The sequence below is a fragment of the Schistocerca americana genome, chromosome 4 (genome assembly GCF_021461395.2).
Source record: "Schistocerca americana isolate TAMUIC-IGC-003095 chromosome 4, iqSchAmer2.1, whole genome shotgun sequence".
Classification (NCBI taxonomy): Eukaryota; Metazoa; Arthropoda; class Insecta; order Orthoptera; family Acrididae; genus Schistocerca; species Schistocerca americana.
This window is the reverse complement of record NC_060122.1, coordinates 499,603,845-499,748,023: the sequence shown is the minus strand read 5'-3', so window position 1 is coordinate 499,748,023 and position 144,179 is coordinate 499,603,845. Positions and strand designations below refer to the sequence as shown.

Sequence of the window (144,179 nt, the reverse complement as noted above, 5' to 3'; positions counted from 1 at the left end):
TGACTTAAAACTATTTTTGAGGAACATCCTCGTTTCCGATATTCTGTCAGCTTGTTAGTGCTAGAATATTTCTTAGGAGACGAACCCTCTCTGTTAACTTATGTTCTTAAATGAGCTTAACTTGAAAAAAAAAAGTTTCACTTTCTTAGAGGAGCACTCATATCTTCAAGTTTTTAGTAAATAACGACATCCAAGAAGTCACGTTTCCTAGATTAAATGTAAATATAATAATAATAAATAATATTAAAGGCTTATTCACTGAGGATTGGGAAGCACCATCTCGTTACTAGAGCACAGATAAACTCACTCAGAGTGACTGAAGAAGTATTGAGGTAATCGGTAGGGGAACACTAACGGTAAAATAATATTATTTAGCATGGCCAATAGATTTAAGCGCCAAGAAAGACAGAAGGAGAGGCTACTGAAACACTTTTTATGGTTATAAAACTAACCCCTATCAGGATTGCTTTTATTCGCGATAGATTAAAAGTCATGGAAGGGAGTATCTGAAAGATAGACAGAGAAAGAGACAGAGAGAGAGAGAGAAAGAGACAGAGGGAGAGAGAAAGATGGGAGTTTAGAGACGTTTGTTACAACAGTGCTATGTTAAATTACTTGGACGTTGTCAGACCTTACACTGGTCATCAGCGTGACTGTCAAACGTAGCCCATTCAAGACACGTGATATCAAACGATTTCATCGAGTCCATATCGCGGGTGCCCGGTACATGGTACATTACATCTCCGAAGTATGCAGGCTCTGTGTTTTCCAGGCAACTTTGTGTCGGGGTTTACCGTGAGAACTTCAGTTCGGGTGAAACCAGCGCCAGACCCCGTCACCTGCAAAACGATGTGATACAAACGCAGTGGACGGCAATTGCTGACTACAAACAGAGGATGGCAGAGCCACATTATAGAGACTGTTTCGTCGGAAACGTCAACTGTTTGGAATTATACATTTCAAGAAGAGGAAATAGCTCATTACTTCCTCGCGTATACATGACGCAGAGTTAGTATGGCAAAAAAAAAAAAAGGTCCAGGTAATTTCGAGCTAATAGGGAGGCGTACAGATTGACATTTCTCTTGCATAGCTTTCGCGATCGGAGCAGGAAAGGTAGGAAATGGTACTGGTAAGCGAAGCACACTCCACCAACATCATGGTAAGATAGGTTGTGGAGTATAGATACAGATGTAGACAGAGAATTTAATTGTGGGTAGCAACAACGAGTCAAAGTCGTACTAACCTTAACGACCTTTGGTCAGTGATGTACATAAAACCCCACATGTGTACCTCTGCAAACTACACGTTAAGTCTGAGAATTTAACACGGCCATAGGTACAGCGACAAGGAACGCTTGAAATATGGAGCATGATCCTGGTTCACGCAGGTTGCCGGATACGAGTACATCGAGAAACCTACTGAGAGTCTCCAGCGCTAAAATATTTAGTTCTAAATCATAGGTGCAGATTTTAAACCGTACGTTTGATTTCCATTTAATTAGACACCTGCACCTAGGTACTTTTGTCCCGCCAATCCTTTCCTCGCCCCCCACCCCTTACCAAACCGCCCTATCTATTCCCTTAACGCCGATCTTGTTTCAGAAAACCAGTTCATGATCTTTCCACATAGCGCCCTAAAAGTGAAAAGTGTTGTATATTCTGAACTGTAGTGATAGTACTGTGAAAAAATAAATAAATAAAACACCTGAAAACGATAAAAACTGAAGAATGAAGTGATTTAGTAGCGAACCTGGCAAGTCTTGTAATTGCTAAATACATATGGTAACTGGATAAAGGAGCTAATCAAATTCTCCTACCCTCTCCCTGTCCATCACCTTTTCCTCTTTCTGTCTGCGCATCTCCTCCTTCTTCATCCCTCTCTATCCATCACATCATCCCCCTCTCTCATTCCATCGCTCTGTCTCTCTTTCGCCCTCTCTATGTCAATTTCCTCCCTACCTCCTCTCTATACACCAGCTCTTCCCCGCTCTTCTGACATTGACTTTTGTTTGTTGCGACTGCAAACGAAAGCTTGATTGAGAACTGAGTGGGTAAATCGGTTGCGATCTTGGAGACAAGGTAGAGAAAGACACCCCTCCGGCTGCTGGGGTGTGTGGATACTGGCTTCAACGACAATACTGAGCACTGTTTTAATCTGTGAACGATCAACAGATGGCCCTTCAATAGGTACGCGCTTATTCGAGTGCAATGTGGTGTCAAACAACGATTTTACCTGCCATCTGAGAGGTGTTTGCAAATGCAAGATTTTACCTACAACGAGATGGCGCTCCCTCTCGCTACCATAGAGATGTCAGAGCCCACTTGGATGAAAATCTACCTGGGCGATGAATAGGCCGAAGAGGAGCTGCTGAGTACCCACCACGATCCCCAGACGTTCGACGTCCTGAGTTCTACCAATGGGGGACAAAGAAAATTGAAGTTTATCATGGCCGTGCGGTTCTAGGCGCTGCAGTCTGGAACCGCAAGACCGCTACGGTCGCAGGTTCGAATCCTGCCTCGGGCATGGATGTGTGTGACGTCTTTAGGTTAGTTAGGTTTAACAAGTTCTAAGTTCTAGGGGACTAATAACCTCAGAAGTTGAGTCCCATAGTGCTCAGAGACATTTGAACCATTTTGAAGTTTATCAACAGTAGCCACCCACACTGAACGGTCTACGAGAAACCATCGAGGCGTCCTGTACGGTTGTCACACTGACAACACGTAGACAGTCGTAGGTCGGTCAAGAGTTCAGCGGTGTCGAAATTTTTGGCTGCTAATGGGGGTCACTTTGAACACATAAAATAAACGTCCCGTCCTGCAAAGATTGTAATGGTATGCCATTTTGTTCCATTGATAATATCAATGAGTGTCTATGTTTTTCTGAACCCCTCTGTATGCGCAAAATAGAGTGCACAGGGTACACTACATAGTGTTCCACCTCCCTCTTCTTTCCTTCAAACAGAGCCTAGTGTTGAAATGAAATAGGCAATTACAATAGCCCCATCTATGCTATGCTCACAAATATGAATTACTTATCAAACAATCCATTACACACCTTCCTCTCCTCTCCACTAATCATAGCGTAGTGTTTAAGTCATCATTAAAATGAAAGAGCCAATTACAATGTACCTCATCTCAACTGTTTTCAAAAGTCTCTGATCGACTTGAATCATATATTAAACAAATGCGTCACTTAACTTCCCTCTTCTCAAGTCAAAGCCTGGGATTAAAATTTAAGAGCTTTATCTGGGCTGTCCTGAAAATTATCCGAAATATTTATCAAAAAATCAGACGAAATGTCTGAATTGCGTAAAGTACCGAAAAATGTTGCAAACTATGTTTCTATTACTGCCTTCAGAAACATTTGCTTGTAGCGTGTTATCGATGTGTTAGTAATAGTAGTTGTCAAACATGAGTTTTCCTTGAAATACTGTTCTACAAACCCTGAAAAATGCCTAATAAAATCAAGTGCTGTTTAACGTCTCAGTTTCCTGCTCTGATAAATAAGTCAAAAGTTCGATCCTTGTATCATTAGCTAGTTATTGTCAGCAGCAGATATCTGGGCTGGTAAAAGCGTTAAGCGTTGGCTGTTTCTGCCACACTTGGTGTAAGCCTTAAAGTAATTGTTTTCCATCTATGTGATTTTTTAAAAAGGTGTAGAATATTCTTTCCAGATCTAATATGCTCGAGAAATATGTATGCAACACGAAAAAATTTAATGTTTATGTCAAGTACTGTATTGTTAATTTTTACATACATACACAGGGTCGTGAAATTAGTGCCTAAAATAAGACTGTCAACACTACAGTGAGTGCTCCTATGCTGTTTCCATGCCTTAATAGTTATAGATGACAGTTGGTTTTAGATGCTTGGCATAAGTGTGTTCGATAGGGCAACACTAACCCAATCCGGCTTATAACAGAAGAAAATACGTGTTAGTTAATATACTACACTGAGCAGGCAAGCGCACAAGGGAACAAACAGTCTTTATTCTAACATATAATCATAAATTATGTAGATAAAACAATATGACATCCGCCAACTGGTCACCTGACAAGAGGACAACAAATTAAAACAGCAACAAGGAAAATGGTTCACTAGAAGGATCAACCGTCTACTAACACCGACAATTTCCCGCGTCCAGGACAATAGACAGAATAACACTGTTTACACAGGTAAGCAATCTGCTGTAGCATCTCCCACCAAAACATGTAAACAAGCAAAGGGTTTAGTGACTTATCACAAATACCTTCTCCGTGTTTTCAGTTCAAAACAATAATGGTACACTTGTGTAACAGCATGGCCACAGCACGGAAATACACTTAAATGCACTTCTGGCACAATCAAATCACCCGCAGCTTGAAACACCCCCGTTTAATTTCTTTATTGGATTTTGTGTAATTTATCGTAGCCGCCAAACAATTATTACGATTATATGACCCTGTGCTTTATGGATGAAAGGCTATCGGTTTTTCTGCTGTGGTTTCGGGGGTTTTTCAACCGAGTGCGTCTGTTTTGAGACTGAATAGTGGAATGATTGAAAGTTTGTCTATTATTAAGGACCACAAAGGTAGCGATGTAGAAACTAATATATATATATATATATATATATATATATATATATATATATATATATATATATATATATATATACTCCTGGAAATTGAAATAAGAACACCGTGAATTCATTGTCCCAGGAAGGGGAAACTTTATTGACACATTCCTGGGGTCAGATACATCACATGATCACACTGACAGAACCACAGGCACATAGACACAGGCAACAGAGCATGCACAATGTCGGCACTAGTACAGTGTATATCTACCTTTCGCAGCAATGCAGGCTGCTATTCTCCCATGGAGACGATCGTAGAGATGCTGGATGTAGTCCTGTGGAACGGCTTGCCATGCCATTTCCACCTGGCGCCTCAGTTGGACCAGCGTTCGTGCTGGACGTGCAGACCGCGTGAGACGACGCTTCATCCAGTCCCAAACATGCTCAATGGGGGACAGATCCGGAGATCTTGCTGGCCAGGGTAGTTGACTTACACCTTCTAGAGCACGTTGGGTGGCACGGGATACATGCGAACGTGCATTGTCCTGTTGGAACAGCAAGTTCGCTTGCCGGTCTAGAAATGGTAGAACGATGGGTTCGATGACGATTTGGATGTACCGTGCACTATTCAGTGTCCCCTCGACGACCATCAGTGGTGTACGGCCAGTGTAGGAGATCGCTCCCCACACCATGATGCCGGGTGTTGGCCCTGTGTGCCTCGGTCGTATGCAGTCCTGATTGTGGCGCTCACCTGCACGGCGCCAAACACGCATACGACCATCATTGGCACCAAGGCAGAAGCGACTCTCATCGCTGAAGACGACACGTCTCCATTCGTCCCTCCATTCACGCCTGTCGCGACACCACTGGAGGCGGGCTGCACGATGTTGGGGCGTGAGCGGAAGACGGCCTAACGGTGTGCGGGACCGTAGCCCAGCTTCATGGAGACGGTTGCGAATGGTCCTCGCCGATACCCCAGGAGCAACAGTGTCCCTAATTTGCTGGGAAGTGGCGGTGCGGTCCCCTACGGCACTGCGTAGGATCCTACGGTCTTGGCGTGCATCCGTGCATCGCTGCGGTCCGGTCCCAGGTCAACGGGCACGTGCACCTTCCGCCGACCACTGGTGACAACACCGATGTACTGTGGAGACCTCACGCCCCACGTGTTGAGCAATTCGGCGGTACGTCCACCCGGCCTCCCGCATGCCCACTATACGCCCTCGCTCAAAGTCCGTCAACTGCACATACGGTTCACGTCCACGCTGTCGCGCCATGCTACCAGTGTTAAAGACTGCGATGGAGCTCCGTATGCCACGGCAAACTGGCTGACACTGACGGCGGCGGTGCACAAATGCTGCGCAGCTAGCGCCATTCGACGGCCAACACCGCTGTTCCTGGTGTGTCCGCTGTGCCGTACGTGTGATCATTGCTTGTACAGCCCTCTCGCAGTGTCCGGAGCAAGTATGGTGGGTCTGACACACCGGTGTCAATGTGTTCTTTTTTCCATTTCCAGGAGTGTATATTTTCTACTAACACACAAATTCTGAGGCAGTTGCTACCCTCGCCTTACACGTCTAATTATGATTATATCTTTTTATTGATGGCTGATTTTCAGTGTTGAGCCACACGCAATGCTAATGGTTAACATTCACAACAATCCTCACTGCAATCCACAGTTGTTGCTGGCCGACGCTTTTGACGCGAAACACATAATTCGGCGCTTGTCACTTTCTGTTTCACATCACTCGCAAATCGGTATTAGTGAGGGTCAACCGCACGACGATCAGGGGGGACGTGCACACTCGTCATACTCCGGTAAATTTTACCGTTTACAACTCACTCGACCACCATTCTTGCCCGTCTCTCCAACAGTGCTTCTCACTCGACACTCCCCAGTGCTACTCTGCCCTCGACAATAGTCTCACTGCTTCCTGCAGCGCTCGACAATCGATTCCTGTCTGCTATCGACCTGGGCGTCGGATACTAGCATCGATGTTCGTGGGATCACAGATCCCTTACAAGCTCCAACTTGTTTCTTCACAGCAACAAACAATTCAAAAACCAACAAAAAAACAACTTCGCTGATCCTGGTACACAGCACCACCAGCTCTGACGACTGTCAATGCCCACCATTTGTATTTATTTCCCCCACAGGGGCTCAGCATTCATTTGCTGAGTACGGGCTTGGCGACCCAGGGGTCCTGAGCTGGGGACTGGTCAGCGCCGCCAGTCTCCTGTCACCGTAAACCCCGGACATGCTTCAGCGACCACCGCATGGCGCAGCGGTGGAATGTTGTGTGCTGCGGGGAATGGTAATCTTGGCTTGACCGCCTGGATTGCGAGGAAGGTAAACCTCTATAAAAACCCCTCAATCTTACGGTGTGCTGCGCGCCTATAAGATGCATGGCTGTTGGGGTGGAACAGTCGCAAGCGGGCAACCTCTGGGGCACCTGCCGCACCCCAATTGTATAAGGCTTACTCAGGCACGCGGGGCTCTGTCTGAGCGGACCTTTAGTTCCCTAGCTGCTCGTGGGACCACAATGGACCCTTCGACCTCTACATTTCCCCCAACTAGTGGATTGGGTGGCCCACTGGTAGGAAATCACACCCCATCGAAAAAGCGACTTCGTGCTGCGAGTCCTCCAGCGCCTTGTGTTACTAGAGATTTATCAGACTGTCGTAACAGAGCACATGCTGATATCCAGAATGTGTTTTTGGTTGTCAAACGGAAGGAAGGTAGCTTTGAGAAAGTTTCTCCCTTTTACATCCACAAGGGTCTTGAGGGAATTGCAGGAACAGTGAAATCTGTGAAGCGTCTGCGCAATGGGACTCTGTTAGTTGAAACTTCTAGTTCCCGTCAAGTCACTTCTCTTAGGAAAGCAACTTGTCTCGGAGAGTACGCTATCGAGACCGAGCTCCACTCCACTTTGAACTATAGTAAGGGTGTTGTGACATGTAGGGACTTGGTGGACATCCCCAAGGACGAGTTGAAATCTGAGTGGGCTGACGAAGGTATTGTCGACGTACAGCATATTATGGAACGAGTCGATGGGGACCTAGTCAAATCCGACTCGTTTATTCTCACGTTCAATTGCCCGAGACTCCCAGAGCATGTTAAAGCGGGTTTCTTACGTTTGCCAGTACGGCCGTATTTCCCCAACCCAATGCGCTGTTTTAAATGTCAGCGCTTTGGGCATACTACGTTGGGGTGCAATGGGATAGCCACTTGTGGTAAATGTGGTCAGCCTGCCCATGAAGGAGCCTATTGTTCATCGCCTGTGAAGTGCATGAATTGCTCTGGGAGTCACCCTGTCTGGAGCCGGGTCTGCCCCATCTATCTCGAGGAACTTGCGCTGCTGCGGTTGTTTTGCAACCTGCAGCTCTTCCCACAACGTCGGACAAGGCCGTGGTTGCTGACATTGGGGTACTTCCAGCCCCTCCCCATATGGCACCTTCTGCCCAGGCGAGTAAAGCTCCAACTGCTGACAAAGTTCTGCATTCCAAGCCCCCCAAGACGAAGACGCCGAAGGTGAAGGTTTTGCCACCTGAGGAGACTAGTCAGGGTCAGTCCGATGACGATGCCATCGTACTATCTGACATCTCCCTTGGGTCGCCATCGGAGCTGATGGACATTGATGTCGACCGGGGGCGATCTTCTCGCCCCAGGAATAAATCTCCGGCCAGTACGGGCTCTCCTCCAAAGCACAGGGGCAGGGTGAAAATTCAGCCACCCTGATCACTGGCTCCCATATTACAGTGGAACCTGAATGGGTTCAGGACGCATGTGGCCGAATTACAACTCCTTGTACGAGAGCGCCCCTTGTGCTTATGTCTCCAAGAGACACATTTCCGGGCCACTGATGCTCCTTCTTTACGGGGCTATACCGTGTATCGAAAAGATGATCTGATGGGGGAAATGGCAAAGGGTGGTGTTGTGGTTTTTGTCCATGACATGCACCACTCATATGAGCTCCCTCTCGTTACGGATTTGCAAGCAGTTGCAGTTGACCTTCTTGTGGGGCGGAGGCTCACAATCTGTTCCGTTTACTTACCGCCTCAGCATGCAATAGACTCTGCGGCTCTCACAGACCTTATTACCCAACTCCCCCGCCCATTTCTCCTTCTGGGGGACTTCAATGCTCATAATGTCTTATGGGGCTCTACGACTACTTGCCCCAGGGGTCACATTCTGGAAAGCCTCATGGCATCCGAAGAACTGTGCATCCTCAACTCTGGTGCTCCCACTCATTTCTGTACTGCTTCTGGGTCGTCGTCAGCTATTGACCTTTCCTTTTGCTCTCCAGCACTCGCGGATTCTGCTCTGTGGGAGGTTGCCGCTGAGCTCCATTCTAGTGACCACTTCCCCCTTTGGATTCGCCTCCTGGATGAGACTGTGGCATTACCAGTGCCACCCAGGTGGCACCTCTGCAGATCTGAATGGACACTTTTCAGCGATTTATCTGTTTCGGAACACCGTGCCAGTGTGCACGAATGGGTCGACCATGTTACAGCCGTGATCTCCCATGCTGCTGAATTGTCGATCCCACGGTCCTCAAGTCATTCCAAGAGGCGCCCTGTCCCTTGGTGGACCACTGAGTGCCGCTCAGCCATCCGAGCCCGCCGTGCAGCTCTGCGCCGCTTCAAGTGCCGTCCCTCAGCTGACAATCTTGCGGCCTTTCGGGTGGCAAGGGCCAAGGCGTGGCGAGTGATTAAAGAGAGCAAACGATGGTCATGGCAATCGTTCCTGAACTCCATCTCCCGCTCCACTAGTTCTACAAAAGTATGGGAAGCCATCAGGAGGATTTCCGGGAAACGCAGCCAACAACCTGTCACGGCATTGCTGCATCAGGGTTGTCTACTCACGGTGCCGAGAGACATTGCCCAGATACTGGCCATGTATTTTGCCGAATCTACTGCCACTATTAACTGTGATCCAGATTTCTGCCGCTACCGCAATACCATCGAGAGGGATCACTTAGACTTCCGGTCTCCAAATTCTGAACCCTACAACTGCCCCTTCACAATGTGGGAACTGGATTCGGCGCTGTCTGTGGCTCATGATACTGCGCCAGGTGATGATCAAATCCTGTGCAGCATGCTGCAACACTTGTTGCTGCCATCTAAGGAAGTTCTCCTGAATTGTTTTAATATGATATGGTCATCCGGCACGTTCCCTGACTCGTGGAGGGAGGCGATTTTGGTTCCCCTCCTCAAACCGGGAAAAGACCGAATGCATCCCAGTAGTTATCGGAGTATTGCTTTGACGAGCTGTGTCGGGAAGACATTGGAACGCATGGTCAACCGTCGCCTGGTTTGGCTGCTCGAGACCAGGCAGCTCCTTAGCCACTCTCAGTGTGGCTTTCGGAGATGTCGTTCAACTATAGACAACTTGACCCTGCTTGAGGCGGCCATCCAGCAGGCTTTCCTACGTAACCAGCATTGTCTAGGTGTATTATTTGACATTACTTGGCGCCGCCTTATCCTCAGTCAACTTTCGTGGCCATCTCCCCATCTTCATTCGGTCCTTTCTTTCCCGCCGCCTCTTTCGATATCGGGTTGGTAATGTGCTATCTGATTTGTACGTGCAGGAGAATGGTGTTCCTCAGGGAAGCGTTTTAAGTGTCACCCTCTTTGCCATCGCCATTAACAGCATCACGTCCACTATCCGGAGTCCTGCCCAGTGCTCCTTGTTTGTGGACGATTTTGCTGTTTTCTGTTCTTCCTCCAGTCTTGTCACTGCTAGTCGGCAGCTGCAGCTTACGATAAAGCGATTAGAGGCATGGACTGCCAAGACGGGTTTTACCTTTTCTGCAGACAAATGTGTGTGTGTGCATTTTAATCGTTCTCGACGTGCTTTTACCTCCCCTGAATTGCGTCTGAGGGACACCATTCTTCCTTTTAGAGACACTGTGAGGTTCCTGGGCCTCACTTTTGATTCCAAGTTGTCGTGGTTGCCGCACCTTAAAGACCTCAAGGTGCAGGCCCTGAAGGCGCTGAATATTTTGAAGTGTCTGAGCCATCGGTCCTGGGGAGCAGATCGGGCGCGTCTGCTGCAGTTTTATAGGGCTTTCGTCCGGTCGCGTCTTGACTATGGATGTACTGTGTATGGGTCAGCGAGGCCTTCGTATTTGAAGATTCTTGACGCAGTATACCATGAGGGTATCAGGCTGGCTACTGGTGCCTTCCGTACCAGTCCCATCCCCGGCCTGTGTGCTGAGGCAGGGGAACCGCCGCTCGCCATCCGGCGGAAACTCCTCATGGTGCGACGGGTGTGTCAATTCCTTGCCTGTCCTACCTACCCTGCATACCCTATTGTTACCCGACCGCCTATGGAACGTCTCTTTTCCAGTCGTCCAAGGGCAACGAGACCATTTGGGATTCGTGCCAAGCATTTGCTCGAGTCCCTTGGCGTGGAGCGTGTGGCACCCCAACTCCAGGGTTTTACCCACCTACCTCCCTGGTTGCTCCAGAGGCCCAGCGTCCTTTTAGACTTGTCAGAGTACCGGAGGAGCTGCACTCCTGCGTTTGTTTTTACCTCCTTATTTTACGATATTTTAAACCAGCATGCCGAGCATGTACCAGTATTTACGGATGGCTCTAAACAGGGGGACTCTGTTGGTTGTGCTGTTGTTTTCCCTGATCGAGTCGTCAAGTTACGGCTTCATGCAGCGTTTACCATCTTTGATGCCGAATTGTTTGCGATCTTGCGGGCATTGGAGCAGATGAGATGTGTTCCCAGTCCTAAGTTTCTCATCTGTTCTGACTCCCTGAGTGCCCTTCAGACCATGCAACACTTGTACCCAGCGGATACGGTCGTCCAGAACATCCATGATGCCCTACTCCACCTGCAACGGCAGGGGAAGGAGGTTTCTTTCTGCTGGGTGCCGGGGCACGTGGGTATTAGGGGAAACGAACTGGCGGATGTGACTGCCAAAGATGCATGTTCCCTCCCTCACGTTGTTGAAAGTGCCGTCCCTCTCCATGCTGTTACCTCCCTTTTGCGTTTTCGTGTTTTGCGTCAATGGGAAGAGGAGTGGCTGGCAGTCGGTGAAAATAAGCTGCGTCTGGTCAAGACCACCACACGGGCATGGCGTACGTCCTACCAGTCATGCAGGCGGGATGAGGTTCTCCTCACTCGCCTCCGCATCGGGCACAGTCCCTTAACGCACGGTTTTTTACTCCGGCGGGAGGACCCCCCAATCTGCAGTGCTTGTGGCGTCCAGATTACTGTCCGCCACATTTTACTTGACTGTCCTTTATTCTCTGACCAGAGGGCGGTGGTTTCCGGATTTGCCCTCTATTTTGCAAGACGACGCAACGACTGTGGTTAAGGTCTTACGGTTTTGTGTGCTGTCCAATTTGTTGCCTCGGATTTTAGGGAGAGGATTTTAATGTGCTGCTTGGTGACTGGCTCACCCAGGCTTTAGGTAGGAGGTCCGCCAATCACGATTACCTACTTGTTTCGCTTCGATTTCTGTTTTTTTTTCCTTGTGTTTCCTTTCCTTTTTTAGGGCGTTTCTTCTCCTCTTGTTTTGCCTCTGTATGTGAGGATTTGTAACTGCGTCAGGTCTGTGTCTTTTAGCTGTTCTCCTAGTTCGCTGTCCGTCTTCGTCCCTTCACTGTAAGTGTTCCTGTTTCTATGCGTTTGGGCGCTGATGACCACGCTGTTTAGCGCCCGAAAACCTCAAACCACACACACACACACACACACTGTATTTATTTCATCGGAAGAACCGTCTGTTACCGCAGCTCCACGATGTCTATGTTACAACTGGCCATGTAACGCACTGGCTATTTCAGTCCAATTCTGCTGCTCCCATGCTGTTCTTGGCTCCAGACAGTCGGCTTCCTCAGGGTCCAAGAGGCCTTAAGGTGACCGTTGCAGTTCGTTCTTGCTCCACAGGCTCTGCTTCCCCGATGTCTGTTCTCTTTGGTGTCTGTGAACGAATTCTAGAGGGCTACTGCACTGGACACCATCCTGTGGCAGCTCCTTGGGCCAGCCACACCAAAGCAAAACAAGCCTGCCAAGTGCACCATATAAGCTGCCATCCGATGACTTGTGAGTTGCTTCCCGCAACAGGCTCTGCCATCGGCTCAGACGAATGTGTCCGTATCAGCTCTGTAGATCCGACTCACTCAGACCTGGTGTATCCTGGGCCATCCCGCTAGATTGAAACGACCTTAGACAGTGCACCAACTCGACGCCCCTAGCGACACACCATAGACTTGTCAGCCACTGCCACACTTTGGGCCCAGCGCTGCCTTTCAGGCTATCCGCCGAGTGGCTCCGTGATTGCAACCGGTAACTGCAGTGCTGCAAGCCCAGTCAGGTCTCGGTGTAGACGTGTCTCTGCGCCCTCGCCGCTAAATGCAACATCTGGCTATATGAGGTCCACTTACGTATGCGTCCTCAGCTCATGGTTTAGTGGTTAGCGTTGCTGGCTCCGGATCACGGACCCTGGGTTCGGTTCCCAGCTAGGTTGGGGACTTTCTCTGCCCATGGACTTGGTGTTTGTGTTGTCCTCATCATTTCATCACCATTCTTGACAGTGGCTAGATTGGGCTGTGAAAAAATTTAACTGTGTCAAAATTGCGACTTTTTACGGGCGCTGATGACCGCGCAGTTGAGAGGCCCACAAACCAATCATCATCATCAACATCCCCTTACGCATGCAGTCGCTACAAGCTCACTGAGTGGGAGAAGAACGTGGTGCACAGTTATAGTTTCATAGCATGTCATGTTTCAAAAGTAAGTGTTTTCATTGACTCATAGCACTCGCACTTGACATGATATGTAGACCTTCCAAAACATTTGACATCATCAGGAGATCTATCCATACCGTGTAACACCTCGTATAACCTTTGTAATGGCCACAGTTCTGTGCGAAAGAGATTCCATATGTTTCATCACATACGTTAAGTCCTGATAAAGCCACACATGGATAGTTATAACTCGCAGAGCTATTAAATTTCAGTAATTTTGATCGCTTTGATTCACACGCTGTTCCAAATGGCCTCAGACATTTGCTAGGGGAATAGCATAAGGTGATATAGTTGCCCCTTGTGGCTAGGTGCAGGAAAATATGAGTGTAGACATGTGAACACTGACTGATGTGGTCATCTCAGGCGCTCATTATATACTCACTATGAAGATGTAGAAGAAAAGGAAGCACTTAGTCAACGAGAATGTTGAACTAAAAACCCAGATTCAAGTTAGCTGTAACCAGAATAAGTGGGCCTACATCATAATACAAGAAATGCCCGCAAAACCTTGGAGAGCTAGCCTTGGCCTGAACATCATCCCCCTCACACTCTTGGTTAATCGTCACAATTGGTCATCAGTGCACTCGAAATATTACTTCATTTGGAACGATAAGAAACCGGGACTCGTCTGACCACATCTCACTCCTCAAGAAAACTACCGTTCAGCAGCTGTGTCCCGAAGTCCATTGAAGAGCTTCACGTGTCACTGTTAGTAACGATCTTTTTCGAAGTAACCGACTCTGAACGTCAATACCACTACAGATCGCAATGTTAGTTCAGAAACTGTTCGAGATTGTCTGGCATTCATTAATATCATCAATTCATGTTCTATTTAAAAACTGATTTCCATTGACAAAGCGTGACTCGTGTCTCCGTGTCCTCTCTGTTAAGATCCTTTTACAACCATTATTCATAGTCCTGTTGTGGAGAGTCGATGGTCGAACCCAGGACTCCAGATGGCCGAGCTGAAGCCGGGACCCACCGCACCGTATTTCGTCAAGAGGCCGATCAAGTTCAATAGCGTCAAGGGGCAGTGCAGAGTGATATAGCTGTATTCGGAAGTATTCCTTTGATCACATAATTTACAGTATTACGACGGGAGCAGCATAGTGTCGGCTTGCCGCCCTCAGCGTTGTCCCGTGAGTCCAGCCGGCTGAGCAACTCTTGATTTGCCGACACCGCTGCTCTGTCTTCAAGGCCGCTCAGCTGGAAGGCGGCCGCCTTCTGCCCGGTCGCCGCTCGCCGAGGCGTCGCATCTTGCATCGCATAGCTGCCTGCAATTCCGGAGACTGTTACAGCACCTGGTCCCCGCCGCTCCCTGCCCAGATTGGCCTGCTCTGTCCGACCATGGGACGAAGGTGGTTGTAATGGTCACCCGTGGCCCTCAGGTCACAGCTGCTTCCAAGACAGGACCGGACTCGAACCCGCGCCGTCCTGGACGCTGTGCCGCAACTTGCTGCTAAGATGCTTGCTGGATGGCAACACCCGCCACCGTCTCTGGTGCCGCTGCAGTGCTGCCACGCCCCTTGCAGCGTACACCTCGTCTTTACCCCGGTATACCACGTGGGAGAGGAATGTGGCTCGTCCTGGATCCGCTGCAGACCGCTGTCACTGCCCTCCTTGAGGCAGACCATGCGCTCTCCTAGTATATGGCTTCCATTCTGTCCCGCCCTGGTGTTGTGTCCCTGGAGGTGGAATACAGCCCAAACAAGTATATAGAGTCAATGTACAGGTTACACAGAATATTTACAACATCGCTGCCAGACTGGCCCCCATAAGGGTAGACCAGCACAGGTCCGACCCGACTCTCGACTGACGTGGCACACTCTTAGAGCTTTTTTTCCTGTATTATTTCCATTCCCCTTCAGGGGCAGGCTGGCAGCAGCATAAGTGCTGCTCTTCAGCCAAGAGGCATAAATAGACAGGAAGACACTTAAAAATAATATAAAGGAGATAACATGGTTGAATATAGAAGCAAAAGAAGCGGAACAGAAGCAAAGAAGAAATACAAAGCGGTGACTGGACATCGGAGATAAAAATCTAAAAAAGTATGTTACACAAAAATAACCACCAACTACGTTAAAAGGCACCAGGCAAAGTATGGCCGGAGCATGAAAGTCCGTAGAACAAGTAAAACAGCCACATGATGGGCGGCGTATCAAGGAACTGTCATGTACAATAAACAGGTCAAGCACACAATTAAAACCCACATCACTAGATGAAGCTGTTGAACGGCACCGAAACACAACACTAATGTAGCACACTGATACCGAATAAAAACCTGGGAGGATCTGCATGGGAGGGGGGGGGGCAATGGAAATTGGAAGAAGAGGAAGGAGGCGAGGAGGAGGGGTGAGAAAGGGGGATGAGGTGAGGGGGGCGCGGGAGGAGGGCTGGGAAGGGAAGGGATGAGAGAGGAAAACAGCCGAGGAGGGGGTGCAGGATTCTAGGAGGGAAGGAGGAAAATCCACTCTGGGAGAAGGAGGGGTGAGGAAAAAGGGGGCCCTTGGAAGGGAGGGGAACAAGGCCAGGTTATAGTTGGAAGGAAGGGTATATGTCACTGGGAGATGGAGGTGCTGGAAATTGCCCTGATGAAAGAGGGTGTGGAGGTGGAGAGAGGGAGGGATACAGCGATAGAGGCGCGGAAACGGGCTGGGGGTGGAGAGGATGGTGGAAAGCAGGGGTTGGGGGGCGATCCAGCCTGAGGAGATTATAGAGGATGTGGAGATGTTGGAGGAAAAGGAGGAGTTGGGGGAAGGGGATGAGTTCATAAAGGAGACGTGTGGGAGAAGGAAGGCGGATACGGAAGGCAAGGCGGAGCACATGGCGTTCGACGATTTAAAGGGTTTTGTAAAAGCGGGTGGGTGCGGAGATCCAGGCAACGCTGGCATAACAGAGGATAGGACAGATGCGAGATTTGTAGGTGTGGAGGATGGTGGAAGAATGCATTTCCCATGTCCTGTCAGAGAGGAGTTTCAGGAGGCAGAGGCGGGAATGAGCTTCCTGCTAGATGGTCAGGAGGTGAGGGGTCCAGATGAGGTGACGGTCGAGGATGAGGCCAAGGTCACTCACACTAAAAGTGCCTGGCTATTTATACGGCTTTCCCCTCACTTCTGACGTAGTGTCACAGAGAGACAGAAACTATGGCAGGTGTAAATTCTAATACGTCAGTCATTTACACATGCCCTCCTGGCTCTGGCCTACTGCCTCGCCTCATACATCGCAATAACTTGAAGCAATGCTGCAGTTCCCTGTCTTGCTATTTCACCACTCCAAACAAATCGTACGTGCAAGACGCCGCTGCAGCTCCGCGCCATGTTTACTCTGCCTGGCCTACTAGTTGCCGACTATTACCACACACTGCCATTGGCAATAATCTTCATCGCCAAACCGCGCTTTTACTGAATTTTAACAAAATTCCCCTTTCCTACGACTAAGAGTAATACTAGCACAGCTCACATCTTTCCTTTCAACAAGTTTTGTCCTGCATCGAAATATAACAGCCGTGGCTTGTGGTTGCGTGAACATACCTTGTTCACAAAACTTATATGCCACAGACTAAAACTAAAGAACTATACACTGTTTACACTGGTTACCCATGCCGTGAACAACTGATGTCTGGAAATCTCCTCTACTGGTGCAGGTTTCCACAATCTCGACAACGCTATACTCAAGAAAAATAGAAAAACGGCACACCCTACGGCTGAAATGCTCACTGTCATTATTCTGTAAGTACGATGCTGTTGTAACGTTCAAATGTGTTCCAGTACTTCATTAACCGTGATAGATCCTTCCTGTCCATTAATAAAGGAATGCAAGTTACCAAGAACTCTGGATTTAACGTGGAGTATAAATACGTCAGATTCTGTCCGGTACCCCTTCGCACTACAAGTCACTACAGCATCGTACGACATCCTCAAAAATTCCTTATAGTTAACTATGCACAAAAAAAAATTGTCTCCCGCACACAATGACGAAACTAAAACAACAAACAAGAGAAACGCTACCATTATCTGACCTACCAAAACACAAAAATAAAAATTATCCATTGATACAAAAACCCCAAATGTAAACACGTCATGCAATATCACAAATATAATAATTTACGCCCTCCGTGACCGTAGCGCGTACGGAACGCTATGCGTCCGCTGTTGTCCCTCCGCCGCGACCTCCTTCTTCCGTTTGCTTTGCCTAGCCTCTGCAATAAGGGTCACTTCCTTGTAATTGAAGTAATCCGTCCACCATTTCCCTAAAAGGCTTCACTGTACTCACGTGGATAATGGATGTTTTTCTTGGCAGTTGCACTTTAACATTTACAGGCGAAGTCATCTCAACGAACTGGTATGGTCCGTGGTACTTCGCCAAGAATTTTTTCGTCTCTCCCTTTGGTGTATATGAATTCGTGATCAGTACCCATTGATTTACCCTGTACTGTGGTAAAGGTCCCAACCGCTTATTCTGTTCTTCCTGCCTTTCCAACGCTTTCATATTGACCTTCTGTGCCCTCTTCCAGACTTCCCGTATTGTCCATGCAAATTTCCTCACTGTGTCCCCTTTACCTCCCGATTTTGGACATAGAACGTCAAAAGGCGATGGCACCTTTCTTCGATAGACCACCTCAAACGGTGACATTCCGATCCCCGAATGTATTTTGGTCTTATATCTCAATACCGCGTACGGATGATAAACGTCCCAGTTATCATGGTTTCCATTCACATAATAACATAGCATTTTTGAAATTGTCTTATGTACTCGCTCCGTTCTCCCATTCGCCTGAGGATGAAATGGACTGGTCCATAATTTTCTAATTCTCAATAACCGACAAAACTGTGTAATTGGGACATGAAGTTCGTTCCCTGATCCGTAATTATGGTATCAGGCATCAGAAAATTCAATAACCAGTTATTGACTAAAGCTTGTGTTACCGTATTTGCTTGTTGGTCTGGTATTGCGACCATGGCTAGAAACCGCGAAAAGTGATCAATTATAGTTAAAACGTAACGGTTCCCTCCCGTTGTTTTGTTGTATGGCCCGCAGATATCTAGCCCGATAAATTCGAAAGATTTCGAGGCCTCTGGTAACCTTTGCAGTGGAATTTTTGCGCGTGTCACATCCGCTCGCTGCGCACACGGTACACAATTTGCTACGTATTGTTCCACATCCCTTCTCCGAGTGCGCCACCAAAATCGTTCTGCTACTCGTCTTGCTTGACGACCCCCATGCCCTGAAAGCACATGATGATCGGCCTGCTTTAAGACTTTCTCTTTCAAACTCTTTGGCATCACTACCAGTGGTCCACTCCTGGTAACTCTACACAACAAATTTCCCTTCATATTGAAATGTGGTTGAGTTCCAAAAAATGGTTCAAATGGCTCTGAGCACTATGGGACTTAACATCTGAGGTCATCAGTCCCCTAGAACTTAGAATTACTTAAACCTAACCAACCTAAGGCCATCAAACACATCCATGCCCGAGGCAGGATTCGAACCTGCGACCGTAGCAGTCGCGTGGTTACGGACTGAAGTACCTAGAACCGCTAGGCCGACGGGCCGGCTAGTTCTAAAACCTGGAACTCTTCATCCTCTGCTTGTGCCCTTTGCCACTCCGTGACACTCTTACCCTTTACTTCTAAAGCGTCTAACTTGCGACTTACTGCATCTGCATTCCCGTGTTTCTTCCCTGGCTTATAAATTACTTCAAAGTCAAACTCACTTAATTTTAGCACCCACCGTGTTAATCGACTAGAAGGATCCTTGGGTCCCAGCAACCATCTCAACGCTGCATGATCTGTCACGACCTTAAACTTCCTACCATAATGGTAACAATGAAAATACGTTACTCACTATATTACAGCCAACATCTCCTTTTCTGTTGTGGAATAATTTCACTCTGTCCTATTTAACTGTCTGGAAGCAAACGCCACAGGATGCTCCTGCCCCTTTATCATTTGCCTCAGAACACATCCTACTGCGCCATTTGAAGCGTCACATGATAAGATGAAGTCTTCATCAAAATTCGGAAACACCAACACCGGACCAGAAACCAATCTCATTTTTAACTCATCGAAGTCTTGCTGGCATTCCTCCGTCCATTGAAATTGAACCCCTTTCTTTAAAAGCATTGTTAACGACTCAAACCTATACTTCCTTGTACCATCCACCACTTCTTAGGTACTACAACTACAATTCTTGAAGACGGACTATCACTATGCTCTATGATTCCGTCCCGTAGTTGTTGTTCTATAAATTCCTCTACTAGTGGTTGCAAATGACGTGCTACCCTATACGGTTTCCTAAACACTGGTGTATTATCCTGTTAGTATATGATGCTTCGTAACCGGTGTTGTCGGTAACCTACCCTCCGTTCCGAATAAATTGATAAATGTCAATAACAATTCCTCCAACGCGACCCTGTCGTCTCCCTGCAAGTTCTGTAATTTTCCCCTCAATTGCACTGCATCGACGTTTTGCATATGGCTCGCCTCTAAATCCTCGCTATGGAGGTCACCTTCATCAAAAATCCCAAATGTGGCCAATAACAACCTTTTCGACAAGCTAAAATCCGCTCTGAAGTTATCTATACTTACAAGAGCCCTATAATCTCCATCCACATAACTTGTGTGAACTAAACTCGTCTGCACAAAACAGTGCGCATTATCCAACTCCTCATTAATCAAGAGTGGCTCCACCACGTACAACGTCTCCTTTGGAAAATTCGTATTTATAGAACCAAGACTACCTTCCCTGTACCTGCCGGTATGTTTAATGACTCCGTTGGCAGTTTAGGTGGCGTCACCTTTGCGTTAAGTGCGCCTTGCGACATTCGTCAATTTGCAACCGTTTCCCCAGGCAAAACATTGTTCCACTGAGTTCCACTGTTTTTTGCCAAAGATCTATCTTCGCACGATGTCATTCAACTGAGTCCAGTCCGAGAATCACCGTATACCCCTCAATCACACATGGTAACACCTCTACCTGCTCACTAAACATAGTTCCTGCAATCACAAATTGAAGTACGGTCCCACCCAATGACTCCACTTTATTATCCCCAGCCCCACGTAAACAATGACCTGGTGGCTCAAGCCTTCTCGTGGTAACTAGGTCGACACTAATAACAGACACGTGTGCCCCTATGTCAACTGGAAACTTATGTTCCCTTCCGTTCACCAAGCCTAATAAGCAGCATTCGGTCTGTGCACCTACAAGTGCATTACCTAATATCACTGGGATCGCCCTCCGACGGTTGAAGCAGTCCCATTCTCGTTTAATGACTGCTGTTACTAAGGTTCCCCCCTACTTTTACTCCTGCAGTTCACTATCCAGTGACCCATTTTCCCACATGAGTAACACCGCAACTGACGCTGACACTGCCTCCTAATATGCCCTACCTGGCCACAACCAAAACCATCTCCGCTACCAGAACTTTATGCTCCACCCCTTGCTTCGTCGCATAATCTACTTCCTCTAAGTATGTGGCAATCATTAGAGCCACAGTAAGATCACTGGGATTCTCCATTCTCACCTGATGCGACAACTCCGTAAAAACACATCTAACGCCTTGATCTCGGCTTCCCGTATCAGAGCTCTATTCGTCTCCCCATTCGGTGACAGTTCGAACGTTTGTGCATTCAGATTTCAAATCTTGTCTGAGAAAACCTCCACAGTCTCATTTCTACTCATAACTAACGCACTTAATTTTTTCTGAAAAAACCTGGTACTATCCTTTTTTTTTTTTTTTTGGTACCTCTAGCGTAACCCAGCCTCAAGCTCTGCAAACGTCCCCACATTGTTCTACGTTTCATGGTACAGTACGTACGACTTCGCATCCCCTATCAAGTGTAACTTCACCACTCTCAACATTACACCATCCGACCACCCTTTGGTGCCAGCTATTGTTATATTGTCATTAAGGAATACCTACACATCCTCCGTTGTTTTACCCGAAAAGGGGTTAATCAATGCTGCGATTGCCAGGTCAAATGGTCTATGACACACCCTGATCTGCAGTTTACTTTCACCCTACGTAGCTTCCGCTATTTGCAATGCTTCAAATCTCCCCGCTAATTGTTCATATTTTTCTTTGTCCCTTATCCTTGCCTCCGACAATGCCCGAATTTGCTCAATTGGAGCGGCTACAGCTTCCACTGTAGTCACTGCCTCAGCCTCCGATGCTTGCCGTGTTTCCGCAATTCTTGCTTATAGCTCTACTGTTAGTTTTAATTCCACTCTGCTACTCCTAAAACTTAGTTCTTGTTTCGAATCATCGCCCATCCACATTCTGAACAACGGGGCGCCAAATGTCCAAATCTGTTACAAATAAAACAACTCTTTCGCACTCACTTTGTACGTAGTAATCCGTGACCTGAGAGGTTACAAAAATTACATCTCTTAGGAGCTACGTCGTCATGTCCCCGATTTCCCCTGAATTCAGATAAATCTACGGGCTCCTCCGTCTTTGCAAAAGACACCTTCGAAAAGTCCACCCTAATTGACACTTAACTCCTTAAAACACAAAACAATAATACATAAACAATAAAACAAATGTCATTCACCCATCCCCACCGTGCTCGTGTGCAGGTGACAGCCCTGCTTTCCTCCCTATACTAGTACGGACGAACACTCCTCGAACGACAAGACGTAACATGAAGTGGACGACCACCCGTCACGAACGCAACCAAACACCTCAACTACCCCTCTACACAGGCACACCTCAACGCTACTCGTTCGACATAAGATAGAGAAAAGTGCACGTAAACTTGAGATCAAGAATATAGCGGTCTTCAGCAACGCCTAAGGGAAATGTAAATTCTTCGTAAGAACTAGCACTTCCTGGCCAATTTCGAACTTCAGGATTTGTGGAAATAGGCAGTAGACCCGGAAAAGCTCAAGAGACGTGAAAAACTCCTGAGATGTAGTTTGGTGAACTGTGCTTAAGAATTAGCCGATAGAGGTCCACCAGGCGACCTCAGTGGCTCTGGGCGACACGCACAGGTACAGCAGGAAGTTTTAATTGGCTGCTTGCGAAGTAGGCCATGGACGATGAGCGTGGTGACGTCACAGGCTATATGCGCCGGCGCGAAGGCTCCGGCGAATAATTCAGGATGACTGTATAGCCTTTTGTGTATTAGTAAAGCACTGACGCACATCTTCAGCTAGCAAGTAAACTCAGCAATTGTGATGTTCATACTGGAAATAGGATAGAATATCAGATAATGTTACGCTTGCAAAAGCTTTTAAGAACAGTATTTTTTGCGTCCCTTTTGTAGAGTGGACTTTTCTAATATTTGGTGCTGTACCATCCGTCTTCCTGCTTACAAAGTGCCCTGCTTCAAGTTGTTAAATGAGATACTTTTTTACGTATCTTTAATGATTTTTTCATTTCTGTCTGTTCCTTGAACTTATTTTCTCACTTTACGAGCTTTTACATTCTTTCTCTGTGATTTATTGTGTTTTCATATGTGCTGTATCAATTTATTTCTCATGTTACTCTTATTTTCCATGACATGGAACACCTTTACATTAGTTGAAATTTCGAAATGAAACATTGTATTGTAATGCCTTTTTACATTTATTTCCGCCATATCTTTCTTTTGATCCAAGTACCACTGTTTTTGTTTATTACTCTTGTAAGTACGAATTAAAATTCGTTTTCTTGAGTCTACTATTGTTCGTTTCCACATACCACCCCCTGCAACAATGGCAAGAACAGATATCTCATTATATCAAATATTTTCATTTCATTTATTCTCGTGAATGTATTACTTTTTTCTGTACTTCAGCTCGCCTTTCACTGACCCACGGATACTTGTCGTAAAATGATTTGTTATCTTCTGTACTTTTGTAGTTCATTCAGTCTGCAGAATACAGATTTTCCCGTTTACATACTGTGGAAAGTAAATGTAATTGTTACCCACGGAACTTCATAATTTTTCAAGCACTTAATTCGCGTAGCTATAATGCCTAATTGGTCCTTTCATTGAATATCTTGTCGCCTATCACTCAGCTAAGAAATTTTACAGGCGGTGTGGCTTAAGTTATTACATTACTCTTATTATTAATCTATCCAAGGCTATGTCGCCACGTAAGAAGTAGGTGCTCATAATAATAACCGTTAATTTGGCTTGACTCTCGATGTAAAATACATCTGCCTTGCAAATCCGTTGTTGAAAAAATAGTTCTCTTTCCTTAACTTTCTTTAATTGACCATCTGATTTATAGACACACCTACGATTTGAGTCTGAGATAGCTTTACCCCATTCATTCAACAAAAAATTTCGATTACCACATTTAATTTTACTCATCAGGAATTTAATCCTATAATTTCATGAATACATGAAGGATGGGACGAGATTCTAATGGATAAGCCGTGATTTGATTTTAAACATTCAATCCGAACGATTAATTGATAAAGCAAGTTAGATATGGATCAAATGTGAAAATAGACATGTTCCGCTCTTTAGAAAAAAATGTTATATTAACTATATTACCGTACCAATACTGAGTAGTGATAGGGGATGACAAGGATATGTTCACAAAATACACGAGAAAAGGAAAGTAAATCTCCACTGCTAATAAACATCAACAATTACACGGTGATGACTTTAATCATCGAGTGCAATTCTGTCAATAGGCATTAACAGAGAATGCGTTGCAGTTCTACCTGTTTTCCGATGAAGCGGGTTTCACAAACCACGGGGCAGTGAATCTACGGAACATGCATTATTGGTCCGTGGACAATCCTCGCTGGCTCAGACAGGTAGAGCGACAGCGACCGTGGACTGTAAATGTATGGTGCGGAATCATTGGCGACCACATCATTGGTCCTCACTTCATTGCAGGGGCCCAAACAGCTGCAACATACATCGCGTTTCTACAGAATGATCTGCCAACGTTGCTCGAAAATGTCCCACTGGAAACGCGTCGGCGTATGTGGTATCAGCATGATGGTGCACCTGCACATTCCGCAATTAACACTAGGCTGACCCTTGACAGGATGTTCGACGGGCGTTTCATAGGACGTGGAGGACGCGTAAATTGGCCATCCCGTTCTCCTGATCTTACACCTCTGTACTTCCTTCTGTGGGTTACGTTAAAGGATAATGTGTACCGTGATGTGCCTACAACCCCAGAGGATATGAAACAACGTATTGTGGCAGCCTGCGGCGACATTACACCAGATGTACCTCGGCGTGCACGACATTCATTAAGCCAGAGATTGCAATTGTGTGCAGCAAATGATGGCCACCACATTGAACATCTATTGGCCTGACATGTCGGGACACACTCTATTCCACTCCGTAATTGAAAACGGAAACCACGTGTGTACGTGTACCTCACCCCTCATGGTAATTTACATGTGCGTCAGTGAAAAAGACCAATAAAAAGGTGTTAGCATGTGGACGTAATGCGCTGCTCCAGTCTCTTCTGTACCTAAGGTCCATCACCGTTCCCTTTGGATCCCTACGTAATTCGGTGCTCTCCGATACACACGATCGAACAGCGGAGGAGTGGTACTCAAGCGTCTACTTTAGGTTACAATATCTCCGGATGTAATTAACATTTTACAACGCAAGAAACGGCACTGATTACGTATTTGTTTATATGTTCAGATGTGCTTACAAAACTAACGGGGTTCCATTTAAAAAAACGTAGGTTTCTGTTAAAAAACATACTTCCGTGCATTTTTGATGGCTTGTATTAACCAATTACACTAGCCCCTCTCCTCACGTTCGGTCTGTGGAATAGGTTCGTCAGTATTTGATGTGGTTTACGAAATATATCCAGCGGTAACGTTACGTGACTCACACTGTATATTGTCTTCGACTATTACCGACACTGAGACATAGTCCACACCAACCGACGGCCCGAAGTGGGCTACCAGCCAGGTCTACGTCTAGCCCCTAACTTCCGTAGCAGCTGGTCTATGGGCCACTGCTAGACCTGATATTGTCAGAGCGAGAACCAGCACCGTCCTGCCGGAATCACCTCCCAGATTACTCCAGCCGGGCTCTGGGTGCCTCCAGAGTGGTTCGAGATTAGCGCCCGGGGGTGCCACTCGCCTCACCATCCACCGAAGCAGTCAACTGTTCTACAGCAAAGCCTGCGGTTGTCAGACTTGACGTCAGTCTAGCCTCAGAAAGTCTTCTTGCCAGGTCTTCTTCTTTGATTCAGTGCACAGACATCATGTGGTCATCGCCTACTGCGAGCCAGGCAGGCTGTCTTGTGCTTTACTGATGTACTCAAGACTGCCTGGGGGTCTAAGTACGCCTTCGAGTCGGCACCGGCATCCATTGTCTGAGAATCTCAATGAGAAAAGATGGCAGCTGTTAATGGAGCATTTCTGGTTTCACAGGCACCGACAAACTACACAGCATCCTGAAACGACCATCCTTGGATATGATAGCTTCCACGACTCCGATTTTTGCAATTTGGAGCTATCAGCGTTTAACAGATCAACAATGAAATATGCCAAGTGGATGCTCTCACGTGTTCTGTTCAACATTATCCTAGAGAAAGCAATAAGCGAATGTAGGCAGTAAGAGCGGGCAGGAGTACAGATGGATGATAATTTCAGTCATCTCACATACGCAGATGATATAGTACTGTTAAGCGAATCGAACCACGAGTTGAATGATTGAGCCATAAAATGGACAACTGCACACGGAAAATGGGACTAAAGCAGAATCAAGACAAAAAGGAGTTCATGCAATTAGGAAGGAGGCAAGAGCGGCGATTGTTTCTATAAATAGATGGCATGAGGTTCAAGAAAGTTCACTACTTCAAATACTTGGGATCTTAGTTACCAGTGACCACAGTATAGGATTGGGCATCAAATAAATGGTTAAAATGGCTCTGAGAACTAAGGAACTCAACATCTGAGGTCATCAGTCCCCTAGAACTTAGAACTACTTAAACCTAACTAACCTAAGTACGTCACACACATCCATGCCATAGGCAGGATTCGAACCTTCAACGGTGGCAGTCGCGCGGTGCCACTTTGAAGCGCCTAGAACCGTTCGGCCACAACGGGCGGCGTATGGACATCGAGAAAAGAATATCGGTGGGAATGAAATTAATGTAATCCCTTTGAGACACAACACAAAATCAATATCAGCGAACGCTAAGACGAGAACCTGTAGCATAGTGGTACACACAGAAAACGTGTGGCACAGAGACCTGGGTAAAGGCTAAACGAGAAAAGGAAAAACTATTAATATTTGAAAGAACAATAATGAGGAAGATATGGGGCCGATCTTAGACAAAGTAGAATGAAGGAGGACGAGGAAGAACGAGGAAATCTCTCTCTTGATGCAACAGCCAACAATACTGCAGAAGCTGAGAAGCAGAAGAATGTATCGGTCGCGTCATGTAGCCAGTATGCCAGAAGTAAGACGTGTGAGGAAGGCACCTGAGGGGAAACCAGACACCGGACGCCCCATGGGACACCCAAGGCGGCGCTAGATGGACGACCTGGCCAAGGACCAGGTAGCTCTGGGAACTGAAGACTTCTGAAAGAACCGAGCACAGAACAGAAAGGAATGGAGGCAGTTTGTGGAAGCCGTGGTCTGCAGGGCTGGTGATAGCTAGATACGTATTTATGTATGTGTTCTGATGTCATTCTGTTGTTTATTTGCTAATGAACTGTAGACAGATGATAGTTTGTGACTGTAGTTAATTTTTAAAAAAATCTTAAATTACAATCGAGAAATGAGAATGACACCCTTTCTACACTTATGCTGTCAAATAATCTGACATTCTTTTAATGAAGAACGCCACTGTCAGTAGTGGCTGAAATGTTGGTACACTACATAATTGGATTGTCTATAGCTTTGAAGAATTTTATTGAATTTCGCAGCTGGAAGAGTCTGCCACACATGAAGTTGAACAAGAAATTGAGAGATGATGAAATACTGTTTCTGAATGTCACATTTAGCACACATACCCTTTACGGAATTTTGTACCACGCCGTTGTATCTGATGTACTTAGAGCTCGCTGTAGTAAAGTTGCTACTCCATTTGTTGAAGAGAGCGTCCAATGTTGGGCATCTTTTTCGTTGTGAGCAGAGTAAGCAAAGTATAAATTTTTGTTCGTTGGATCACTTGTGCAAAACAGTTCACAAAAGACAATATACGTAGCGAAGTTCTACATTCTTCACTCTGTGTACGAATTTTGACACATACGACGTACTATGGTAAGCTATCCCCAGTAATGTTGCATCAATTATGAACCTTCTTGGTAATAATTATGAGTACTGTTGTTGCAGAAAGGGTCCAAACTCGACGAAATCTTCTTTATGGCGTATGATACAGATCATCAATGACAGTACTAACACTAAATCTCGGTTTTCAAGCCGCGACAATTCGAGTAAAATTTTTGAACTTTCGATGGCTGTCTCGGCCATCGTCGTCAGGCGTAAAACCACTGACAACCGGGAATGGAAGCGGTATTTGTGAAGGCATTGATAATTACGCATATAAAATTTTTTTTGTGATATTTTTAGATATCTATTCTTTTTCTTTTGTTCATATGGGCATTTCTAATTGCTACTATGTAACATTCTACTGTGGTTTTTAAATTTAAAGATGTAATTGTGATTATTTCGTGTGCCGATGGATAAATATGTTTCTTGCTTTGTACCTGTGGTAAAGTTGGTAACGTTCTCTTTTGGAATATTATTAATTGTGAAAAATGCAGTCAATAACATTTATAAAGATTTATGTAATTTACGATAACGATATAACATCTATAGACAGGGGACGGCGATTGTGATATCGATAGTCGAAAGGTTGTTGTGTAGTAGAGGGGATGGTGGATGGTGTGTCTGTGAAGCGTGCGCGGAAAAATAGTACGGTGTTTTGTGAAAAGCATACGTAATTGTATGGACAGTGATACCGAAATATCAGATTGTTCATTCTCTTTACCACGGCGGTATGTAATGCCATTCGCCATCGAACTTTAAGAGCAAATAAACCGGAATGTGAAAGTGCCGCTAACAATACTTTGTTGTGGCCGACACGAATAGTGCTTTTATGCGAATGAACTTTGCTGGTATAGGTTTTGGGTGGTGGAACTGTTGTCTATCAAATTCTATCAAACCGTGAAAGTGAAGACTTTAATTAACTGTGAAATATAAATGACTTTCAGTGACGTTGTCGAAGTCTGAAATGCGAGAACAGAGTGGACTTTGTTTACTGTGTGCTTCACACACAAGAACAATTCTTTGAACTGTGTATTTGTGGATAAGGCTATATGACTGTGACGAACTGTGTAATTATGGACGATAGCGTCACGGACAGTACATAAAGTGTAAAAACGAGCGATGTCTACGTAATGTACTTTGAAAGAGAGGACATGTCAACAACGGTCGTATATGGCGTCTTGTGGTTTGTTAATCACCACGGGGTTAATGATGAAGCTGTGCCGGAACTTTATTTGCGTTTCGCCGGAGAAGATTAACCAGCGGAACTGCCTGTATCCTGCTCTCATCATCGTAGCCCGCCAACACCGTGCTGCCCAACGCAACGCTTTGCATGCAACAAAAAGTTTAGAGATTTCGCCGAACGCTATCACCTGACATAGAAACTTTCTTTCTCTATTAAAAGTATAATATATATATAATTTTGTCGGTTCAGGTTAATTTCAGAGCAGTTTCTCGTGAATATTAGAGTTTTCAGTTCATAAAAAAGTGGGATCGTGACCAATTGAGAAGTATAACAAAGAGTATATATGACTTCACAGTTCAGATTTTGATAATTATTTTTCCTGTAGGTTGAGGTCATCACATATTCCGATTATATAGGCACGATTGCAGCCTCCATTCGAGCGCTATCACACTGTATCAGAGCTACTGTGTTTCTTTCTTATCACTAAAATTCTCATGCTGAGCCAGATGTGTCCTAGTCATCTTACTCTTCTGGCTCTCCTTCTTCCATTCAAAATGAAGAACAATGAGTGATAACGCGATGCATCATGTAAGGAAACCAACCTGTATCTTGCCTTATCGTCGACTTTAAGTGAAGTAGCGATACGGCTACACTTAAAAGGTTGTGAAAGGTATGCCATTATACTGTGCGACGTTCAGAATGCTGCGGTGTCGCGTTCCCCTGCAGTTACCAGCTGCCCTAGCAGGTAAGGAAGCTCTCACATGTAATCATATGCAGGGCGTTCGAACTGATGACCATTTCTATCACAATTCTATATAATACAGTCACTTTTCCACTTAATTTGTGTGCTTGCTCATGTGGTTCGATCCGTGGATGAATACGCTATTAAGCATATTAGTCTACTTTTATTCTCCTCGCCAGTGTCTTCAGCCTCAGTTGTTGCGACTCTATTTCGATTTCCATTCTGGTAAATACCAGAACAGGATTGTAACACGACTGCTTCCAAACAGTGCGTAATACTGGTTTACAAGGCTGCCTATTAGTTGCCGTTTTCTACTCTTCATCAATTTTTGGGATGAATTTCTGACTCTGCAATAGAGGGTGCACTTTTTCGGAACTTCATAACTGATTAAAACTCTCTGCCAGACCGGGGTACGAATTCATAGCTAATGGTGTCAAAACAATGATTCAGCGTGCCTGGATAGATCCGTAGGTAATAGGGTAACCCTTGATAGGCTAGATTTTGGGTTGCAATCCTGGCCTGGCCCGCAATTGTAATTTGGCAAGAAAATTTTTCAAAAAATGGTGAAATGTGTGTGAATTCCTAAGGGACCAAACTGCTGAGGTCATAGGTCCCGTGACTTACACACTTCTTTAACTTATTCAGACTTATGCTAAGAACAACACACACACCCATGCCCGAGGGAGGACTCGAACGTCTGGCGGGAAGGGCCGCGCAATCCATGACATGGCGCTTCAAACCGCACGGCCACTCCGCGCGCGGCAAGAAGAGCTTTTTTTTTTTTTTTTTTTTTTTTTTTTTTTTTTTTTTTTTTTTTTTTTCCACATCGGTTACACCGAGTGATGTGGTCCAATCAGTAAGATATTGACGTTGTATTCTGACATATCTCCACTTGATTATGCAAACGTAGGTTTCCTCTAACTGAAATGATGTGAAAGGCGACTGGGTTGCTTGAATGACCCTGGAAATCAGTCATCCCTCACTTCTATGTCTAGAATAACTTTATCGTCCTCAGAATGAGAAACTCTAATACAGTACTTCATCCATCCTTATTCACCTTCTCGCTAACGTTTTCAATGATGTAATATGGGATGAAATTCAGGAGCAAATTTTGTTTTCCATGCATTCCCGCCGATAAGTTGCAGTACTGCTAGAACGGACTTAAGTTGCATTACGACTTATTTACTCTGATTATTTAAGTAGTTCTCTTACACTGCAATGAGGAAGGACTGGCTATTACACTGTGTGACAACCCTCTCGGATGAGGTACTAATACGTCACGCATGAATTTCTAGTGAACGTCACTAATATTACTTTGGTTTTTTTTAATATTCCAAGAGAAAATGCTATACGAGTATTTACCTTGTCATCACCATCAAGAGGATGGCGTCCAATCAAAATCTTGATTAAAATACATTTCATTCGGATTTTTGGTTATATATGGTTAAACAATAGGTTGGCTTTTAACTTTAACATTTTTTATTTTGATGTTTTATCATAACAAGATTACTAAGAAGCAGCGCGGACTACACAGCAAAACACAGTTTTAGCAAGGAAGAGAAAGATTTACATGCTCAATTTGTCATAGTGACAGAATACAGTCTATGCGCACAGCATGTAAGGGGCCCGAACGACACAAACTGATATATTAGCTGACAAATCTGGCATTGCCTGGGAACTCTTCCTAATTCCACATAAGACTAGTGCCACTATACGGGTACAAATCAGGTTTCATGTAACGGTCATGAGAATTACTTATCTTCAGGAAAGGACATGGTGAGTAGGTGTTAATCAAGAAAAGCTACTCACTGAGTTTCAACGAGGTCTGGCATTACCAAGAGAGGAGACCATAGGGTCTGGCATATGGCAGTGGCGCATCATACTGCATCTGCAGCAGTAATCTGAGCAGCAGGTGGCACCACAGTGACACTACGACCTGTTACATATCTGTTACTTCAAGGAGAGCTTGTAGCCACACGGCATGTAGTGTGCATTTCACTGACACCAAACCCCCACCATTTGCCTTTTACAACTACAGCCTGCCCAGTGGACAAACTGAGGGCAGGAGGGAACTCAAGGAGCTCGATAACGCTTTATTGTGTTTTGCAGAGAGTATTTTAATACAAACACCTTACAGTTTTGGAAGAAACACAGTTTGCCAAAAACAATGGGCTAGCAATATGAGCAGTTTTCTCATTTCAGCGAACCTCTGATGCGAGGCTACTTGCTGTACACGAAACTGCGCCATTACTAATTTTGTCAGTGATCTCACAGAGATGGAACTGAAATGGCAGAGATTCCAAGACGTAGAAGGACATTGTGCAGTGTGATTGGCATTTTATATCGACGCACTGTGTTGGTGGGATTTTGTACGATTGAAGGAACACCGCAGTTGGGTAGCCACGTATGCATTTTCTGCTATTGCTGGCATGTACTGTTTGGTGCGAAGAAATACCCAGTCATAAGATTGTGTAAAAATATTTAAAACAATTTATTGCTGGACGTGAAAGACGGTGCATAGGAGTCCATGGCCGGACACGCTATTGAGAGTATGTTTAGATTTGGCCAGTGATGTGGAGCTGTTTGCCTCTTGAGCATATCAGCCACAAATGTTGGAAATGGACAAAAGCATTCATCTTAGCAGACGAGTGTGGTCCAGTGTTGTTGTAGCGATGGTGCACCCCTTGGCCTCTACAGCCGCCATTCACACGGTGGTCGCATTCTTCAAGGTTGTCGGTGAATGATTATGGAGAACGTAATTAACAGCCCCAGTGCGTTAGGGCATTATATTCCTCCGTCCTTCGGGAATCAGTAAGATCAACCTTTTTCAGTTTCCGCATTTCTGTGGTGAATGAATGAGTTTTTCAGTTGCTATATGGTCAACAGTCACTGTTTTCCCTTCGGAACTAACAACATCTGACACTAAAACTTAAACGTATCCTTTACTTATGGTTTGCATACAAAATGTGTAAAGCATTTCACATCCTGTTCATGATCTCTGTAAATAGCTATGTTTTTACCCAACACCTATCATTCATATTAAAATAATTTATCCGTCCAAACTTGCACATTAGGGACTGTGTCTAGGACCTTTAATAATCTGCATCATCCATTAAGCGACGCGCACAGTTTGTAACTTAGATCTTAAAAGCGCGACTGGCTCTTAGTTTTCTGCGTCGTGGTGACATTACACATGCAGGAAGTTTCACAATTTTTCCTTATAAATGGGATATGCTCGCTCTTGTCCGCCATCTCAGAAAGTTTCTACTATTCTCGTGGTAATGCTGTATACGGAAATTCTGTACATATATACAGCTTTTCCATGAGAATGCTAGAAATTTTTGGGGATGGCGGAGAGGTGCCATCCTTTCACAGTATCACAGTGATATACATAACTCATGTACGTGATCAATTCTGCTGAAAGAGGTTTCATGAATGAAATTGTATACTAAGAAAAATATGGATCTTTCATACAGTGTTACATCACTCATCATACTGGACTCGAAATCATCAAGATTTAAAACGTGAATTTTCTCTGACTGGTATCTCTGAATTTTTCTTATATCTTATCAATATGCACATCCATTTCTCGTGAAGCAACTCGAGCGCTCATTAAAGACTTCTTGTCCGCCGGATGGTCGTCTGTATACTTTGTTGACGTCAGTCGCTGTGCTCTGGTAGATCTTGTGTTTTTTGGTCAAGTATTTTAGAACAGTACAAACAAGACTTACTAGAAGCTACAGAATTAACTTTTGCCCGAATTTTTCTAGCTAGACGAAGAGTGGGAAATGTCAAATAGCGTTTCAAATTACCCAATATGAGGTGCAGTTTTATTTAAAATGTTTAACTGAAGTCAAGCGCTGTCGGGCTGGGCTAGCACTTTGATCTTTTACCATCTGCTCTGGCGACCGCTGTTGGCAATCGCGGTGGACTCAGCCCTTGTGAAGCAAACTGAGCAGCTACTTGATTGAGAAATAGCGGCTCCGGTCACGGAAACTGACTTACTGCGCTGACAACATGCCCCTCCATATCCGCATCTAGTGACGATGCCTATGAACTAAGGATGACACGGCGGCCAGTCAATACCTTTGGTTCATGAACTGTTGGGGTGGAGTTTAGTTAAATTCAGAAAAGCTTCACTAGTGATTTGAGGAAAAACTGAAATATTTTAAGATTACCTGCTAATTGTTACATAAATGAAGTGTCAAAAGTTCATCTCTTCACGGCCTAGGTGTTTTGCACATAAAAAGTTACACTTGACTGATATTTAATGGTGAATAAAAACCCTGAGATGCCGACAGGTGTGGCCAACTGGTTGTAGGTACTTCAGTCCGTAACCGCGCTGCTGCTACGGTCGCTGGTTCGAATCCTGCCTCGGGCATGGATACGTGTGATGTACTCAGGTTAGTTATGTTTAAGTAGTTCTAAGTCTAGGGGACTGATGACCTCAGCCGCGTGGTATTAGCCGAGTGGTCTAGGGCGCTGCAGTCATCGACTGTGCGGCTGGTCCCAGCGGAGGTTCTAGTCCTCCCTCGGTCATGGGTGTGTGTGTTTGTCTTTAGGATAATTTAGGTTAAGTAGTGTGTAGGCTTAGGGACTGATGACCTTAGCAGTTAAGTCCCATAAGATTTCACACACATTTGAAGATCTGAGGACCTCCGATGTTAAGTCCCATAGTGCTTAGAGACATTTTTGAATAAATGAGAAAGGCGGTCAAATTTCTCGTAAAATGATTTCTATTAAAGTAAGGACTGAAATAGGTTTGAGAAACATTTGACGCACCTTTCAATTGTGCTCGGAATCACGTGCAGCGAAAGAGGCGCCGATTGACAATTTAAGGCTCAGTGTGTAACTTATAATCTAAAAATTTTAAAGGATGTTAGAGGATATTCATTTCCTCGATTACGAGGGCCGTGTAGTCCCATTTGCCACGTATCATCTGAAGCAGCATTCAATGGCGCGTCAGATGTTTTCCTAAACTATAGTGTTCCAATTTTTAGACGTACCATTTCACAAAACATTTGACCAGTCCTTTTCAAATTTTCTTTTTAGCTTAACTGTTGAAAACTTCTTTCGAGCACGTTGTGTGTCTGTTTTCTACATGAGCATTTGCCTTTATACACTCTGTCGGCTTCCCTACAGTTCACGTTTTTTTTATCATGCAAGAAAAGTGTTGGGTTGGCAGAAGAGCCAACACCGTGTTGCGAATGGAGGCCGAAATGCACGCGTTTTAGCAGACGCATGCTGGCGTGAGGAGGGAAGAACTATACTGACGTGAGGTCTGGAACATGACAAGGAATTAGAATTCAGAAAGCGGACGGAATTAGTTTGATACTTAACTTTAATCCATTAATGATGAACGTCGCTCTTGACGGTACATGATTCACAATATTGTCTGTTCAGAATTCATTCTAATTACTGTGTATGGCGCCTTGCTAGGTCGTAGCAAATGACGTAGCTGAAGGCTATGCTAAACTGTCGTCTCTGCAAATGAGAGCGTTTGTAGACAGTGAACCATCGCTAGCAAAATCGGCTCTACAACTGGGCGAGTGCTAGTGTGTCTTTCTAGACTAGACCTGCTGTGTGACGGTGCTCGGTCTGCAATCACTGATAGTGACGACACGCGGGTCCGACGTATACTAACGGACCGCGGTCGATTTAAAGGCTACCACATAGCAAGTATAGTGTCTGGCGCTGACACCACATTCCTCCCCCGCAAATCGGCGGACAGTTGTGGTATAAGGCCTCCGCCCGCCGTGGGGAGGACCGCATGTTGACGTATGCTACGAGTTGGGAAGCATAACAACAGGCGAGGCTGTGCCACCTGCACCCTGCCATTCGGACCGCGGGGAGCTAGGGAACGCCTGAAAACCTACTCCAGGTTCCACGCCAACATGAGGTGTATGCGCCCGTAGAGAGACAGGAGGGGCCGAAGGGTCGACCTCCATCGGGCCGGAGCATCCGACGGGCGAAGACGACAAATGGTCCGGAGCGGGCAAGAGTTCCATGTCGGAGGACAACTGGTCACGGGAAGCTATCGGCGGCGCGTGACCCATGGAGGCACCCGACGGCTGCTGCGACGCGAGCACTGTGGATGAACAGGCGGCGGCGGCGGCGCGTCACCATGGGGCAAAATGGAAGGCAGCGTCGGTAACACCTGGGGCTGAGGCGAGCCCGTAGATGGGTCCTCAGGTCGCTGATCGGACGGCACCGTCGCTGAAAGCAGACGGGCAGCGGCAGATCCCGGGCGACGACAGAGGCGCAGCTGATTGAGATGCCGGCGCACCTCACCAGAGGCCCCCAAAACCAGATACATAGCGCGTCGGAGGCAGCGAAGAACGCGCCCTTCGAGCCAACGCCGTGAACCTCGATTGTGGCGGTAGTAGACAACATCGCCTGGGGCAAAAGCAGGTGTCTGCCGCTGCACAGGAACCTGATGCGGCGGATGTAGCAAAGACATCAAGGATCGATGATGGTGACCGTGGAGCAACTCAGCCGGCGAGCGACCATCTCGGGGCTGAGAGCGATAGGAGGACAAAAAGAGCAATAACGCGTCCTCCCGAGAATGCGACTCTTTCAACTTCAACATCTGTGTTTTGAAAGTCCTGACCAATCCTTCAGCCGCACCGTTTGACTGTGGCGAAAACGGCGCGGACGTCAGTTGTTGAATACCATTTGCCTTGCAGAATGACTGAAATTCTGAGGACATGAGTTGTGGGCCATTGTCGGAAACAATAGTCTGTGGAAGACCTTCAATGCAAAAGATAGCAGATAACGCTTGGATGGTGGCAGATGATGTCATGGAAGACATTAGGACAACAAAAGGAAAATTACTGAATGAATCTATATCAACCAGCCATCGAGCATTCCAGAATGGACCACCAAATCGATGTGTAAGCGTTGCCAAGGGAAAGTGGCTTTTGCCCATGCAAAGAATTTCCGCGGTGGTGCTGATTGTTGTTCGGCACACACCATGCAAGAAGAGCACATATTCGTAATCGTGGCATCGATTCCGAACCAAGTACAGTGCTGACGAGCAAGTTGTTTCGTTCTCACTATACCCCAATGTCCTTGGTGGAGAAGCTTTAAGACAGAGGACTGTAATGAACGTGGTACCACAACCCTGGACTGATAATTATCAGAACGCAACAGCAAAACTTCACGTCGAACAAAAAATCTCTCCTAATGAGCAAAAAATCGGCGAACCAACGGGTCCCCGATCCGTGACTTTGACAAGCGCCATTGCATAGCAACAAAACGCAGAACGGTAGCAAGGACAGGGTCGGCAGTTGTGGCTGTAGCTACACGACGAGAATCAATCGGAAACGATTCGACCACGTCATCGGTTTCCGAATCAATGAACGTGCAAGCAAGTTCGGAGGAATCGAATGCCCTATCCTCAGCAACAGGCAAACGGGGCAACGCATCGGCGTTTCCGTGCTTAGCAGTGGACCGATACAAGATATCGTAGCGGTACTGCGAGAGGAAAATAGACCAGTGTATGAATTTCTGCGCTGTACGTGGAGGTACAGGCTTGTTCGGATGAAAAAGCGATGTCAAAGGTTTGTGGTCTGTGATTATGGTAAAGTGACGACCATACAAGATGTCATGAAACTTTGAACACCAAATACGAGAGCCAATGCTTCTTTCTCGATCTGCGAATAGTGTCTTTGCGCAGACGAGAGCAATTTGGATGCAAAGGAAATAGGGCGATCGTGCGAGCCATCTTTGTGCGCAAGCACAGCACCGATCCTGAAATCCAATGCATCCACCATCAACAAAAGAGGCTTCTGGGGATCGAATGGCGTAAGGCAAGTATTGGAAAGCAACGCCGATTTCAACCGGCGAAGGGCGCGTTCGCATTCCGTCGTCCAGACGAACGGAACACCTTTACGGCGTAAGCGATGAAGCGGAGCTGAAATGGAAGAGGCATGCGGCACATATCTGTGATAATAAATGATTTTTCCCAGCACACTCTGTAACTGCTTCAAATTCTGCGGTGAAGGCAAGGCTTGTATGGCACGGAGGTGTGTGGGACTGGGATGTATGCCTTGGGCATTGAGTACATGTACCAGGTATGGCTAGTCACGAGCAAAAAACACACATTTGTCCTTCCGTGAGCGAAGACCATTTTGTCGCAAGACCTGAAATAATGTTCTGAGATTGGCTAAACGTTCTTCTTCCGTCTTTCTGGAGATCACAATATCGTCCAGATGGTTTGCTGCAGTAGGGATCGACGCACAAACAGTTTGTAGATATTGCTGAAACAATGCAGGGGTGGATGCACACCCGAATGGCAGTCGTTTGAATCGATACAAACCAAGATGAGTGTTAACCACCAAACGCGCTGGGATTCTTTGTCCACCGGTATTTGCAAGTACGCAACTGCTAGGTCCAACTTCGAAAAATATTTGCTCGGGCACAGTTTGTGAAAAAGATCTTCCGGGCGGGGTAAAGGAAAAGTTGCAATCACTAGTTGTGGATTCACTGTTGCCTTGAAGTCCACACAATGTCTCAATTTTCCCAACGGTTTTTGCAAAATTACTACGGGTGATGCCCAAAGAGAAGCCTGCACACGTTCAATTGCACCTTGTGATTCCAAATCGTGTCATGTTTTTGCGATCTCATCACGCAATGCGTGGAGAACATTGCGCGCTCTGAAAAATTTCGGTTGCGCGTTTACTTTCAGTTCCAAATGTGCTTTATAGTTCTTAGCGCAACCGAGGCCCAGTACAAAAATGTCTGCAAATTCTGCACATAGACGAGAAAAACTGACTGAAGGTACAGTCTGGTTCACTGATAGGACCTGATTTACGATAGGCAAGTTAAACAACTGAAATAAATCGAAACCAAACAAGTTCACAGCAGAAGAAGAACAAAGGACATAAAATGATACAAGTTTTCTTTGTCCTTTGTAGGTTGCAAGAAGGCTGCACTGTCCTAACACAGGGAGCTCTTGACCTGAATAGATAGATAACATTTGCGGCAAGTTTACAAAAAGTTTATTGTCCTGCTAACGACAAGAGTGACTGTCTCATGCAATGTGAACTGACACTGGTACAACATCACTTGTGACTTGACGGGAGTTCCAGCAATGTCGACCACACTATTTGTGGGACGAACACAGTCACTGTTAGAGAGAGTGGCACTGGGCAGAGTGGAATGAACGACATGAATTTCTATGGGCGAAGTTTCGCGAGCCTGAGTATCCTTGGTTCGATTCCGATTCTGGCGTGAAGCAAAGGGCCTAGAATGGTTAGGAGTTTCCGATCTGAGCTTTTTCTGGCAAACACTCTGAACATGTCCCTTATTACTACAGTAAAAGCAAATGGATTGGCGTGACGGGCAATTCTCACGTGAATGTTTAGTAACTGACCGCGGGCATGATTTGAGCACTGCATTTCCTTGCCGGCGCGGCACACATGGCTGAGAGCCTGGCGGTAGCGGCGCGGCCGGGCGCAAGGGCTGTTTACTGCTCCGTGCAGCTCGCCCGGCGGGCCGGTTAAGCTGACACACGGCTGCCGAGGTTTCAAATTATTCCTGAGCAAAGTCAAGTGTGTCCTGCCGATCCAATATGTCCATCACTTGAAGGGAAGGATTGACTAGTTTCAAAATCTGTTCCCTTATACGAACATCAGAAACGTTCTGTGCAATTGCATCACGTACCATAGTATCTGAATAAGGGAGTCCACAATGAAACTCGCAAGCACAATCCCTTGTAAGGCCTTGAAATGTTGCAACCCACTCCCGATTAGTCTGACCTGCCATACGTATTGTACGAAAGGAGGTATACCGTTTCGCAACTACATTGACTGATTGTTTGAAATATGCATCTATTGCAGACAAAATTTCTTCGTAGGAAAGAGTTGCTACGTCACGTCCTTAAAATAATTTGACTATCACACGGTAGGTCTGCACATCGACGGACAACAAAAGAAAAGGTTGCCACTCGTTACCTTGAATTCTGTAGGCGGCGAGATGGAATCCAAATTGGCGTGACCACTCCGTCCAGCTTTCCAGTGCAGCATCAAAAGGTCAGAAGGTCGGTGCAACTGCTTGTTGTGGCTGCGTTAGCGGTGGAGCAGCGGCTGCCGCATCGTTTTGCATTGCACATTGACCCTGGACGAGTAACGCCTGCATCTGCTGAATCTGTAAGCGACAACATTTGGACAGTATATCTGAGGTGAAGCCATTATAAAATTAGATCAGGGCAGTATAGTAAACAGCACCATGTTTACTCATCGCCAATGTTGGGTTGGCAGAAGAGCCGACTCCATGTTGTGAATGGAGGCCGAAATGCACGCGTTTCAGCTCACGCAGGCTGGCGTGAGGTCTGGAACATTACAAGGAATTAGAATTCAGAAAGCAAACGGAATTAGTTTGATACTTAACTTTAATCCATTAATGATGAACGTCGCTGTTGACAGTTCATGATTCATAATATTATCTGTTCAGGATACATAGTAACTGAATATGGCGCCTTGCTAGGTCGTAGCAAATGACGTAGGTGAAGGCTATGCTAAACTGTCGTCTCTGCAAATGAGAGCGTTTGTAGGCAGTGAACCATCGTAGCAAAGTCGGCTGTACAATTGGGCGAGTGCAAGTGAGTCTTTCGAGACTAGACCTGCCGTGTGGCGGCGCTCCGTCTGCAATCACTGATAGTGGCGACACGCGGGTCCGACGTATACTAACGGACCACGGCCGATTTAAAGGCTACCACCTAGCAAGTGTGGTGTCTGGCGGTGACACCACAATAAGTTCCCTTCATCACTACTTATTCTTAGGGTACTGTAATCGTTAACAGTCGACCATCTCGAGACGGGAAAATTTATGAGCATAGGAAGTGGTTTCTGTGAAGTACGGTCATGTGTGTGTGTGTGTGTGTGTGTGTGCAGCGTCGCTGGTGTACCTGGTGGCCGGCGTGTCCATCGGCTGGAGCTCGCCTCTGGTGCCGCGGCTGCAGCAGAACACGTCGCACATCGTCATCTCGGCGGACGAGGGCTCGTGGCTGGCGTCGACCGGCGGGCTGGTGGCGGCGCCACCGTCGCTGCTGGCTGGCGTGCTGGTGGACGTGGTGGGCCGCCGCAGGATGCTGCTCGCCTGCGCCCTGCCCTTCTTCGTCACCGCCGTCTGGCAGCGCTTCGCCTCCTCCTTCTGGGAGCTGCTCGTCAGCAACATCCTCTCCGGCGTAGCGGTCGGCTTCATCATCCCCGTGAGTAAAAAACACACACTCATCCTACCGATGTCATCCGTTTGATTTCATTAGTGACGTCGTCATAATGGTGGACATAAACCCCTCGTCGAAATCCAACATCGTTAATGTGGTGCGAGTACTGTAAGACCTTCGGTACACACACCATAAGATTATTTGACTTTTCGCTCTAACGAAGTAGGCGAGTGTTAGCAATATACGAGGGCTGTCCAGAAAGTAAGTTACGATTGATCGCGAAATGAAAATCACAGTGAAAATCAGAAATGTTTCATTTGTAACAGTTAACTACACTTTTCAGCTACTTCTCTACGTAGTCGCCGTTCTGACTCAGACATTCGTCGTAGCTTTGTATCAACTTCCCAATACCCTCATCATAGAAGGCAGCCGCGAGTGCTTTCCGCCAATTCTCTACGCTGGCCTAAAGCTCGTTGTCTGTGCCAAAATGTTGTCTTCATAGCCAGCGGTTCGTTTGAGCAGAGATGAAACTCAGTGGGAGACAATTACGGGCTGTATTGCGGGTAACCAAACATTTCCAATTGAAACGATGCAGGAACATCTTCATTGCCCCTGCAGAATGAGGCTGAGAATTGTCTTGAAGAAGAAACCGCACGACAGTTATGTAATGTTGGTTGCATAGCTTCAGGGGCAAATTCTCACCAGGCCCTCGTACTTGGCGGGAGACACTATTTTCTATAACATCTTTACGCGGTCACTAAGAGCTCAGGAATGAAAAGAGTGACATAATTCTACCTAGAGTCATACTAGAGACACTGCCCAACACATCTTTGCAAAGCTTTATCGGATTTTCATAGTCGTTTCCATTTTGCGACCGATCGTAACTTACTTTCTGGACAGCCCTCGTATCTCGTGATCTTATCGTGGCGTGTTTATCTTCTGCCGTTAGGTCAGACGTTAGAAATGCCACTTCCACGCTTAGAGTAGCAGATTGACGGTGACCAGCTTTAAACAGAACTTGATTAATTTTCACACACATTTATTAAAATAATAACCAGTATAAACATTACTTAACTTAGTTCTGGATGCTGTTTACAATTGACAATCTGAAGTTCCTTTGGTCTTGGTATGTTAATCTTATTCTCACATATCTCTGATACTTGACAAAGTGTCTATACATTTGTCTTCATGGCTATGTGCAGGAATATGGTAGTCTTATTAGGCGCAGACTGAAACTTGACTGCAGACTAATGCAGACTGACTAATCGGAGGACAGTACACTCATTATAATACCTCGCGCATTCAGGTGTCACTGCACGAGTGTGATCCGCGAGGAGAAAAGGTTCTACGTTAGCAACAATCTCATTGGCTGCGTTACATATTAATAAGCGGATAAGCGGGTGCAGAATATGGTCCGTCTCTAAGACAGCACCATCTTGTAGTGCGGAGACGGATGAGGGCTGCGCCTGCGCTGTTGTGTTTAGCGGGATGCGCTCTAGTGGGAAAGTTGTGTACGCACTGACTATGTGGAACTATGTACACAACAGTTAACAAATATGTTTGAGAATGTCTTGCACAAGTTCACTGTTTAGTGGGGGAGGACTTAGTGTTTTGACGCGTCCGACCATCCTGATTTAGGTTTTCCGTGATTTCCCTAAATCGTTCCAGGCAAATGCCGCGATGGTTTCTTTGAAAGAGCATGGCCGACTTCCTTCCCCGTCCTTCCCTAATCCGATGAGACCGCTGACCTCGCTGTTTGGTCTCTTCCCCAAAACAACCCAACCCAACTTTGTGCTTGATTCCTCTTTGAGCTAGGAACATGGGGAAGAAAGTTTGCTGTTTAGACTCGACCAACGACTGTTTGTACACCCATTCGAACATCTCCCTTATTGTGGGGGTGTTACAATATACGGGCTGTATTGTGGGTAACCAAACATTTCCAATTGAAACGATGCAGGAACATCTTCATAGCCCCTGCAGAATGAGGCTGAGAATTGTCTTGAAGATGAAACCGCACAACAGTTATGTAATGTTGGTTGCATAGCTTCAGGGGAAAATTGTCACCAGGCCCTGAAGAGGAACAGGAGCCAGCACCAAGGCAGATTATGAGAATCGATTAATTCCTTTTGCAGAAGATCTTAATTGTTCTGAAATCAATGCTCAACTAATGGCATCATTTGTACGTAGACCGTTCGGATTTTACGTGCAAATACACGGAAAAAAAAAGTTTTTCTATGAGCTTTTCAAAGCACACCACTTCTGCACATCTAACTTGTAAGAATCGGTTCAAACTTTGCACTGAGACAAAAGAAACTTGTAACAAAATTTTTGTATCCAATTACCTTTACTCATTGCCGAGATACGATGGTTTAAAGGTGAGATAAATCTATCACGTCAAAATAATTCTTATAGAATTGAGTGAATTATTATGAAAAAGAAAACTGTTTCATTCGGATTTTGCACACAGAAAACATATCTTTCTGTGAGTTTCTTTAGTGCGCCACTTCTAAATTTCATACTTGTGTGTAGCGGTTCAAATTTTTTAAGAATGAAGGTAAATACGTGTAGTTATTGATCTTCCTGTTGTTTTGTGATCCTCTTATCCGTTGCCACGATATAAGCGACATGGTTCGAAAGACAATAAATAACCTGTATCGGATCAGTCGTCCCCCAAGTCAATAGAAATCTACGTTGTTTACCGAGCTATGGCTGTCTCATGTCAAAGTTATGGTACAGTGAAAGGTGGGAAGCAGAATGAAAAATGCTCGTGTCATAGCACAAAAAACGCGAATAGGTGCTTGGCCGAGCTATGGATGAAAAAGAAAGGAACTAACATTTCGGGTTAACTGGCAGCTTCAAGGATATTTGTACAGCGTATACATAAAGTCCGTGAACACATTCAATTATTTATTGCACAAGAGCCTAACATTGTACACATATCATAAATGTCATTTTGAAGAGAAACCCATAAAGCTGTTTTCATGTATACCGGCACTGGTGCACGTACCTCCTGTAGCCCGGTGATGTAGCAGAGCTCCGGGAGAGAATACGGGAAGCGACTGTCACAGTCGACGATGCCATTAAAAAAATGGCTCCAAGCACTATGGGACTTAACATCTAAAGCTATCAGTCCCCTAGCACTTATAACTACTTAAACCTTCCCCTTCAAATGCAGAAAAAGGAACACAGCACGATTCTCAGCTTCACCAATGTGCTGCGCTGTTTTGTCTTGGTTGCTCTGGTGGTGTGACATCTACTGTAAACCAGGTTTTCTGTGTGAAAAACATGTATCTCAAAAAAGGTACATTACATGAATTTATTTTTTATAGATTATAGCTAAAACCTTATGCTTACTTATCGTAGGAACACTAGCAATGTCGCTGCTCTGGAAGAAAGCTTTAATTTTGCGCGGACGGTGAAATACGGCGTAAATGCACTTATTTGTAGATTTCCAGAAGTCTCTCGACATCGTTCATCACAAGCGCTTCTAACCAGACTGCGTGCCTATGGAGTAACACCTCAGTTGTGCGACTGGATTCGTGATTTCCTGTCAGAAAGGTCACAGTTCGTAGTAATAGGCGGAAAGCCATCGAGTAAAATAGAAGTAATATCCGGTGTTCCCCAAGACAGTGATATAGGCCCTCTGTTGTTCCCTATATGCATTAACAACATAGCAGACAATCTGAGTAGCCGTCTTAGATTGTTTGTAGATGATGCTGTCATTTACCGACTTGTAAAGTCCTCAGATGACCAAAAGGAATTGCAAAATGATTTAGATAAGATATCCGTATGGTGCGAAAAGTGGCAATTGACGCTGAATAAGCAAAAGTGTGAAGTTATTCACATGAGTATTAAAGGAAATTCGCTAAATTTTGATTACGCGTTAAGTCACACAAATCTGGAGGCTGTAAATTCAACTTAATACTTGGGGATTACAGTTGGAACGATCACATAGATAATGTTGTGGGTAGAGCAAACCAAAGACTGCGATTCACTGGCAGAACACTTAGAAGGTGCAACAGGTCTACTAAAGAGACTGCTTACATCACGCTTGTCCACCCTATTCTGGAGTATTGCTGTGCGGTGTGGGATCCGAATCAGGTGGGCTGACGGATGACATCGAAAAAGTTCGACGAAGGGCAGCTTGTTTTGTATTATCGCGAAATAGGGAAGATAGTGCCACAGACATGATACGGGGAGTGGCAATCATTAACGTAAAGCCGTGTTTCGTTGCGACGGGATCTTCTCATGAGATTTCAATCACCAGTTTTCTCCTCCAATTGCGAAAAAATTCTGTTGGCACCTACCTACATAGGGAGAAATGATCATCACGATAAAATAAAAGAAATCTGGGCACGCACAGGAAAATTTAAGTGGTCTTTTTTTCCCACGCCGTTCGAGAATGGAACGGTAAAGAGACAGCTTGAAGGTGGTTCATTGAACCCTCTGCTAGGAACTTCATTATGAATAGCAGAGTAATCACGTAGATGTAGATGTAGATTACTACAGTTTTGTGTCCGGTTGTCAGCACAGTCACTAATGTTTCGTGAAAGTGTGTCACTGTTAGCACATGGACTCTAAAGACTCTGTTATTACAGTGAGAGAGTAAATGTTTAACGTAAGCTGACAACGGAGGAAGATGCCACAAAGGGAATACCCGTATTGTTTACAGTAAGCTGAGATGCACGTTGAGAGAGGTGACCGTAAAATTGATTTTTTTTCGAAAAAAAACAAAAATGTAACGCAATGACGAGGAGAAAATAATTAAACGAAGTTGGCACATGTTTGTATTATTTTACCAATACACTCTAACATAAACTGTAGATAATACAACTGGAGTGGCATTCATGTTTGCACTGTACAAACTGCGAGGTTTTTTAACTTAATTCCTTCTCTCATGATTAATGAAACTCTCCAACAGCCGTGCAACTAAGAAGTTATTTTATTTTGACGACAACCAGTATCGGCAACCACAATGCCATCTTCAGGGCCCATACGCATCTCAAGAAATAAACAATAATGCCATACAGTGCCATATATCCCTGGGTTTCGTGAATTCAGTCCGTTTAACAAGTTCTTCACTCGAAGACTTTGAGTTGCTATCAAGTCTTCGAGTGAAGCACTCGTGAAACGGTTTGAACCCACAGATATGCGACACTTAATTTCATTAATATTGTCAATTACTTAACCAGCTGATGTTCCCGGTTCATGACGGATTAACAGAGATTTAATTCTTTCTAGTTGCTTTCTAGTGGATGTTAGATTTTACATGTCGTACAAAAAAATGGATATTTCAAATAATACATAGCAGACTACGGTTTTGTTTATTTGTCCTTTACATACATTGTTTAATACTCCACTGTAAACCAAATTAAGGTTAATTCTAGACGGAAAGTACTAATAATGTGTCATGTTTTCCTTAGAGATGCAAGACCTGGTATGAATGAGCGAGAACATTGTGACTGGGCAAGATAGGTCCTCTTATGTTTGAATGAAACATCATGTCATTTGCATGCATTAAGGTTGTGCAATTGGTACAACCTAACTGGTGATGGTTAGACGCAAAATTACTGCAGATGATTTAAGAATCTAGTTAACATTTTCACAGACGTCTTATTCCATGCGAAAGTGAAAGACACAATCGAAGATAGCCCAGAGCTTGCTATAGATTCAGTCAACTGCTTACTTCACTTAGCCCATCGAGAAAGGCCAGACATCTTATATAAAGGACGTTGGTCAAACCAGTGGCATTTCACGCATACAAAAGCCATTAGTACCTGTGAAAGAGAACTGTAATATTGTTTGTGAATGGATATTCTTGAAGCGATAGAAGGTCCAGCACAATGCACGGGCACTGGAAAGTGATGTATATGGTACAACTGCGGCATGGATGATACACGCAGCAGCTCAATCACTGGAGTTATGGGAAACATCTCGAGTGAACACGTCACGCTGTTCGAACTGTATCCTAATAGTAGTTGTAAACCTGCTAGAGTCTATACACAGCGGACACAGGAGTGGCTCACAAGAAAAATGAGGGCAGCTCTACCAGGTTCTGTTACAAACATGCAAACATGACGATTTGCTGCAGGGAGTGGAAGACAATCCTGTGAAGATGTAGATGGGCGAAGTTTTTTAGAGCGTATTGCAGTATTATGTATGTATTTATTTATTGCTTGCTGTTCTGGCCTGATTAAAGGCTTAAGGTCGTTTCTTAAATCGACCAACAACAACATATACAAGAAATATTGCCTTATAATCAAGTTAATAACAATGACAACATAATAGATGAATTAAGAATTATATTAATTAGTTATTAAATAACGAACTCAATACTAATAATTTACATTATTGGTAAACAGAAATAAATTGCGATAGTAATCATAAATGTAACAATAATAAAGTAATAAAATAATGAAGGTATTAAGAATGACATTGGTTAGTTTAGCACGTTTGATGCCTTCTTTGGTATTAGAACAATGGAAGGGATAATGAAAGAGGAAAGGACTGAAGTGGAAGTAACAATGCCTGACATGACAGGTGAGAATTTCAGTAGGGAACTCTGTAGACAAGTAGGGAGCAAAGTGGTGAGGGATGGATGTTTAACGAGAGTGGGTGCAAGAAGAAATAGCTATTGTGATATTAGGTGGTCCATTAGCTCTGTTTTGAAATTTGAAAGAATTTTAATTTCTCTAATATTTTGAAGAAGGTTGTTCCAAATTCGGGTTCCTGACACATAAAATAAATTAGTGAACATGGCAGTGTTGTGTAATAGTTCCTAGTGGATTTTGCTTTGTTGAGAGGGAGTATTATTATGGTGTGAAGATCAAACAGGAGAAAATTGCTGTTATGTTCCTTACATTATATACATGTTCATCAGCTAGCTATGAACCTTCAACAGCTCGTCGTCAGAGTTCTTATTTGTTTATGCAGCCTGGCAATATTAGGTTTACCAGCCGTCTCTTGCACCAGACCAGAAATTCTGCACATTTTACATCAGGTTCATTAGATAAACACCAACTGCATTTAGTATACAACATTATAAAACATTTTTTAATTGCTACAGAACAGAGAGAGACACAAAATGAGGAGAGTTTACATGGTTTGCGAGCACAGCAATAGAGAAAATTTACAGAGATTTAGTTTAAACTATGACGGCTAGCAGCAGTTAGCATGAGAGAAAAAAAGCACTTCTTCTTCAGGCCACAAGTGGCCCATCGGGACCATCCGACCGCCGTGTCATCCTCAGATGAGGATGCGGATAGGAGGGGCGTACGGTCAGCACACCACTCTCCAGCTGGTTACGATAGTTTTCTGTGACCAGAGCCGCTACTATTCGGTCGAGTAGCTCCTCAGTTGGAATCACGAGGCTGAGTGCACCCCGAAAAACGGCAACAGCTCATGGCGGCCCGGATGGTCACCCATCCAATGATCGGCCACACGCGACAGCGCTTGACTTCGATGATCTGACGGGAACAGGTGTATCCACTGCAGCAAGGCCGTTGCGAGCATGAGAGAAAGGCCGGATAAAAAAGAGAGGGAGACTGAGGAACTTTATAAAACACATTACGACTATAGGAGAAAAGAAAGTGACATGGCTGATAGCGACATAAAAATCGCAAGCAACGTAATTGTGAGACTACGGGAGCTTTTAGTTTACTGTTTGACAGAGGGAAAACTGACTACACGCGTTAATTTTTGGGGGAAACATTACAGCTGGAACTGTTTCGTCTTAGTAAGAGAGACAGAGAGTTCAAGTGTGCTCGGGGTACAGAGTAGCTGGCCCCAAAGATGGACTGCAGCACTAGAGAAAGAGTTTGCGAATGCCTTTATTTTATGCGTGGGCACCCGCATGTGGCGATAGTATTTTCTACCCAGTTGAGGCGCTCATCGAAACTTATATCCAAGTTTTTTACTGCTCTTTGCACAGTATTCTAATACAGTCGAGAAGACGGCAACTGTTTGTGGAACTCACAACTTATTGATTTACGATGGGATACTAACATTACTCGGAACTCTTCAGTATTCAGTTAAGGTCAAAGATTCTGTGGCCATCTTACTACTGAAGAAAGGTTATCGTTCACGTTGGAACGTCCCCATAGAAAAATTATGAATGATAGTACTGGAAAACTTCTACGTCATTTGATGTTCAAAAAGCTCAGAAACTGAACATACTGAGACATTTCTCTCGTTACTTATTCTGATCATCACCAAACTGACACACAATATTTTTAGCGTAACCCAATATTTTAGTTTCGTCAGTACGTACCGTACTTCCTCGATTCACCGCCATGATTTCATACGGGATACTCTACCTGTGCTGCTAGAACATGTGCCTTTACAAGTACGACACAACATGTGGTTCATGCACGATGGAGCTCCTGCACATTTCAGCCGAAGTGTTCGTACGCTTCTCAACAACAGATTCGGTGACCGATGGATTGGTAGAGGCGGACCAATTCCATGGGCTCCACGCTCTCCTGACCTCAACCCTCTTGACTTTCATTTATGGGGGCATTTGAAAGCTCTTGTCTACGCAATCCCGGTACCAAATGTAGAGACTCTTCGGGCTCGTATTGTGGACGGCTGTGATACAATAAGCCATTCTCCAGGGCTGCATCAGCGCATCAGGGATTCCATGCGATGGAGGGTGGATGCATGTATCCTCGCTAACGGAGAACATTTTGAACATTTCCTGTAGCAAAGTATTTGAAATCACGCTGGTACGTTCTGTTGCTGTGTGTTTCCATTCCATGATTAATGTGATTTGAAGAGAAGTAATAAAATGAGCTCTAACATGGAAAGTAAGCGTTTCCGGACACATGTCCACATAACATATTTTCTTTCTTTGTGTGTGAGGAATGCTTCCTGAAAGTTTGGCCGTACCTTTTTGTAACACTCATTACATCCATTGACATCCATCTTTACAAATTTCCTTTTTCTGGCGGATACACGTCCAGATCGTCCGTTTATAGTAACTTTTCAAAACTCTGCCATCTCTCTCTTCACATACACTACTGCTGGCAGCTCACGTCCAACTGCACAACACTAAACGCTGTTCACATCCAACTGACCAACACTACGCAAGCGAATATTCGAACAATGAGTCTAACCAGCTACAGACTGCACACAGTGCAGTCAGCGATTTTCATACAGAGCACTACGTGGCGTTACCAACATAAAAACCTGAACAGCCTACTTACACAGCACCCATGCTCCCAACAAAAAATTTTACAAATTGTTTTGATCAGTGGACAATACTAATTTGCAGATTTTTTTGTATTAACGCTAATAAATACATCAAATGCACATAATTATTGATGCACTGTTGATCAAAAGCAAAAATTTCCTCACATTCCATAAAGACAGTTCTGATCATTCATCACAGTAGTACAAAGTATGCGCAGTAAAAGAAAATGCCACGGGAGTAGTAGATTTCCATGCAGTCTTAAAGAAGTAGTGTTGTCCTTCCAGTGGAAAGAGAGTGCTGACTTTTGATATGCAGACACGTAAGGGGCCACAACAGAGCAAACCCACTGTAGAGTCAGTGGAAGTTTTGAAGAATGTTGGTGTGTAGGTCATCACAAAGCAGACCCACAGTATATCTGGTAGAGATAATGATACTGATGTACCACCAAAGGTGCAGATCCACTGTAGTCTTTGTAGAGATGGCTAGCAGCCATCCGTTGCGTCTGTGCGGGTGCACAATCATCATCAAAGAGCCTTGCGGATAATATAGCAAGTCCTTGGACCACCATTTGTGCACTCATTAATTTTTTAGAATGTCCTTAGAACCAGCAGTGCTGTTAATCACTCCTTGTTGAATTGTAAAAACATGTGTGAGCACTAACAGTCGATTTTATTATTTTTTATTTTATTATTTTTAATTTTTCACACATTGTGCATGTACTGTGACCAACAGAAACATGTGCAGTGTAATGAAACTTAATTTGAAGAAATGGTGTCTATACAACTACAAATTTACCACATGAGAATACAGTTACAAAGGTACAAAATAAATCATTAATGAACATAATAATACATATAACATTTGTAGTAATACAGGCTTTACAAAGGAATAGAAATAAGCATATACAACAGTGTTACAGGAATTATGACATAAGTAAATAAATAAATAAATGAGAATAGCCTTTGAAATATTAACTTCACACATGAGCAATAAAACAGAAGAGAATAAATAATGTCTAAACATCTTTTCAAAGTAAATAACTTATTATTAATGCAAATTATATCTGAGGATAACAGTATTCCTCATCATAGTGAATGTATTAGAAAATTCTACAACATAACTCTTATCAGATAAACGCATAAAGACAGGAAGAACACAAATACACAATGGTACACAAACACATAGCAGAATAACACAAAGGGAAAGGACACTGTTTACTTTCAGTGTAACATTTGGTACTGCTGTCCAACCCAAAACTTCATTCCACAGATCTTTCATCTTATTTCAACATTTGTTCCCACAAAAAACAAAAACAAAAAAAAAAAAACAAAAAAAATCCTGTCCAAGCATGCTTTCTGCATTTATATGGTCATGTATTTCTTACCTCATTATTTATTTTCCATTATCTTACCTCATCATTTGTTTCCAAGAAAATACTATCTAATCCTGTGGTCCCTAAACCCTACTTTTTTGTTCATATCCTCTTTCAGAATAATTATTGTTCATTGTACAGTACTTTTTCAGCCAACCTATTTTCTTATAACTTCTCAATGCATGCTTTCCCTGTTCTACATTGTTAGTTTCTTATATAGTATCCTCCCTCTTAAGATAACTTAACTCTACTGAGCTCAGATACATATACTAGAGAATGAGGTAATGCAGCAGCACAAAACAATTAACACAAACAGCAATGACAAAAAATGAAAACTGGCAAAGGAAGCAGCAATATATCTAATTTAGCATATCAAATGCAACATTACAACTAATATAAGCAATGTGTAGCAACAAGAAAAATAAATCAATAGTGAAACAGGCTTAATACAACATAAAATTCAGTAGCACAATGCCTGACAAACAGCAGCAGCAAAAGCAATAACTTATACCTGAACATGACAAAGCTCAAGCAGAAATAATGTTACAGTAAAGACATGAAATGTCTAATACCTATGTCACATCTTAACACTAGAGTGATGCATCCACAATAACTTACTCTACCAAACAAGTTACCATGTTGAAAAATTTATGTATGCAATTCCTGTTAAGGGGAAATGTCTATTTGCGCTCCCTTTTTTAAGAAAGTAGATCATAAAATTATTATTTAATGCATCTGTAGACAGAAAACATTTATATTAGAACATCTATTAAATTTTATTTTAACCAATGCTACAGTGAAGCTAGAAACTAGATATTAAACAAAATGAGCAAATATATACGTACAGGAAGGCATGAAATGTCATTCACTAGCCACATGGCATTTCATAAGGCAGAAAAAAATCTCTCAACCAGGAAGACAGCAGTCACAATCAGGTGTGTAGACATAAGATATTTCTGATCATTTCATTAGGCATTTCAGTAAATATCAGAAATTATGAGCTCCAAACCGTAATCATATGTCTTCAAGTATGAGCATGTCACATCTGCGATGCTTTCTACAAAGAAATGTCAATAGCGTGGTTAATGGCCTCTTTTTTCTGCACCTATGCCTCTGAAAGGCCCACACCAATGGCTTTTTTTTTTTCAGGTGACTGTCGTGCAGCTGGGCGCCCACAAAGCATTACATCAAGGTCACCTATCTTCCTTACCGAAATATTTATGACTGCATTTACTGCTACAGTGACAGTCTCATATAAAAAATTCCACAGGTTGAAAATTTACATTAGAAGTGTGTAGAAACGAAATCTCATGAATAGCAGTGTCTAAAATTTCTGTCAGCGTAATGGTACTCACATTCATGCATGCACACACGATTCGTAAATCTTGAAGTACGATTCTTGGTTTCCAACATTCTTTTTCACAAACCAGAGTCCCTAACCACTACTCATTATTCCTTACCTTATTACACATATACATATTTATCTACACTTCTTTAATATTTCTTCATAATAAAAAATAATCGAATTCCTCATATAACATAATCTTATTGATCATAAACATATCTCAACAGCATAAAACAAATGTCATCATAATAATATCATAACACCTCAGTCAAATATAAAAAAGGTCATAGTTTTTTGAATAATCTCAAAACCTTTTTAAAAAAATGATCTCTGCTCGTTTCAATAAAGTCATCTACCTCAAACATACTTCAAAAATCATGATCTCTTACCAAATACATAATTCGAAGATCTCATAGTATTACAAAGGTTCCAGAACAATGTGAACAGTTCACAAAGTACAGACACAAATCAATTTCATTATTGTGAAGTTATCTATCTGTGTAATTGCGTAAACATGTGTCACTGAAGTATTAAAAAAATGTTTGTTTCTCTGTTAAATGATCAGATAGCTGTGTAATTCTGTCTAAGAGAAATATGGTACCGATGGGTAGAGATGTATAGGAAATACCATATTAGCTAGGGCTCCTAGCGCTTGCCACACGCTTAGTACACGAAGCAAATGTGTACCCCCTCAGTATTAATGTAATTATACCCTCAGTTGTTACATATTACAGCAATGGAATGTAATGTATCACCAAAAACCTTCTTTCTATCTTTGTAATTCAAAAATCTTTGAAAAAAAAAATGTTTTAAGTACAAAATTTAATCACTCAAATGGGTGTCCTGTAGCGCTAAACTGTGCATCTTGCTGTAAGATAATTTCTGTCATTACTTAACGGTAAAAATCTGCCAAGTGTCGTAGTCGTCGTCGTCCATAAACAGAGTTCTGCAAAAGTCAATGCACTTACCTAGCCACAAACAAAAGTGAAAAGCTATGTGTATAGATATCGTAGTTATTACATACATTACCATGACCAAGAATGTACTGTACTGTTACGAATTCTTGTGTTATGAAAAAGGCTTTCTCATTGTAGCTATACCAAAAAAGTTACTACTGAAACATGTTTTACTTTCCAGAATAATACAGAAAAACTGTGCAGATATAAAACAGATATAGAACAAAAGCAATAATGTAAATTGTGTCACTCATTAATAGTGTCAAACAAACCAAATACTAAGTCATCTGTAATCTCACAGAAAGTACTTTAAACAAGGAATGTCTTTTCAACTAAACAAAAATGTTGCATTAAAGTTTCGTTAGCAGTATATGTTCTAAGTATGTAAGCCTTGTAGTCGTTACGTAATCGAGCGACTAAGAAGCAAGAATGTGCACACAATAACACTGTGTCATCTGTTCACTATAACAATGCATTTTCAATTACTGTCTAAATAAGTTCTCTAGGTTCTTGACTGGATAGTTAACTTCAAAACATTGTTGCATGTTAGCAGTTTCTAAGTGTGACAAATTTTGTGGCAAAGACTAAGTTAAAAAGCAGATTATCTCTCAATAGACGGTGTTACATGTGGAATGTGGTGTAAACCATAACTCTTCCTAGTACGCCGGCTTTCAACTTCAATGCAATTATCATGTGATATACGTCAGTAAAGAACACTGCAATTTTTCTCGAGGTTAGCTTCTATGTTATTTTTCTCATGGATGGCGGCACGTGTGGCTGCCGGCGGTGCCTATTGTCTCTTTGTTGTCATGAGTCGTTACTGGGGTCTGGATATCTAACTACTATAAATTCACATTGCCGACAGGGCCCTGCCTTGTTTGAATCCCGCCACTTCTGATGAAATTCAGGTCTGTCATTATGATTATATCATGTGTCATCATGTCAGTAGTTCCTGTAGTTTCTTTCTTGTTGGTTAATTGGTGGAGAATTCCTCCCTGAATCGTAACTGCGCGGTGGACTGTTGCATCTAAAGGTATTCTGTCTCCCTTGATAATAATAGTTCTGGTTCCTATATTGTCTGTTTCTATGATTGTCTCTGTCATAGTCATTAGTATGGAGATGTAATATTTCCCTGTAATTATTATTACTTTGCCAACAGTTGTCATACGCATGGTGTCTGTTTTGGTCAGGATTTGTGTTGTAAGAATAGACTTGTCATGCCCAGTTATTATTTCTGTCAACACGGAATTGTGATGGATATGACCTGAAACTTTGTTTTCCTGTTTTCGCGTCCCACGATTGTCAGTGTCAATTTCCAATTCTTGTAACAGTCCCTGAAAAGCCTCAATTTCATCTTTGCAACGTCCTGCCAAAATAATATGTCTTAAATGTTCAGGCAATTTGATTAAGCAAATGCAGATGAGTTCTGAGGCGCTATATGGGTTTGACAGGCACTAATTCTTGTACAACATGTCTTCAAAATATTTGACAAGACTGGAACATTCAGATTGTCCGAAATGTTTCATCATTATGATGCTATGTTTTACGCGACCTTGAGTAGCTTGAGACCAATATGCTGAGAGGAAGGAAATTCTCTTTCACTGTGACAATTGTGAATATTCGATCACATTCTTACAACTGGTTCATTCTCTAAGTAGCCACACATAAATTCTAATCTGTGCTCTAATGACCACTTGGGTGGAAAACAATGAGAGAACTGATGAAGCCATTCTTGTAGATGAATGTTATTGCCCTAATTCTTAAATGTTTTGAAGTTACGTGTAGTAATGAACAGCTTATAGTCTAAGTCATCATGAAGGCGAGTCGCATATTGGTCATTGTTATGTCGTGTCGGCGGTTCCATCCAAGAATTCGGTGCACCTTGCCAATTTCTTTCATAATTTTCGAAATACCCTGTATTATTATTCTGTGGCTTTTCCGTATTTCTAAGTCCCTCTTCCCATACCGGAGCATGAGTGTCCTCTGAAATATGTAATTCTTATATTACTTGAGCAACCTGATCTTGTACTTCCTGGATTTCTCTTTTGTGTTGCATATTAATTTGATTCTGATTTGTTCTTACTCTTCTGTGTCAGTAAAAACTACTGGTCGTGTGTCATTCAGATTATCATCTACCTTTGTAGATAGGTTATTTAGCTGATCCGAAAGTTCGACTACTTTCTCTGAAAATGAACTGATTTCCTCCATGTTTCTTTCTGAACCAAGTTTCAGAGTATCTACTGTGTCCTTTAAGTTTTCCTGAGTTTTTGCAAGTTGCATAACCAAATCGGTAGATGCGACTGAGTCAGTTTTAGCCCACAAGATGCGATTTTCATGAACAATGGTTTGCAGTTCTTTTATGGCTGCGTCGTCATTCTGTAGTGCATTTCCATGCCGCAAAAAAATACGTTGAAAATACTCACAAATTTGTGTTTTTATGTCATTACAGACTTTCTGACATTTCGTTCAAATGTTATGTAACTCAGTAGTTAAATCTTCACGTGTTTGTTGAAGTGTTTCTTTAATTTGTTTCTGATTTTATTCCATTTGTTGCATTATTTGCAATAACAATGTATTAGTGCCTGGAACATTTTGCTTTGTGCCTATCGGCAGTGCATTTGCACCGGCAACATTCGCATTCACAAAAGCAGAGAGTGCGTCTTGACTTAATTGAGAAAGGGGTAAGGACACAAAACCTGAATCTATGGTATTTGCAAGATTTTGTTCTGTTGTAGCGCATTCCAGAAGCGAGCTGTTGCTGACTGATCGATCGATAATACTTCCCTGATCACTAATTGTTTCACTGTCTACACAATTATTTGCCGCCAGGCGCATTTCCCTATGCATAATTACCAAATTACTACTTTGAATGTCTGTTGATTCATTACATGGTGATGCTGATAAGCTACACTTGTCATCACAATTATTTCTCACTTTACTTTGGAGCCTCGTGTCACTTTTTCAAATGCCATATTTTTCAAAATAATTCACACGATAACACAGAAAAGCACAATTTGAAGAGCAAAAATAAGAAAGCACTTTAACATAGCACTGAAAATAATATCTAATTAATTGCAGGTACGGTTGCAAACTATTTGGTCCAGGTCTATGTTGCATGCCACAACTGTTTAACTGTACAACAATGACAAACTACAACTACAAAGGAGATTCTCTCTACGATTATGCACTAGCAATAAAGAATAACTACACTAATTACACAAACTACACGAAAAAATCAGAAGTTCCAGAGATGCATCCTGGCAGGCTCGCCATATGAAACATCCCCTTAGAAAAATTATGAATGACAGTGCTGAAAAGCTTCTACGTTATGTGATTTTCAAACAGCTGAGCAAAACTGAACATACTCAGACATTTCTCTATCTACTTATTCTGATCATCACTAAACTGACACACAATATTTTTAGCACAACGCAATTTGACTTTCAATAATCCCTACAAAATAATGTTCCTGACTAACAATAACCTATACCTTTCATGAATCACTTACCTCACAATAATCTTTGTTACTCGAACTACTGCAATACAGCAAGCGCCAATACTGCCAACTAAATAAAAGATTCTAATTACTGAAGGCACTAACTACTGATAGGCATAGTTAGCAAATGAAAGATTTTTATAGAGAACAAACAATGTATTTACTCGTATCTTAATAATGTTCCAAATTCTTCACATATACACGATGTTACAAAAGGGTACGACCAAACTTTCAGGAAACATTCCTCACACACAAATAAAGAGAAGTTGTTATGTGGAAATGTGTCCGGAAACGCTTAATTTCCATGTTAGAGCTCATTTTAGTTTCGTCAGTATGTACTGTAGTTCCTCGATTCACCGCCTGTTGGCCCTATTGATGGAAGGTAATGTTTACATCGGTGCTTGTGTTGACATGCGACTCATTGCTCTACAGTACTAGCATCACGCACATCAGTACGTATCATCAACAGGTTAGTAGCGGTTTTGCAGTCAGTGCAATGTTTACAAATGTGGAGTTGGCAGATGCCCATTTGATGTATGGATTTTCACGGGGCAATAGCCGTGGCGCGGTACGTTTGTATCGAGACAGATTTCGAGAACGAAGGTGTCCCCGCAGGAAGACGTTCGAAGCAATTGATCGGCGTCTTCGGGAGCAGGGAACATTCCAGTCTATTACTCGCGACTGGGGAAGACCTAGAACGACGAGGACACCTGCAATGGACGAGGCAATTCTTCGTGCAGTTGACGATAAACCTAATGTCAGCGTCAGAGAAGTTGCTGCTGTACAAGGTAACGTTGACCGCGTCACTGTATGGAGAGTGCTACGGGAGAACCAGTTGTTACCGTACCATGTACAGCGTGTGCAGGCACTATCAGCAGCTGATTGGCCTCCACGGGTACACTTCTGCGAATGGTTCATCCAACAATGTGTCAATCCCCATTTCAGTGCAAATGTTCTCTTTACGGATGAGGCTTCATTCCAACGTGATCAAATTGTAAATTTTCACGTGTGGGCTGACGAGAATCCGCACGCAATTGTGCAATGACGTCATCAACACAGATTTTCTGCGAACGTTTGGGCAAGCATTGTTGGTGATGTCTTGATTGGGCCCCATTTTCTTCTACCTACGTTCAATGGAGCACGTTATCATGATTTCATACGCGATACTCTACCTGTTCTGCTAGAACATATGCCTTTACAAGTACGACACAACATGTGGTTCATGCACGATGGAGCTCCTGCACATTTCAAACGAAGTGTTCGTATGCTTCTCAACAACAGATTCGGTGACCGATGGATTGGTAGACTCGAACCAATTCCATCGGCCTCCACGCTCTCCTGACCTCAACACTCTTGACTTTCATTTATGGGGGCATTAGGAAGCTCTTGTCTACGCAACCCCGGTACCAAATGTAGAGACTCTTCGTGCTCGTATTGTGGACGGCTGTGATACAATACGCCATTCTCCAGGGCTGCATCAGCGCATCAGGGATTCCATGCGACGGAGGGTGGATGCATGTATCCTCGCTAACGGAGGACATTTTGAACATTTCCAGTAACAAAGTGTTTGAAGTCACGTGGGTACTTTCTGTTGCTGTGTGTTTTCATTCCATGATTAATGTGATTTGAAGAGAAGTAATAAAATGAGCTCTAACATGGAAAGTAAGCGTTTCCGGACACAAGTCCAAATAATAAATTTTCTTTCTTTTTGTGTGAGGAATGTTTCCTGGAGCAGTGGCCGTATCTTTTTGTAACGCCCTGTGTATCTGTCAATTCATGACATCCATCTTTACGAATTTCCTTTTTCTGGCGGACACGCGTCTAGATTGTCCACTTATAGTAAAATCCCAAAACTCTGGAATCTCTCTCTCCACGTGCACCACTGCTGGTTGCTCACCTCCAACTGCACAAAGCTACGCGCTGTTCACATCCCACTGCCCAACACTACATAAGCGAATATTCCAAAAAAGAGTCCAACCAGCCACAGACTGCACACAGCGCACTCAGAAATTTTCATACAGAGCACTACGTGGCATTATCAACATAAAAACCTAAACAGCCTGCTTAAAACATGGATCACTGCAGTACTTATGTCTTAGGATCTAGCACTTAGGTAAAGACGCTTACATAGGAGGTTACAGCGCAAACAATGTGCGAATAGCTCAAAAATTTTCAGTGCCAGTATAAAAAGCACATTCGGAGAAAATCTGTTTCTAAAATATACAGAAAATAGCTATGTTTCCTTAATGCTACTTAGATACCCAACCGTTCCTGAGAAAACGACAGTCACAGGGTGCGACGTAATTTAGATGCTTTCGAGCGGGCGGTAATGTCAAACGAAGGTATAGTACAGTGGCCAGCGTCGCTCCCTCTAAGTTTTCCGCCACGTCTTCGAAACCCGATTATTGTTTTTATTTCATGTTTTAAATTCATCTACCCATGGCCGTAGAAGGTTACTACACGAATGTTTCTTACTAAATCAGGGGACACAGTGGATTAACCGTATAATAGCCGTGAGGGATTAGCCGAGCGGTCTTAGGCGCTGCAGTCATGGAATGTGCGGCTGGTCCCGGCGGGGGTTCGAGTCCTCCCTCGGGCATGGGTGTGTGTGTTTGTCCTTAGGACAATTTAGGTTAAGTAGTGTGTAAGCTTAGAGACTGAAGACCTTAGCAGTTAAGTCCCATAAGATTTCACGCACATTTGAGCTTTTAACTGGGATTCACAATAAATATCATGCATTTATATATGTAGTATATGTACGTATGGTATTATCAGGGGTTACAAACTTTTTAAATTCTCATGTCCTTATATTTCATTCTTGTTATGTCCGCGAACCTAACCGAATCACGCGCGCCCTGCCGTAGCTCAGCCCGGCCGCACATGCGCAGTGGTCGGCCTTCGCTTCACGTCGCAGCCTCCGGAGGTTCATGGAGTTATCTCCGGCTGAAGACGTCGCGCCATTCAATAGTTCTAGCTTGCAGTTCCCTCTATGGCCACAAGATATAACGGGACCACAGACCTGACACCACGGCCACTCGCTCTTGCTCGCTAGCTGTGTGAATATCGAAGTCTTATTGTATAGATCTTATATGAAAACCTTGGGCTTAGAACTTAGTTATGATTTGGATTGCACTGTGGATTTGTGAATCGTACTGTGAACTTAATTATATAGCTACTTGCTATGAGAGCAATAGACGGTACCTGCTTCACTGTCGAGAATAAACATAAGTTATCTTTCTCATCACTGGCGTCTTACTTTGAGACTAATCTTTTCTCGGCCATCAGATCTTGCGTCACACCCCGATCACTTCCTACTACCAATTCCAACTTATGTTTGCCACTCCAGGCAGACATAAAAATTCTTACATCTGTTCTTATATTTTTTTTCTCATGTTTATTCAGGAAGATTTGGTGCATTCCCGTGGATGATACTGATGGTAGAAACATTCAAAACACACAAACTCCGGACACCACAAGTATCGTGTGAAGGCAGTTTTGCCAAGGTGACATTTCTTTGTATGAATCTCACTCGAGGAAAAAACGCCATTAACACTGCTGAAGATTTCACTCGTAGCCAGTAATTTCACGGCTAACCACGCTTAATAGATCTCTTCATCGAAAACTGGCGCTTTCTATTTATTTTGGATCAAGATAAGTTATAGGAATTTCACTGAAAATTAATTCAAATTTTTTTCTGATTTTTTAAAATTCATTCATCAGGCATAGCCAGTAGACGAATAAGTGTCCAAGGAACAGAAAGGCAACTTACATCACCCAAAAGAGGAAAGTCCACTGGACCTGACGGGATACCAGTTCGATTCTACACAGAGTACGCGAAAGAACTTGTGCCCCCTTCTAACAGTCGTGTACCGCAAGTCTCTAGAGGAACGGAAGGTTCCAAATGATTGGAAAAGAGCACAGGTAGTCCCAGTTTTCAAGAAGGGTCGTCGAGCAGATGCGCAAAACTCTAGGCCTATATCTCTGACATCGATTTGTTGTAGAATTTTAGAACATGTATTTTGCTCGCGTATCGTGCCATTTCTGGAAACTCAGAATCTACTCGGTAGGAATCAACATGTATTCCGGAAACAGCGATCGTGTGAGACCCAACTCGCTTTATTTGTTCATGAGACCCAGAAAATATTAGATACAGGCTCCCAGGTAAATGCCATTTTTCTTGACTTCCGGAAGGCGTTCTATAAAGTTCCGCACTGTCCCCTGATAAACAAAGTAAGAGCCTACGGAATATCAGACCAGCTGTGTGGCTGGATTGAAGAGCTTTTGGTAAACAGAACACAGCATGCTGTCCTCAATGGAGAGACCTCTACAGACGTTAAAATAACCTCTGGCATGCCACAGGGGAGTGTTGTGGGACCATTGCATTTCACAATATATATAAATGACATAGCAGATAGTGTCGGAAGTTCCATGCGGCTTTTCGCGGATGATGCTGTAGTATACAGAGAAGTTGCAGCATTAGAAAATTGCAGCGAAATGCAGGAAGATCTGCAGCGGATAGGCACTTGGTGCAGGGAGCGGCAACTGACTCTTAACATAGACAAATGTAATGTATTGCTAGTCCATAGAAAGAAGGAACATTTATGTATGATTATATGATAACGGAACAAACACTGCTAACTGTTACTTCTGTAAAATATCTGGGAGTATCCGCACGGAACGATTTGAAGTGGAATGATCATATAAAATTAATTGTTGATAAGGTGGGTGCCAGGTTGGGATTCATTGGGAGAGTCCTTAGAAAATGTAGTCCATCAACAAAGGAGGTGGCTTACAAAACACTCGTTCGACCCATACTTGAGTATTGCTCATCAGTGTGGGATCCGTACCAGGTCGGGTTGACAGAGGAGATAGCGAAGATCCAAAGGAAAGCTGCGCATTTTCGTCACAGGGTTATTTGGTAAGCGTGATAGCGTTATGGGGATGTTTAGCGAACTCAAGTGGCAGACTCTGAAACAGAGGCGCTCTGCATCGCAGTGTAGCATGCTGTCCACGTTCCGAGAGGGTGCGTTTCTGGATGAGGTATCGAAAATATTGCTTCCCCCTACTTATATCTCCCGAGAAGATCACGAATGCAAAATTAGAAAGACTCCAGCGCGCACGGAGGCTTTCCGGCAGTCGTTCTTCCCACGAACCATTCGCGACTGGAACAGGAAAGGGAGGCAATGACTGTGGCACGTAAAGTGCCCTCCACCACACACCGTTGGGAGGCTTGCGGAGTATAAATGTAGTTGTAGATGTAGAAGCACAGGGTTATTTCAGAATACATTAGAAAACATTTGTGCATTATTCTTCTACGAACATGGTTAGATAAATGAAGACAAAAAAATAAAAATATTATTCAGCCTTGGAACACAGGTTGCAAAAGTAAGGAGCCGCGACGCTAACCATGTGGCACCAGATCCTGTCAGAATATCACCCGGTAAAAGGCACATAAAGTAGTGTGAAGTGGCAACGCCAGCCACCGTGCCAGGCCTTCGGGTCAACCAGCTGCTTGCTAAAAGGCATATAAAATACTTCGAATACTCTGACCGTCGTTTTCTCAGAAACAGTTGAGTATCTACGGATAAGCGGTAACACGTGTTTGAATGTTTTGCGTCTTCCATTGAAAGAAGTTTCTGGTAATTCGGGTTACGGCATTTCTCGTGCTCCCCTCCTTAGTAGGAAGCGGATAAATGGAAGTGGGAGAAGATATAGTCGGTATTCAGGTAAACACGGTTATGGCTGTTCGCTGCAGAGTAGGCTCATTATGCGCAGACCGCTGCAAGAGGTGTAGCCCACGTGACGAGACAACGGCGGTACTTTCGACGATGTCTAGGGTCTCACAAAGGCTGTGCCTTCGGTAGTGTGCAAATAACCGTGAGCCTCTAATCGCTAGCTGCATGGATAACAAATACCTCCCACCTTTGTTGTTGTTGTCTTCAGTTTTGATGCAGCTCTCCACGCTACTCTATGCTATGCAAGCTTCTTCATCTCCCAGTACTTACTGCAACCTACAACCTTCTGAATCTCCTTAGTGTATACATCTCTTGGTTTCCCTCTACGATTTTTACCCTCCACGCTGCCCTGCAATGCTAAATTTGTGATCCCCTGATGCCTCAGATCATGTCCTACCAACCGATCCCTTCTTCTAGTTAAGTTGTGCCACAAACTCCTCTTCTCCCCAATTCTATTCAATACCTCCTCATTAGTTATGTGATCTACCCATCCAATCTTCAGCATTCTTCTGTACCACCACATTTCGAAAGCTTCTATTCTTTTCTTGTCCAAACTATTTATCGTCCATGTTTTACTTCCATACATCGCTACACTCCATACAAATACTTTCAGAAACGACTTCCTGACACTTCAATCTATACTCGATGTTAAAAAATTTCTCTAATTCAGCAACGCTTTCCTTGCCATTGCCAGTCTACATTTTATATCCTCTCTACTTCGACCATCAACAGTTATTTTGCTCCCCAAATAGCAAAACTCCTTTACTACTTCAAGAGTCTCATTTCTTAATCTAATTCCCTCAGCATCACGCGACGTAATTCGACTACATTCCATTACCCTTGTTTTGCTTTTGTTGATGTTCATCTTATACCCTCCTCTCAAGACACTGTCCATTCCATTCAACTGCTCTTCCAAGTCCTTTGTTGTCTCTGAGAGAATTACAATGTCATCGGCGAACCTCAACGTTTTTATTTCTTCTCCATGGACTTTAATACCTACTCCGAATTTTTCTTTTGTTTCCATTATTGCTTGCTCAATATACAGATCGAATAACATCGGAGAGAGGCTACAACCATGTCTCATTCCTTTCCCAACCGCTGCTTCCCTGTCATGCCCCTCGACTCTTATAACTGACATCTGGATTCTGTACAAATTGTAAATAGCCTTTCGCTCCCCGTATTTTACCCCTGCCACCTTTAGAATTGGAAAGAGAGTATTCCAGTCAAAATTGTCAAAAGCTTTCTCTAAGTGTACAAATGCTAGAAATGTAGGTTTGCCTTTCCTTAATCTATTTTCTAAGATAAGTCGTAGGGTCAGTATTGCCTCACGTGTTCCAATATTTCTACGGAATCCAAACTGATCTTCGCCGAGGTCGGCTTCTACCAGTTTTTCCATTCGTCTGTAGAGAATTGGCGTTAGTATTTTGCAGCTGTGACTTATTAAACTGATAGTTCTGTAATTTTCACATCTGTCAACAACTGCTTTCTTTGGGATTGGAATTATTATATTTTTCTTGAAGTCTGAGGGTATTTCGCCTGTTTCACACATCTTGCTCACCAGATGGTAGAGTTTTGTCAGGACTGGCTCTCCCAAGGCCGTCAGTAGTCCTAATGGAATGTTGTCTACTCCCGGGGCCATGTTTCGACTCAGGTCTTTCAGTGCTCTGTCAAACTCTTCACGCAGTGTCATGTCTCCCATGTCATCTTCATCTACATCCTCTTCCATTTCCATAATACTGTTCCCAAGTACATCGCCCTTGTATAGACCCTCTATATACTCCTTCCACCCTTCTGCTTTCCCTTCTCTTGATATTCATACAAGTGAGTCTCTTTTCTCCAAAGGTCTCTTTAGTTTTCCTGTTGGCAGTATCTATCTTACCCCTAGTGAGATAAGCCTCTACATCCTTACATTTGTCCTCTAGCCATCCCTGCTTAGCCATTTTGCACTTCCTGTCGATCTCATTTTTGAGACCTTTGTACTCCTTTTTGCCTGCTTCATTTACTGCGTTTTTATATTTTCTCCTTTCATCAATTAAATTCAGTATTTCTTCTGTTACCCGAGGATTTCTACTAGCCCTCGTCTTTTTACCTACTTGATCCTCTGCTGCCTTCACTACTTCATCCATCAGAGCTACCCATTCCTCACCTACTGTATTTATTTCCCCCATTCCTGTCAATTGTTGCCTTATGCTCTCCCTGAAACTCTGTACAACCTCTGGTTTAGTCAGTTTATTCAGGTCCCCATCTCCTTAAATTCCCACCTTTTTGCAGTTTCTTCAGTTTTAATCTACAGTTCATAACCAATAGATTGTGGTCAGAGTCCACATCTGCCCCTGGAAATGTCTTACAATTTAAAACCAGGTTCCTAAATCTCTGCCTTACCATTATATAGTCTATCTGATACCTTCTAATATCTCCAGGATTCTTCCATGTATGCAACCTTCTATTATGATTCTTGAACCAAGTGTTAGCCATGATTAAGTTATGCTCTGTGCAAAATTCCACCAGACGGCTTCCTCTTTCATTTCCCTCCCCCAATCCATGTTCACCCACTATGTTTCCTTCTCTCCCTTTTCAGACTCTCAATTGCAGTCAAGCACGACCATTAAATTTTCCTCTCCCTTCACTACCTGAATAATTTCTTTTATCTCATCATACATTTCATCAATTTCTTCATTATCTGCAGAGCTAGTTGGCATGTAAACCTGTACTATTGTAGTAGGCATGAGCTTCGTGTCTATCTTGGCCACAATAATGCGTTCACTACGCTGTTGGTATAAGCTTACCCGCATTCCTATTTTTTTTATTCATTATTAAACCTACTCCTGCATTACCCCTATTTGATTTTGTATTTATAACCCTGTATGCACCTGACCAAAAGTCTTGTTCCTCCTGCCACCGAACTTCACTAATTCCCACTATATCTAACTTCAACCTATCCATTTCCCTTTTTAAATTTTCTAACCTACCTGCCCGATTAAGGGATCTGACGTTCCACGCTCCGATCCGTAGAACGCCAGTTTTCTTTCTCCTGATAACGACGTCCTCTTGAGTAGTCCCCGCCCTGAGATCGGAATGGTGGACTATTTTACCTACGGAATATTTTACCAAAGAGGACGCCATCATCATTTAACCATACAGTAACGCTGCATGCCCTCGGGATAAATTACGGCTGTAGCTTCCCCTTGCTTTCAGCCGTTCGCAGTACCAGCACAGCAAGGCCGTTTTGGTTAGTGTTGCAAGGCCACATCAGTCAATCATCCAGACTGTTTCCCGTGCAACTATTGAAAAGGCTGCTTCCCCTCTTCGGGCCGCCTTTAGCCACCTTTAGCAGATCTTTTGATCGCTGTGATCGAATCTAGACCACCGGCGAGGAGAAAAAGCTCCCGAAGTCCAGGTCAGAAGCTTATTCCGAAAACCCTTCACCTAACGCCTCTAACTTCCACGCGAAATATTAATGATTGTCTGCATACGCATAAGAAGAGGAATTTTTTTAAATGCATGAAAACATGAGAAAATGATATGTAATGTGTTTAGCCTGCTCTCAAACGCCTTACAAAACTACGTATAATTATTTCTGAAAATTTCTGTAGTGCCCAGTAAGCTATAGACATGCTATAATGTTGGCCATTAAAAATGTAAGAATAAGAACGATAGCAGTTGACGAAATTTTACTTATTGTCTATACGCAGCACAGAAGAAACAAGACATGATTTAGTTCTAGGTTATATGGAGTTATGCACTGTGCCAAATTTAGTACACAGAAATGCCAGCCCTGACAGTAAAAGCGGTTTTAATGCGGATGGACGTCAAGTCCTTGGATTAAACATACAGGCATGTCATTCTATGGTGGTTGGACTCATTGTCATGTCTGATGGCAAGTAATGGGTTGCCACCCCTCGCTAACCCATGACGGGATGTTTTCAGTGGCTGATAGATTGTGAGAACATGTTCGCCAAAGTGTCAGTCGAACACGCTCTGTTCGAGGTAAGTCAAGACGAACTTCTGTTGTTCTCCAGAATGTTAGACTCAACACAGGGTTCACTCTCCAGCCACGTCAGAAACGAAACGCCTAGTATACAAATTACGATGTGCCGAAATCACGTCATGGTGTGAAATAAGTAAATGTGCCTTAATATAGCCAAGTCAGAAAACGAAATCCACTCTTAACACATTCGTGGCTGCGGCAATCGATATGACAAAGAAAAAGAAAAAAATTACTTTACCGTTGAGCTCGTGTTGTCTAGCCAACGGCACCCCATACTATAGCTCTAGGTGCTGCACCAGTATGACAATGATGAGTGGAATATGGGAATGTTCAGTCTCCATGGAGCCCGCAAACATCGATATTTCTGTCGCGATGCCATACGCATTACTGAGACTCATCCGGGAACATGTCGTGATACCACTGCTATATCTCGTGTTGTAAAACGCACCATGGTCTGCTGCTGTGTTGAGGGAAGCCGCAACATTGGTCGCCATAATGACAAGGGTGTCGTCAGTCTGTGCGTGTGGATGCTTCTTGCTGCAAACAAACCCAGTTCCTGGTTCAAGGTGCGTGACGTGGCTCTACGAACCCGCACGGTCGAGCGAACACTGTATCTGTCCTATCATGCACGAGTCGCGCGGGGCTAATAAAATCCTGCTTGACATTGAGTATCGCCCAACTGAACTCATCGATGCATTATTAGCATGACAGCTGCGAATTCCAGATCAACACCAGCAACGCAATCGCCGTACGATAAACGGCAGTCTCGACAGACCAGGAACCTGTCGTCACTTTCTGACACTTGCAGAAAGGCATTTCGCAAAACGCGATTTTTTCACAAATAGACGACATTGCAATGCGATCTAAGGGTTGGGTTGGGTTGTTTGGGGGAAGAGACCAAACAGCAAGGTCGTCGGTCTCATCGGATTAGGGAAGAACGGCGAAGGAAATCAACCGTGCCCTTTCAATGGAACAATCCCGGCATTTGCCAGGAGCGATCTAGGGAAATCACGGAAAACCTAAATTAGGTTGGCCGGACGTGGAATTGAACCGTCGTCCTGCCGCACGCGAGTCCAGTGTGCTAACCAGTGCGCCACCTCGCTTGTGCGAACTAAGAATCGGATACCTATTGTGTAATATTTCCTTACAAAGTAGAATAGCATTAGTCACAGTTTGTAGTGTTGTGCTTAAATACTAATCATTCGTGTATCCAAACATATAGTATACATGTTTTATATTAGTTTCACGCAACGTTCATTGTGTTACAATTTTCATCATCAGCAGTATACTTGATTAAAACTGAATTCTGATACTGACGCTTAGAAGTATCATCACACTTCAAAATGATGTATTTAGCATAGCCGGGTAAAAGGTAGGATGCCTTCCCTGGTAATGCAATAATGGAAGAGTGATGAGCAACGACCTGTCCCGAGGCATTGAACCATTTGCTTACAGTGCAGCAAAACGACCTCAAATGGACATAGATCTGTGATTGTGATGACCACACACTATGAAGTAAGAAGACTTATTCAGACTCCAATAACACTCATTCAAGAAGCAGACAAAGTGGAAGGAGCTAACCAGTGCCTCTGAAAAGTGCAGTTTGGCAACTTTAGAGCTACGTTTATTCAGGAATTGACCAAAATAGCAGCAGAAACAAGTGATGTCATCAACAGTTAGTCGTTGTCTGCCGCGACGACTCGCTGCCTTTTTCGTTATTGGGATGCTGCTGTTGGAGGGATACTGACCAGCTCACTCTCATAAATACTTTCCCAAACCAGAAACTCATTCTCAGATGTTCTCAAACGAACTCACTTGTCAAAGCGGAGCTAGGAGGAGGAGACTGTGACAGCCTACTGACATCCAGCAGTCGGCAAGCTTCTTGTGCTGAGTCTGATGCGGCGTACTTACGAGAATAACACCTCTGTGCCGCAACCTGATTGCCCAGAAATTTTGATCAGTGAAAGTGTAGTCGAAATAAGCGAACACATCTTGGTTTATCTGTAGGTACTCGATCATTCATAAGAAAGCGACGGTCAATGTTTTCAAGGGACTTTATGTGCCTTTTGCCGAATGGTACACTACTGGCCATTAAAATTGCTATACCAAGAAGAAATGCAGATGATAAACGGGTATTCATTGGACAAATATATTATACTAGAACTGACATGTGATTACATTTTCACGCAGTTTGGGTGCATAGATCCTGATAAATCAGTACCCAGTACAACCACCTTTGGCCGTAATAACGGCCTTGATACGCATGAGCATTGAGTCAAACAGAGCTTGGATTGGGTGTACAGGTACAGCTACCCATGCAGCTACAACACGACACCACAGTTCATCAAGAGTAGTGACTGGCGTATTGTGACGAGCCAGTTGCTCAAATGGTTCTGAGCACTATGGGACTCAATGCTGTGGTCATCAGTCCCCTAGAACTTAGAACTAATTAAACCTAACTAACCTAAGGACATCACACACATCCATGCCCGAGGCAGGATTCGAACCTGCGACCGTAGCAGCAGCGCGGTACCGGACTGGAGCGCCTAGAACCACACGACCACCGCGGCCGGCTAGCCAGTTGCTCGTTCACCATTAACCAGACGTTTTCAATTGGTGAGAGATCTGAAGAATGTGCTGGCCAGGGCAGCAGTAGAACATTTTCTGTATCTGGAAAGGCCCGTAAGGGGCCTGCAACATACGGTCGTGCATTATCCTGCTGAAATGTAGGGTTTCGCAGGGATCGAATGAAGGGTAGAGCCACGGGTCGTAGAAAATGACGTTTTGTCATTCGTGCACCCAGGTTCGTCGTTGAGTACACCATCGCAGGCGCTCCTGTCTACGATGCAGCGTCAAGCGTAACCGCAACCATGGTCTCCGAGCTGATAGTCCATGCTGCTGCAAACGTCGTCGAACTGTTCGTGCAGATGATTGTTGTCTTTCCAACGTCCCCATATGTTGACTCAGGGATCGAGACGTGGCTGCACGATCCGTTACAGCCATGCGGATAAGATGCCTGTCATCTCCACTGCTAGTGATACGAGGCCGTTGGGATCTATCACGGCGTTCCGTATTACCCTCCTTAACCCACCGAATCTATATTCTGCTAACAGTCATTGGATCTCTACCAACGCCAGCAGCATTATCTCGATACGATAAACCAGAATCGCGACAGGCTACAATCCGACCTTTATCAAAGTCGGAAACGTGATGGTACGCATTTCTCCTCCTTACACAAGGCATCACAACAACGTTTCACCAGGCAACGCCGGTCAATTGCTGTTTGTATATGAGATATCGGTTGGAAACTTTCCTCATGTCAACACGTTGTAGGTGTCGCCACTGGCGCCAGCCTTGTGTGAATGCTCTGAAAACCTAATCATTTGCAAATCACAGTATCTTCTTCCTGTTGGTTAAATTTTGCGTCTGTAGCATGTCATACTCGTGGTGTAGCAATTTCAGTGGCCAGTAGTGTAGATTGAGACCAAGTTGTGGCTAGTGTTGCTGTTTTTTATTTTTACACCCCGTGTTCGAAAACCCAGTTTTTTTCTTTTCTTAACATATAACTACCTATATCCATGGAAGGTTACTACACGAATGTTTCTTATGAACCTAGAGAGTAGAAGGACATTATATTTATTCGTAATGTTTATAACTGGTTTTCAAAATAAATGACGTACATTCGTTATATAACATGTGTCTTTATGGTACTTTCAGGGGTTACAATGTTCTTAAATTCTCATATTGTTATATTTCATTTTAATATGAATTGTCTTATTAATTCTAATGTTTTATTTTTATGTAATTATTGAGGAAGGTCTAGACCATTTCCTTGGATGATACCGATCATAGAAACATTCGAAACATACAAATTCCGAATAAAATGAGCTTTGCACGAAGGCAGGTTTCCCACTGCGACATTTCTTTGTATGAATCTCACTCGAGGAGGAAACGTCGTTAACACTGCGAATATTTCACGCGTTGTCAATAATTTCGCGGCAAACCACGAATAGTGGATCACTTTTCCAATAACTGGCGCTTGCAGTTCATTGTGAATCAAAATACACTACAGGAATGTCACCATAAGCAATGTAAAATAATTTTCTCATTCATTTATTTATTTTTTAATTCATTCACCTGTCGTACAATTAGAAGATGTATAAGGACAACGTTATTTCAATATACAATGGAAAACATTCGTGTAGTAATGGTCTATGACATGGGTAGACAAATGAAAAAAAAGTAAAATAAATAAACGAGTGTTACACACGTGGCATAAAATTATCGCGGGGCAGCGCTAGCCTTGTGTCACCACGTCGCTTGGCACATTTACTCGCTAAGAGGCGACTACATTTTCTCAAAAACGATCGAGTATCTACGAATAAGGCGAGATATATTCGCCTATTTTGACCCCTATTACACGGAGAGAAATTTCTGGGTAATCGTTTTCTGGCACTTGCATTGCAGTGTTCCCCCCCCCCCTCCCCCCCCCCCCCCCCGCAGTGCCTTTTGTCGAGGGGGCCTCCTGCTGGCTGGCCTACAGTAGGAGCCTGAAGACGTGCAGCCGTTCTTCTGCCACCACACTGGGCGACCTGCCTCCCTGCACCCAGCCTCTGCTCCTCTGGGCAGACACCGGTGCTGGCGGCTAGAGCGACCTAGTGCGTCCCAGTGAGCACTGTGGCGATATACGTGGTCGCCACCAAGCAGTGCAGCAGACGTGCCGGTAGGGGAACGCCCTGCCGCCTCACCAGTCATGCGCCGCCCCTGACGTCAACCACCGCTGCAACACTGGCCACGCGCTAACGACAGCACACCCAGGTCAGCACGTGCTTCGCATGACCTGCAAGCGGGGTTGTCTGTAGCGACGCCCCAACTACTACTGTTACACTCCCAGTAATAAATTTTTATGTTGACGGTATCGTCATAGCCTCTGAGGGCTGAGATACTCGTCAGAGTTTTTCGCTCCCACACAGTTTCGTACTCTCACAAAATACTCGTGGAATTGCTTACACTAGGAGAGAATTTTCGCTGATAGATAGTGTCTGACAGATATTTATCAGTAATTTCTGTAAGTGTCTGAGTGTCTTGCGAGAGCAGTTGTCGAAAGCGTTTGCACACGGCTGGGGAAAAGTGTCTGTGAGAGCTGTGAGATCACGTGCCACGAGATTTTTCTGTCATAGTTCTGTGCGTGATGGAAGAAGTGGCGATGGAATACCGTCGTCCTGAAGGGGCACTTCCAATAACTTCAGTCGTAAACAAAAATAGAAACGACGGTGTTCGTGTTAGATAAGAGAGTAGGTGAGATAGCGGAATGATTTTTCATCATGAAACAAATTCATTGTAGAGCTCGTAATGGAAAATCGAGACAATATCAAAATATTACGAGTATGACAGCGATATAGATGGATAAAATTTTCTTTATAATTGCACGCAAAACTGCCAGTCCAGATATTACTATGCATAATTCAGTTAGTGTTACAGACAAATTGCTTGTGTCAATAATATTTCCAGCGTCAGTTACGTTTATTCTCTTTTACATTCAGTAAAATAATAACTGCGATGCAATAACATTACATCAATTTCATCTCGATACCCACAAACGTTCAAAAGTCAATTACAGCCTGTATCTGATAAATGAAGCATTTACGGAGGTAAATTTATTTGAACGTTTTCACTTGTATTGACTTAAGGAACAGCTCGTAAATTACTGAAGTTCTGTTCTTCAACACCTAATGTCATAACTTGAATCAACGAACACCACGTCACATAAATTATAGGTACAGTTATAAACTTGAAGTTAAATGGCTGTATTCCGCATTTCAATACGATTATTTGGAAGTATAACTTCACTTGTTTCTCTGTGTTAATTAATGTGTGCTACAAAAATACTTCGTCTGATGCCTTGAATTGTGAATATTTTGGTGAATTTTTCTGTCCAGGTGTTGAAATCTGACACCATTTCAGCCAATAAACTTTGTTTCCTCTTTCAGTTCCTGTAGTCCTGTAACTCTGCATTTCATAAGGCTGGCCTTTCCTCCTACAATCTAATGAAATGAACAGCTTCGTCTTCAGTCCACTTCTGGCAGCTTTCTTCACTGCTTTCTAGGCCGACATATAGCTGACATTCACTCATTTCAGATCCTACGTTTACTAACCATTTTTTCCTTCTTTTGATCCATACTACCACCTGTCAAAATGGGGAAATCAAAGAGCTTGCAGTAGATGAGATTTCTTTCAATGTATGTAAGTTGAAGGAGCGCTCATAGTTCTTTAGGCGTCGGTTTTAGATCCCATGCTTTGTATAGTTTTTTGCTTCGAATGACAGTCCCAGTCATATCAGTGAATAGTGAGTATTCCTGTTGGTACACTCTGTATACGACAGTGTATCAGTGGTACAAGCCATAGCGTTCGAGACAAATTTTTATTCTTCTTGTCGTTGTAGTTTTATTCATTTTTTTAATGCTTGGGCATATTTAGCTACACAGCTTTGAATACGAGTAAGTATATACAGATACTAATACCACTGAAATATGTTCTAAAATGGATCAGCACCATATGAAAACAACAAATATTTTCTCAAGCAGTAACTGTAACACTACACAAAATGAGTCTGATATATTATTCTACTAAGATCATTGAAATTCTAACTGTTCGAATAAAGTACGACATGATGAGTTACTATAACGATCGTGAAATAACAGAAGCATAAGCGAAATCCTTATTAGAATAATTACTGGCATAAAGACGTAATTATGATCCCTGCTGAGACATAGAGACTAGTTAATTACGTGCTGGGAGTAGCATTAATGAGCAAAAATTATACAGGCAGTCAAAAATCAGATTATGAAAATCAGATTCTGGAAGATGTACGGAGTAACAAGATTAGCACGAACAGAATGAATAGTGTCTTGAAAATAAGTTTTAAGATGAAATGTGACAAAGACCAAAACAGGGCAATGGAGTGCACTCGATGTAGATAACTCTGCGGGCATTACTAGCTGAGTATAACTATTTGGACTGCAAAAGGTGATGGAGGCAAAGAGAAGACGGTATGAACTTCAGATTGGCATTATCCAAAAAGCTTTTCTTGAAAAGATAACTATTTTAACATCTAACACAGTTTTAAAGGTTACGAAACCTTTTCTGAAAGTACTAGTTCAGACCGTAAACTTGAAGATAAACCGATAGAGAGAAAAGTAAGAAGAAATATTTCATAAATGTGGTACTACAGAGGAATACGTTCAGTTAAAAAGGTTCACTGGATAACAAATGAAAAAGTACTGAATCGAATCGGGGAGAAAATACATTAACAGCGCAAATTGACAAAAAGCAGAGATAGGCTGGTAGGACGTGTCTTGAAGGATCAAGCAATAGTTAATTCTGTTATGAAGGGAACTGTGTGTGCCGGGAGAGCTGATAGTTAAGACAGGATTACTGTAAAGAGGGTCAAGTGGATGTCGTGGGCAGTAGAGAGAGATGAAAAGATTTTGTGCGGGATTGACTAGAGAACACAAATGTATGAATCCCGTCGTCTAAGTGAAAACCACAACAGCAAAACAGCAAAGCAAAGCCGAGCTCTGGTCCAGACGACCTCATTGGGGCCGACCGACCACTGTGTCACGCTCTTCCAATGGCGTCATTTGGATGCGGTTTGAAGGTACGTATGGAACGATCAGAGCACGAGGAATCAAGTCCAGTTTTGGTCATTTTGGAAGAGAAGTATTAGACAAAGGGAGCGGAACTATGGGAAGCAGTAAATTCGTACTACGAGGAATGGTGTGACAGCTCCTCTTCACTTAATAACACAATCTTATATCCAGACTCCTTTACCGGCCAAAACAGGAATGGTAAAATATCATTGTCTCTTATGAGGATATGTCAACATCCGAGCGTGAAATCTCAACAACTGATCACAAGTTCTTTATCAGCACATTCTGAATATCCTAATGATAGTGAGTTTGGTTTATTCGAGAAAGCTGGTAGCAAATTTTCGCAAATTTAGACACCAAATGGTTGAATGGATTTCCTTAGACAAGCAGAGAAATAACCCCTAGACTTGATATCAAATTCCCAGACTCATTATCGTCCAGAAACTTGGAGAACAAATGGTTTTGGCTTCAGCTAACTAACTTTGAGAACGTTATGTTCTGAAACGAAATGTCCTGAACCCTGAAGTACATTTTGACGGACTGATTTAAGAAAGAAGCCCGGCTAACCCATACTTCTGTAACGTTCAGCAGGCCCTTCCTTATACCAAACGCGGACCAGTAACAAAATGGTTCAAATGGGTCTGAGCACTATGGGACTTAGCATCAGAGGTCATCAGTCCCCTAGAACTTACAACTACTTAAACCTAACGAACCTAAGGACACCACACACATCCATGCCCGAGGCAGGATTAGAACCTGCGACCGTAGCGGTCGCGCGGTTCCAGACTGTAGCGCCTACCCGGCGACCAGTAACAAAAGCGAAGAAAAAGTACGTGGAGAATTTACTGCTATACATTCCACGAGTGTTTCACCTTTGTCTTTATAATTATGTACTATTTTGTCACTGCGACAGAACTTCGTCAGCTTTGCAAGAGGAATCAGAAGCAGGTGCATACGTTTTTCTTTCAGTCTCCACTGCAAGACTTCACGTTTGGATATATTTGTCATAAGGAGTCACAGAAAATAAAATTACAATTATACGGGATGTATCAAAAAGAAACCATCCAGTTTGGCACGTCATTATTTCTGAAACTAATAAAAATATACAATAAATTTTGTTTTTTAGTGAATGGGAAACTGAAAAAGCTTTTTCTCATGCCTTTACATAGGTGTTCAACAGGCCGCCCTTGAGATGCATGGCATATGCAAACGCTGTATTCTAATTGTTCCCACACTGCAGCGAGCGTTTCTTGACTTACAGTTTCCACAGCTGCTGTTATGCGATGTTTCAGTTCATTCATTGTTGTTGGTAATGAAGGCACATAAACAGTCTTTTATAAATCCCCACAACAAAAAACTAAATACAGTCTGGTCCGGTGACCTTGGAGGCCATTAATGTAAGGCTGAAACACTTTTTTCAGTGCGACCGATCCATCATTCAGTAATCCTTCGATTTAAAAATTTCCACACTTCCAGATGCCAGGGTGGCGGTGCCCCATGCTGTTGGTAGATGATATCATTCGAATCAGTCTCCAACTGTGGGAAAGTTCTCAATCACATCAAAATATGTGCTTTCTGTAACAGTGAAAGTCGGCAAGAAAAACAGACCATACACTTTACCTCAAGTAACACAACAGTTACGACTTTTGAATCGAATCATATTTTTTTATCTGCAGAGTAAAACTCGAGAGTTTGCACTTTCAAACAGTACGTTGTTCACGCACATACCTCAAATAACATAATAGTTACGATTTTTTAAAAATCTAATGATTCTTTTTGATATACCCTGTATATTCAAGAATTGTTTTCATTACTCTTTGGGTAATAATACCGGAAAACTAGAATAAAGAGGAAGATACAAGTACATTACATTCAGTGTAAAGAAGACTAAAGTCCAAGATGTTGCTTTAGTATTCACGGTAGCGTGTAACAGCAATTAAATTTGCGCGTATTCAGTATGAGAACACATTATATAAAGTATCTACTATCATTCAACTATTTCAAAACTGTGTAAACTGATTCCTGATGAAAGACGTACGATTATTTGTGTACATATTTCGTTACACTTTATCCTTTCAATAAGGTACGGTCTTTTATCGTTTTTATATGCCATCTTTACCGCATTCTACTTGGACTAGTGCCTATAGGGAGCTTCTGTGCAGCATGTGTTTTATTTAATCCTAACTTTCCTTTTATGATCAGCAGCCTCTATTTCATGAATACCTTGCATAAAATTCCTTTTGTTACTTATTCTTATCTTATTTTTACTTATTTATGATTTTTTGAAAGAATAAACCGCCGTATGACTGTATATTTCGGTGTATTTCGTGTGTACAATCTAGATTTCGGCATTCACGGCATTATCGAGTACAATGATTTTAGACGATTAAAATTTTTTGCTGTGCACTACGCAGAATGACAAAACACGGTTAAACACATTTTTTTAACATGATGTTGTTGTTATCGTTGTTGTTGTTGTGGTCTTCAGTCCGGGGACTTGTTTGATGCAGCTCTCCATGCTACTCTATCCTGTGCAAGCTTCTTCATCTCCCAATATCTACTGCAACCTACATCCTTCTGAATCCGTTGAGTGTATTCATGTCTTGGCCTCCCTCTACGATTTTTACCCTCCACGCTGCCCTCCAATACTGAATTGGTGATCCCTTGATGTCTCAGAACATTTCCTACCAACCGATCCCTTCTTCTAGTCAAGTTGTGCCACAAACTTCTCTTCTCCCCAATCCTATTCAATACATCCTCATTAGTTATGTGATCTACCCATCTAATCTTCAGCATTCTTCTGTAGCACCACATTTCGAAAGCTTCTATTCTCTTCTTGTGCAAACTACTTATCGTCCATGTTTCACTTCCATACATCGCTACACTCCACACAAATACTTTCAGAAACGACTTCCTGACACTTAGATCTATACTTGATGTTAACAAATTTCTCTTCTTCAGAAACGCTTTCCTTGCCATTGCAAGTCTACATTTTATATCCTCTCTACTTCGACCATCATCACTTATTTTGCTCCCCAAATAGCAAAACTCCCTTACTACTTTAAGTGTCTCATTTCCTAATGTAATTCCCTCAGCATCACCCGACTTAATTCGACTACATTGACTACATTCCATTATCCTCGTTTTGCTTTTTTTGATGTTCATTTTATACCCTCCTTTCAAGACACTGTCCATTCCGTTCAACTGCTCTTCCAAGTCCTTTGCTGTCTCTCACAGAATTACAATGTCATCGGGCAACCTCAACGTTTTTATTTCTTCTCCATGGACTTTAATACCTGCTCCGAATTTTTCTTTTGTTTCCATTATTGCTTGCTCAATATACAGATCGAATAACATCGGAGAGAGGCTACAACCCTGTCTCACTCCCTTCCCAACCACTGCTTCCCTTTCATGTCCCTCGACTCTTATAGCTGCCTTCTTGTTTCTGTACAAATTGTAAATAGCCTTTCGCTCCCTGTATTTTACCCCTGCCACCTTCAGAATTTGAAAGAGAGTATTACAGTCAACACTGTCAAAAGCTTTCTCTAAGTCAACAAATGCTAGAAACGTAGGTTTGCTTTTCCTTCACGTATTTTCTAAGATAAGTCGTAGGGTCAGTATTGCCTCACGTGTTCCAATAATTTTACGGAATCCAAACTGATCTTCCCCGAGGTCGTCTTCTACTAGTTTTTCCATTCGTCTGTAAAGAATTCGCGTTAGTATTTTGCAGCCATGGCTTACTAAACTGATAGTTCGGTAATTTTCACATCTGTCAACACCTGCTTTCTTTGGGATTGGAGTTATTGTATTCTTCTTGAAGTCTGAGGGTATTTCGCCTGTCTCATACATTTTGCTCACCAGATGGTAGAGTTCGGTCAAGACTGGCTCGCAAAAGGCTGTCAGTAGTTCTAATGGAATGTTGTCTTCTCCCGGGGCCTTGTTTCGACTGAGGTCTTTCAGTGCTCTATCAAACTCTTCACGCAGTATCATATCTCCCATTTCATCTTCATCTGCATCCTCTTCCATTTCCATAATATTGTCCTCAAGTACATCGCCCTTGTATAGACCCTCTATATACTCCTTCTACCTTTCTGCTTTCCCTTCTTTGCTTAGAACTGGGTTTCCATCAGAGCTCTTGGTATTCATGCAAGTGGTTCTCTCTTCTCCAAAGGTCTCTTTAATTTTCCTGTAGGCAGTATCTATCTTACCCCTTGCACCAAGTGTTAGCTATAATTAAGTTGTGCTCTGTGCAAAATTCTACTCGGCCGCTCCCTCTTTCATTTCTTCCTCCCAACCCATATTCACCTACTACGTTTCCTTCTCTCCCTTTTCCTACTACGGAATTCCAGTCACCCATGACCATTAAATCTTCGTCTCCCTTGACTATCTGAATAATTTCTTTTATTTCATCATACATTTCTACAATTTCTTCGTCATCTGCAGAGGTAGTTGGCATATAAACTTGTATTACATGATAGAAACGATAAAAAATTAACCTCTTTGAGGAATACAGCATATTATTGTGTCAAAGATCATTGTATTCGATAAGACCGTTAAAGCTGAAATATAGATTGTACACAAGAAATAAGCATTCAAATGGCGGAGCCCAATATTCTTAAAAAAATGCTGTATGATTGGGGCTCAGCACCATCGAAATCCTTTCTGTTAATTTGACTGTGGGCTAACGTGAATTTTCTGCTTTCTGTGAGCTTCGAAACGGAGATCTGAAGATTTGAAATGCACAGGACAGTAGTTGTGGGGGGGGGGGGGGGAGATGGAGAAATCGAAGAACAAGGAGAGAAATTGCGGCAGAAGACCTCAGCCCTCCGTGCTCTTGGCTTCCGTGACTTGGGGCGTGTAGGTGGAACAGTCGTACGCGCCAAATCCGAGGCCGGGTGTTTCCGTTGGTTGCTGCAAATTCGGGGTAGATCTTTCTAGAAAAATTGTCCTTTAAAACTGATGAGCAAGGGATCCATAGGGCTCGCTTTTCGACTCGAGCCGATTGCGCGGTTGTGTTGTGCCCGGAAGCTAGGACCGTGATTGGCCGGAACGTGAGACGTGCAGCCCCTCGTGTGAATGTAGAGGAGGAACGGTAGACAGTTGAAATCAGGACGAGCTATAGTCTTGACATGTTGCACACCCGGTGGGCCGTTGGGGTCACCCCGTGCAGCTGTACCACGAGACAATGACAATCAGACGGAATGAACTGCTTACTGGCGTACTGTCAGTTAGGTCGCCATCGGGGATTGTTTGCATTCACAATGCCTTGTACCAGAATGATTCAGAATTGCTGAAATTTTTGCCACGAAATCAAATTCTTTCCACCACCCTGTTTTAGATTGACCAGTATGCTCGTTCTCTTGCTTCAGTAACTGTAGCTCATATCCGTTTTTCTCTCGCTCAATTCTTGTCCTGTTTACCCGAGTGGTCTAAGGCGCTGCAGTCATGGACTGTGCTGCTGGTCCCGGCGGAGGTTCGAGTCCTCCCGCGGGATGGGTGTGTGTGTTTGTCCTTAGGATAATTTAAGTTAAGTCTTGTGTAAGCTTAGGGACTGATGACCTTAGCAGTTAAGTCTCATAAGATTTCACACATATTTGAACTCTTTTTTTCCTGTCCTGTGGAAATCGGTTAACGAAATAATAAGTTTATCAGCCCCGCGAGTCTCTGGGTTATCGGTCACAGCTACTTTCTCTTTCGTTCTTGTCCTCAGCAACGCTTATCTCTGCTGCAGCATGTTGGATCACGCACAGATTTATAAAATCTATTCCCTTGTTGCCATAGAGACAAGCCCGATACGGATCATTTAGTCTGTTACATTATTGTCAAGTCTTCATTTCGTAAGGGACAGCAGCATTTATGAACATTGCTTGTTACACAGTTCAAATTTCGTTCACCCAGAAGTAATGTTTAATAAATCCCATGATTTGAATTCAATCTTTTACTTCGAGCCTACCGAGGTCAATTTTCGATGCATCAGGCAATAGATCTAGAAATATATGAAGTACGGCTAAAAATGTTTGTCTCCACAAGGCCATTCTGTGCTGGTTGTTTCTGTTGCGTTGTGTTCAAAAATTGTGTTACCCGTTTTCAGGGCAGAAATTTCCACTACTTCATTAAACCACAATGTGGTCGTTGCAGTTATGGCGTACGACACCATCATCAGAGTATGTGTTAAAAGAATAATAGGAATCAATAATGAAGGGATGATGGGGTCACATTTCAGCCTATTTTTAGCGAGGAATTCAGATTAAAGTCACTAGTTTGTCAGATCACTCCATGTTACCGAACACTAAAACCATAGTCAGCACCTGTGATTAATTATAAAGCAAACGTTGTCTATTTTTTCGGATATTCTTTATGTGATAGCGATTTGATTCTCAGTGCACGGAATGCCTCATATGATCACCACATCGCTATTCCGGTTGATGGCTCTCGGTCTTCGACCACATCCGAGTCCATCAACATGAGGTAGCAAATATGAGGTAGCAAAGGAGACGGAAACGTGGGTTCAGCTATGCCAAGACTTGGCAGCTACAACAGGAAAACAGAATTAATTAGGAATAGTACAAAATAAGAAAGTATTTCTTACTTAACTTTGTTGCAGTCCATGATCTGTTGGTTGACAATTATAGAAGACGCGACTAGACTAAGCGTCTGTACAATGAGATAATTTAGAAGTCACAAGTCTTGCAGTGACCACTTAATCTCTTGTAATCTTGAATGTTGAATCCAGTGAATCTGAAGACTAAGTTGGTTGTCGACATGACAGAACGTAGAATTTTTTATAACTGCCAACTTAGTACTGTTGACTTTACTGTAGTGCTATTAACGAACTTTACAACTGGGCTACAGGGACCTGGTGGCATCAATGACTGACCTGCAGACGATGACTAACATCGGCGCTGGCTGACCACTAAGTGTTTCTACGAACTGTAGACTGGTACAACTGCACTATACTACTGCTACACAAGAAGTGGCCTAGCGGCGCCTCGCGGCGAGCGTAAGTACTGCGACTGGCTGTGTACTCTATGGCTAGCACAGCCGTTCTTCTGTTCCGTTTGTATAGAGAATCGCATCCGGAAGATCGATCTCTCAGGCGGCAGTGTGCTCGTATGACTAACAAACGACATCACATCGGTCGTTGTCGTCAACAGCGAGAATAGTTCGAATCAAACATTCGAAACACTAATTGTTTAAAGAAAAAGTAAGAACTACTAATATTAATTTTTATTTCTCTCTGTATTTTCAGTATTAAATAAACGATATTCATCTGTTTAAGAGACAAAATTTAAGAATGTATGTAAAGCTAAAATTGAAAACGTTTTACGGTTTTCCCGCAGGTGTTTCCTCTGTATGTGGTGGAGATAGCACAGGACCATATCAGAGGGTTACTGGTCTCGCTTGGTCCGCTGATGGCCGGTGTAGGCGCCTTCCTGATGATGATTGTGGCGTCGTACGCACCATTCGACGGCGTGACGGAGTTCATGATGGCCGGCCCCATCGTGTTTGTGGCGTCGTTCTGGTGGATGCCGGAGAGTCCGTACTTCTTGGTTGCCAAACACCGCTCGCAGGAGGCAGCGCAGGCCCTGATGCGGTTGCGTGGGAAAAGCTCGAATAAAGAGGTAATAGGCGAGTTGGAGGCCATCCAGAGGGCCTTAGAAGAGCGCACCAAGAACGAGATCAGCGCCGCGGACGCCTTCATGGAACTGCGGAGGAACGCCGGCGCGCGGAGGGCCTTCTTTGTAAGTTAACATAGCCGCTTTATGTCAACAACTATCATTTTTAGAGGCGCTAGCTCTCGGGTTGCACGAGTGTCTTCTCCTACTTCTCAGGCAGTCGTAATCATTTTATTTGTCCATGCAATATTGGTGGTCACGGCCGGTGTTTACTTCAGTTAAAACTCCCGGTCTGAGAGGGGGTGGTCCATACATAAGACTACGAGTATTCTCTGACTTTTCAAATCCGACTGCGGGAACCATGGAAGTAAAACGGCAATTTCATCACGGACTCGATGGGTCCCGCATTCATAGAGCTGCACACAGGTCACCATTATTCGTCGCTTGAACGTGGAATTGTAGTTGGAGTTAGACACATGGGACACTCCATTTCGGAAATCCTTATGGAATTCATAATTCCGAGAACCACAGTGTCAAGAGTGTGCTGAGAAGACCAGATTTCAGGCATTACCTCTCACCACTGACAAGGTGGTTGCCGACGGCCTTGACTTAAAGATCGAGAGGGGCGGTGTTCATATAGAGATGTCAGTACTAACAGACGAGCAACACTGTGTGAAACAACCGCAGAAACTGATGACGGACGTACGGCGGACGTATCCGTTAGGAGTGTGTGGCGCAATTTGACGTTAATGCGCAATGGCAGCAGACGACCGACACGAGTGGCTTTACTAACAGAACGTCACCGACTGCAGCGCCTCTTCTTCGTTTGTGACCATGTCGTTTTGATCGTAGATGACTGGAAAACCATGGCCTGTTCGAATTTTGGCTCGTACGACATGAGGTAGAATTCTAGTGTGGCGCAGACCCTACGAAACCAGGGACCCAAAGTGTCAACAAGGATCTGTGCAAGCTGGCGATGGTTCCATAATAATTTGGGCTGTTATCCGCATCTATACGGAAGTTTATACACCTCTGCTGTTGGTGGTGGATGCCGCACATTTTTGCCGTTATTCCATATTAGTAATCCCTTTTAAGTTTCCGGTAATGGGATTTTACGTAAATGGCTTCTCCCCTTAATTTCCCCTTTTCTCGTCTTTCGTCATCATTATGTTAGTAACCATTAACATTAGGTGTGTGAACATAAATGTCATGAATTTTCTGATACTGGGCATTGTTGTCAGCATCTTTCGATAAACTTACTTTTATATTTGATTTCATAGCCACGATCTAAAATGTTTCTGAAAGACGTTCTTTTATTGTGGTTTCATATAGTCCACATTTTAATGTATCTAGTGAGATGTTGACTATTAACTGACGTAAGTGCCATCCCTGTGTTTCTAAGCCTAAACTTTCAGTATGGAGTCTGGTACTGAAAAGAACTTGCGTCAGAGTGTAGTCAGCAGCGTAATCCGGACTTTGTATTGAATATAACCGCGTAGGTTTCTGCTGCCGGAGACAATCAACATAAATATTTTCTGGTTATAATGTCGCTTCATATCGTGAAACAAATGTCGGTCAGCTAAACAGACCTTATGGCTATTTTTTCGGCAGCATTTTTGTTGGTATACTAGCGTACTTTATCGTCTGGGTTCCATTACATTTCATCACGGCTCCTCTACTGAGCACGGCATCACGTCACAATTCTAAAATAGTTCACATTACTGGCCTCCTCCGGTGAAAGATGTGAGGATCTCCTGTTTTGCCTGTTATCGCTTACAATAGTGCCATGTCCCACCTGATGAAAACAGAAATGCAAACACAACTGGTCTATCGCTGTTGATTACGGCGCGTACTGTAAGGGGCAACAGCCAACGTCAGATCCCCATCAGAGGAAGCCAATCAAAGACTGGGCAGCAAAGTACACCAGCAGACCCAAAGGGAGGACACTGCAATTGCGGCTGAAACGTCAGTTTTATTCACTGATAGTTGCTTCATAATGTGACGAAGAACCACAAAGAGGAAACTTGCCTTATATATATATATATATATATATATATATATATATATATATATATTGTATCTGTTCTTTAGGACATATCTGAAATAACAGACACAAATTTGATCCTGCAGCCACTATGAAACAACGCACAAAGGAACTGAAGACATTATATGCCAGTGGACATTGATGTATATCAATGGAACAAGTTGAAAATTTGTGCTAGACTGGAATTACTAGATAGATGCGCTGTTGACTACGCCATCCAGAGGCAGTGGTCATCACAACTGCATGGACTACCCTACCACATCTCCCGTTAGATCCAAATTCTCAAGTGATACAACGCACTACTAACATAGTGCCTCTGCTCATTAGCCTCTTTACTCGCGATTTCTCGCCGATCCATGTGTGAGTTCGAGCTTGGTGTACACCTGCCCCGAAGGAACAATTGTCTGTCTTAACCTTAATTATATATATGTTGCGTCTCTCCTTTCAGACTTTTCTACTTGCCCCGTTGCTATAAATCGACGCCTACTGAGCAGAGGCACTGCGTCAGTAGTGTGTGATATAAGCTGAAAATTTCGGTCTGACCGGAGGTGGGCTAAGGTGGTCCTTGGGGTTATGGTAACCACTGTGTCCGGATGGCATGCTCTTCAGCGCATCTGCCTAGTAATCAGAAGATCTGGGTTCGAATCTATGTCCGTCAATATTTTTCAATTTGCCTCATTCACATAAATCAATGCTGATGTCTTTAATTCCTTTGTGGCTTGACTCATATTTGATGTAGGATCAAACTGGTATCTGTTCTTTTGGACATGTCCGAAAGAGCAGACATCACATGTACATAGTTAAGGTGAAGACGGCCAATGATACCTTCAGTCCAGATGCACATCAAGCTCTTACAGCAACTGGCGAAATGCCACACGTACTGAGACTAACGAGCAGGGGTGTTACATCAGTAGAAAGTGGTATCAGATGAGAATTTGCGTCTGACAGGAGGCGTGCCAGAGTAGTCCGTTCGGTTGTGGTGACCACTGTGTCCGTATGTCGTAGTGGTCAGTCCATCTGCCTAACAAGCGGGAGTTGCAGGTCTGAATCCCATTCGGGCACAAATTTTGAACTTGTCTCATTGATATAGATCAGTGCCAAAAGGCACCTAATGGCTTTAATGCCTTTGTGTCTTGAAAACTTCTATGTTCGTGCTGAATATCGATCAGCTAAATTTGTCCTCCTGTCAATAAATTGAGACTGTTCTTTCCTTATGACAGCTGTCGATTACTTACGTGATCGTGCTGGTGTTCGGAGGCAGCGCCACCATTGGCGTGTACTCGACGCAGATCTTCCAGACCACCGGCAGCTCACTAGACGCCAGCGTGTCGGCCATCATCCTCTGCGCAGTCCAGGTCGCTTTCGGCATTCTCGGAGTCCTCCTCGTGGATCGAGTGGGCAGGAGACCCCTCGTACTCTTCTCCTTCGGAGGCTGCGCTGTAACTGTGGCAGCACTGGGAACGTACTTCTACTTGATGGATTTCGGCAATAGAGGAACCGTCGACAGCCTCTTCTGGTTACCATTGACAGCGCTCATTCTATACTACGTAAGTAAACATTAATCTTCTCGTCTACTCATCTCGAATACTCTCGTATATATTTGTTTCCATAAATCAAGTATGCATTATGTAATAATATCTCGAAATTATATATTATGCAGAATGTCGAGTGTAACTGCTACATGTCCTAAAGGAAAGTTTAATTCGATATTAAGAATTTGAATAAAATTTGACATGAACAGTATTACGAAGTATTTAAAAAACAGTGGAGAATAATTCTGACTAATGCAGTACGCAATGTGTTTATTTTTCTTTTATTCATACGAACATACACTATCTGATGAAAAGCGTCCGGTCGCTCCTGTGGAATCCAGAATTGGTCACTAGATGTCAGGAGCGGCACACCCACTAATATAAAGGGTGCCAGTATAAAAAGAGGCAGAGAGTGTTGTGTTGGCTGTAACGAAGCAGTAGACAGCAGACGGGGGAGGTCAGAAGCGTTCAGTAACATCGAAACTTGACTACTCATTAGATGTTTCTTGAATAAAGAACTCTATCAGAGACAAGTCCACTCTTCCAGTGTTGACACAGTCGATTATTGGTGATGTGATTTTTAAATCGAAACACGAAGGGACGAGTCTCGGCCCTGTCAAGAGCTGTGGAGGAAGGATATTAAAAAATCTCCAGGAATCAGCGGAGGGAATCACTCGTGAGTTTTGGGATATGAAAAGAATGGAGTACAACGGTCGAGCAGCTCCCCACGACCAACTCATTTGTGTTGTCAGTGCTAAGCGGTATTTAAAGTGGTATAAAATGCGACGTCAATGGACAGTGAAGGAACGGAAACGAGCGATTTGGTGTTCTAAATCAAGAAATCCCCTGTGGAAGTCCGATAGAAGGGTTTGGGGTTGACAAACGCCTGGAGAAGGCTACCTGCCATCATGTGTAGTGGCAATAGTGATGTATGGAGGAGGTGATGTTACGCCGTTTTCCTTTTCTAGTGATTGTGAAAAAACTAAATGGAGAAGGATATGTATACATTATACAACATTGTGTTCAGCGTACAGTAGAGGAACAGTTAGGAGACGATGATTGTATCAGAGTAACACTGCATCCCCTGCTATAAAACAGCATCTGTGAGGCAATGGTTTGTGAGCAGTAAAATTCTTGAAATGGACTCACCTGTCGAGGGCCCAGACGTTAAGCCAATGAACACCTTTGGGATGGGTCGACCTGACCCTAGAGCACAGTGCCCTACATCACTACCTTCTCTGGTTTCGTCTCTTCTTGAATAATGCACTGCCACTCATTCACAGATATCCAGATACCTCGTGGAACACATCACATATTAATGTCCCCTAATCACTGTTCTTTAAAAAATTCAGAGATGCCTCTATTCCTTACAAATATAGACAATTAAAACCAAATTGAGATCAAAAAATAAGAATATGGCGCCAGTAATTTTTTGTTACCTCTTAGGTCAAAGATATTTATTTATATATAAATATGTATAAAATGTCTACCTTTGTGGCCTTGCCTGCGTAATTATTCGCTTGAGCGCTTCTGTTTTTTGTGATTCGTAATCTCCTTCTGCGGCCCCTCTCATAACATTCCAACAGCCGTATGTAAGTACACATGAGTTCCACTTGCCCTGATACCTTATTTATATTGCTGAAAGGTCTTCACGAAAGGACTCTCCGTGACGCACAGCTCCCCAAATGGCTGCAAAGAAGTCGAAATGTGAGACCAAAAAATGGATCCTGAATGACATATTGCGACCTGGCCCTTGGTGGGTTTGATTTCCTTAATAATTTATTAGTACCTACATCCTAATTTTCAGCTGTTTGATTTCCCAAAAACCTGTAGACATGTTTGAAGGCCTCGGAAACTACTTTCTCTTTCCTTTCATTGAAGCTATAAAATGTTTCCGCCTTAAGCAGTTCACTAATCTGCAATACAACGAAGAGTGTGTCTATGACCTTAGCATCGCTGAAAAGAGGTAATTTTGTTCTGAAATACTTGAAATCTTATCCGTGATTCAAAGCTTTCTCTAAATTCTTCAAAATTCCTAGCTTCATGTGTGGATGGAAATAAAAGTGTACTGCATACTCTTTCTTCCAGCCTCTATCATTTTCGTTTCAGGCCAGGTACTTCGTACATGGTGTAATTTCCTACCGCTACTGTCTCACTCGCAAAGCAAGCAGCAATATTTGGTGTATCCTAACTGTATTCCGACTATGATAGCAAAAACCTCTAGTTCGCCACATATCTGCCATTGATGTACTTTATAATTTATTTTCCCAGGAACAATTTTAAATTTTCGCAGCTTATGTTTATACGGGGGTCATTCCAAAAGAAATTCACACTATTTTTGTAAAAATACAGTTTTCATTGTGCATGTGTGAAAGTTTTACAGTGTGTAGATACATCCTTACCGCTTGTTTTCCAACTTAGTTCAACCTGTTCCCGTGAGTGGCGCCGTCACAGCAGGTCTTGGCTGCTACACTTGACGTTCGTCAGAAGCAACGTGCTGTCATAGAATTCCTGTGCTGTGAAAATGAGACAGTGGGAAACATCCACAAGAGGTTGCAATAGGTGTATGGAGATGCTGCTGTCGATCGCAGTACAGTTAGTCAGTGGGCAAGCAGGTTACGTGATGAAAGCTGGCGCAGCAATATTGAGGTTTGTCCTCGCAGCGGCAGGCCTCATACTGCACACACTCCAGGCAATGTGCAGAGAGTTAACGAATTGGTGACTGTTGACAGCGCATAACAGTGAACGAATTGTCACTCGACGTCGGGATAGGGGAACGAAGTGTTTGCAGAATACTGAAAGTGTTGGCTTTAAAAAAGGTTTGTGCCAGGTGGGTTCCCAGGATGTTGACAGTGGCTCACAAAGAAACAAGAAAAACGATGTGCAGCGAACTTTTGGAACAGTACGAGAATGGTGGAGATGAATTTCTTGGAAGAATTTTGACAGGTGATGAAACATGGCTCCATCATTTTTCACCAGAGACGAAGAGCCAATCAAAGGAGTGGCATCATGCAAATTCACCCAAGAAAAAAATAATTCATAACCACACCTTCTACTGGAAACGTTATGACTACGGTGTTTTTCGATTCCGAAGGACTCTTGCTTGTGGACATCATGCCAAGTGGAACCACCATGAATTCTGATGCATATGTGACGACACTTAAAGAAACTTCAAGCTCGACTGCGTCGTGTTCGACCACATCGGCAAAAGTAGGATGTTTTGCTGTTGCACGACAATGCACAGCCACATGTCAGTCCAAAAACCATGGAAGCGATCACAAAACTCGGATGGACAACAATGAAACACCCGCCTTACAGTCCTCACCTGGCTCCATGTGACTGTCATCTCTTTCGGAAATTTAAAGGCTCTCTTCGTGGAACAAGGTTTGAAGATGATGACTCCCTTGTGCACGCTGCCAAACAGTGGCTCCAACAGGTTGGTTCAGAATTTTACCATGAGGGTATACAGGCGCTGGTTCCAAGATGGCGTAAGGCAGTTGAGAGGGATGAAAATTATGTGGAGAAATGAAAATATTGTTCCTAAAGGATCTATCTACACATTGTAAAATTTTCAAATATGTAGAAAAAAAGATGGATTTTTAAAATAGATAGTGTGCATTTCTTTTTGAGTGACCCTCGTATGTAGAGAGTGACTTTACATGAACAAACGGGAATGTGTTTCTTTTGTGAGGCAAAATAGATTTCAAGATAAATTGAGAGGAGTCAGTGAAAAGTCTCCAGTCTTCGGGATTATGCTTCATTCACAAAGATGCCATCAGACTATGTACATCACTGTATGCAATAAGAATGTTTTCCACGTCAAAGAATGGTGTTGAGTCTCTTTATCGACGTCTATATATAGAAAGTTTCACATTTTTCCGAGAAGATTCCACTGCTGAAGTCTGGAGCCAGAAAGTTCTGGCTTGCTATTTGGCAACTCCCGCGGATTTAAATCTTTAAGTTCTTCTCGAGATATTTTGTGTGGCCCGCTGGGAGGGATCGTTTCTTGTGTATAATCTGGATCTTGCTTGAAAGACTGAGGCGGCTGTTTGCATTCATCCTCCATGTCTTCATCAGACACTGGGACACATGTTTCTGAGGAATAAGAACAGGTAGGCTTTCTGCATACGGTACTATTATAGTAGCTGATGGCAGAGTTGGATGAGTGATGGTCTGCTTTCTCTTTCTCGGCATTCGATGTTTAAGAGGAGGCTCCGTACAGAAATAACGATCAGGGACATGATATGAAGTTTCTCGTCAGATCTTCTGCGAATTGCGTTGACTTTACTGTTATAGTTAACCAAGAACGTAGATTTACTGTATATGAATTTCAGAGAGCATTAGGTGCCCGTGGTTTATTTTACAATCGAAATAATGATAATATGCTGTCTTTATTTTGGATTTAATTTCCGTTTTAGAAAACGAAAGTCACTTCACTGGACGTATAGAAATAACTGTTCACAGTGTTAAAACATTTACGTGACTTCTTAATGTCGAATTAACCTGAAATGTAAACGAAATAAAGTTCTCAAGAAAATTTTAACTATGAATACGTCTTTCACATCCACAAAGATAATAAAGGTTTGTGAAACTTCCTGGCAGATTAAAACTGTGTGCCCGACCGAGACTCGAACTCGGGACCTTTGCCTGTCGTGGGCAAGTGCTCTACCAACTGAGCCACCGAAGCACGACTCACGTCCGGTACTCACAGCTTTACTTCTGTCAGTACCTCGTCTCCTACCTTCCAAACTTTACAGAAGCTCTCCTGTGTCAAGTTTGGAAGGTAGGAGACGAGGTACTGGCAGAAGTAAAGCTGTGAGTACCGGTCGTTAGTCGTGCTTCGGTAGCTCAGTTGGACACAGTCCGGCTTTCGCCGCCGTGCAGTGTGGACGTGTTGTTACTTCCGCCTGCGGAGCGCGCGCGCTCGCTGTTGTTTACATTTCAGCGGCCGTCACTTACGTGTCGCTTACGTGCACTAGAATCATGGCCAACCGTTTTCGAAAATCAACTTTACGTTTCAACTTCTGCAACGACTACGCACGACCAAAGGCCTTGGAAGTGGAACGCTTCCTACGCGACGTTGCTAAGATCCCAGCTTCTGACATCTTGGGCATCCATTTGTCCATATTAAGCAGTACTGTGTACGTCAAAGTCGTCAATGACGCGGTATGTGAAAGAATACTTCGTGATACCAACCATGGACTACGCTTCTGCCACGCCGACGGCAATGTCGGAGCGGTCACTGTCGACCATGCCGGCTTAGGAATGCGCACCATACGAGTTTTCGAACTCCCGTTCGAGCTCCCAGCGGAAGACGTTATCGCGGCTTTCCGTCCCTATGGCACTGTACATGGCCACACTGCCGAACGTTGGGCGCAATTCCAAACGTACCCTGTTCTTAACGGTGTACGGCAGATCACTATCGATCTCCATCGCCACGTGCCATCTTACCTGCAAATTAGCGGGTGCCGCGCGGTTGTCATATACGACGGCCAACCCAAGACCTGTTCCGGGTGCGGCAAAGAAGGCCACCTCAGATCTGAGTGTCTTCAGAGACGAATCACCCAACTGCCAGCCGCTACCGTGGCACCTCCGGCACCGACGACGGTTTTACCGATCACCTACGCATCGGCGCTCTCTTCTCCTCCCACCGGCCGCCGCCCATCGGACCATGCACCGGTGACCCTTCCAGCTGCTACGGATCCCGCTGGGGCCGACGCGTCGCGCTCAAAGCCTGACGCTACTCCGGCGCCACTACCAACAGCGACGACTTCCGACACCCCCCCGCCTGAACATATGGACGCCCCTTCATTGGACGTTCCCGCGACGGCCTTCCTCTCAGAGCGACGCGACTCCCTCCCGTCTTCCGACACGGAGGGACGAACCCGCAAACAACGTTCACCTAAGAGGCGCAAGAGGAGGCGCCATACGGTCTCGGAACGAGACGGATCACCACCCCCCGATGCTCCAGAGGCCGTCCGACACGACGAGGCCTCGGAGAACCTGCACGACGATACGAATGACGACAACATGACGCCGACTGTGGATACGTCGATGCCTACTCTACTGGCTCGCTCAGGTGCTCCTGAACCAATGGACTCCACAGATGCGACTGCCGCCGAGACGTCCTCTGCCCCTACGACCGAAGTGGAACGTACGGCCATCACAACGACAACGCCTTCAATGGTGTGGAGTGAGGACGTCGATGAGGAGCCGGACCACACGCTGGGGACAGAGTTACCCCAGACGGAAGCATCGTTACGCCGCTGATAATCCCGTCGGGTGGCGTACGGCACGACTCACCGTTGTCTCGTCCCTCTTCATCCTCCGCCGGTGGAGTTCCCCTCCACGGCGGGGTACGGCTCCAAACCTACCGAATAGCGACGATCAACACTAACACCATTAGCTCACCCGTGAAACTTAAGTGCTGCGAGAGATGATATGGGCGTCGGACGTCGATATCGCACTACTACAGGAAGTACACCTGGCCACACTTCCAGACGTCGCGGGATATAACACTTATCCTTCTCCTGGTGATCACCTGGGACGCGGCGTAGCCATCTACACCAGAGAAGGTATTCCAGTGGCCGATATCACATACCTTCCATCTGCCAGAGGCATGGCCGTCACCGTCATGGGGACGCGTATCGTCAACATTTACGCTCCGTCAGGCTCCACCCGCAGACGCGACAGGGCACTCTTCTATTCAGAAGACATCGCTCCTTTGTTTCTTGGACGCTGCGACCATTACTTTCTTGGGGGTGATTTTAATTGTGTCTTGCACCCTAAAGATCAAGTGCCCCACTATAACACCTGTCAAGAACTGCGTCTTGTCGTCCGAGATCCGTTGCTCCGCGACACTTGGGAAGTTCGGCACGGCGACGCGCCTGGACATACTTACCAGACGAGTCACTCCGCGAGCCGCCTTGATAGAATTTACATCTCTCGGGAACGCACACCTGCAGTCCAAGGTGCAGAACTTCGGCCCCTGGCCTTTTCGGGCCACTGTGCCTACATCTGCAACATTCTCTTCCCCAAGCAAGTGGTCTGGCGTAGTCGTGCACCCTGGAAGCTAAACACCTCCCATCTTCATGATCCCGAATGTCTTCAACGTGTTACCGAGACATGGGCCACCTGTGAACGTCGCTTACCTCAATACTGCACGACCTTGACCTGGTGGCTAGAATGTGCCAAACCTGCCATTCGACGTACTTTGATTCAGTATGGAAAGGAAGTTGCTATGTGGCGCCGGCACACTACCGACTATTTCTACGCCGTTCTCCGCGACCTGGACGCCCAACCGCCCACCCCCGACACCCAGAGGGAACGCAGCAGGATTAAGGCGCAAATTGTAACTTTGACACGCCGTAGACTGCAGGGGGCTATGGTGCGAACCCGACGTCAAGATTCGGCGGAACAAGAACATCCGACCATGCATCATATCGCCTCCGATAGGAAACATCGACGACGACAACTCATCACCGAGATCACCACCTGTCGCGGCCAGCACGTCACTTGCCAGGCTGAAATCGTCAGTGCCTTTGTCGACCACTACCGCACAATGTACCAGGAGGAGACTATCAACAACCACGCTGAGGAGTCTGTGTTACCACACGTAACTCGCACCCTCACCAGCGACGAAGCGGACGAGCTGATGGAGCCCATTACGCGTGACGAAACCCACGATGCAATCAAAAAAGGTGCTCTGAATAAGTCACCTGGTGTCGACGGATTGCCGATAGAATTTTATCGCGCTTTCTTCACACTAATGGCGTCACGGTGGACAACGATGTTTAATGAACTGCTGACAATGGGGAACGCCGTACCGCCGTCCTTCGTCACGGGAATTATTATACCCATCCACAAACCGACACCAGGTGTGACGACAGCACATTACCGTCCCCTGACTCTGCTTAACGCAGACTGTAAAATTTTTACACGCCTACTGGCAACGCGATGCCGCAAGATCCTGCCTAGCATTCTATCCCCGGAACAGACAACTCCGGGCGGCTCAGTTAATACACAAACGGCCACAGGAGAATGTCGCGATTTAATTTCACTGGCAGCGGCGTGCAGACTCCGCGCCGCAGTGGTTGCCATCGATTTTGACAGCGCATTCGACAAATTGCGGCATCTTTTTCTGTTCTCCGTGATGAACCGCATGGGTTTTCCACCAGCCTTTATCGACGTGATCCGGCGCCTGTACGGCACCGCCGAATCTCTGATTCAGGTTAACGGCCGTGTGGCGGGACCAGTGGCGATCCGGCGTTCCGTACGGCAAGGCTGCCCACTTTCGACCCTACTGTATGCCATAAGCCTGGAGCCACTCTTCGGAAGTCTGACGAGCCACCTTTCTGGTCTCACTTTGCGACAGCACAGTTTTCGATGTCGTGCGTATGCGGACGACCTCCTCCTCTTGATCCGCTCACGGAGTGAAACACACACGGTACTTGATTTGATATCAACGTACGGCATTGCAGCGGGCAGTAACATGAATGTGGCTAAATCCGCGGCGATGCCCATTGGAAGCGGCCTCTCACACGAAGACCTAGCACCTCTCCCGTGTGTACAAGAACTACGATATCTTGGTATCATTTTCACCTCCACCGTGCGCCGCTCCGCTGCCATCAATTTTCGGCGTGCACTCCAAACTATCCGCACGACGGTGCGACAAAATCTTCTCCGACGACTCGATTCTTTACAACGTGTCCAATACCTCAATCAACATGTGGCGGCCAGAATGGTCCACATCGCACAGGTCCTCCCGCTGCCATCAACTATTGGACGCAGCCTCCAGGCTGCCCTCGGATACTTCCTTACGGCCGGTACGATCCTTAAGGTCCGCTGCGACACGCTCACCCTTCCCCCGCGAGCAGGAGGCCTCGGCCTTGTCAATGTGCGACTCCGAGCGGCGTCCTTGTACATGTCCACCATGCACAAGCAGTGGCACGGGGGCACCTCCCTTACGCGCAGCTTGCTGGAAATTCTTGTCCCCGCGACCATAACACCACCAGTACCAGTCGGACACATCAAGCATCATTTGACGCACATTTCTGATTTCATCGTCGACTTCAGTTATGCTCACACACACTTACCGACCACGCGTTCTCCTCGACCTAAAGATTTTTACACCCCACTCCTTCGTTCCATATCCAGCAACAATATCGAACTCAGACATCCGTCCAAGCGGTGGCCCACGGTTTGGCGTCATATCCACCAGCCTTTTCTTCCCTCCAACGTCCGGGCAACATGGTACCAAGTCGCAAATGAAAAATTCGCCACAAACCATCGCCTTCACGCCATCGGACTACAGGACTCTCCACTTTGTTCCATTTTCCACCTCGTGGATGACGATGTCCATCAACTGACTTGTACTGCCACCAGTGACGTCTGGAAACTTGCCCGAAGTTCGTTGCCTATTACCTCCGCGTTCCGCCGGACTCGATTGACCCACGGACTTTTCTCCATCCTGAGAATACTTATTTCCCCGCCTCCAAAAATCATGCGATTGTATGGGTCAAGGGATGGACGATCAACTACATGTATAATGGTGGCGACAAATCACGCCTTGATTTCTGGCAGTACTTACAAACCGCCCACAGTGAAGTCGAACAGCGACCGCGCTACCGCGCCTTCTTCGCCAATTACCTACATGCGATCTTTACGTCACCCCCGCTCAGTTGGATGGTGCCACACGCCGACAGCACTCCCGCCCCCCCCCCCCCCCCTGCTGACATCTGAGACTCCCCGCGCTACTTTCTACATTGTAACCCACAGTGGAGTAGGCGCATGGACACGCGCCTCCTTTCTTTAATGCACTACCCCAGACAACACTGGTCTTTCCCTCACTCCACTGTATACTGCTTCACACCTCTTAGATTAGATCAGAATTTTTATTCTTTTTTTCCATACACCTTGTTCATAAAAAAAAAATTCCTCGCCTTGTACGAGTATATTGTGTTGTGTTATTTTCGCCGGTAGGATGGCATTTCTGTTGTATTTAAGTTTGTACCAATAAAGAGCTTTTTTTTCCTTTACCCTTTTCCTGGTAAAAAAAATATAAATAAAAATAAAACAAAAATAAATCAAAAAGCTACTTTGAGGGAGTGATTCAGGGATGGGAGGGGGGAGACATCGCGGCCAGGCCTCGGGTTTCGACCCCTGCCCGCCTTGTCTCCACCTACTCATAACTGAACACTCTTAAAAAAAAAAAAAAGAGAGGTCCTTAAAAAAAAAGGGGGGGTAGCGTCTAAAAAAAAAAAAAGTTGGTAGAGCACTTACCCGCGAAAGGCAAAGGTCCCGAGTTCGAGTCTCGGTCGGGCACACAGTTTTTATCTGCCAGGAAGTTTCATGTCAGCGCACACTCCACTGCAGAGTGAAAATCTCATTCTGGAATAAAGGTTTGTGCTTGAGTTTTTTATTTACCTATGAAAATTTAATTTGAAACACATAATTACTGAGAAAGGACAGCATATAGCTTCTCAAAGCACAAAAATAACATCTATGTTAACATAATGGCTTCTCTGGGTAAAACTGCAAAATTTCCCTCTGTGTTAAAAATCAGTTCCCGGTTTTTCAAGGGTTGAGAGATCGTTTATTTGACAATTAAATAAATCAGAATTGATTATTTTTAACTAGGATAGATTCTGAGCGCAGATGAGATAGGTGCCCGGATGCTTTTGATCAGATAGGTGACATTTGTTTCCACAAACGAAGCACAAATTAAATAATAAAATCTCGAAATTTTTACTACGAAACTTTATCAATCAAGGAGCACGTTAAATGCCATAAATCATACTGACACATATCCAGACTGAAACTTCAATGCGATAGTCAAATTTAGAACAGATCTCATATGCACAATATTGATCAGTATTTCAGAAAAGTGAAGAGATTATGCAGATTACAATGTGTTTATTTTTATGTTATGTATATATGGTTTCGTACTTCATGTGCTATCGTCTGCAGTTTGGATACAAAACATCTAAGATTTGATTTCCAGTCAGTCTTAGGATCTTAATCTGTCCCCAGTCACTTCTTTCACATCTCGCAATGATTTGTCATTGTGGTAAATGCTGAGGCGTGCCATGGTTCGGTGGTCACATTAGAATGTAGATGCCCCAATAGCTGAGTAGGCAGGTCACTTCAAAGTTCAGTGGAAGGAATGACATCCTACCTTCCTTAGCACCATGGCTGGTGTTCAAACCAACCTTCGGGTTAATAAAGGATAAACCTTTTATGTGCTGCAGTAGTGCAATTTTGTTTATTACAGGGTGTCCCATAAAGTACGCAACTTTTGAGTACATGATAACATTGAAATTTATTGATGAAGTAAGTAATTTACAAGTTATTGCAGTGTGTGCTACCTCTGATGATGTATGCTCTCGAAACAAGTCCATTGCTGCAGTCCAAGTGAAACAGCTTGCGTCATCTTCTTGAGGCCAAGTCCGCAGCTCGTGGTCGTGTGGTAGCGTTCTCGCTTCCCGCGCCCGGATTCCCGGGTTCCATCCCCGGCGGGGTCGGGGATGGATGTTAAGTCCCATAGTGCTCAGAGCCTTTTGAACCATTTGAACCTTGAGACCAAACTTCTTCGGCGCTCATGCGATCCAGTTAAAAGCACCAAAACTCTCATAATATATTGCAGTAGCGTTTACTGTCCATTGTTAATGCTTTTCCGCTACCATCAGCCCAAATACCATATCACACAGTCATTCGCGGTGGGTGCAACGGCTCGAGGGTTTTCTGTTCACCAAATTCCGTAATTTTCTTGTTCAAGTAGCTATTCAACAGAAAGTGCACTACATCAGTGATTATTATTTTCTTGATGAAATCGCCCGATCTTTCTTTCTCAAGCGCCCAATGAGGAAATGCTCGGCACTTTTCGTGATCGATAAGATTTAGCTCTAGTGAAATTGGGTTTTATAGACCTAAAAGTTCAAATTGTCTTTCAGAATTCATTTCATTCTAATATTTGAAAAGCTGCGTTCTTGCAAGACACGTTCCATGATGTCTCACATAATGCTAGTAGTTACTTTGTGCACTGATTTTACACGCATTAAACATTATACAACTCGTTACTATTACTGGTGCTGTAATCTTGTTTCAGTTTTGTTACATGCCATGAAACACTTATTTTGTATTCTGTCACCATTTTTATTCGTTGCTCAAGATGTTGTTCATTTTATCACCAAAACACTTTGTTTCAACCTTCGAATATTGCGGTTTTGAATCGTTTATTCATCGGTCACGGGCGATTATTTCTGTAACACTACTTCAACTACTTTCTCTTGCGGAACGCTCAAGTTTTCAGGACATTCTGGAAAGTGTGAACGGGTGACTCATAAAACGATTACTACTAGTTGTCTCACGTCCACACCTGAAACATTTTGGTTACAACTGTTACAATACTAGAATAGACTCCACAAACTCATGGTCTCTGTTTCTGAGGCGTAAAACAGTTTGTTCACTACCCCATACTGTTAGAAAAACGGCACCTTTACTCATCAATGATTGATACTCATTCATTTTCTGAAGATGAAATGTAAGATAGAATGCAAAATTGTGTTCCGAAAATCTTAGACAGTATTTATGTATTGTTGGCTCTCTTGAATTCTGTAAGCGAGTAATGACTTAGATTTCTCTGGCCATTTGTGTTCAGGATGGCAGAGAAGATTTCCTGCCTTCGTGTCATGGCATGAAGAACTACTGTTCTGCTATCTTCCCCTGCGACTCTGAGTTTATTATGATCGGTTCTCCCTATGTAGGTCGGCGTCAACACTATATTTTCGCATTCCGAGGAGAAAGTTGGTGATTGAGATTTCGTGAGAAGATTCTGCCGCAACGAGAAACGCCTTTGTTTTAACGATGTCCACCCCAAATCCTGTATCATTTCAGTGACACTCTCTCCCCTATTTGGAAATAATACAAAACATGCTCCCCTTCTCTGAACTTTCTCAGTGTTCTCCGTCAATCCTATCTGGTAAGGATCCCGTGTCGCGCAGCAGTATTCTAAACGAGGACGGACAACTATAGTCTAGGCAGTCATTTTAAGAGATCTGTTACATTCTCTAAGTGTCCTGCCAATAAAACGCAGTCTTTCGTTGCCCTTCCGCACAACAGTTTCTGTGTGTTCCTTCTAAATGAAGTTGTTCGTCATTGTAATTCCCAGATATTTAATTGAGTTTACGGCCTTTAGATCTAACTGATTTATCGTGTAACTGAAGTTCAACGGATTCGATTGTAGCACTCATGTGGATGATCTTACACTTTTCGTTATTTAGGGTCAACTGTCAATTTTCGCGCCGTACAGATGTCTTTTCTAAATCGTTTTACAATTCGATTTGATCTTCTGATGACTTTACTAGACGATAAACGACAGCATCATCTGGAAACAACCTAAGACGGTTGCTCAGATTGTCTCCTAAAACGTTTATGTAGATAAGGAACAGCAAACGGCCTATAGCACTATCATGGGAAAAGACAGAAGTCACATCTGCTTTACTCGATGACTTTCCACGAGTTACTACGAACTGTGACCTCTCTGACAGGAAATCACGACTCCAGTCACATACCTGAGACGATATTACGTAAGCACGCAATTTCAGTTCTAGCCGCTTGTGTGGTATAGTGCCAAAAGCCTTCTGGAACTCTATTACAAGAACGATGTTTTTTGAATCCGTGTTGACTTTGCGTCAATAACGTTCGAACACAATATATGTCCAGACTCTTGCTGCATATCGACGTCAGTAATATGGACCTATAATTTAGTGGATCTTTACTGCAACCTTTCTCTAATATTGGCGTGACTTTCCAGTCTTTGCTCACGGATCTTTCCCCGAGCGAACGGTTGTGTATGCTTGTTAAGTATGGAGCTATTTTATCAGCAGGGCCTGAAAGGATCTTAACTGGTATGCAGTCGGACCGGAAGACTTGCTTTTGTTAAGCGATTTAAACTGCTTCACTACTCCAAGGATATCTATTTCTACGTCACTCATGTTAGCAGCTGTTCTTGATTCGAATTCAGGAGTACTTACTTCGTCTTCTTTGATGACGAAATTTCGGAAGGCTGTGTTTAGTGTGTGTTCCGGAAACATCGATCACGTGAGACCCAACTCGCTTTATTTGTTCATGAGACCCACAAAATAATAGATACAGGCTCCTAGGTGGATGCTATTTTCCTTGACTTCCGGAAGGCGTTCGATACAGTTCCGCACTGTCGCCTGATAAACAAAGTAAGAGCCTACGGAATATCAGACCAGCTGTGTGGTTGGATTGAAGAGTTTTTAGCAAACAAAACGCAGCATGTTGTTCCCAATGGAGAGACGTCTACAGACGTTAAGGTAACCTCTGGCGTACCATAGGGGAGTGTTGTGGGACCATTGCTTTTCACAATATATATAAATGATCTAGTAGATAGTGTCGGTAGTTCCATGCGGCTTTTTGCGGATAATGCTGTAGTATACAGAGAAGTTGCAGCATTAGAAAATTGCAGCGAAATGCAGGAGGATTTGCAGTGGATAGGCACTTGGTGCAGGGAGTGGAAACTGACCCTTAACGTATAGACAAACGTAATGTATTGCGAATACATAGAAAGAAGGATCCCTTATTGTATGATTATATGATAGCAGAACAAACAATGGTAGCAGTTACTTCCGTAAAATATTTGGGAGTATGCGTACGGAACGATTTGAAGTTGAATGATCACATAAAGGCGGGTGCCAGTTTGAGATTCATTGGAAGAGTCCTTAGAAAATGTAATCCATCAACAAAGGAGGTGGCTTCCAAGACACTCGTTCGACCCATACTTGAGTATGGCTCATCAGTGTGGGAACCGCACCAGGTCGGGTTGACAGAGGAGATAGAGAAGATCCAAAGAAGAGCGGTGCGTTTCGTCACAGGGTTATTTGGTAAGCGTGCTAACGTTACGCAGATATTTAGCAAACTCAGGTGGCAGACTCTGCAAGACAGGCGCTCTGCATCGCGGTGTACCTTGCTGTCCAGGTTTCTAGAGGATGCGTTTCTGGATGAGGTATTGAATATGTTGCTTCCCCCTACTTATACCTCCCGAGGAGATCACGAATATAAAATTAGAGTGATTCGAGCGCGCACGGAGGCTTTCCGGCAGTCGTTCTTCCCGCGAACCATACGCGACTGGAACAGGAAAGGGAGGAAATGACAGTGACACGTAAAGCTCCCTCCGCCACACACCGTTGGGTGGCTTGCGGAGTATAAATGAAGATGTAGATGTAGATGTAGTAGCTCTGCTCTAGTAGCGTTGCCGTCTAGAGTATTTCCATTGCTACTGCGCAGACAAGGTTCAAATGGTTCAAATGGCTCTGAGCACTATGGGACTTAACATCAGAGGTCATCAGTCCCCTAGAACTTAGAGCTACTTAAACCTAACTAACCTAAGGACATCACACACATCTATGCCCAAGGCAGGATTCGAACCTCCGACTGTAGCGGACGCGCGGTTCCAGACTGCAGCGCCTAGAACCGCTCGGTCACTCCGGCCGGCTACTGTATTCATCCCGTTTTATCAATCTATAATTTCTATCACGACGTTTCCCTCCATTTCGCTCCTCAAGATGTGCCCTATCAACAGATCCCTTCTTTCAATCAACCTGTGCATTACATTTCTTCTTTCGACAATTCCATTCAATACCTCGTAATTAGTTCTTCGATGTACCCATATAATCTTAATCATTATTCTGTAGCATCACATTTCGAAAGCTAGTATTCGGTTCTTGTCTGCTCTATCTACCGTCTACGTTTAACTTCCGTACAAGGTTACAACCTTATCTTCGGAAGAGACGTCGTAGGTTTCAAGTAGTATTGGATATTGAAAAATTCTACACTTTGAACAATATTTTTCTTATTATAGCCGAACCTCTTTTCATATCCTCTAAATTATGGGCATCGTCAGTTATTTTACTGTCCAAACAGTAAAACTCATCTGTTACTTTTAGAGCTCCTTTTCCTAATCCAATTCCTTTAGCCGCTTCTGATTTAAATCGGTTACATTCCATTGCCCTTTTTTCACCTTCGTTAATATTCATCTTATAACCTCTTTCCAACACACTATCCATTCCATTCAAGCACGCCTCCAAGTCCTCTGCTGTTTCTAACAGAATTGCAATGTCATCTGCAAACCTAAGAGTTTTTAAGTCTTTTCTCTGAACTTTAATTCATTCCTCAAATTCATTCTTTGTTTCTTTGATTGCTCTCTCAACGTACAGATTGAAAATAATCGATGATTGGTTGTAAAACTGTCTTGCTCCTTTCTCAACCACTCCTTCCCTTTCATGTCTCTCGACTCTTGCAACTGTTTGTATATAAGTTGTACGTACATAAACTTACGCTCCATGTGTTTCGTTCTTTTCAAAGAGTGTTTTCTAGGCAACGTTTTCTCTAAATCTACAAAAGCTGTAAAATAGGTTTCCCTTTCTTCCGTGTATCTTCCAAGAAACGTTTTAGGGCCTGGAGTGTCTCGCATGTGCCTTCCTTTCTTCGAAATCCAAACTGATCTTCCCCGAGGTAGGTTTATATCTGTTTTTCTATTGTTCTATAAATAACTTGTGCCAGTATTTCGCAAGCATGGCTTTATTAACTGATAGCTCTCTTATATTCAAACCAGTCGTAACGTACCTTCTTTTGATTTGGGATTATTGCATTTTTCTTGAAAACGGAGGATGCATTACCTGCGTCTTCTAGAGAATGTGGACAGATATATGGAAATACAGCTGGAAATGCATGTTTAAACATAAATTCATATGCCTCCCAAACCTGCAGTTTTTGCTGTTGTATTTGACCAGTTACTGCATTTGCACGATGTTCTAAATATGTTGCAAGTTTCAGCCATGGTTAAAACAGTTTTCTGTCTAGTTGTGTGTACATTATGTCAGAGCTCAGTGCATTCGAAGGTGATCAAATTGTTGCTGCTCGTATGGTTGGTGCATACGTAACCAAGGTAACCGAAGCGTTTAGTATTTCAAGAGGCACTACACCGAAGATTTACACCCTAAACAAGGAAAGCGGGAAAATCTCTTCTACTAAGTCAGAACGCGGAAGAAAGTGTGTGTTGAGTGATGGTCACGAACGTACCTTGGAAATGATTGTGTCGAAAAATAAGAGAATAACAGCTGCAAAAGTCACTGCAAAACTTAATGTCGCCTTCGTGAACTTCGTCAGCACCAAAACAACATGACGTTAGCCCCATAATTGTAGGAAAAGATGGAATTCCAAAACGACTCATAAATGAATCTAACGTTCGTAATAGGATACCGTGGTGCCGAAACTATAAAACCTTGACTGTCGAGCAATGGAAGAATGCCATTTGATGTGATCAATCTGATGTCACATTGTTTCTAACTTCTGGCTAAGTTTATATTCCGAGAGTGAACCATGATGGAGGTTCGATGATGATTTGGGTAGCCATATCATGGTATTCCAACAGCCTGCAAAGTCATGTTACTGCCAAGGACCATGTGATCATTTTGGTTGTACACGTCCGTACTATGGTACAATATTTGTTCTCCAATGGTGAAGCTGTGTTCCAAGACGACAGCCCTTCAAATTGTTCAAATGGCTCTGAGCACTATGGGACTTAACTGCTGAGGTCATCAGTCCCCTAGAACTTACAACTTAAACCTAAGTAACCTAAGAACATTGCACATATCCATGCCCGAGGGAGGATTCGAACCTGCGACCGCAGGAGTTGCGCGGTTCCCAACTGAGGCGCCTAGAACCTCTCGGCCACCGCGGCCGGCGACAGCCATTCAGCCATTCCCCCCCCCCCTCCCCCCCCCCCCCCCCCCCCCGCTTATCCTTTTCATTCAGCTCAAAGCCTCCAGTACTGGTTTTGTGAGTACGAGGACGAATTATGGCATCTCTCGTGGCCATCTCATTCATTAGATCTCAGTATTATTGAAATATTGTGATACACTTTGGGGACAAGGGTGCGTGATCGTTCTCCACCTCCAGCATCGTCGTCATGTGAATTTGTTGCAATTATTTTTCGGGAAAAATGGTATAAGATTCTCTTGAAAACCTTATAAGACCTGGATTTATCCATTCAGAAACGAATGGACCTTGTTTTGAATGCCGACAGTTTTCCTACACCATATTAGCTTGGTGATGTTTTCTGTTTTTGGGGTTCCCATATTCTTATTCCCCCTTATCTTGTACATCAGGTGGAATACTTTTGTCATAGCCGATTCTCCCAAGTAACTCAATATTTCTAGGGGAATAATGTCTTCTCCAGAGTCCTTGTTTCGACTTAGGTCCATCAGAGCTCTGTCGAATGCTTCTTGCCGTGTAATATCTCCCAATTCATTTTTCATTCACTTGTTATTTTCTTTCTATCACCTGGTTGTAGTTAATTCCTCAGGTTCTTTCAAATTTAACTGCTTTCCTACTTTGTAATTCATTATTAGACCCCCTCCTGCGTTATCCTTTGTTGATTTTGTATTCATAATCCTATCTTCATATAACCAAACCTTATGGTGCTCATGCTTCACTTCACTAACTCCCACATAAATAACTTCACTTTACCAATTTCCCTTCCAAAATTATCTTGCCAACCTACTCAATTAAGAGACCAAACATTCTACGTTCGCCGGCCGTTGTGGCCGAGCGGTTCTAGGCCCTTCAGTCTGGAACCGCACGACCTATACAGTCGCAGGTTCGAATCCTGCCTCGGGCATGGATGTGTGTGATGTCCTTAAGTTAGTTAGGTTTAAGTTGCTCTAAGTCTAGGAGACTGATGACCTCAGATGTGAAGTCCCATTGTGCTCAGAGCCTTTTGAACCATTCTGCATTCACACCCATAGCGTACAATTTTTGTTTTTCTTGAGGACAACTTTCTAAACAGTCATCACCCAGAGATCCAAATTTACCTGAATAATATTTTACCCAGGGGGATGCTTTCTTCATTAATTAACCATACAGTATAGCTGCATGCCCTCGGAAAACATAACGACTGTAATTTTCCTTTGCTTTCAGCCTTTCACAGTATCATCACAGCAAGACTATGTTCGTGATGTTACAAGCCATATCAGTCATCCAGACTCTTGTCCCTACAACTACTGAAAAGACTGCTGGCCCTTTTCAGAAACCAAATATTTGTCTGGTCTCTCAACAAACACTCATTGTGTTTGCACCTACGATAAGACTGTCTGTATCATTGAGGCATGCAAGCCACCCTACCTCGACAAACTCCATGGTTCATGGGATAAATTTCCGTGATCTACGGTTCCAGATTCCTGCTTGTCTATTTAACTCTATAACTTACGAGTATATGATTACTTCCAATTCAGTTTTTTAAAAAAATGTAACCGATTTCATTTTAATAGCATTTGGACTTTCCCAAACGTTTGTAACTTTTCTTTAAATTTTTAATTTTTTTAACGGTGTGTCATGGATGAACACTTCTTCCTCGTCAGAAAATTTTACTGCGCTATTACTTCTGTCATTTTTTCTATCATATCTGAAAGAAGCATGCAAAAATGTATCTATTGATGCATGTCATAGGTAAGGTGCTCCGAAACAGAAGAACAAAACTAAGAATGGTACAGTTGATAGATATAGTCTTATGCTATGGGTACGTTTTTTTGTGTATGTTTGGAGTCACTCGCAGCTTTTGTTACTGCTTGATGTTGCACTAGGAAGCTTAATCACCTAATTATCAATGACATAAAGTGATTTAGTCAAACAACTAACAGCCTCATGTAAAAAAAGGATTTGGTTTCAAGACATTTCACCCGCTGTGTACTCTAGCATAAAAATATTTTGCAGTTCCTACATTTCGTTATAATGAAGGTAAACCTCTTACAACTTCTGTAGGAGCTGGGTAATTGAAGCAATTCTGAATTTGTTCTCGAGACAATGTGCGTGAGGTAAAAACATTAGGGCCTTATCTATTGATACGTATCTATTTGCGCATATCATTGATTAAAATCTATATTTTACTCGAAATTTTATTGAGTTATACAGTGCAATGACAATAAATAACTGTGGATGAGGATGTAGTTAGTTACATGTTCCGGAAATCTAATTCACCATGAAGGTAACGATGTTTAACGTGAAAACATAACAAAATAGGACACTCTCTAAGAGTGGAAAATATGTATATAGTAAGCTGTCGGTCGTTTAAAGGTTTTCTTTTGGTATAAATGGCTCATTATTTCTATTCAAATATTCGTCTACAGTATAGAAAGAGTTGTTAAAGCGAAACTTCTTTAAACTACATCTGAAAATATATCTGCTATTTGTCTCAAAATTTTAAAAATAAAATAGATGAGCTGTTAGTGTGTTTAGATGATCTCAAAAATAAGAATGACATTGATGTACTGTGTCTATCTGAACACCATGTAACTGTGGGAATCGAAAGCGTCAGTATAAATGGGTATAATTTAGCGTCTTACACTTGCAAATCTAACATGGATAAAGGAGGATTTGGCGCTTAAACAAAACAAGTTGTGAGGCGGCGGGTAAAAGTTAATCATTTGTTTGTTCACCGTTTATCTCACGCGAGCCTGGCAACTAATTTTGTGGTCAGCCAGAGAGCGAAGTCTGCATGGCCACATTCTGGTCCAGCCCACTGAAAGAAAAGTTTGTATTCTCCTATTTCTTTGCGGGATCGGGACTATGATATTAAATAAAATTGTATTGCGTAAAGTTTCTCACATACGACACTTGGAAATTCACTATTTTCAACTGAAAGCGTGTCTTTCTATTCTGACAGCACATTTAGCAGTTCAGTGGCGACCTGTACGGTACATTTCTACCAGATTGTCTTTCGTCCTGACTAAAATTACTCAATGAAAGTTTGCAATAAATATTCAAAATTAAAGCTCGCCATAAAAGTGAAAATAAAGTCGCCACTTGCCACGCGGAATTGGTAATTCACTCGGACAGCATACTAACAGTTACTCTGGCGAATTCTAAGCGATCCAGGCCGGTCTACAGTCCTCTCGAGTCCACTATCCGTTTTTAACGCAAAATACCCAATTTGTCACAGCTCGGCCCTGACGTCATCCGAGGCAGAGGTCGATCCGACGTTTGGCAGACGTTGATCTTGCAGTAGCTGAATGCGAAGTGAATCTTACTACTGCCTCTCGGGCTGCATTTATATAGGTGCCGGGGCGGACGGCCGAGGGAACAACTGCATACAGAAGCAGCCTCCAAACGACCGCCTTCTCGGGCACGTAAACTTTAATAATATGGCTACAAATTACTTAAGAAACCTCTCAATTTGTATTTGTATTCAGTTAAGTTGTTTTAAAGCCCCGAAAACGTTTCAGCTTGGTAGAATGAAAACTTTGCCTTCTAGAATTTTTGTAGTGGAACTACCGGTAGATCGTTACCTCTGAACCATATCTTTACTAGTTCTTATCTCAGCTGTTATTAATGCTAAAACTGCCAAATTTGTTATAGCTCTATCTCATGGTATGTTGTATCATCCACTTTAACCAACATTCTCTATCATTTAAATCACAGGTACTTAATCTACAACAATTGGTTACATTTTAGTTACAAAATTTGTTTCTACTTAATAATTCAAAAAGTATAAGAGGTAGCTTAACGTGGTCTCTCAGTTATTATTTTAAGGGTGAACTGAAGCATAAAACAAATATTCATGTTTCTAAGTTCATTGTTTAGTGCTTTTCATTTTTCCTAAAAACGGTGAATCCTGTGGTAATTTTTGTTTTATGGTTTTGTAGATCTGCACCACTTATTTATGAGGTCTACCTGCACATTCTGACCAAATTCTGGCTTCCTAGCATCATTATTTAGGGCCACTTATTTTTCTCTTAAAATGGCATTTTTACGTAAACTCTAAAGTCTAGAACATAAAGACTCTGTATTTGGAACATTATAACACTGAACTGTAATTTAACAGAGTTTTAAACATAAATTTTGATTTTTAATTTCATACTTAATTGTGGTGCAATACTTATGTGTTACGCACAGACGCGCTAAGGTGACGTAGCGCAACTAGCAGTGAACTGGGGTAAGTCCCGGCACTCTTGCTCACCTCTGTATCTCACACATGATACAGCGTTTGGCCTGCTTCAAAGGGTATAAATACAAAACTGTAGAATTAAGCAAATTTCCAGTGGATAAACGCTTTGAAGTTTGTGAATGTGAACTACAGTTAGCTAATGTAGTGTTGATATTAGCAACAGTATCTGGGTCCCCATTGGGAGATAGGGAGCTTCCTTAAAAAAGCTTGATTCCCTATTATGCAATCCGTCAGACGAAAAGAAGAAGTTAATAATCTGTGACGATTTCAATGTAAACTTTCTAAGCAGTTCTGATAGTAAAAGTGAACTAGAAGTGTTATTAATGATATATAAATTAGAATCAGTGATCAATATCCCATCATGTATCGCTCAAGACAGTAGCACTCTAATAGATAATTTATTTGTGCAGCAAGAGGATGTAAAACTAACATATACTTTCGCTGTGATAAATGGATTATCAGACTATGATGCACAACTGATTAACTTGAAAAACTTAGCAGGGTGTACAGTTGGAGAAAAAACCATTAAGTAAAAGTGTAAGGCTTGTCAACCCAGTATCTGCATAGCACTTCAGAGAAAGCTTAAGAAATGTTAAATGGGGAGGTGTATATAATGAGCCAAATGCCAATGATAAATGCAACATATTTCTTGATAAAAAATTACTAAATTACTAAAATGAAAATTACTAAATGTAATGCCAAACAGTTTTCAAAGAAACCTTGGACAACTACGGGTATTAAAGTGCCTTCAGAAAGGAAAAGAAAATTGTATGAGGCAGTAAGAATTAGTAAAGACCCAGAAGTAATTTTACACTATAAAATTTATTATAACATACTGAGAAAAGTTGTCAGAAAAACAAAAATTTGTATATTAGAGATGAAATTAACAACTTGGGTAACAAAATCATATTAGTATAGAAGGTTGTACGAATTGAGACAGGAAAAGTAACTACTTGGGTAGGTAGTCAAAGAGAATGAGACCATCTTCACCAAGAGCACACAAGTAGCTAATATATTTAACAACCATTTCTTAAGTGTAGGTGAAAAAATTAGTGAGAAAATTTCAAAAGAAAAAGCTAAGCAGTACATGGAAGAGTCAGATTTGAGAAACCCTAATCAGATTATTTGTCATCTAACAATCTCTTGTGAAATAAGGAAAATCATTAAATCTTTGAAAAATAAATGTTCTGTTGGAGTAGATGACATCCCCAACAAGATGTTAAACCAATGTGGAGCAGTTAAAGCTGATGTTCTGAGTTACATCTGCAATGCAGCTCTAACTGAAGATATTTGCCCAAACAGGTAAAAATATGCTATTGCCAATCCTCTCTACAAAAAAGGGGACACCAAAGATGTCAATAAATACCAGTCAGTATCCTCGTTTACAACATTTTCAAAAATTGTCGAGAAAGTAACGCACTCAAGAGTGGTTGGCCATCTCAGCAGTAATGGGATACTTAATAAATCACAGTTTGAATTTCAAAAATGCTGTTCCACTGAAACAGCAACATACAACTTCACTGCCTACGTAATAGAGTCTTCAAATAGTAAAATGTCACCAACAGGAATTTTGTGTAACTTATCTGAAGTGTTTGACTGTGTGAACCATGGAATTATGATATAGACATTACAATCCTATGGTATAATGGAACAAAATATGAGTGGTTTAAGTCTTACCGACAGAACAGGAATCAAAATGCTTCTTTATATGGTTTGAGTGATTTAAGGAAGTTTCTCACTTCATCTAACTGGGATGAAATTAAGTTAGGTGTTCCACAGGGTTCGATCATGAGTGCCCTTCTGTTCTCAGTATATGTGAATGACCTCTCTTCTTATCTGAAAGAAGAAGCTACACTGACACTGTATGCTGATGATACAAGTTACTAATCCAGTAAAAGAAATCCCAATAGAAAATGATAGAAATAATGTCTTTGGAAAAGTTATTTATGGGTTTTCTGCGGATCAGCTTGCCCTGAACTTTAAAAAAACACAGTACATCCAATTTTCTACTGCAAGGAGTACAGTTCCGTCAATAAATATAACACATCAACAGAAGCCAGTAGCCACGGTAGAGCATCCTAAGTTTTTGGGTGTACATATATATGAGAATCTTAATTGGAAAATTTATATTTTGAATCTCCTAAAGCTACTAGGTTCAGCAACTTTTGAAATCGAGGATGTAGAAGTTAGCAAGTTAACATATTTTGTATACTTTCACTCTCTTATGTCATATGGTATAACATTTTGGGGTAACTCAACACTTAGGGAAAAAGTATTCACTGCTCAAAGAAAGTGGTTATAATAATGTATGGGGCTCATAATCGCACCTCTTGAACGCATCTCTTTAAAAGGTTAAGAATTCTTACAACAGCCTCACAGTAGATTTATTTAGTGATTAAATTTGTTCTCAACAACATGGACCAGCTTAAAACAACAGTGACATTCATGATTACAATACCAGAAGAAAGAAAGCTTTACACTATCCTCTACTTAACCTATCTTTGGCAAAGAAATGCCAAAATGGTAGAATATGCTGTTCTAAAACTTTTCGATAAATTATTAGATGAAATAAAATGTCTGATAGACAGCCATAACAGTTTTCAAAATAAATTCAAATAATATCTCCTTGACAAATCCTTCTATAACATGTACGAATTCTGGAATAAGAATAAATAAATCTGTTGGTATAATATATGCATTTTGTGCCATTTAAGGATATGGGGTAGGTAATAAAAAATATTCACGTGTGGATTTCTTATGCACTTGACATGTTCCACATCATAATGGTTACCATGTGATTAATCTGTGGAACATAGAACTAACTAACTACCCATGGGAATTAAATGTCTAGGAGTCTTGTAGTTGCACATTTCACCCCTTTATGTGCCAAAGCTAGATGCATAAAGGGTAATGCAGATCAGTTTTCCTTCTCGTGTTGTGCCTGGGGTATCTCCATTAGTAACAAATGAAGTTGAATATTTGGTAACAAATTTTAAAAGTGAGTTCATGTACAGTGAGGCAGTGGTTAATATTCCCAAGTAATTGTAATTACTTTCTTTTGTGTAACGAACACCTTTCGCCAAAGTGAGGAGTTTCCTCAAATATTCACCCTATAAGGCATTGCATGAATGTATGCACAATATATTGACTTACTACATATATATTCCCAACATTGGAAATTATTCTTAAAGAAAAAGTAGCCAAACCTGAACTTTTGCTGCTCTACTATATATTTTCCCCAAATTACGTTATCTTCAATTTGTACAGCTAATAAGCAGGAGATTTTTACTTTGCGTATTATTTGTTGTGTATGTACTGATCAATAGGAAGTGTAATGGCTCTGACGCTGCAGAATTGGATGATCTGTATTTTTTCAAAGTTAAATTTAGTCTATTTGTGCAAACCCAAAATTTTCTCTGTTGTTGTCTCATTGCTCGGCGTCACAACTATGCTTGTATGACCTGAAAACGCAACAGATAATGCCGTCTGATTTCAACAAAATAACAGATCATGAATGCAAAGTCAGAACAGTAGTACGCCAATCATCTATCGCATGGACTTCCCACCGTATTTCATCCTCACACTGATGAAGTGACGTCTCTTCTTTGTATTTCTCGAGCAGACGAGGGTAGCTTTTGCATTCTATTACTTCACCAAGAAAGAAACCAGGCATGTTCTGAACTACATATTCCATAAAGTCTGAATTTATCTAATCGAAATTATAACTGACGTTATGAAATGCCTTCCCAAGTGATGATATTTTATCATTTAAACATTTCATTATATGCTAAGTAAATGTACAAATATGTACCTCAGTACGGACGCAGGAGGAGCTGGCCACTGTTCGCGAACAGCTGAACGTGTTGATGGCCGCGGTCAGCCGTCTTCAGGCTGCTGCCTCGGAGTGTAGCGGCAGTGGGGAGCCTGGTGCGTCGCAAGGTAGACCCCAGGTGTTACATGCTTCACCCTCTGTCCCTGCTGTCGAGACATCTTCGCGTGTACTGGGCGCGGTTGGACTACCCTCTCCCTAAGGAGAGTGGCGGGTTCAGCGGCGTTCGCGGCGCGCGAGGCGGAGGGTCAATGTGGAGGCTGGCCGTGTGGCATCGCCCGCTCTGCCTGTGAGTGGACATGTGGCTGCTCCTTCAGCAAGGTCCGAGCAGGCACACGGGGGGAGGGGTTTATTAGTAATTGGGAGCTCCAACGTTAGGCGGGTGATGGAGCCCCTTAGAGAAATAGCGGGAAGGTCGGGGAAGAAGGCCAGTGTTCACTCTGTCTGCTTGCCGGGGGGTCTCATCCGAGATGTGGAGGAGGCCCTACCGGCGGCGATAGAGAGCACTGGGTGCACCCGACTGCAAATTGTTGCTCATGTCGGCACCAATGACTCCTGCCGTCTGGGTTCAGAGGTCATCCTCAGTTCGTACAGGCGGTTGGCGGAATTGATGAAGGCGGAAAGCCTCGTTCGCGGGGTGAAATCAGAGCTAACTATTTGTAGTATCGTTCCCAGAACCGATCGCGGTCCTCTGGTTTGGAGCCGAGTGGAAGGCTTAAACCAGAGGCTCAGACGATTCTGCGGAGATCTGGGGTGCAAATTTCTCGACCTCCGCTATCGGGTGGAGAAATGTAGGGTCCCCCTGAATAGGTCAGGCGTGCACTACACACCGGAAGCGGCTACAAGGGTAGCGGAGTACGTGTGGAATGCACATGGTTTTTTTTTAGGTTAGATACTTCCCTCCCTAGGCCCGACAAGACGCCTCCTGAGACGCGGCAAGGTAGGAGTAGGCAAAATGCAACAGGGAATAACAATATTAATGTGCTAATAGTAAACTGCAGGAGCGTCTACAGAAAGGTCCCAGAACTGCTCTCATTAATAAACGGTCACAACGCCCATATAGTACTAGGGACGGAAAGTTGGCTGAAACCAGACGTAAACAGTAATGAAATCCTAAACTCAGATTGGAATGTATACCGCAGAGACAGGCTGGACAGTGAAGGGGGAGGCGTGTTTATAGCGATAAGAAGTGCAATAGTATCGAAGGAAATTGACGGAGATCCGAAATGTGAAATGATTTGGGTGAAGGTCACGGTTAAAGCAGGCTCAAACATGGTAATTGGATGTCTCTATAGGCCCCCTGGCTCAGCAGCTGTTGTGGCTGAGCACCTGAAGGGTAATTTGGAAAATATTTCGAGTAGATTTCCCCACCATGTTATAGTTCTGTGTGGAGATTTTAATTTGCCGGATATAGACTGGGAGACTCAGACGTTCATAACGGGTGGCAGGGACAAAGAATCCAGTGAAATTTTTTTAAGTGCTTTATCTGAAAACTACCTTGAGCAGTTAAACAGAGAACCGACTCGTGGCGATAACATATTAGACCTTCTGGTGACAAACAGACCCGAACTATTTGAAAAAGTTAACGCAGAACAGGGAATCAGCAATCATAAAGCGGTTACGGCATCGATGATTTCAGCCCTAAATAGGAATATTAAAAAGGGTAGGAAGATTTTTCTGTTTAGAAAAAGTGACAAAAAGCTGATTTCAGAGTACCTGTTGGCTCAACACAAAAGTTTTGTCTCAAGTACAGATAGTGTTGAGGATCAGTGGACAAAGTTCAAAACCGTCGTACATAATGCGTTAGATGAGTATGTGCCAAGCAAGATCGTAAGAGATGGAAAAGAGCCACCGTGGTACAACAACCGAGTTAGAAAACTGCTGCGGAAGCAAAGGGAACTTCACAGCAAACATAAACATAGCCAAAGCCTTGCAGACAAACAAAAATTACGCGAAGCGAAATGTAGTGTGAGGAGGGCTATGCGAAAGGCGTTCAATGAATTCGAAAGTAAAGTTCTATGTACTGACTTGGCAGAAAATCCTAAGAAATTTTGGTCTTATGTCAAAGCGGTAGGTGGGTCAAAACAAAATGTCCAGACACTTTGTGACCAAAATGGTACTGAAACAGAGGATGACAGACCAAAGGCCGAAATACTAAATGTCTTTTTCCAAAGTTGTTTCACAGAGGAAGATTGCACTGTAGTTCCTTCTCTAGATTGTCACACAGATGACAAAATGGTAGATATCGAAATAGACGACAGAGGGATAAACAATTAAAATCGCTCAAAAGAGGAAAGGCCTCTGGACCTGATGGGATACCAGTTCAATTTTACACAGAGTACGCGAAGGAACTTGCCCCCCTTCTTGCAGCGGTGTACCGTAGGTCTCTAGAATGGACGTCGAGCAGATGTGCAGAACTATAGACCTATATCTCTAACGTCGATCAGTTGTAGAATTTTGGAACACGTATTGTGTTCGAGTATAATGACTTTTCTGGAGACAAGAAATCTACTCTGTAGGAATCAGCATGGGTTTCGAAAAAGACGGTCATGTGAAACCCAGCTCGCGCTATTCGTCCACGAGACTCAGAGGGCCATAGACACGGTTTCACAGGTAGATGCCGTGTTTCTTGACTTCCGCAACTCGTTCGATACAGTTCCCCACAGTCGTTTAATGAACAAAGTAAGAGCATATGGACTATCAGACCAATTGTGTGATTGGATTGAGGAGTTCCTAGATAACAGGACGCAGCATGTCATTCTCAATGGAGAGAAGTCTTCCGAAGTAAGAGTGATTTCAGGTGTGCCGCAGGGGAGTGTCATAGGACCGTTGCTATTCACAATATACATAAATGACCTTGTGGATGACATCGGAAGTTCACTGAGGCTTTTTGCGGATGATGCTGTGGTGTATCGAGAGGTTGTAACAATGGAAAATTGTACTGAAATGCAGGAGGATCTGCAGCGAATTGACGCATGATGCAGGGAATGGCAATTGAATCTCAATGTAGACAAGTGTAATGTGCTGCGAATACACAGAAAGATAGATCCTTTATCATTTAGCTACAAAATAGCAGGTCAGCAACTGGAAGCAGTTAATACCATAAATTATCTGGGAGTACGCATTAGGAGTGATTTAAAATGGAATGATCATATAATGTTGATCGTCGGTAAAGCAGATGCCAGACTGAGATTCATTGGAAGAATCCTAAGGAAATGCAATCCGAAAACAAAGGAAGTAGGTTACAGTACGCTTGTTCGCCCACTGCTTGAATACTGCTCAGCAGTGTGGGATCCGTACCAGATAGGATTGATAGAAGATATAGAGAAGATCCAACGGAGAGCAGCGCGCTTCGTTACAGGATCATTTAGTAATCGCGAAAGCGTTACGGAGATGACAGATAAACTCCAGTGGAAGACTCTGCAGGAGAGACGCTCAGTAGCTCGGTACGGGCTTTTGTCAAAGTTTCGAGAACATACCCTCACCGAAGAGTCAAGCAGTATATTGCTCCCTTCTACGTATATCTTGCGAAGAGACCATGAGGATAAAATCAGAGAGATTAGAGCCCACACAGAGGCATACCGACAATCCTTCTTTCCACGAACAATACGAGACTGGAATAGAAGGGAGAATCGATAGAGGTACTCAAGGTACCCTCCGCCACACACCGTCAGGTGGCTTGCGGAGTATGGACGTAGATGTAGATGTAGATGTAGCGTGGCCATTTAGAAATTTAATCTGAAGTCGGCTATCTATCACATTACTGCACCTTTAACTTGTGTGACAACCCTGCAGAACATTACCTACTCAAATATTTTAGAAAATGATGTAAGCAGTAACACTGGGCGGTAGTTACTGACATTTGTAGAATCACCTCTCTTTTATAAAGAACTACCAACGGCATAATTTAATCTGTCCTGAAAAATATTCTGAATTAATGGTGCGCTCACAAAGTGACTATGAAGATTATGTATTATTGGAGACGATATTCACCTCACACAAAGTTTTAGTGTTTAAGGCTACGTCCATCTTCTTTATTGCTGAAAACCTACTCAGAATTTACTAAATAAGTATTGATGGATTCCGTAGAAATAAAAACAAAGCACCGTCAAAACTCTTATCGTCAGTGTAAGGTGAACATCCGCACGGAATATATATTGAACGCAATACAGGAGCGATCATAAGAATGGTCCTTCATGACTTTCCCAGAAACCAACGTCGACCCATTCTTACCTCCTAGGGCCCACATATTCTTCCACTGCCATCGCTCCTGTATCCCGCTGAAACATCCAAAAATCGGATTGAGATAAATTCTGAAAAGCGTAGAGAGGGCGGTAAAGAGCACATTACTGATTGTAACAAAGAGGTTAACCAGCTATATAACAAATTTTAGTAAAGTAGAGAACAAGAAACAACTACGAATTAGATGAGTTCTTTGAATGAACAAAGTTCTTTGAATGAACAGAGGAGGGAAAAATAGCACAAAGAAACCAGGGATCTCGAATTCACACATTCCAATATAGAAGCTTGGATACTGATTCGGAACCGGGAAGAAGCGACTGCCCAGAACGCGAGGAACTCAACAGTCTCATGCGACACAATCGCTAGTCACCGAGTGAGAGTTTCCATGGTTCAAGCAAATAAAACAAATGTTTGACAAACAAAGAAAGAACTTGCTGGGGTTAAGTAATCTCTTCAATCTAACCCAGAATTTCCTATTCCATTTACGATCTCTGTACAGGATACAGCCCATACCCTTACGAAATTTAGATAAGCAGCAGGTTCATATGGTTTTTGTTGCACAGCGGTCTCACAAAGTGAAAGTAACTAGTTTTCCTTTATGTCGAAATTCTTCACACAGCAACATTTAAGAGAGCTACAGTTATTGCTATCGAAAAACCAGGCAAAGAAGTAAGAGCTGCGGAACACATCCACCTAGTATCGCTATTTATTTGTGAATACGAACTCTTGAAAGGAATGAACTTAGACCGAACAAAAGAGCAAATCAACTGTGTCGTGTCACTTGAACATGCTGGGCTTATAGCTGGTAGAAACTGTTGTGGATAGGTACCCTCCTTGACCACTCACATGGAATTTGGCTACCAGCTGGGGAGGTTCTCGTTGATCTATTAGGAGGTTATGATAAGGTGTGACACGTGGGCCTAATATCGAAATATCTCGGAGTAGTACCTTGTAAGTCTGTAGGTAACCTCTTAAGCAACACTTTGAGCAGTCGGCAGTTTAAAGTACCCCAAGGTGAAAAGAAGGGTGGATGAGTACTCGGTGCTGTCCACCTTCAAGGTTCTGTTATAGCTCTGGTGTTTCCCAGTCTCTACACGGCGGACCTCCCGGACATTCCAGTTTGCAGATGGCCTTGCAATTTCATATCAGAATGAAAATCTTTCAAACACTTAATAAGCAGTCTCGTTACTCTGACTGAATATTTTAAGATATGTCGACTAGACGTATTGTTTTTACAAGACAAGCATGTCTAACAGACCACAGTTCTGCCCTCTCGGCATTGTCAAATATAAAGACAACCCAAAATAATTTGATGTCGCATTATGAAATAAACAGGGGCCTGCAGGAACTACACTACTGGTCATTAAAATTGCTACACCACGAAGATGACGTGCTACAGACGCGAAATTTAACCGACAGGAAGAAGATGCTGTGAAATACAAATGATTAGCTTTTCAGGGCATTCACACAAGGTTGGCGCCGGTGGCGACACCTACAACGTGTTGACATGAGGAAAGTTTCCAACCGATTTCTCATACACAAAAAGCAGTTGATCGTCGTTGCCTGGTGAAACGTTGTTGTGATGCCTCGAGGAGAAATGAGTACCATCATGTTTCCGACTTTGATAAAGGTCGGATTGCAGCCTCTCGCGATTGCGGTTTATCGTATCGTAACATTGCTGCTCGCGTTGGTCGAGATCCAATGACTGTTGGCAGAATATGGAATAGGTGGGTTCAGGAGGGTAATACGGAATGCCGTGATAGATCCCAACGGCCTCGTATCACTAGCAGTGGAGATGACAGGCATCTTCATGGCTGTAACGGATCGTGTAGCCACGTCTCGATCCCTGACTCAACAGATGGGGACGTTTGCAAGACAACAACCGTCTGCACGAACATTTCGACGACGTTTGCAGCAGCATGGACTATCAGCTCGGAGACCATGGCTGCGGTTACCCTTTACGCTGCATCAAAGACAGGAGCGACTGGGATGGTGTACTCAACGACGAACCTGGGTGCACGAATGGCAAAACGTCATTTTTTCCGATGAATCCAGGCTCTGTTTACAGCATCATAATGGTCACATCCGTGTTTGGTGACATCGCGGTGAACGCACATTCGAAGCGTGTATTCGTCATCGCCATACTGGCGTATCATCCGGCGTGATGGTAAGAGGTGCCGTTGGTTCCACGTCTCGGTCACCTCTTGTTGACATTGACGGCACTTTGAACAGTGGACGTTACATTTCAAATGTGTTACGACCCATGGCTCTACCCTTCATTCGATCCCTGCGAAACCCTACATTTCAGTAGGATAATGGACGACCGCATGTTGCAGGTCCCGTATGGGCCTTTCTGGATACAGAAAATGTTCGACAGCTGCCCTGGCCAGCACATTCTCCAGATCTCTCACCAATTGAAAACGTGTGGTCAGTGGTGGCCGAGCACCTGGCTCATCACAATACGCCAATCACTACTGTTGATGAACTGTGGTATCGTGTTGAAGCTGCATGGGCAGCTGTACCTGTATACGCCATCCAAGCTCTGTTTGACTCAATGGCCAGGCGTATCAAGGCCCTTTATTACGGCCGGAGGTGGTTGTTCTAGGTACTGATTTCTCAGGATCTATGCACCCAAATTGCGTGAAAATGTAATCACATGCCAATTCTAGTATAATATATTTGTGCAACGAATAGCCGTTTATCATTTGCATTTCTTCTTGGTGTAGCAATTTTAATAGGCTGTAGTGTATATTACTTCCATGTATATCAGCTTCAGCTTGTTATATGTTCACGATAGCAGTTTTTGCTAGATTACAACGTACATTATCATATACTGGTTGAAACTGAGCTCCACCAGAAAAATTTCGGAGGGCGTTCGGTAATATTTCCTGGGTACTTCTATCTAGCAGTGGCTCGTTTCAGAGTGATTGCATTGGTTTGATTTCTTACACCCTTCTGGCGAGATGGCGTACTGGTGAGACACCGGAATCGTATTCAGGAGTTCAAATCGCCACCCGACCAGCCAGATCTGGATTTTCCGTGATTTCCCTGACTCGGTTAAGGTGAATGCTGGGATGGAACCTTGAAAAGGGCAGCAACAATTTTCCATTCATTTCCAACATGAACGACTGCTCCGTCTCTAATGAATTCGACGTCGACGGCACGTTAAACCCGTATCATCTTTTCTTTCTTTGTCACATGCTTGTATATATTAGTGTCTGTATTACGCTGAAAATATCTGTACTACAGTGCAAACGTCAAGGATATGTGGTGTATATTTTGTTGCAATTAACAAACTGTGGTATATGAAGAGCGTGGTTTACAAGACTCTCGTGGACACTCACGTGGACCTGATTGCTAAGGTCTTCGCAGCCGTCGAAGTAAAACTCCTGAGCTTCTTGAGCGTGTATGACAGTGAATGGTGCATCAGTATACACACATTCATGCTCATGGTGGTCGACGTTTAAACAATACCTACAAGGGAAGAGATATTCCTCTTGCTATGAACTGTACTGTGCACTGACAGAATGTGTTGAACGCACTGTGATAAATATGTTTCTCCCGTAGGGTTTTTGCATTACTCTATACACTGAGGTGACAAAAAGCAAGGGACAGTGATATGCACATACACCAACAGTGGTAGTATCGCGTAACGGGGTATGAAAGGGCAATGAATTGATGGAGCTGTCATTTGTAGGTGATTCAAGTGAGAAGGTTTCCGACGTGATTACGACCGCACGACGGAAATTGACAAACTTTAATCTGGAAGTGATAGGGGACATTTCATTTCGGAAATCGTTAGGGAATTGAATATTCCGAGATCCACAGTGTGAAAAGTAAGCCGTGAATGCTAAATTTCATGCATTACCTCTCACTACCGACAACGCAACGCAGTGGCCGTCGGATTTCACTCAAATACGTAGAACATCAGCGTTTACGTAGAGTTGTCAGTGCTAGGAGAGAAGTAACACTGCGTAAAATAACCACAGAAATCAATGTGGGACGTTCGACGAACACATCCGTTAGGACAGTGCGGCGAAACGTGCCGTTAATGGGCTATTGCCTTTGCTAACAGCACGAAATCGCCTGCAGCGCCTCTCCTGGGCTTGAGACCATATCACTTGGACCCTAGAACGATTGAAAAATCGTGGCCTAATCAGTTCATCATCTATTTCAGTTGGAAATAGCTCATGGCAGCTTTCAAGTGTGGAACAGATCCCACGAAGCAGTGGATCCATATTGTCAACAAGGCACTGTGGAAGCTGGTGCTGGCTCCATAATGGTATGGGCTGTGTTTACATGACATGGCCGTGGTCCTCGGTTTCTGATGGACCGATCACTTGACTGAAAATGGTTGTGTCTGTCTACTTGAAGACCATCTGCAGCCAATCAAGGTTTTCATGTACCCAAAATGTGACAGAATTTTTGTAGATGACAATTTGCCATGTCATCGGACCTCAACTGTTCGTGATTTATTTGAAGAATACTGTGGACAATGCTAGGGAATGATTGGGCTACGCACCGAACATTTCTGGGACACAACTGAGAACTCAGGTCGTGCACGAAATCCTACACCCGCAACACTTCCGCAATTATGGACAGCAGTAGAGGCAGCATGGTTCAGTATCTATGCAGGGATTTCAGACGACTTGTTGACTCCATGCCACGTCAAGTTCATGTACTACACCTGGCAAAAGACAGTCCGAACAATATTAGGCGGTACACCTTGACATTCGTCACGTCAGTGTGTTCTGTATAGGACGTTTCGGTGTTTGCTTTATACATGGTTTGACATTGTTATGACGGTATTTACACAGAAAATCAGGTAATTGTGGTGACAAACAGATAAAATCAGACATTTGCAGTTACTCTGGAACACGTTACCGGCGATCACGGGTCACGAGCACCAAAATAGTCAGAAGCTTTCCCTGAACAGGCTCTGGAATTTTATCGGTCGAGTTGAGGTTCATCATGCATTAAGAAATTAACTTACGTGCATATAAAGAGCAAACGGCTTCCTTGTTTCAGATTTCCTACGACATGGGAGGCAGCGCATTACTGTGGGTGTTGAGCAACGAGCTGACCCCCGCGTCCGTCCGAGGATTCTCAAACTCCTGCGTCGGCATCCTGTTGTCGCTGCTGTCGTTCGGCATCACCAAACTGTTCCAACTGGTCGAAGACTCCTTCGGAACCTACGTCCCCTTTTGGTTTTTCTCCATATCTTGCTTTGTCGGGGTCATCTTTACGTGGTTCTTCATCCCAGAGACTAAGGGCCGTTCACTGGAGGACATCACTGCCGAGATGAGCGCTAAAGCGGAAGGGCTCCATCGTGAGTCCTTAACGCGGAAGACGAGCCTCAAGGATGTTAGCGCTGTGCAGTAATTTTTACGAGATGTACCTCTAAGATACGGAACCCGAGGCAAGAATCTTGAATGACCTATCCAAACAGAATCAGTTCTGTTTAGAAGGAATGTCTAATAATATGTACCCAAACTCAACTCTAGCTTTATTTTGAGATTTCTTTAAGATCTGAGTAAAGTGACGGATTATCGTGCTGAAGGGCTAAGTGCCAGTTTTGCATGAAGTGGGTTTTCTACTTCGTTAGATGGAATGTGAAGATAAACTGCCTATTGGCTTCTGTCTCGAGTTCCTCGGCCGACGTTCATCTAATGAATTTTCTGACGTTTCGCCAGCACGAGTGGCTGGCATTATCAAAGCTTCACCCTTCATTGCCGGTGGTGAACTGGAACCGGGCTCGCGGGCGCAGACTATATGTACCTGGCGCGCCAGGTACATATAGTCTGCGCCCGCGAGCTCGGCTCCAGTTCACCAACGGCAATGGAGGGTGAAGCTTTGATAATGCCAGCCACTCGTGCTGGCGAAACGTCAGAAAAATCATTAGATGAACGTCGGCCGAAGAACCCGAGACAGAATCCAATAGGCAGTTTGTCAACAAGTGGCCACGAAAGACTTAACAATTTTGTAATGTGAAGATAGTTTTTATATGCTGAAAGGTCAGTCTCCAATGATGGCCGATGCTACGAAGACCAGTAGATGGCACGAGAGATTACTGCTATGGCTTGTCCATGCCAAATGAGGTATATGTAGAATGTGTCAAACGAGTTCGCTGTTCTGGACATAGGGATTATACACTTCCGCTAGCTCCTGCCGTTTTGTAGCCTGATTCTTGCGTGTTTTTATCGGCGGTTCAATGGACAGCGAAAACAACATGAATAATTCAGCAAAGGAAAGTAAAAGAATATGTGGTAGCGTTAAAGAAATGCGTGAGCGAAGGTGAGGAATCATTTTCTTCCTGATGATGTAATGAACACCATAGCAACACGTCACAATAAGGAACCTGTTAAAGTAGTTCAGATGAAAGACATATTATGGATTTTCAGCAAGCAGCTGGTATGATCATTATTACAAATGACACTAACAGAAGTTCTGCCTCGTGGATTAAAGCCGCCAACGTTTGTGTTGTTCAGAAAAATAGACATTTGGTGCAACTGAGAGATGGGAAATGAGTACCGAAAAGAGGGCAGCGATGTGAAGATTCCAAAACGATCACATGCAGTGAGGTCACTGGTGCAAAAGGATAGTATAGATAGAAGAAAAGAGATCTCGAAAGCGTGATGGAGTACCTGTCAGAGGTGTACAAAAACTTATAAAGTGAAGTGTGCCAAGACAAAACAGTAAGATGATTACTAGAGGTAGAAACGCCGCAAAACTTGTGTGATGTACTTATTAGCCCCTTTAGCATTTCAGTCAGTATTTTGGATTGTGCCAAGTGATAACTTGCTTCCCTAAAGTCAATGATATAAGGGTTAGTGTGAAGTTACTCCATATTTGTATTCTGCTTGTTAGAATAAAGTTTATTCTGAATAAGCTAGAAAGTACGTTATGTTAATTAGCTCCTTTAGCAAGGCAACCCTTGAAATACTGTCTGTAGCAGTAAAATCTCTCTTTCTGTTATTTACTACTCTATATTGCATTTGAAAGTTAAGGTTCGGACAGTTACTACCTCTGCAGAGAAACACAGAAAACTGACAGTTAAAGGCAATTAATACTTTATTTCAAATTAAAATTTTATTTGAAAGGTATGAAAATCCTGGTGATGGATTTCAGTTGGACTGGGGCTTGGCTGGGGTCTGCGCAAGCGTGGCGTTTAACCCACTGTAGTTTAATGTTATTAGCAATATGAGCTGAATAAATAGCAGAGCGCATGAATAAGAAAAAACAAACTTGAGGTTCACATTCATTTCCCCAAAAGGCTTAACACCTAACACAATGACATAAAATTCCAAGAAATGAGTTCTCACCCACATTGTTAACGGGGGAACCACAGAATACGCAATCAGACACTAATGATAAAATATAAATATATCATCGAATACAAATACTATGCCTCAATGAGATTAACTTACAAAAGGCACAATCAGTATAACATACAACAACACACACTAGTCAATAAGTCAGCACAAGGACATCCCACTACCACCAACGTCTTCAGCAGACATTACCAGACAACACGGACAGACAACACGAATGTAATACGCAACCTACAATGACACAATGATGAAACGCGGCTTACTGCTTTACAATATGCAGGCACTACATGGCCTCACAATGCTCCATCAGGACAGAACACTGGAAAGGCAGAGGGAGAGAAACTGGGAGTGGATTTCGTCGGTAAAACACCATTTACCCTCCCCTCCTCCCCCCGAAAAAATTATAAATCAATCAAAAATAAAAACAAAAATCTTTGATTTGACCCGATGGCAGTGCTGATCTTAACAGAAAACAACAGAGTCTACACAAGTTTATTGCCGTAGGCTTAACACAAGTGCACAATAATTAACCACTTGCTCCACAGGCACTGAAATAAATTATACGAGGGCTGTTCAGAAAGTAAGCTCCAGTCGGTCGCGAAATGGAAACCACTCTGAAAATCCGATAAGCTTTGCAAATATGTGTTGTGTAGTGTCTCTAGTACGCGTATGCCCGTAGATCGCGGCATGTCGCTCTTTTCAATTCAAAAATGGCTCTGAGCACTATGGGACATAACTTCTAACGTCATCAGTCCCCTAGAACTTAGAACTACTTAAACCGAACTAACCTATAGACATCACACATATCCATGCCCGAGGAAGGATTCGAACCTGCGACCGTAGCGATAGCGCGGTTCCAGGTCGTAGCGCCTAGAACCGCTCTGCCGTCCCGGCCGGCGCTCTTTTCAATTCTTAGCGCACAGTCAGTACGTAAAAATACCTAGAAAATAATGTCTCCCACCAAGTATGAGGGTCTGGCAAGAGAATGTCGCCTGATGTCGTTTAGCCCGTAAAACAGAACTGCCATGATTTCATTCTTCATTACAACTCTCACCCGCACTTTGAGGGGAGTTATGAAGATGCTCCTGCGGCGTTTTTAGTGGGAAGTGCTTGATCACCCACGAAACAGCCCTTAATTGGCTGGTCCTGGCTTTCATCCCCGTTCACATGAACCGCTGGCAATGAAGACAAAATTTCGGCAGAGACATTAAGCTGTAGACGAGCGTAGAGAATTGGCGGAAAGCACAAGCGGCTGCTTTCTATGACGAGGGTATTAGAAAGTCGGTACAACATTACTACAAATGTCTAACAGAAAGAGAATTTCACTCTCCAGCGGAGTATGTGCTGACGTGAAACTTCCTGGCAGATTGTGTGCCGGACCGAGACTCGAACTCGGGACCTTGGCCTTTTGCCGGCCGCGGTGGTCTCGCGGTTCTAGGCGCTCAGTCCGGAACCGCGCGACTGCTACGGTCGCCGGTTCGAATCCTGCCTCGGGCATGGATGTGTGTGAAGTCAGGTGAGTTAGGTTTAAGTAGTTCTAAGTTCTAGGGGACTGATGACCACAGATGTTAAGTCCCATAGTGCTCAGAGCAATTTTGAACCTTTGCCTATCGCGGGCAAGTGCTCTACCAACTGAGCTACCCAAGCACGACTCACGCGCCGTCCTCACAGCTTTACTTCCGCCAGTACCTCGTCGCCTACCTTCCAAACTTTGCAGAAGCTCTCCTGCGAACCTTGCAGTACTAGCACTTATGAAAGAAAGGATACCGCAGAGACGTGGCTTAGCCACAGCCTTGGGGATGTTTCCAGAATGAGATTTCATTATGGAATGAGATCTCGTTATGGAAACATCCCCAAGGCTGTGGCTAAGCCATGTCCCCGCAATATCCTTTCTTTCAGAAGTGCTAGCCCTGCAAGGTTCGCAGGAGAGCTTCTGTAAAGTTTGGAAGGTAGGAGACGAGGTACTGGCGGAAGTAAAGCTGTGAGGACGGGGCGTGAGTCGTGCTTGGGGAACTCAGTTGGTAGAGCACTTGCCCGCGAAAGGCCATGGTCCTGAGTTCGAGTCTCGCTCCGGCACACAGTTTAAATCTGCCAGGAAGTTTCTCGAATGTCTAAGTCGGAGAAGCAACGATGTAGAGAAGTAGCTGTAAGGTATACCTAAGCATTGCATATTAACATTTCTTTATTTTCATAGTGGTTTCCATTCCCACATCAAGTGGAATTATTTTCCGAATAGCCCTCATAAAATCGTGCATTAATGCACACTGGTTACTGTAAGCAGCTGGTCTCTATGACCAGGCCTTGACATGCACACCGCCTAGTAAGATGATCCAAGTTTACAATTTTTTACAGGACATTAAACTCGTCGAAGATGTCGACAAAAAATTTTGAAAAACTCTAATAAATGGAAATGGACAAAACACACCATAAAACAAGCATACGTAGAGCGTTCCTAAAACAGCTTCGCCGTAAATAACAGAACTTTCAGAAGTCTGAGTATATATTTATCAACCCATGAAACTGATAATACTAAGTAAGAGAACTATTATCATAGAGCACACAGCAACTAATGCCGATACCGAAACACAATTAGACTAACACACAACCTAATGTGCATATCCACACACTATGTTATCAAAAGTGTCCGGACACCCCCAAAAACATACGTTTGCATATTAGGTGCATTGAGCCGCCACCTACTGCTAGGTACTCCATATCAGCGACCTCAGCAGTCATTAGAGATCGTGAGAGAGCGGAATGGGGCGTTCCGTCGAACTCATGGACTTCGAACGTGGTAAGGTGATTGGGTGTCACTTGTGACATACGTCTGTATGCGACATTTCCACACTCCTAAACATCCCTAGGTCCACTGTTTCCGATGTGATAGTGAAGTGGAAACGTGAAGGGACACGTACAGCATGAAAGCGTACAGGTCGACCTCGTCTGTTGACTGAGAGAGACATTCCGACAGTAGAAGACGGTCGAATGTGTAATAGGCAGACATCTATCCATGCCCACACAGGAATTCCAAACTGCATCAGGATCCACTACAAGTACTACGACAGTTAGGCGCGAGTTGAGAAAACTAGGATTTTATGAACGAGCGGCTGTTCATAAGCCACACATCACGTCGATAAATGCCAAATTACGCCTCGCTTGGTGTAAGGAGCGTAAACATTTGACAAGTGAACAGTGGAAAAACATTGTGTGGAGTGACAAATCACGGTTCACAATGTGGTGATCCTATGTGAGGGTATGGGTATGGAGAATGACCGGTGAACTTCATCTGTCAGCGTGTGTAATGGCAAAAGTAAAATTTGGAGGCGATGGTGTTTTGATATTTTAAGCACCTTCTTGCGTCGCACTGTTGAAGAGCAATTCGGGGATTGCGATTGCATCTTTCAACACGATCGAGCAATGCACGGCCTGTGGCGGAGTGCTTACACAACAATAATTACACTGTAATGGACTGGCCTGCACAGAGTCCTAACCCGAATCCTACAGAAAACCTTTGGGATGTTTTGGAACGCTGAATTCGTTGAAGGCCTTACTGACCCACATCGATACCTCTCTTCAGTGAAGCACACCTTGAAGAATGGGCTGCCATTCCCTAAGAAACCTTCCAGCACCTGGTTGAACGTATGCCTGCGAGAGTGGAAGCTGTCATCAAGGCTAAGTGTGGGCCTACACCATATTGAATTCCAGCATTTCCGATCAATGGCGCCACGAACTTGAAGGTCATTTTCAGTCATGTGTTCGGTTACTTTTGATCAGGTGGTGTAAATACATATTACTTCAAGCCAGTGGCGGTAATCAAATTTTTTCTTACATTCTGGCAAGGGCGCTATAACCATCGTAATGGAAAATTCAACGTGATTGATTCATCACCACTACGACACTGAAGCAGCAAATGAAGCGTGGAAATTTATACAGAAGTTAGCTAAGGTCAACCTTGTAACGACCACACATAGAAACACAAGTCACTCGACTGTAGTATAGGAACGAAAGAGGCATTTTATTTTGAAATGTTTCTTCCAGATTAAATATGCGCGAGTTTCTATTTGCCAGTCACTACCCCCAACTCTTCAGACTATAGTATGTTCAGGCTCTGGTCTCTCAAGATGCAGTATACCTAGTAGAACTCTTCTTAGATGCAAACACGGCCTCGGGCATGGATGTGTGTGATGTCCTTAGGCTAGATAGGTTTTAGTAGTTCTAAGTTCTAGGGGACTGATGACCTTAGACATTATGTCCCATAGTTCTCAGAGCCGTCTGAACCAATTTTTCTGCAAACACGGAAACTTGACTAAAGGTAGATGAGACAGTCAGGTTTCATACTACTGACAGTTTTGCGGCTGGTTACACTTAAATCCACTAAATGAGTAACGCACACTGAGACTGAGACTACGCAAGTAGCACCCCTAAGTCTGGCAGCTGGGGCATGCTGCATGCTCTCGGGGAATGCTATAGCACTCGTTGCTAGATTGCAACGTGCAAGAATACAACTGAGCGAAGATGTCAGTTTTTCATGAGGTTCTTAAAACTTCAAACACATACAAGACGTTTCGAAAATGAATGTAAAAAATGAGAGGTCTGGGAGAATGGGGTCGCCCGATGTGGCCGAGCGGTTCTGGGCGTTTCAGACCGGAACCGCGCTGCTACTACCTTCGCAGGTTCGAATCCTGCCCCGTGCATGGATGTGTGTGATGTCCTTAGGTTAGTTAGGTTTAAGCAGTTCTTAGTTTAGGGGCTGATAATCTCAAATGTTAAGTCCCATAGTGCTTAGAGCCATTTGAAACATTTGGTAGAGTGGTTCATAACTAGAAAGTTTCACACAGAAACCCATGGCCGTACCCTTTGCGTCCGGATTTACGTGTCACTTAGCAGCTTCGCGCACCTTTGGGAATGGCCGGCACTTGGATGCGCTGTTGCCATTTTTCGGGGTGCACTCAGCCTTGTGTTGCCAATTCAGGAGCTACTCGACCGAATAGTAGCGGCTCCGGTCACAGAAAACCATCATAACGACAGGGAGAGCGGTGTGCTGACCACACGCCCCTCCTATCGGCATCCTCATCTGAGGATGACACGGCGGTCGGATGGTCCCGGTGGTGCACTTGTGGCCTGAAGACGGAGTGCACCTCTGGGATGGTAGGCATACATCTTGCTACCAGTGTCGATACAGTAGCAGGCATTCCGGTGTGGGGGCCACACCACAGAGTTTCTTCCGGTGTTTATTGGGACAGAACTCGTTGCGATTGGCAGTATAAATGCCTGTTCGATCGATATCGCACAAAGGGCGGCATCTACGCACGCTGTAGAGTCTGTCTCGTCTTGGATCAGTGTGTCAACGAAGGGGACTGTGTGGAGCGAATGGGCAATGGAGTGCTTTCCTTGGGAGGAAAGGTCAGACGTGGACTGTGCTTCTGGGGTGGTGGATGTAAATGCTCTCGTAGTTCAACGGTATACGTTCAGCGGTTTCCAATTAACCAAGTGCCAGATGCACGCAGACCCCTCCCCTCCCCTTTCCAGAGATCCGCATACTGCCTTTGTTCATGGTCACCAAGAGCCCTTCGTCATCAACGTCTCAACCGGTCTGGTAGGCGACAATCTGATTGGCCCATATTTGCACTCCCGACCACTGAACGTTGTTGGAACATATCCCTGTCAACGTGCGACATCACATGTGGTACCTACATGATACTGCATACGTGCGCTTCACTCATCCGGTGCGAAATCAGTTGGATGAGACCATCAATGAGAAGTCCATAGAGCGCGGTGGTCAGTGGCGTTTCCTGTACGTTTCCCCGACTTGATGACCCTTGATTTTTAGTCTGGGGACATCTGAAAACTGTTGCTTATGAAACAGCTACCGAGACGGATGATGAGCTGGTGACGCGAATTATGGCAGTCTCTAATGATTCCCCTCTTTCCCGTAGATGTTTGAAAGTGTGCAACATTCATTCAGGTGTCGTTGTACACTGTCTACTGAAGCAGCAAGCGTGTAATTTCGAGCAGTATATGTCTGTTTGCTAATAAATGTCATGATATTTCAACCGCACGTCTTTTTATAACTTGATGTCACAAACAAAAATTAAAACGTTGCCCTGCAGACCAGCTACAATGTCGAGTCGAATGGCGGATTGTATACCTCTGTTCCCAGCAACTTGCAACGCTGTTAAGTGACGCCTAGCTTCGAACATTCAGAGATACGGACTTGCATTGCTATGCGAAAGCTGATTTTTATGACCCACTCCGTCAGTCCTTTCATTTTTTACATTTTTTTAGAAACACATTTCATCAATTAAAAATCTTCACAGTACACTAATGCTACCACAGACTCATAAGTCAGAAGAACAGAATGACACAAGTCATTCTTAAGCAGAGACTTTCTTCCGCAAACGCTTCGTATCTCCCAGCTGCCATATCCTTTTACTTACAAACACCATTTGCTGCTCAAACCATTCCTCGTGTTCACAACAGCCCACACCCTGTGTTGGTGGTCCGTAACCCACTGCCTGCTGCCACCACGCTAATCGTTGCAATTCCAGGCGACAGCATTGAGCTTCCCCTAGGAATTGTTAGCTTTCGCCAGCAGATTGCCACTGCGACTTACTCCTCCATCTACACTGACTTGCGTTCACTGATGCAGCCTCATAGGCCATCTACGCCAATGCAAAAGAAGTTCAGCTGGCACAGCAGGAATTATGTTACGGGGTAGTTTATTCCCAAACTGTCGAGTTTTGTCACTTAACATGCAGATCGCAATAGTCTGTCGAGTCAAGATTTCAACATTCCGTCAAGTCCAATCACGAACGCTGTGTGACTGCAAACAATATGCACCATTGCCAAAATTGTATTTCTAATTACTTCCATATTCGTTTCCTCCAGGAACGATGAGGGAGCTTGTAATTAGGACACCCTGAAGGGTGGGGGGCTGGGAAAGCCATTGGTCACAAATGCATAAAGATCGATGCTACTCAGACAGATGGGAAATCGACGTCCTTGGTCTGGGAATACAGGCATAAAGTTTTATGGACCCCTTAATAAAGGAACCTGAAGCAGTATTCAGATGGGCATGTGTGAAATTGACGTATGATTGCCGATTGGCATTAAGCAGAATGTGTTTTGACATTCTGCAGCCGTTGCTCTGGTTTGCCTCCTGACTAACAGGTTAAACGCTGCAAGAAATATCAGTACTTCCTGCAGAATACTTCTGCATGTGCTTGCAGCCGTCTATGCTAGAGTGCTTGTCCTGCTGGCCAGCGCTGTAGTATTTTGCATTGTCAGTAAAAGGATGATTGTTACAGGAACTAAATTGTATATATTTGCTGCCATAAATTAAGTGCCTCAAATTCCTAGTCGCCTTACTACCTACCAAAGCTTCCAAAGCGGATACTTTTATCTAATTTTTTTGATCATCAGAAAATTCTTGTAGACAAATATGATAATCTGATTGGTTCGAAGAACGTGCACGTGAAAACGTTGTTAACAAGTGACTTCACATAACTGTCGATCTAAGAACCGGATTGCATTTGTTGTGGGTCTGGTGAAACTGTCACTGTATCCTCGCTCACTTCCTCATTCCAGATGATGCGTCATTTTCATGTTATTCGTCGACAATTTATCTTTCTGGTATTTATACGGTATCAAAGATATCCCACTGCCTAGGAATATAAAAAAAAAGGAAGCAAGGTTTATCTGTTTAGCAAGAGTAATAGAAGGCAGATTTCAGACTACCTAACAGATCAAAACGAAAATTTCTGTTCCGACACTGACAATGTTGAGTGCTTATGGAAAAAGTTCAAGGCAATCGTAAAATGCGTTTTAGACAGGTACGTGCCGAGTAAAACTGTGAGGGACGGGAAAAACCCACCGTGGTACAACAACAAAGTTAGGAAACTACTGCGAAAGCAAAGAGAGCTTCTCTCCAAGTTTAAACGCAGCCAAAACCTCTCAGACAAACAGAAGCTAAACGATGTCAAAGTTAGCGTAAGGAGGGTTATGCGTGAAGCGTTCAGTGAATTCGAAAGTAAAATTCTATGTACCGACTTGACAGAAAATCCTAGGAAGTTCTGGTCTTACGTTAAATCAGTAAGTGGCTCGAAACAGCATATCCAGACACTCCGGGATGATGATGGCATTGAAACAGAGGATGACACGCGTAAAGCTGAAATACTAAACACCTTTTTCCAAAGCTGTTTCACAGAGGAAGACCGCACTGCAGTTCCTTCTCTAAATCCTCGCACAAACGAAAAAATGGCTGACATCGAAATAAGTGTCCAAGGAATAGAAAAGCAACTGGAATCACTCAATAGAGGAGAGTCCACTGGACCTGATGGGATACCAATTCGATTCTACACAGAGTACGCGAAAGAACTTGCCCCCCTTCTAACAGCCGTGTACCGCAAGTCTCTAGTGGAACGGAGGGTTCTAAATGATTGGAAAAGAGCACAGGTAGTCCCAGTTTTCAAGAAGGGTCGTCGAGCAGATGCGCAAAACTATAGACCTATACCTCTGACGTCGATCTGTTGTAGAATTTTAGAACATGTTTTTTGCTCGAGTATCATGTCGTTTTTGGAAACCCAGAATCTACTATGTAGGAATCAACATGGATTACGGAAACAGCGATCGTGTGAGACCCAACTCGCTTTATTTGTTCATGAGACCCAGAAAATATTAGATACAGGCTCCCAGGTAGATGCTATTTTTCTTGACTTCCGGAAGGCGTTCGATACAGTTGCGCACTGTCGCCTGATAAACAAAGTAAGAGCCTACGGAATATCAGACCAGTTGTGTGGCTGGATTGAAGAGTTTTTAGCAAACAGTACACAGCATGTTGTTATCAATGGAGAGACGTCTACAGACGTTAAAGTAACCTCTGGCGTGCCACAGGGGAGTGTTATGGGACCATTGCTTTTCACAATATATGTAAATGACCTAGTAGATAGTGTCGGAAGTTCCATGCGGCTTTTCGCGGATGATGCTGTAGTATACAGAGAAGTTGCAGCATTAGAAAATTGTAGCGAAATGCAGGAAGATCTGCAGCAGATAGGTACTTGGTGCAGGGAGTGGCAACTGTCCCTTAACATAGACAAATGTAATGTATTGCGAATACATAGAAAGAAGGATCCTTTATTGTATGATTATATGATAGCGGAACAAACACTGGTAGCAGTTACTTCTGTAAAATATCTGGGAGTATGCGTGCGGAACGATTTGAAGTGGAATGATCATATAAAATTAATTGTTGGTAAGGCGGGTACCAGGTTGAGATTCATTGGGAGAGTGCTTAAAAAATGTAGTCCATCAACAAAGGAGGTGGCTTACAAAACACTCGTTCGACCTATACTTGAGTATTGCTCATCAGTGTGGGATCCGTACCAGATCGGTTTGACGGAGGAGATAGAGAAGATCCAAAGAAGAGCGGCGCGTTTCGTCACAGGGTTATTTGGTAACCGTGATAGCGTTACGGAGATGCATCGCGGTGTAGATTGCTCGCCAGGATTCGAGAGGGTGCGTTTCTGGATGAGGTATCGAATATATTGCTTCCCCCTACTTATACCTCCCGAGGAGATCACGAATGTAAAATTAGAGAGATTAGAGCGCGCACGGAGGCTTTCAGACAGTCGTTCTTCCCGCGAACCATACGCGACTGGAACAGGAAAGGGAGGTAATGACAGTGGCACGTAAAGTGCCCTCCGCCACACACCGTTGGGTAGCTTGCGGAGTATAAAAGTAGATGTAGATGTAGATTTTATTTATACACTGATCCCCTATTATCCTTAAGAACGACGATCACAGAACGAAGTTAATGGAAAGTCTCTTCCACGCATCCATAGTTCACTTCGTTCATAGTGGAAATGCATCTCTCTGCGCTGTTCGCAGAAACAGGGAGCTCTTACACCATATTTGTAATCCGGATCATTATTTTTTGTGCTGCCTGAAAAGTTATCTAAAGAGATCAGCTTTTATTTCCTCGTTCAGCATATATGCAGTTTACAAGCAAGGGTGGCAACGTTAGGAATGCAATCAGAATTCCATTGTTAAATGCAGAGGAGACTGGAAGATTTGTCTGATGATCTGAAAGGAGAAACAGGAGTCGATATAGAAGAGACAGGGTATCCATAATTAGTCAGAATTCAAAAATGTTTTGAAAGACTTCAGATCTAATAAAGCAGAAGCGATAGATAACATTCCATTTGAATTTCTAAAATCGTTGGGGAAAACGGCCACTAAGCGACTATTTACGTAGGCTTATAGAATGTATGAGAATGGCGATATACCATTAAACGTTTGGAAAAACATCATCTGAACAATTCCGAAGACGGTAAGAGCAGACAAGTGCGAGAATTATCGCATAATAAGCTTAATAGCTCATACATCCACATTTATGATAGGAATAATGTACAGAAGAATGGTAATCAAAATGGAAGATCAGTTAAACAACGACCACCTTGGCTTTAGGAAACATATAGGCACTAGAGATGCAGTTCTGATTTGCGGTTGATAACTGAAGCAAGACTAAAGAAAAATCAAGACACGTTCGTATGATTTGTAGACGTGGAAATAGCGTTCGACAATGTAAAGTCATCCAAGATATCCGAAATTCTGAGAAAAATAGGGATATGCTACTGGGAAAGACAATGAGAGAAACATTAGAATGGAAGACTAAGAACGAAGTGCTCGGATTAAATAAAGTGTGAGACAGGGATTTAAGCTTTCGCCACTACTGTTCAATGTATACAACGAAAAAGCAATGACGGAAATAAAAGAAAGATTCAAGAGTGGAATTAAAATTCAAGGTGGAAGAATATCAATGATAAGATTCGACGATGATATTGCTATTCTCAGTGAAATTGGAGATGAATTACAGGAGGCGCTAAATGGAATGAATAGTCTAATGAGCACAGAATATGGATTGAGAGTAAATGTAAGAAATACGAAAATTATGAGAAGTAGCAGAAATAAGAATAGCAGGATTTATGATCACGAAGCAGATGAAGTTGAGTAGTTGTGATACCTAGGCAGCAAAATACCTATGTCGGACGGAGAAAGGATGACATAAAAAGTATTCCTGGACAAGACACATCTACTAATATCAAACAGAGACCTCAATTTGAAGAAGAAATTTCTAAGAATGTTCGTTTGGGACGCAATATTGTGTGGTAGGTAAACACTGACTGGGAAAACCGGAACAGATGCGATGCTACAGACGAATGTTGAAAAATAGGTAAGGAATGAGAAGGTTCTCCACAGAATTGTCGAGGAAAGAAATATAAGGGAAACACTCAGAAGAAGAAGAAGGGACAGGGTGATAGGATATGCGTTAAGACATCACGGAATAACGTCGATGATAATACAGTATAACTGAGGACGTAGGTTGCAAGTGCTAGTGCTACCTAAGGTGAAGAGGTTGGCACTGGCGTTTCGCGTCGAACCAGTCAGAAGGATAAAAAAAAGCGGTATTGCCACTGAATCATAAATATATGTTCTTTGAATCACATTAAAACACTTCAATAGGTGAAAATAACACCTGAATGGTTTGTAAAAGGTGCACATGATCAGGGAAGGAATAAAGGCGGCATGGGAAGGGGAAGAATATGAAATAACTCCCTGACAACGTGGAGGTGGTTACGAATGGAAAAGAGAATATAAAATAATGCAGCAGGGAACTAGACCTCCTAGAAGATACCATCCTACCATTTGCCTGAGTGCAATTTTTGGAAATCGAGATAAACTAAAATCGTTACATGCGGTATGAAATTTAGCCCTAATTTTCACAAGTGCGTGATCAGCAGTTTACTCATTAAACTACCATACTCGCTAGTGACAGTTTCAGATGGAGCATTTACGGATGTGATCAACAGACAACTAAAGAATACCTCACAAGTTACACGTCACGCAGCACAAGAACAGTTCAGAAATTCGAATCTATTGTTACAGTTATAATCCATACGCACAATACATTATACTGCAAACGTATCAGTTAATATTATAATGGCCGGCCAGAGTGGCCGAGTGGTTCTAGACGCTACAGTCTGGAGCCGCGCGACCGCTACTGTCGCAGGTTCGAAATCCTGCCTCGGGCATGGATGTGTGTGATGTCCTTAGGTTAGTTAGGTTTACGTAGATCTAAGATCTCGGGGACTGATGACCTCAGAATTTAAGTCCCATAGTAATTAAAAAAAATATTATAATGATAAAACTATATATACTGAAACACACAGAAAAAGCTACAGCAAGTACTGTATCTTCATGTAATACCTGATAGTGGCGGGAAAGATCAACAAATAATAGTTAAATGGGATACCGAGCGCTACACACTATTCCATGGACAGTGGGGTATGTTAATGGACGCAAGTTACATATATTACTTGGGAAAATTAGCTCCTAAAACATCTTCCCAAGTTTCGAAGTTACCTTTACGTTAAATATATATTCGTTGATGATTCCTCCCCAATAGCATAGACTGTCATGTCTTGAAATAAATTTATGATCAGTGGCGTCAAACACAATTATTCCACATTATAGTGGTAAAAAGGAAAATAAAAACATTAATATGTTCCATATGATATTGTGACATTATTTACAAGTTATACGATAAGTTGCACTGATGAGCCAAAACATTACGACCGCTGCCAGCCACGAGATTGGTGGGCAGTGGTAAGGAAAGTGTTTGAACGGAGCAGAGACGAATAGGAAATCGTTCTAGAGGAAATGTCAGTAACTTTCACAAACCATAGATTGTTATGGCTTGACGCCTGGGAACGAGCATTCGAAAGAGCTGAAACTGGGCGGATGTTCGCGAGTTTCTGTCGCGACCATCTTTGGAAAGTTGTTGAAGGACGGCGGATCCACCAGTGAACGACAAGGAGTTGGAGGTCAACGGCTCATCACAGAATGCGGAGGCCGAAGGCTTGTCCACTCTGTACAGCAGAATAGACATCGATCTGTGGCAGGTCTGGCGACAGAGTGCAATGCTGGAGCAGCAGCAGTGTTTAGGAGTACACCGTCCAGAGCGCATTTTTGAACGTTTGGCTCTGTAGCAGGCGACCTATAAGTTCTACTATGTTGACCCGATAACATAATCAGTTAAGATTAGAGTGTACACTGGATCCTCATGGTCGGACCGTGGATCATTGAAAACGTGTCGCCTTGTCGGATGAACATGTTTCTGGTTAAAGCATTAAATGACCGTATCGGCCAGCGGAACTGTTTCTCAAAACTCGCACCGCGTCGTGGACATCAGCCAGTCGGAGCTGTATTAGGCTACTGGCGACATTCAGCTAGAGTTCCATGAGTTGGGTTGAATTGGTGGAGGAGACCAAACATCGAGGTCATCGGTCTCATCGGATTAGGGAAGGATGGCGAAGGAAGTCGGCTGTGCCCTTTCAAAGGAACCTTCCCGGCATTTGTCTGGAGCTATTTAGGGAAATCACGGAAAATCTAAATCAGGATGGCCGGAGGGGGGATTGAACCGTCGTCCTCCCGAATGCGAGGGGAGTTCCATGGGACCTATGGTAGTAACCAAAAGCACTATGACAGATGTTGCCGAGCAGCTGCATTCCTTCACATTTGATGTCTTCCCCAGTGGCGACGGCATCTTCCATCACAATAGATTACCATTGTAGGATTGTGCGAGAAAGATATTCCACTACATAATATCCAATAAATCAGTAGAGCCTGTAATCAAAATAAAATTAAAATTAACTCCAGAACAGGAAATAATTTATCACAGAAGCTTATTCGGAAAGTAAGGTCCATTTAGGCACGAAATGGAAACCACTGGGAAAATCCGGTGGATCTTTGCACAGATGTCTTTAGTGTACCTGTCGATCGCTTCACGTCGCTCTTTTCAGTTCATAGCGCAAAGTGATGACGCAGAAATGCCTAAAAGTATAGTGCCTCCCGCCAAGTATGTGGATCTGGTGAGAGATTTCGCCTAAAGCAATGCAGCCCACATAACACAAATGTCAGGTGTTTCTTTCTTCAAAACTATTTTCAGCCGCATTGTGCAGGGGCAATGAACACCCTCCTGCAACGTTGTCGATGGGAATTGTTTGATCACCCACAATACAGCCCTTAATTGGCTCCCTCCGTTGTTCACCTCTGGTCATATGAACAGCTGGCTACAATATTTTGGCACAAATAACGGAAGGCAGACCAGTGTAGAGATCTGGCGGAAAGCGCAGACGGCTGCTTTCTGTGACAACGCCACGATAAATGTCTAAGACGGAGCGGGGACTATTTAATGACGTAGCTGGAATGTGTGGCTAACTGTTGCGAAAAAAAAAGATAGATTTTCGCAGTGGTTTCCATTTCGATACCGATCTGACCTTACTTTCCGAACAGCCCGCACGGTTAAAAGAAGTTCTCGCATTATTCAGATATCTATAGGATCACGTGAGCCGATTGCCAGAAACGATACATGGGTAAAGATACCTAATGTTTAAACGTGACTTAAACAACACACTTGTACACAAAATATAAACTCACTCGGTACTCTAGGCACACATATCTCAGCACACTATAATACGATCTGGCACATAGAGCCAATAACGCTCGGTACCCAGATGTGCTGAGAGGAACATGAGATATATTCTGCTATAAAAGACAAGAATGAAACAAAATTTTTAGTGATGGAAACATGTTTACGTTTGTGATGTCGTTCTTTGCTACATCTAGAATGGCTGCTGGCAGTTCGTGTTCGTGTTGAGCTGCGCGGCCGGCTGGCTCCAGCAAGCGCAAACATACACACACGCCAGTACCCTTATTACTTAATAATACATATGCATTCGTTTTCATATTTTAATTAATTTTACTTTTATTCTTTCTTTCGCTTATGCAATTACTTTAAAATTTTCACGTATCGTGAAACTGGCTTTTGAGTAAGAGGAGCATTCAGTAAATAATACAATACATTTTTTACAGTCGGTCAGTTTCGGTTGAAGAAATGCGGAATTTCTTGTGGAAATCTTGGAATATTCCCGCCCCAATTAAAAAAGTTTCATAAAGTTCCGATGAGTGGCGGCGCTATATGCAGCCCTCGAAATGGTGTCTGTAACAGAGGTGCATTCCAAGCAGAGATCTGTCATTGAGTTTTTTTGTCGGAAAACCAGAGCATCACAAATATTCATAGGTGCTTGTAGAATATCTAGGGGATGTGGCAGTGAAGAAAAGCACACTGAGTCGTTGGGCGAGGCGTCTTTCGCCATCACAGCAAGATCGTTTAAACCTGTTTGATCTCCCGCGTGCCGGCCGACTGCATGTAGCTGTGACTCTTGCAATGGCGCAATGTGAGGGCACTTTCACTCTAAGTGATGTCGGATCACAATCAAACGCCTCGCTCTTAATCGGACGTCCCTGCTGGTTGTGCTGACAAACTCGTCCACCGGTTGGGGTACTCAAAGGTGTGTGCACGCTGGGTTCATCGCCACCTGACAGAATACCATAAAGAGGAGCGAGGACCACCTGTGCGGAATTGCTTGCGCCTTACGAGGCTGAGCTTGACATTTATTGGTCTAACATCGTCACAGGCAATGAAACATGGCATCATAAATTCGAACCGGAAACAAGACGGGAATCCATGAAGTTGTGCCACACACACTCTCCTCCGAAGAAAACGTATAAAACCGCACCGTCAGCCGATAATGTCATGGTGGGGGTATGTTGGGTTTCTGAAGTACTACACTACTCGCCATTAAAATTGCTACACCAAGAAGAAATGCAGATCATAAACGGGTATTCATTGTACAAATATGTTATACTAGAACTGGCATGAGATTACATTTTCACGAAATTTTCGTGCATAGATCCTGAGAAATCAGTATACAGAACAACCACCTCTCGCCCTAATAACGGCCTTCATACGCCTGGGCATTGAGTCAAACAGAGTTTGGATGAAGCTTCAACCCGATACCACAGTTCATCAAGAGTAGTGACAGGCGTATTGAGACGAGCCAGTTGCTCGGCCACCATTGACCAGACGTTTTCAGTTGGTAAGAAATCTGGAGAATGTGCTGGCCAGGGCAGCGGTTCAACATTTTCTGTATCGAGAAAGGCCCGTACAGGACCTGCAACATGCGGTCGTGCATTATCCTGCTGAAATGTAGGGTTTCGCAGGGATCGAATGAAGGGTAGAGCCACGGGTCGTAACACATCTGAAATGTAACGTCCACTGTGCAAAGTGCCGTCAATGCGAACAAGAGGTGACCGAGACGTTTAACCAATGGCACCCCATACCATCACGCCGGGTGATACGCCAGTATGGCGATGACGAATACACGTTTCCAATCTGCGTTCACCGCGATGTCGCCAAACACGGATGCGGCCATCATGATGCTATAAACAGAACCTAGATTCATCCAAATAAATGACGTTTTGCCATTCGTGCATCCAGGTTCGTCGTTGAGTACACCATCGCAGGCGCTGCTGTCTGTGATGCAGCGTCAAGGGTAACCGCAGCCTTGGTCTCCGAGCTGATAGTCCATGCTGCTACAAACGTCGTCGAACTGTTCGTGCAGATGGTTGTTGTCTTGCAATCGTCCCCGTCTGTTGAATCAGGGATCGAGACGTGGCTGCACGATCTGTCACATTCATGCGGATAAGATGCCTGTCATCTCGACTGCTAGTGATACGATGCCGTTGGGATCCATATTCTGCTCACAGTCATTGGATCTCGACCAACGTGGCGATGCAATAAACCGCAGTCGCATTTCTCCTCCCTACACGAGGCATCACAACAACGTTTCACGAGGCAACGCCGGGCAAGTGCTGTTTGTGTATGAGACATCGGTTGGAAACTTTCCTCAAGTCAGCACGTTGTAGCTGTCGGCACCGGCGCCAACCTTGTGTGAATGCTCCGAAAAGCTAATAATTTGCATATCACAGCATCTTCTTCCTGTCGGTTAAATATCACGTCTGTAGCACGTCATCTTCTTGGTGTAGCAATTTTAATGGCCAGTGGTGTATTATGGTTGATGTCTTCCCTCAACGATGAACTCGTATGTGTACTGTGCTACCATATGCTTGTTCGCCGGCACAAAGATGCAAACGAACTCCTTCTCCATGACTACGCAACGCCTCAGGTAAGCCTGCGCACCAGAGAGGAGCTCACAAAACTTCATTGGACTGTTTTTGCTTAGTCGTCCTACAGCCTTGATCTCGGACATCCCGACTTGCGTCTCTTTAGCCCAGTGAAGGATGTACTCCGCAGGAAGTAGTACGTTGATGATAGGGAGGTTATGATGCAGCAAGATATTGGTTCCGACGTTGACCAGTAGAGTGGTACCCTGCTTTCACACAACCCTTCCAGAAAGGTGGCTCAAGGACGTCGCTTTGACCGGAGATTATGTTGAAAAATAGGCCTTTGTAGCCAAAGTCTGGGGAATAATATGATGTATTGAAATCCTGAATACAGCCAACCTCCTTATAGAAAAAAATATGCTGCATTACTCATTAATAGCCCCTCGTTTGTGACAGAGCTAAATTACGCATATATTGTAACGTGGCTAGCCACAAAACCTCCCTTCTATTTTCATCAGTTCAGTATAAGTAGCTTCCTGTGAATCCTCACTCTGTTCAAAAGTTGCTCATTATAGTAACAGCTACGGATCATTTCATTACATCTAATTTTTACACTGCCAATGTTTGTGTATTTTAATGACAAAATACTATCAGTTATATACTGCAGACCTCTTTTTCTTCTTTAGTCAGTCGTGAGGATCTGAAGAAACCGGTAAGCAAAGTGATACTTACGAGTGGGGCACGGAAAGTAACGCACAATTTTTTTTCCTGGTATTGCAGCTGGACTGTTGAAATTTTACAACGATATAGTTTGAAGTTTTCGTTGCAGAGGATTTATTTTCATGTGCAGCTCTAGCTGACTACGAAACATGTTACTGTCTTCAGCTTGCAAAGACCAACGAAATGTACTTCTGTATTTTTGGTCCAAAGGCAATAAACGGAGTGAAATTCACAGGGACGACTGTATAGACCGTAACAATGTTTCCAGTTGGTGTGCATTCTTTCAAGAGGGCCATATGAACCTTAGTGATTCATCACGCTCCGCGCGGCAGGCAACAACTGCAACCTCTCAGTGGACTTTGCTAAACACAGGACCACCGTAGGTGCTGCAGACTACATTTAAATTTGGTAATGTTCCGTCGTGTCCTTTGTGAGAAACTCCACAACATTAATGCTGATGGAGTCAACTTCATGACTACGTTCGCCCACATGTTGCTGCTCCTCTTCGTGAGAAAATCGCCGAATTTGTGTGGGAGGTGCTGCACCATTCACCATCCACTTCGGACCTTGCACCATCGGACTTTCATCTGTTTGGTCCCATGACCAAATTCCTGTCTGGCCAACCCATTGCGACGGATGAGGAACTGAAATCAGCAGTCCCCAGATGGATATAATCCAACTAAACGTTCTTTTACGAACAGGGAATGTTGAAACTAGATTGGTTCCACGATGGAAAAAATGTGTCGAGAACGTCGGTGAAAATGAGGAATGTGTTGTGATTACTTTGGACAGTTTCGTCAAGCTTTCAGTCACAGCCGAGTGGCCGGCCGGTGTGGCCATGCGCTTCTAGGCGCTTCAGTCTGGAACCGCGTGACCGCTACGGTCGCAGGTTCGAATCCTGCCTCGGGCATGGATGTGTGTGATGTCCTTAGGTTAGTTAGGTTTAACTAGTTCTGAGTTCTAGGGGACTGATGACCTTAGATGTTAAGTCCCATAGTGCTCAGACCCATTTGAACCATTTCACAGCCGAGTACAAAAAATGTCATGAGGGTCATACTACCCGTGTCATTTATTTACAACTTGAATTAAAACTCTCCGACAACAGCTTCTGCGCATCGTTCTGCTAGAGAGATTCTCATCTGTTGCCTCGGTGTTGGAATCAGTTAGGCCATCTCACTAGGCAACACGCGCTCGCGCTTATCCTCAGCCGGCCATCTCATTGGTTAACTGTGTTCCTACCTTACAATAACACGTATCTAGAGATCTGTAGGAGGAATATCTTGAGCCTCGAACTCCGTTTTTATTACGGAAGAAAAGCAGTTTGTCTGTTTATGGTAGCATCTTTTAAGTACCCATTTGTGAAATTGGAGATGTCCTGCATCCCAATATTTATTTTTCAATCATGAACAATATTTGTTTTCTGTTTTCACAAGTCGAGACTTGGTTTGGCATCCTACATTTCATTTTCATCTACGAACAGAGGACTCAAGTTATAGAGGATTCTGTGGCACAGCAACTGAAAAGCAACTACTGCAATGTATGACAGCAGAAGGCGAGATGAGAGCAGCTCAGTGCCACATTTATCCGCAGTTACGATATAGACTGGTTAGGAAAAAACGGTATGTTGCATTTTTTTTGAGAAGTGACTATGCAAGAGAATTGAATGCAGAAATACTATTTTCAGACTTGGGTAACGATTGTAACAGATAAAAGGGTAAGCATGTAAAAATTTTTTATGCTATACATGGACTCAGTAAGCCTTTGGTAAGAAAACACATATAAATAACTGGCGGGGGCATCAGAAATATAGCAATCACGGTCGCGAAAGCTACTACATAGAAAATCAGACTAACGAAAAAACATAGGTGATACAGAACGATGAGAACTTTAGGAAAATGCACTGGAATTGCGCACAGATTTTTCAGAAGCACTAAGGCAGATAAAGGAAACAGAATACGGTTTCGAAATCAAAAGACGTGAACCCATTAAGACATGACCATTTGCAGTCCTTTTAACGAGAAACGTAGGAACAGGGAAAGACCTAACACCCAGCAGGACTGAAATATTATTGAATGACTCAAAGTAAATGCAATAAAGCACTTTGTAAAGTGTCAACGTAGATCACGTCGTATACAGTCACACTGTTATTATTATTACGCTATTTGAATAACGTTTCATAACGTTCAAGTATGATGTGTAAAAAAGATATAATGGATTTTAAAACAAATTTACTAAAAGAATTCCTGAAACTGCAAAACTTAAAAGAGAACTGACGGAAGGATGTAGTGATTCTTGAATTTATTAGCTCCTCTAAATGAAATTTCTGTACTTCCACAGTAAGGAACGGAGGCTAATAGAATTGCAAAGTCCAGCGAACGCTAAGCGCATTACCTCTTCAACATCGGAACAGTTTTTTTTCTTCCGTGAATAATGTGTCCTATTACATTCTCAGAAAGTAGGCTTAGCAAGAAACAGCTTTTATTTTTCTTCTACTCAGGTTCAGTCGCTAATAAACTGACGAAACTTCTATTTGTATGGAATTATTTTGTAAGTAGTTCGTCACAGACGCAAAATAAATGAGTTCTAAAATACACACAAGAGTAGCATGGCACTATTCACAATTTAAATGGCGACAGAGCAGCTGGTGGTGTTGAGGAAAGTGACTGAAACGTCCTGCCTATGCGCTGGATGAGTTATTGGTAATGGTGGGGCCTATAGAAGGTAACAAAGTTACTTTTAAATTCTTGTAGAAACGCTGCAGCCAATGGCGATGAATACGAGACATGTTGGCCCCAAGGTGTGAGTATTTCAATAACATTTTCTCCTCCTCACGGCTTCCTCATCTCTTTCACTCAGCTCTCACTCAAACATTTACATTTTTTTCTGAAATTTCCGAGTTTCGCCTTGGTTGACTGAATTACTTCTAGAACATTCCGTAGCTGGAGCATTTGCTAATATCACAGGCAGTAGAACTGTACTAATAAACAGTAATGAAAAAGGAAAGGGATATTGTAAGGATAGCGTATTCTCTCTAACTGTAAACTTCAGTCAGCGCCGTTTCGTTACGAAATGTATACTTTAGAATGCAAGCGGTAAAAAAAAGAAAGTAAGTATGACTTCATTTAACAGATGACGAGTAAAAACCAAATAACAGAGAGCAAAAGTTTTTCAATAGCTCTGAGCTTAGACAATAGGGGGACCTGGGGCTGGACGGAATGCATAAACAAGATTTTTTGTAAAATAAAGGAGCACAATTACATTTTTTCACTGGTACGGTGCCGCAAGGTGGATTGCGGAGTACCTATGTTGGTGTAGATGTTTTCTGTGAGACATGAGTTGCAACCAGAACGAGGGTTACAGAGTGGAAAGGGGTCGTAGGCACGTGGATTCAAAGATACATTCTAACAGTATTATAAGCAGGATAATCAGAATAACAGGCGTGTTTTACATTTATTGATTTACAGGTTACATAAAA

At 43.5% G+C, this 144,179-nt stretch overlaps 1 protein-coding gene across 1 annotated transcript; it reads left to right on the top strand.

Annotated features, from left to right (window-relative positions):
• The first annotated feature begins 40,532 nt into the window (after positions 1 to 40,532).
• On the top strand, positions 40,533 to 121,279 carry LOC124613582 (facilitated trehalose transporter Tret1-like). The gene is made up of 4 exons (XM_047142298.1): positions 40,533 to 40,655; positions 81,682 to 82,083; positions 85,222 to 85,548; positions 120,657 to 121,279. Exons 1-4 carry the CDS (start codon positions 40,533 to 40,535, stop codon positions 121,008 to 121,010), a joined length of 1,206 nt encoding a protein of 401 aa, XP_046998254.1. The 3' UTR covers positions 121,011 to 121,279.
• The last annotated feature ends 22,900 nt before the right edge of the window (positions 121,280 to 144,179 follow it).

Bases quoted from the DNA above. Each gene is read 5' to 3' on its own strand.
- LOC124613582 (XM_047142298.1), top strand. From the start codon at position 40,533: ATGCTGCTCGCCTGCGCCCTGCCCTTCTTCGTCACCGCCGTCTGGCAG. The intron at 82,084-85,221 runs GTAAGTTAACAT...TCCTTATGACAG, and splicing joins GCGCGCGGAGGGCCTTCTTT to CTGTCGATTACTTACGTGAT. The intron at 85,549-120,656 runs GTAAGTAAACAT...TCCTTGTTTCAG, and splicing joins CAGCGCTCATTCTATACTAC to ATTTCCTACGACATGGGAGG.